This window comes from Akebia trifoliata, chromosome 3, assembly GCF_017979445.1.
Source record: "Akebia trifoliata isolate Shusen 1 chromosome 3, ASM1797944v1, whole genome shotgun sequence".
In the NCBI taxonomy this organism is placed as follows: Eukaryota; Viridiplantae; Streptophyta; class Magnoliopsida; order Ranunculales; family Lardizabalaceae; genus Akebia; species Akebia trifoliata.
The window spans coordinates 55,988-199,695 of NC_141377.1; the positions used below are offsets into that span (position 1 = coordinate 55,988).

A 143,708-nucleotide genomic window follows, 5' to 3' on the forward strand; every position below is an offset into this window, starting at 1 on the left:
TGGACCAGTTGATCTTGATTGTATTTGGAATTATTGAAAAATTCTATAAAAGTAGAAGAAGAAAATAAGAGCTTCAGTTACTATTAGAGTCTAAAATAGATGGTGTGTATAATTTTTATGGATTGAAATAAGATCAAATTAAATATTTAATCTTACATCTCGATGAAAAAATCTATGGCCCACTGCCAAGTCAGCATAGAAATTGTGAGCAGTGTGGAACGAAGTCAGTTTAGAACAACTTTATTTTCAAATTATGAAATCACAATTTATTAATTATAAATTGATAAAAACGACTGCCATTAACAGTCGTTTTTTCCAACTATTTAGAACCGTCGTTTTTTCCAACGAACTAAAGCCGTCGTTTTTTTAGACGGTCATTTTGACGGACTAAAGCCATCGTTTTTTTCGACGGTCATTTTAAGCGACTAAAGCCGAATTTTTTTTTCGACGGTCATTTTGATGGACAAAAGCCGTTGTTGTTTCCGACTTTCTTTGACAGTCGCTTTCTAATCGCGACTCCTTTTTAAACGACTGTAAGGGCAGTCGTTTATCTCTCAATATGACGTAGTGAATCTATTGTTTAATTCTGACATATTTGCGAAATTGAGGCACAATGACACAAAATCTCCTATTTTTAGAAAAAAAAAAGTTTTATTTGGCAATTGAATCCTTACTTATTCGCAATATTTTGAAAAAAATGCATTTTATATTATTTTTAATATTTATTTTTGCATTAGGTTTCGTAAGAAAACTACATTCTTATTATATGGAATTTTATATTTTGGTTAATATTATATTTAATAAATAAATAAACATCTTATATTTTTCATAATTATTTTTCAATATACCCAATTTTTTTCCCAGATTCGCCAATTTTTGCCAATTTTTTCTAAATATTTCCCTTGCATAATTATTTCTGAACCCCTAACTTTGTCTCTAATCGTTGAGGAAGGTATCTCCCAGCAAAGTTATGCACCATCATAAATGAAGGCTACCTGTTAAGTTGGCTGGGCTTTTCATTGAAAAAAGAGAACTAGATTAGTGAGTTTTACCCAAGTTTTAAGCTTGCACTTGAATTGGTTAGCTAACTAACAATGCAGCTTATTCATTGTTATTTTTTAGCTTAATGGATTGATGTTTATGCCTAGCTTCTTAGATTCTTAACTTGTGCTACATAATCATCATCATCATCAAAGACTTGACCCCAAAATTTGGGGTTCACCCATTCTATCGTTTATAAAGCTATGTTGAAAGCTCTATCTTGCCATGCCCAAAACTCTTCAAGAGTAGGGGAGAACATCTCAACCTCATCAAAGAATGTCCAGTTTGAAAGAGAATTTAGTGGTTTGTTTATTCATGTTATCTAAGTTCATAAACCACTTGCAATTTGATTGACAATCTTGTCTTATAACTATTCCTTACAATGACATAAAATGAATTAACATCCACTACACTCTGCGATTTGTTCATTATTGAGATATAAGTTAACAATCTTTGCAAGAAATTGCAAAATGCAAACCCATTGAAATTGCAAGAATAACACATACCTCAAGAATTTGCTCCGCAACCACATATACCTCAAGAATCCAACCAATGTAATTGTTGATCCCCTTTTATAGTTCCAACCTAATGGAGAGTCAGGCAACAATACTAGGGTATTAAAATTCCAAAAATAACATTTAACAACACATTATATTAAAACGTTAAAATAGAAAACCATCAGAACTGGCCAAAATGATCTGCATGTTTAAAAATTTACAAAATCCAAGATCATTTGGAGGTTTAGAAAATAGAAAATCACCAAATATTTCTGAAAGGGGGGTTTGGATCAACCATCAGGTCAAATTCGTGGGTTTGCAAGCCATTCAAAATACTCATCCAAAGAAGTGGGAGAATATTAGAACCCACATGACGTTGTGGCCTCATTGACCTCCATGGTTTAAGTTTCTAAAATGCACAAGGATTGTATAATATAATAGAATATCAATATTATTAGAAACCCAATATAATTAAAATTATTATTCTTTAAGGAATTAATATGAGACCTTGATGGATAGAAAACCTACTAAAAAAACATCTAGGCCATCAACCTTTATCTATAAAAGGGATTGGGTAACCCCATATTGGTATTGACATTAACTACTCGAAACGTTGAGCATAAGAAAGTAATATCCATCGATCACAAAACTCAACCAGTCCAAATTGAGAGAAGGGAGAAGGTGAGTCTAGAAGAAAATACCAATTTGATTGGGGTTTCGCAAAGCACAAGGAACGAGGGAGATTAGAGCGCATCTTCAAAGCATTGGATTAACGGTTTTGTGATTGCACAATGTAAGTAACAATAACTTGATTTATGATTTTATTCATGAATGATTGTTTGACATATGTGTTTGATTGATTCTATCAGGACAAATAAAAGTCGTGTTAAGTTTTTTAATATATAAAATACTTAACACAAGATACATTGATTAAATGCTCAGTTGATTTGTTGACATGGTTTGATGAGTCGTGACTTGTAACAGTTGAGAACGAAAATATGGTATTTAAAGATGGTGAGGAAGGTGAACAATCAAAGTTATTATTTGTGGGTTTGGTATTTAAAGATGGTAGAGGATACATAAAGAATTTCTTATAAAGAAAATATTGTTTTTTAATCAAAGAAAAAGTGGTACAAATTATTCTCTTTATATATAAGTAAGATGTATACCTCATTGTGAAAAGGATGGAGGAGCCCTAATTTTTGTTATAAACATACCTGGTTGTGAATTTCAAGCAAATATTTTTGTCGTATTTAACCTTTTCAAGTAGTTTTGCCCTAATTCTTAATAGGCTAGACAAAACATACCCAAACTCAAATAATTCAGGTCGGATGAGTTAAGTAGGTAGATATTATTTGATGGTTGCCAATCCAATATATTGGCTTGAAATTCATAATTTATAGTCCTTTAATTCAATTTATAATTATTTATCAATCTATATTTAAATTTAAATAATTATAATTTTTCTTATAAATTAAGATGGATTGGAAGATGTTTAGTTCATATCATATTTCTTTTAGATAATAAAGATTTTAATTACTAAGAAAATAATTTTTAAAAATACAAAATATCATATTGATTATTTGAGTTTTCTTGTCTTAGAATATTTGATCTGTTAAAAATTTCACTCTTTCGTGAAAAATATCGATGCCCCACGGTGAGTCATCTTAGTCTTGGACTATTTCTAATTTTTAAAAGGTTAATGATTTTTAGTTGCTCCCTCTGACACATGTGCTAGAATATTTTTTTTCCTTGGGATACACAACTGTATATATTTATGGGGACACACAATTGTGTATCCCTGAGGGTAGAATCTATGGCTCAAATCTATACCATGTCAGGGAGCATATGGGGGCGTGTGTTAGAGAGGACGTCAGAAAATCACGACTCATTATCAAACCATGGACTAAGCAGGAGTTGAGACAACCAACCATTAAAAAATAAAAATAAAAAATTCTCGGACTAGCCAACAATTTATGTAGGCGTAGTTGGGGTATGGAAGAAAGATAAAATGTAGGATTGTCCAACAATTTTTTAATTTATTTTTTATTACTATTGTTTAGGTAATACTTATAAGGTACAAAAGTAATGTTGTTTTGATCATTTTCCATTATTTATATTTATAGTAAAACTCTTAATCCTCCTTCCAAAAAGGGAGAGTTCAATTCAGGCCCACTCGTTGTCCACCCACAAGGATTTATCTCGACTTATCTAATATATGTGGTTTGTGGGGGTATTGCATGTATTAAGGCGATTTGGGCAAGATATTGTGCTATAAGCGACTTGTTGCCTTGTCCTTACTAATCAGGCTAGCCTATGGCTAGGGACAACCCACTATAAAAAAAAAACACTTAATCCTTAGAGGTACATGAGTATACATACATACATGCATACATATATAGGGCCAGCCAAATCCATGGACAAATGACATGAATCATTGGATTGAGCTAGATCTACAGCATGGATCAACACAGATCAAACGAAATCATGTGCGTGGTTGTTCACTTAAGTTTTTATGTTAATTACAAACACCTCCGTGCTTGCCACATCAATCTAAACAAAAAAAAAAAGAGAAAAAAGGGTAATAAGATTTCTATCTTCTTTTCTTCTCTTCTCCTCTATAAGCTCTAACCCCAAACCCTAGTTTCGTTGTCTTCTCCACTCAACGACGTCGACAGCGACGGCTTTACCTCATTTCCTCTCTCCTATGCTCTCTTCCTCTATAATTTGTGATTATGTATCTCATCCGACGACTACGATTAAAGAAATTCATCTCAGCCTAGTCTTCGACGAAGTTCATTGCCATCGTCGTCTTCGAAGAACTTCGTATCAACTTGTTTATTACACTCTCGAGGTATGATTTTTAGTTTGTTTTTTAAGGTTAAATCTCATGAATGTTTTCAATATTTTTCTCTTCTTATTTCTTCCTTTAATTTTGTTTGAATAGTTTGTTTGTTTGGGTAAAATCTATTTGAAGCTCTCTACGTACAAATTTTCATAGAAATAGATGTGGTAATATCCTCAAATAAACATAAAAAGTGAGGTAGTTGCTTGATGAATGATCTATGGTTGACTTTTAGGGTCTTTATATGAGAAAAATTGTTCGACAAAAAATAGTAAAATGCAACCAATCTTCTTTGAGAGCATTTTTTTTAAAAAAGACTAGCTGAAAATGTTTGTTGACAGCAACTAAAAATCGTACCTTGAACTAAAAATCGTAAATGGTAGAGTAGGAAAATGAAAATTAGCTGTGAACTATTTGAAAAATCTGAAAGAAAAAAAAAAAACTACTTTAAATTCCCATCTTTAAAAAAAACAAAAAACAAAATTGAACACAGAAGTGTCAATGTCTAAATAAGTAGTTACTTAGAAGGATGTTATTAAGCACCCAAAACACTTGTTTCCCAACTTCAAACTTTCTCATAAGAAATTAAAGAAACATTGATTTAAAATCTCATCTTTAAATTTAGCTAATCAAATGCTAATATATGGATTGAGCCAAATTAACATATCTCTTTTACATCAAAGCATATTTGGAGACAATATTGTGTACTTGGTGTGTAGAAACTTTAATTGACACTTTCAAATCCTTACTAGAACAACAATGGTAACAGTAGCAGCAAGGGCTTATACCCATAGGTCAGTTGGACCTTAGTTATTAGAATTAGCAAGTCTCCTATGATATTATCTCATTAAATTCCAAGTGACTTGGTCTTTTTTTAACACAATTTTACCAAGTGAATTGGAATTTTTTTTATATAGTTTTACCAAGTGACTTATAGCGAGTGCCCATGAAATTTGTGAAGTGCAAAACATCAAACGTGGAAGAAATTCTATAATAGGTGTATAATGGAAGCTTTATTGAGTATAAAAGCCCTCACTTCTACTGTTTTGTACAAAAAAAAAAAAACCAATAGAGTATTTCATGTTAATTAGTAGTTTCATATTTCAAATCAAACTCTTTCTTCCAAAATTGCCTTCTTGTAATCTACTGAATTTTGGTTGGTTTAAAGTTTAGAGCTATAACTTTTCAAGTTATGTTGGCATATCAAAATGGATTTCAAATTGTATAGATGGAATTATCCTTTTCATGAAGGATTTTGTAGCATACTAGCATTTTGCATTTATTTTAGTAGTGTATGACCATGTGTTATTTGTGTCCTACCAGTCCATCAATTATGTTCTAGGAGTTAATATTCATAGATACAATTGACAAGTATAGGAGTGTGCCTATCGATGAAAATCTGAGGAGTATGCTTATCAATCAGATCCTAAGATCATCATCTATAATCCAAGTAGATAGTGAGAAGCGTGTTCATTACGAAAGTCACAACAAAGATGTTGAAAAGTTAAATACACTATATGTGGGAATGTTTTTTCTACACGACTAGGAAAGTGAAAAAGTATTATGAAAATTAAGGACATCGGGAAGGGCTTTGCATTCGTGTATAGACTACTTCTAAGATATTAAGAGGTTCTGATCAAGTAACTGGAATAACATATGTTTGCATACACAAAGGTAAACATGTCCCAAAGGGGAAAGAAGACATGGTATCAGATGGGAATGAAAAGGGTAAGAAGAGAATTACAAGAAGTAGTTCAACTTTTAAGTGTGGATGTCAGGTACACATGCACATCATATTCGACAAACATACGGCTGAATGAAAAGAGTCACTTTTCAATGATAGTGAAAGCGCCCTCGATCCGCGGGTTGCGGATCTATTTTTTTGGTGTTTGGGAGTCATCACCTAGTTTTACAATCCAGGAATCGAATCATGACTCTAAACAGATAAACAATACTGATCTACGAAAAAGAAACTATGGGTCCAAGGATCACGTTACGGGATTGGAAGGTATTAGGCACCAATCCTGCCTGGCAAATGTAGGTCTCTACTTTTCTCAAAAATTACATTGTTGAAAATGACCGAAAAAAATTTTACCTGGGTAATTGTGACAGTTGATTCCCTGAGAACTGGCGGAAAGTGTTCCTCGTGTGAGTCTTTCTGTTTTTGTCTCCATCATTAGATCTATTTCCAATCTCTGAGATAAGATTTTATTCTCCTAGATTTAAATATTTTTTGGATGTCTGGGTATTTTGAAGGTTTCTAAATGTTTTTTGAGAATTTCTGAGTGTTTTTTAGTAAAAAAAAATTAGGTTTAGGTGTTAGGTAGGGACCTGGGACTTTAGATTTAGGATTTTGGGAAGGTTGGGGAGAGTTTTTGACCTCTCTTTCCTAAAATTTGTCTTGACCTGCGAGTTTAGGTTGTAAAGGCTCCTTTTTATAGAACTTGTTGAAAGAGTTAGTGTTTGATTAAGTTTCTTCAAGATAAGGTTAAGTTGTTTAATTAGGATTTTAATTCTTACGTACAATGAAGATTTTTAAGTTTTTTGAGAACCCCCCTAATTATATTTTTAATTCTTTGAGATCCCATATGGAGGGGTCTTTTAATAAATATTATGTGGGCCCTACTTAAATAAATAGGCCACCACTTAAAATTTGACCCATGGACTTAATTAATTGATTTTATTTGTTTAAATTTTTAATTCAATTTATTAAGATTTCACTTTATGTTAATTAATGTTTTAATTATTAATTTTAAAATTTTAAATTTTTAGGATTGAAAATTTACTGTTTTGCCCTCAAATAGGGCTTTTAAGTTGAAAGGTTGATTTTCGACGTTTTGGGTGTTTTGAAATCAATTTTTCGTAAGAAATTCAATGGGAGTAATCGGTTTGTGTCACTTATGGGTTTTTGGCGTGAAATGGTCGTGGACCATATGATGGGATTTTTGTAATTTTATTGAATTTTATGAAAATTGACGAAATAATTTATTTTGTTTAAATTCATTATTTTATGTGTTCGAAAGAATTTTCTTAAGCGTAATGTAGGCTCTAAAGATGTTTTGATGTCAGGGGTATTTTAGTAATTTTGCCATTTTTTATGATTTTTCTCGTAAAACTTCTTTTTATCTAAAAATGATGATTTCTATGTTTAGAGTTGTATTTTTCTAATATAGCATGATTTCTAAAGTTTTGTTTGCTTGAAATACATCATCCAAATTTCTAAAATATATCTAGTAACAAATAAAAAATATTAGAATATTCATCCATCATTGGGAACCGTCGCAATCGGATTGACAAGTTAATTAATCAGGTGTATGCAAAATAGGATGTCTATAGATAGTCAAAACCATAAGATAGTCACACCAACGAGAAGAATGAAAATGAAATTGAATCAAAGTATATCGAAAATAGCTAAAGATTTAACTGAAACATTCCGAAGAGAGAATATTCTAGTTATTAAAGTTCCAACAATTTTGTAAAGCATAGGGAATTAGAAAGAGAAAACGCAAATTTTGTGGTCAACTACTTTGTAAAAAAACAAAATGAAAATCCACAATTTTTTATGCAATATAGTATGATGACGATGGGAAAGCAATAAATTTTTTTTTAATGGATGATAGGTCAAGATTGTCATGAGTATTTCGGTGATGTGGTTACATTTGACACGACTTATCAAACAAATAAGTACAAGATGTCGTTTGCCCCATTTACTATTGTAAACCATCATTTTCGATCTATCCAATTTGGATATATTTTTTTAGGAGATGAGACAAGTTACTTTCCTGTTATTATTTGATATTTGACTTCAAACTATGAGAGGACGACATCCAATTTCGATAATCACAGACCAAGATTTAGCAATGAGGAATGCAATTGTTAAAAAATTTCCCAACACCCATCATCGCTTATACATTTTGACATTAGAAAGAAATTTGCAAAGTTGTCCCATAAATACTTTGAAAATTCTAATTTCAAAGGTAAGATAAAAAAATATATTTGATCAACATACACAGGAGAAGAGTTCGAAAAATAATAGAATAGTGTGGTTGAGGAAAATGAATTAGAAAGGAATGAATGACTTCAACAATTATTTGAAATACGAGACTTGGGTGCCTACTTCTAATCGAAGTACTTGTTTCATCAATGTGAATACCATTGGGTGCAGTGAAGGCATTAATGCATTATTCGATGGGTTCGTTAATGCGACAACAAATCTCAAAAAATTTGTTATCAAGTATAAACAAACATTGAAGGATATTATGAAAAAGGAGTGTAAACACCCCATTTTTGCATCCGCCTGATTAATCAACTCGTCAACCCGATCGCAAAAGTTCCCAATGATGGATGTCTATTCCAATGCTTTATTTTGTTACCAGATATGTTTCAGAAATTTGGATGAGGTATCTCGAACTGACAAAACTTAGAAACCACGCTACGCTAGGAAAATACGACCCCAGAAACATAGAAATCATCATCTTGCAGACCAAAAAGAAGCTTCACAATAAAAATCACTAAAAATGATCAAATTATCAAAATACCCCTAACATCAAAACAACCGTAGAGCCTACATTACGCTTAGGAAAACCCATTCAAACACATAAAACAACAAATCGAAACCAAATAAATCATTTCACCAATTTTCACAAAATTCGACAAAATTACGAAAATACCCCTCATAAAATTCACGATCATGTCACACAAAAAATTTCATAAACGACAAAAACCAACATTCACATTGAATTCCTTACGAAAAACTAATTCCAAAACATCCTGAAACATTGAAAAACGACTTAAAACGTAAAAAATCCTCTCCGAGGGCAAAACGGTAATTTTACAACTTTAATAATTAAAATTTTTGAAATTAATAAATAAATCATTAAAAAATGTAAAAAGAAACATTAAGGTCAATCAAGTAAGACTAAAGTCAAGTAAGGCTAAAGTCAAAACATTAAAGTCAACCAAGAAAGACTAAAGTCAAAGTATTAAAGTCAATATCATAAGACTAAAGTCAAAACCCTGAATCAAAACACTAATCAAGTCAATCTCATAAGACTAAAAGTCAAAACCCTAAATCAAAACCTAATCTAAACTAATCAAGTCAATTTCATAAGACTAAAAGTCAAAATCCTAAATTAAAACCCTAAAGACTAAGTCCATCTCATGAGACCAAAGTCTAAACCCTAATTGAAACCCTAAAAGAAACCCTAATGAAACCCTAATTCTCCTAAAAAACTTTATAAATAGGAGCCTCCACACCCTATTTTTGTATCAAATCATAAACCCTAAGAGAAGTAGGTCTAAAAGCTCCCCTAGCCCCCCATAAACCCTAGTTTTGGAGCCCCAACTCCTTACCTAACATCCCTCCTTCAATTTTAGTCTAGAAAACACCTAAAATCCCTCCAAAAATACCCTCAAATCCGTAACAAACTTGAAGAGTTCAAATCCAAAAACAAGGAGATACCTTGATCTAGGAGATCCGAAGTCAAATCCGGAGACAGAACGAAGCAAGGGAGTACAGTACAAGGAGCTCTTTTTGTCAGATCTGAGGGAACAAAATCCTTGCTATCGGAAAGTTATGTAATTTTTTTATTTTTATCTAGGTTTTTAGCAATGTGATATATTTGAAAAGTTAGTAGAGACCGGCTTTGGCCGGGCGGGGTTTGTGCCTGACACCTTCCAACCCCGTAACATGATCCCCGAATTAAGATTTTTTGTGGTAGATTAGTTCTTTTTATCCATGTTAGAGTCAGTTTGGTTCCTAGACCACAATAACTAGGTGGCGACTCCCAAACCTCAAGGGTCAAAAGCGAATCCGCGCACCCCGCGGATCGAGGGCGCTTTCAAGGAGAGTGATAAAGATTATGAGACAGAGCAAAAGTTCTGAAGTGTCAATGACAATGAATTACTTTTGAAACATGCTGCAAAAGTTTGTACTAAAATTATGTTTAAAAAATTGAGGGAAGAATGGGTCCAAGTTTTTTTTATATAAAATTGAACGAAAAGTAATGAAAGTTAGATTTGAAATATTTTTAGTGAAAAATAAGTTTGGCGAGTCTGAAGAATTTCTTTTGAAATTAAATTTAGATACCTACGATGGTACATGCGGATGTAAAAAATTTGAGTTTCTTAGAATAGTTTGCTGATATTTTTTTAAAGTGTTTATACACCTTGACATTGATGTTATACCATCACGCTTTATTCTTGAAAGATGGAGACAAGGGGCCAACAAAGTTAGAGTGATAGATGCACAAGTAATGAGCAATGGAAAAGAACCATCAGTTATCTTGAGATTAAGTAATATGTGTCAACAATCTATTAAATTGGCCAATTTTTGATCACCTTCAATGAAAGCATATACATTGTTCACAAATACCTTAAATGAACTATCTAAACAAATCTCTGAAATTCAACGTGAAGAAATGTTAGATTTTGTAGTTCCTGTAATCAAAGTACACAACAAAAAACTAGTAGTAACCTATTTCAATTGTTACTTTTAGACACGAATGTCACACTTCAAAAACTAAACCCAAATCCCCATGATTCCCAAGTTGAATCCAGAGGCATGATATATAACACATATTATGATAGTCAATATATAAGCGTAAATGACAAATAAATAACTATATGTCATACATAATCATTGCCCAACAAAACAGATATGTATCATCAAACATTAGTACACTTAACATATACATAAAACAGTAACGACATAATATCGTGTTTGTAACTATATAAGAAAATGACAGTAAAAGACTCAAACCTAACTTTAATTCAAAACTCATCAGTAATACCCATGCTTCACTCCTGGAAGTTTTGACTGATCATCTATAAAGCTATGACAGTGAGTCTCTTCAGAAGGATCACCTAAACCTGGTGCATCTGAAATTTATGATGTAGGGGTGAATAATAGGAGAGTTACCCAGTAGGAGAATCTTACAATTTTAAATAATAGTACCCTATATCATGTTTGTAGCTATATAAGAAAATGATAGTAAAAGACTTAAACCTAACTTTAATTCAAAACTCATCAGTAGTACCCATGTTCCACTCCTGAAAGCTTTGACTGATCATCTATAAAGTTATGGCAGTGAGTCTCTTCAGAATGATCACATAAACCAGGTGCACCTGAAATTTATGATGTAGGGGTGAGTAATAGGAGAGTTACCCAGTAGGAGAATCTTACAATTTTAAATAATAGTACCCTATATGCAGTTTAAACATTCTACAAATTCGTATATCATGCATGTTTGATATTCAACATATAAGTGAAAGTAATTAAACACCGATGTCATAAAATCTAGTAGGAAATTAAAACACAATTAAAAATCTGAAGAAACAATTATTCATAATATAATATCAAATAATATAATACTATAATAGAGAGTTGAATGTCACAACTGATGTAAACATCTCAGTCAAAATACCATTATTCCAATACTTCATCAATGTGGAACATCACCGTTAGTTCCTGATTCTATGGTCAGCCTCTACCACAATTTGGGTAACTATTTTTTGGTTCAGGTTAACCGTTGACTAAGGCCTTAAGAAACGGGTCAAATCAAGTAGGTCATTCTGTCTTGATTACTCTAAACTATTAATAATCATTAACTAGTCATCTTCATCTGTGCCAATCTGACTTACATGTAATCCTTGATAGAACTATCTACATCTTGTTCCCTATTAAAAATAGAAAGGAAATTATCGGATTCTTATTGTGATGTTGTATTCTTATGCATCCCATAGTACATAAGAACTCAAACAACGCAACTTTATCTTAGAATAACACATCATTCTAGAAATATTATAACACGTTATTCTTTATAAGTTTTCATAATCTCTTTAATAAATCACTAAAATACTACATATATGTATTTACTTTCTTTTCAAAATGTATTGAAAGTAAAACATATAAGATTTTTAAATACCTAATCCATTCTTAAATGTACAGCCTCATATTTCTTTTTTTTTTTTTTTTCGTGTCTTACATGATCATTAGTCGAAGCATTTATCTTATTCGTGTCTTACACAGTTTATGATTGAAGTATCACCTCATCTTTTCTTTCTTTCGTGTCTTATACGGTATACGCCAAAGCATCTCACCAACTGGATATTTTAAAAATACGACAATCAATTGGGAACTCGTTCTCATATTTTATTTTAATAAATTACTTTTCTTACCCATCTTTTTAATTAAAAATTTTCTTAGATAAAATATATATTCATAAAATCATATATATCTATTCAAAATCATGTATGTCCATAAAATATAAATATAATATATAAATTGTGTGTAAAAACAACAACTTATATAGTTATTGTATTTTTCTTTTTGATAAATATAAAATACGTATAAAGTATATATAAAGTAACAAATATTTGAATATTCAATCGAATATATGTAGTGTAAATATTATATAAAAATAACTTTCATAGTTGCTATTTTTTATTTTTAACATGTACAAATACGTATAAAACACGTATAAAGTAACTATAAGCATGTAATAAATTCTTTTTAAGCAAAGTAGCAATTATTAATATATTTTAAACTCATAAAAACAGTAATATAAATATCTATAAAATGTGTGCACGCTGTTGAGAATAATTACAAATCAATTTTTTTTAAAACTACTAAATCAGAAATACAAAACAAATTATGTTTTAAACTACAAAATTTAGAAATTATTTTCTTAAAATATTCTTAAGACTATCAAAAAAATTGAAAGGGCCTACCTCCTTATTTATCTTTATTTTTCTTTTCTTATTTCATTTATCTTCCTTCTTTCTTTTATCTTCATTTTCCTTTTTTCTTTTATCTTCCTTTTCCTTCTTTCTTTTCTCTTTCTTCTTTGTGTAGAATGTGAAATAAAAAAAATTAACTAATATAATATTAGATATTTTCAAATAATATCTAGATATTACTAAAAAAATGTTAATTTTTTTTAGAATTTTTTAAAAAGTTGGACTTCGGTCAATTTGACTTAGTCAAAATTATTTGACCATAGTTGACCTGACTTAAGTTAACAATGGTTGACTTGATCAATATTTTATTTTTGGACATTACCACGAATATCTCACAAACAAAGGGTAAGAAAAAGAATGACAAGGGAAAATGAAAGATTCATACTACAAGTAGATTGAAAAATGATATTGAATTGAACCAACAGAAAAAGAAAAGAAAGTGTGCGTCATGTCACAAACTTGGATACGACAAACGAATGTCATACAAATCCAAATAGAAAGAAAGATACATTATGTTACCCAAGGTAAGTGAAATTCTATGCATGAGTTAATTTAAAGTATTTATTTGTTTGAATAAATTATAATATAGTCTTATTTATTATTTTTTCACAGATATTAATGATATACAAGAATTGAACGAAGACAGGGAAAGCAATCACAAGGCATTTCCTTTACATTGACTATAAAGATTCGATTTTGTTATTTTATTATGTGTTTGTGTGAATTTGGTTTTGAAATATTGCATGGAGATATGCCATGGGATGATTGCAAATTGTTAAGTATTTCTGGTTTTGATCATTTTTTCCATTTCATGTTTTTTTTCCAGATTTTGATGATTTTGGTCTTATCCCAACTATTTGAAATTGTAGCAACTAGAGGATTTCCATTTACAAGTCTTTTTTTTTATAGTTACTATGTGGCCCTCCATTCTAAGAACAATAGTCTAGAGCTCGTGGAAATAACATTTTAGCTAGCAAAAGAATGTGTGTACTTTATTGTTGTTTAATTGATGATGATAAAATCACATGTAACTTTTTGTCACACCACACACTTTGGGATTTCTAAGTTTGATTTGGTAACACTCAAGTTTTATATTTTGAACATATTCAATATCATATCAACAAAACATACTCTGATAAAACAGGACACAACATTCTTATATGTGTAAGATGGGTATATTATGTGCTAATGATGGGATATATTTTGTGGCTTTTTGACAATGGCTTGGTTCTCCATTTGTGGGGTTTGCAAAGCTCTAATCGAGCAATGAGTATGTTTTGTAGTATTTCGTGAATCTGAAATACTAACCGGATATGTTTCCAATTAAAAAAAAAAATTTTAACACAGAAGTGGCAAAAACATTTTGTTTATGTTTCATTATTTGCATCTATGTTGATTTCTCAAAACCTAGTCATTCCCCGTTATGTGCAGATCATTTGAAGATTACGAGAACTATTACCATCATAAGAAATTAAACAAACATTGATTTGAATTCCCATATTTAAATTTAGGTGGCTATAATCCAATGAGATTACGTGGACTCCCTTTGCTTGATCACCAATGAGATTAGGTGGCTATAACCCAATGAGATTTGAATTCCCATCTTTAAATTAAGGGATGATTGTTGCTAAATTTAAGGGGTAAACGCTTCCTATTGCTTGATCAAGCACATAGAACAGTGTCATTCACCTTTAGGAATGCCCTTTTGATTTTATGATTGAAGACTTATAAAGTAGACTCCTTTTATCATTTTATCTCAAGCATCACAATTGCATATTGGGTGACAAATATTGATGAATAATAAGCAAGTTTGAAAACCATCTTCCGTAAGTTCTATTATATATTTTTAGGTTTTTTAGTCAGTGGCCAATAATTAGTGGGTAAAGGTGGGTTTTGAAACCCAAGTCATGATATCACACTCACAAACCTTACCAACTGGGGAAGTAGGCACTTTCATGCTCCTGGTGCCTTGTCATATGCTATCTCTAAGTGAATAAATTTTGTATGGAGATTCTCCAAATCTTTTTCCTTTTTGTTCCACTATTGTAGGTATTCCATCACCAAGATTAAAAAAACAAAACATCTCTAGGAATAATAAGCGAGGAAGCTATAAACTATGACATTAGTTGAAGACGGATCCATTTAATGGATGTTACCAAGGGTTTGAACACAGGATACTTCGTTTTTCTTCTTTAAGATAGCCTACAAGATGTTCAATCTTCCCCTTTCATTAAAGATTACATTTCATTGCTTCAAAAAAGCTTTTATTCATGCCAACAAAAGAACTAAGATGAAGGAAATTAAAAATAAAATAAAATGTCAGTAACATCTATCACATTACCTCCAAACATCAAAGGGAAATTGAATGAAACCACAATATTCCATTAGTACTTACAAATTAAAACAACCAGAAGACAATTATACAAAAATCATAATTCTAGTCTGTCCAGCAACTATAACTAAATAAACAAAAGTCGTCACATGCTAATTACATAAAAAATTCATCAAAATTCTTATGGGCCACCTTAGCAATCCTCAATTTTTTGGAGATGTCTCTATCAGTGCATCCAACATCATCTGGGAAGGATCTTTTAGGTTGGCATCCTTTAAAACAACAACTCAGTGTTGAGTCTGATGCTTTCAAGTATTTACTAATCTTAGCATCCCAAAAATAGGCACAATAATCACTAGCAACAGAAAAAATGGATCCCTCATGTTGGAGAAAAAACATTAGGTCATAAACATCATGGCATGAAGAAGTTATAAAACTAATGCTAGTATGCTACAAAATCAATCATGAAAACGATGATTCCATATAGGCAATTTGATATCCATCTTGATATGCCAACATGTCTTGAAAAGTTATAGCTCTAAACTTTAACCAACCAAAATTCAACATATTACAAGAGGGCAGTTTTGGGAGAAAGAGTTTTATTTGAAATATGAAACTACTAATTAACATGAAAATTAAAACTTACTCTGTTGGTTTTTTTTTTTTTTTTTTGGGTACAAAGCAATAGACGTGAGTGCTTTTATACTCAATAAAGCTTCAATTATAATTTTGTTATAGAATTTCTTTCATGTTTGATATTTTGCACTTCACAAATCTCATGGGCACTCACTATAATTCATTTGGTAAATTATGTAAAAAAAAGGTCCAATTCACTTGGTAAAATTATGTTAAAAAAAGTCCAATTCACTTGGAATTTAATGAGATAATATGATAGGGGACTTGTTAATTCTAATAACTAGGGTCCAACTGACCTATGGGTATAAGCCCTTGCTGCTACTATTACCATTGTTGTTCTAGTGAGAATTTGTAAGTGTCAATTAAAGTTTCCAGACACTAAGTACACAATATTGTCTCCACATACGCTTTGATGTAAAGGAGATATGTTAATTTGGCTCAATCCATATATTAACATTTGATTAGCTAAATTTAAAGATGAGAATTCAAATCAATATTTCTTTAATTTCTTATGAGAAAGTTTAAAGCCAAGAAACAAGTGCTTTGGGTGTTTGATAAACCTAACATCCTTATACGTAACTACTTATTTAGACATTGACATTCCTGTGTTCAATTTTTTTTATTTTTTTATTTTTTTTCTAGATTTTTCAAATTGTTCAGTTAGTCTTCATTTTCCTACTCTGCCATCTACAATTTTTAGTTCAAGCTATGATTTTTAGTTGCTGTCAACAAAAAGTTTTAGCTAGTCTTAAAAAAAAAAAATGCTCTCAAGGAAGATTGGTTGTATTTTACTATTTTTTGTCAAAAAATTTTCTCGTATATGAAATCGCCTCGACCCTTTTTCACTAAATAGTGGATAGGGGTTCGATTTATAAATGGGGGACTTTTGAGAAATGGGAGTCGCCACCTAGTTTAGGTCTAGGAACCATAAATAACTCCAAATGGATATGGATCGATCCACGGATCAAAGATAGGGGTAAGGGGTCAGATTACGGGTTTCGGAAGGTGTTAGGCACCGAACCCGCCCGATCAAGATGATCGGTCTCTACTACGATCCAAAATCATCCTATGGTCAACATACAAAGACTACAATCAAGGTCACAGTCCAATCATCATCATCAATTCATGTTGGATTTTCCAACCAAATCCCATGGCTAAAACTCATCCCAACTGTCACATGATTCTTCTTTGGATTCCACAAAGTATGGGAAGGTTTGAAAATTCCCTAATCAACTCCATGACCTGAAATTGATTAAGAAACTCCACCTGCAAATATTCCTCAAATTGTCCAAAATAGCAAATCATGTGAATATCCGAAATAAGAGGATTTCAAATAGAAACCTGTCAAATTGGGACTTAAAATATTTCTAAATTAGGAACATAAAATTTCCTAATTCAAAATTCAAGAGATATATGAGAATTCCCTAATTAGAAATTTCTTTAAGAAATATATTCCCAAAGTAGAAGTTTTCCAAAGATCATAATTTTGAGTTGGAAATTTCTAAATTCATAAACTTTCTAAATATGAAATTGCAAAATCATCTAAATTGGAAATTGATGAGATATAAAATTCTTAAAATAGGAATTTATGAATATATTCCTTCCTTAAATAGGCAAATATGCAATTTTTATATCAGAAAGTTCCCGAATACGAATTTTCCAATGGGATCACAAATAGGAGTTTCCAAATCAGGGAATTATGAATTTATGATGAATCCTCACATCGGAAATTAACAAAATAATAAAGAATCCCATATTCAACCAACTTTCAAAATAATCAAACGGGCATGCATTCATGACTTTCGATCTTTCCAAAGCAACTATTATTCAATGACATGCATGTTTATCAAGCCCAAAAGATACATTAACCACATGAAAAAGTCCCAGAATCACACAAAGAGTCCAAATATCATCACAGGGCATGTAAATTGGAATTGAGCGTAATGATCATGATGATACGAAAAAAAAATCCTTTACCCCTTCTAACATGCAAAAATAATAACAATAACAAATAAAGATGAAAAAGATGGAAACAGGAAAATATTCTTCTAACCTATCAACATGCAAAAAGAATAAAATACAAAATAACAAAGCCTACGAAAAAAAAACGAAAAATGATTCTTGGCCTATATATCTAAAAAATAAAAAATAAAATAAAAAATATAAATATAAATATAAATATAAATATAAAAACTACATGAATTAAAACCATCCACCTATCTAAAAAAAAAAAAAACTTTAGAGCATATATACATAAAAGGAGAAAAACAGAAAATATATACTTGAAAGTTCTTCGTAATCTCACTAATTACAAAAAAAATAAAAAAAACGACACAAAATAAAATAAAATAAAAAAATCTCTTAATCCTAGCGATATGCGGAGATAGATAAAAAAACAAAATAAAGACAAAATAAATAAAAATAAACATAAAAAAAGGGTAGATTTCCCTTCTATCAATATGCAATAAAGGCACCAAAAAAAACTAAGAACACGTATAAGAGTATAATAAACCCTCCCATGGCATCATAAAAAAACCGTCTCATACCAAATTCCATGATGATTATGACGTTACAGATTAACGTAAAACCTCAACGTAAAGACGAGTGTTAGCACACAAAGAGAGAGAGGAGATGAGAAAAACAGAGAGTAAAATAAATCAGTAAAATCACCTGTAGGATGAAACAATATAGTCGTCTCCTTCAGACAGAATTCGAAGGCTCGTGCGCGTATGGAGAACGTGTAACAGAGACGGAGAAGATCAAAGAGTGGTTGGACCGATGGCTGCAACAACCACGTTTTGCAGAGAGACTGTTGGAGATGATGAAGACAGCACTATGGCTGTTTTGCAGTGCAGCAAGGAGGCTGCTAAGACGTGGTACAGCAGCAAATCAACGTCGATGAAAGCTGAGGCGTTGCTGATTTTATAGCAGTAAGGTTCATTCCTTTGGGCAGCTAGGAGAAGGAGACGTGCATGAAGAAGAGGCTGTAGGTCCTTTAATGGCTGTAGGGCGTGAATGGGGCAGCAAGAGCATGCTGTTTGGGACTGTCAATGGTGGAGGACTGTGAGGACGTTATTGAAGATCAGAAGAAGATGGAGAAATGGCTGTGTGAGAATGAACATGGGGAGAGTGGGAAGAAGAAGGGAGAGCAGCCAGACGTTGAGGAAGAAAATCATGAATTCATTCAACCTAAGCACGTTGAGAGAGAAGAAGATGAAGCCGTTTTCAGCCTCTTCCGCAGTCCTCTTGGCCAATCAACCTCCTTCAAAGAGAAGAGGACGTCCTCTCTTAAGTAGTCAAGAATCTTTCTATTTTTTGTTTTTCTTTTATTTCTTTCTAATTTCTCCTTCTTTCTCTTTCTCTCTACGCGTCCTTCCTTTGAGAGTATGGTGGTGGAGATGATTCCCCGCTACTCATACCACGTTAGTGGTCTCTCGTTGTCGATTTTTAGTTGGTCGATTGATTGGTTTTGTTTTTTGAATTTTTATTGGTTGATTTTTTATTTTGAGTTTATTAATTGATTAACCATTTTAATTCGTATTTTATTTCGGATTTTAATTTGATTTGGTTGAGTTCAATTATGAATTTTAATTAGATTTCGATAGAATTTGAGTTCGATTTTGCATTTTAATTAGTTGAGTGATTTTAATTGTCGATTTTAATTTGAGTTTTATTTTTTAATTGTTTGAATTTGACTTCGAATTTTTTTAAATTCGTTGATTAGGTTTTCGGTAAAATTTTAATTTTAATGGTTGATTGGTTGATCAATTTCAAATTTTTTTGATTGGATTTAATTTGAAATTCACGTTTTAATTTTTAATTTGATCGGTTGTTTAATTATTTAATTTTAATTGTTGCTTGCTTTTACTTTTAATTATTTAATTTTTAATTTGAGTTTTATTTTTGGTTTTAATTGTTTGAATTGTTTAATTTTTTAGTTTTAATTGTTTAATTTTTTAGTTTTAATTGTTTAATTGTTTAATTTTTTAGTTTAAATTGTTTGAATTGTTTAATTGTTTTATTTGCATTGTTTGATTTTTCAATTTGAATTTTATTATTATTGGATTTTTAATTAGATTTGATTTTGTTACATTTTCCTAACGGTCGAGGTCTCTAAGTTGAGTTTGGGAGGTCGAGGGGCATTTCGGTCATTTTTATGATTTTTCCTAAATTTCTCTATTTTTGTCGATTTGAGTCCCGCTAAACTCGCAATCATGTTCTGAGTGCAATGGAGGTATTTTCGAAGTCTTTCGGGGGTCCGAAATTTATGAGGGGTATTTTCGTCATTTTGTCAATTTTTGCGGATTTTTATGAATTCTGGCGTGAGGTTTCTTTTAGTCCCAATGTGATTATTTCTATGTTTCAAAGTCATATTTTCCTAGCGTGACGAGATCTCTAGGTTATCGAACTGTGTGGTGAGCCTACACGTACGTGCTTGCTAAATCGGGTGTGACGTATGGCGATCCTAAGTGTGTGTAAATTTCTATGTCGAGTCGTAACGAGTAGGGGAGATGAAAAGAGTGGAAACGGAGGGAATCAGGGACAGTACTCACAAGCCTTCGAGTTCTTTGCGATCATCATTAGGAATTCACGGTAACCGGATGACGAATTGTCGAATTAGGCAGATGCAAAAATGGGGTGTCTACAGTATAAAGATCCTAAAATTCAACCATAGATCATTCATCAAGCAACTACCTCATTTTTCATGTTTATCTGAGTATATTACCACATCCATTTCTATGAAAATCTGTATGGAAGAGCTTCAAGCAGATTTTAACCAAACAAACAAATTATTCAAACAAAATTAAATAAAGAAACAAGAAGAGAATAATATTAAAAATATTCATGAGATTTAGCCTTAAAAAACAAACTAAAAATCATTCCTCGAGAGTGCAATAAACAAGCTGATATGAAGTTTTTCGAAGACAATGATGACAATGAACTTTGTCGAAGATTAGGCTGAGATGAACTTCTTTGATCGTTATCGTCGTATGAGATATACAATCGCAAATATAGAGAAAAATAGCAGAAAAGAGAGGAGATGAGGTAAAGCCGTCGCTGTCGACATCATTGAGTGGAAAAGACAACGAAACTAGGGTTTGGGGTTAAGGCTTATAAAAGAGAAGAGAAAAAAAGAAGATAGAAATCTAATTTTCCTTTTTTTTCTTTTTGTTTTTGCTTAGATTGATATGGCAAGCAAGGAGGTGTTTGTAATTAGCACAAAACTTAAGTAAACAACCACGCATGTGATTTCGTTTGATCTGTGTTGATCTGTTCCGTAGATCTATTTCGATCCGACAGTTCATGTCATTTGTCCAGGGATTTGGCAGGTGAACCTAACCTATATATATATATATATATATATATATATGGGTGGCGTTCAAGGGCCAACTTTTTGGCAAAACATTTTTCAAAACATGAGTTAGAAATTTTGGAATGGGTTGATTTTTGGTGAGGATGATCTCTACGGTGAGGAGATCATCTTCACCAAAAATCAGCTCATTCCAAAACTTCTAACCCCATAAAAAAATAGTTTACAAAAAATGGACGGTTCACGATTTTTCAACTTGTAAACATGGGTTAGAAGTTTTAGAATGTGCTGATTTTTGGTGAGGATGATCTCCTCACCGTAGAGATCATCCTCACCTAAAATCAGCCCATTCCAAAACTTCTAACTCATGTTTTGAAAAATATTTTGCCAAAAAGTTGGCCCTTGAACGCCACTATATATATATCAGCTCATTCTGAAATTTCTAACCCCATCAAAAGTGATTTACAAAAATCGTACGGTCCGCGATTCTTCAACTTGTAAATTAGATTTAGAAGTTTCGAAATGAGCTGATTTTGGTGAAGACGATCTCTTCACCAATGAGATCATCCTCACAAACAATCAACTCATTCAGAAACTTCCGACCCTTATTTGAAAAATATTTGGTACAATGTTATATATATATATATATCGGGTTGCATAAACAACATTCTAGATGACATATTTTATTCCATATGAGCAAAATGTTTTGAAATGAGCTGATCTTTGTGAAGATGACCATCCTCATAAAAAAATAGCCCATTTTGAAATTGCTAGTCCCTATTTATAAGTTGAAGAATTATGGGCCCTTCATTTTTATCGTCAGTTTGTAACTATTTTTAGTTGGACTAGAAATTTACAATCAGGAACGCAATGACGGAGGACAACCCACAAAAACCTTAGATTTATTTCATGAAACATATTATTCCGAGATGGGTTATAAAATTATATGTCGAATTGGGCCATTTATCTGGATGACGCGTGGATAGGGATAGAGATGGCCCACCAGTTTTCCATAAATTGGCGGCGTTTGGAAGCTTGGATTGGATGAGTCTCTCGTGCGTGCGACTATTTAGGACCTCTTCTTTGCGAAATCGGATTCGAAGGTTGAGGATTGAGGATCGAGGATCTCTGTAGTTAAGGGTTTCTGTTTTCAGGTTTGAACCCCCTCCAATTATTTATTTTTTTTTTAAATTTAGGGTTTCAGACTCATCCTGATCTGTAAAATCTGGGTCTCGATCTGATGCTTAATTTCCGTGTTTTCATTTATTTCACTTGTTCATTGATGCAGCTTAGCTGCTTCCCATGGCGTCGAATTCGCAGAAGGATCGTCCCATCTCATCAGGCAAATTCTCTCTTTCTCTTGTTGCGTGTGTGTGTGTGTGTGAGTCCTTAGATCTAGTGTCTTTCAAACCATACAGAGATGCGATTTTATTTGAGGTGAACATAAGTTGTTCTCATAAAGCTATTTCTTATTAATTTTCCTGTTGTACTTCTCTCTCTATCTCTTTTAATAAATATTTCTGGCTCAATTTCAATGGTTGCTATTGCTTTTTCGCTATTAATGTTAGATTATTGATTCATGGCCTTGATTCTCTGTATCAAGTAAGGATAACGAAAACAAAATTGATTGGTATGTTTTGCCATAAGGATCAAGGAAAAAAATAGAATCATTTATTATTTAGTTGCTAAAAGGGTTTGGAATTTCTCCTATTCAGATTTTTAGAGTGGTCTATATTGTCAAATTAGATTTGAACTACAATAGGATAACTTAAAAAAAACTAATGGTCTTAAGATTAGTAGGAGTAAAATATTAAGTACCCAATAACTCTAGAAAGGATGTTCCTTGGGATAATGTTATGATCCTTAGGTTAAGACTTAAAATTTCCACTCCATTGACGCCTAAGTATTTTTGGAGCATTGGTTTGGGCCTTAATATTTGGTATTAGAGCCAACCCACGTCCAAGGTTTGAGTAATGGGGAGGCGATTGTGGAGAGCTTAAAAAAATCAGAAAAAGGGGCTCCTTTGTAGTATGCGATATGGAAAGGGTTCTAAAAGAATGAGGGAAAAAAGGGACTCCTCTATAGTATGGGATATGAAAGGGGTTCGAAAAAAAAAGGGGCTTGCCATAGTATGGAATATGGAAGGGATCCGCCATAGTAGGCCACCATGATTCGTTTGGGAATGGGCGACTTATGGAAAAAAAGATAAAAGGGTACTTGTTACTTGGAAAGAAGGCCAAGGGGCTGGGGGGGGGGCTCACCATAAGTGGGCTAACGAGGGCGTTAGCCTTGAAGCGTGGGGGTATGTTATGATCCTTAGGTTAAGACTTTAACCTTTCACTCCATCAATGCCTAGGTATTTTTAGACCATTGGTTTAGGTCTTAACATTAGGTATCAAAGCCAACCCCACGTCCAGGGTTAGAGTCATGGGGAGGTGATTATGGAGGGGAAAAACAAAAGAAAAAGAAAAAAGAAAAAAAGACTCATTTGCAGTATGGGATATGGAAGGGGTTCTAAAAAAGAAAAAAGGAAAAATGGGCTCTTCTATAGTATGGGATGTGGAAGGGATTAAAAAAAAAAAGGAGGCTCACCATAGTATGGGATATGGAAGGGTCCGTCATAGTAGGCCACCGTGATTAGTCTAGGAAGGGGCAAGTTATGAAAAAAAAGAAAAGAAAGGGGTACTTGGTACTTGGAAAGAAGGCCAAGGGGCTGGGGGGCTCGCTATAAAGTGGGCTAACGAGGGCGTCGGCCTTGAAGTGCGGGAGTATGTTATGATCCTTAAGTTAAGACTAACTTTCCACTCCATCAACGCCTAGGTATTTTTGGAGCATTGGTTTAGGTCTTAACATTTGGTATCAGAGCCAACCCCACATCTAGGGTTCGAGTCATGGGGAGGCGATTATGGATGGGGAAAACAAAAGAAAAAGGAAAAAAGACTCCTTTGTAGTATGGGATATGGAAGGGGTTCTAAAAAAAGAAGGAAAAATGGGCTCTTCTATAGTATTGGATGTGGAAGGGGTTCAAAAAAAAAGGAGGCTCACCATAGTATGGGATATGGAAGGTGTTATGGAAAAAAGAGAAAGGGGTACCTGGTGCTTGGAAAGAAGGCCAAGGGGTTGGGAGGCTAGTCATAAAGTAGGCCAATGAGGGTGACGGTTTTGAAGCGTGGGGGTATGTTACGATCCTTAGGTTAAGACTTACACTTTCTGCTCCATTGACGCCTAGGTATTTTTTGGAGCATTGGTTTGGGTCTTAACAGATAGGTAGGCAAGAAACCTTAAAGAGGCTGACCAAATTTTTTTGTTAAAATGGATAGATTAATAGGGCTAGGATCCATAAAATTAGTGTTTGGTGGATAAAGTGAAGATCTTTTGGAATATTATGGAGTTAGTAAGGAAAGATACGAAAACACATGCCTTGATTGAGATTTGGCTTAAGATGAGAGTTAAATGGTGTGATAAAATTCTTATATTTATATATATATTATATATATATATATATATATATATATATATATATATATATAACAAATTCATTTTATTAATCCCAATATTTTGATAAACATGGTAGATGATGATAACAACTAGGTTTTTCCTAAAGTGGTTGGAATCTTTTTGAAAGCATTTTTTGGATGAATCATTGTTATGCTTTATTTTGGCGATTTTCGAAGGAAAGAAACCGGAAAATGAAGTACGCACCATGGCATTGTTTCTAAGTATTTGGGTTAACATTATTAATATTTAACCTTTTGAAACTCTAGCCAAAGCTCAACTTTGATGAAGTACTATAGTAATTTGGGTCCTCCACTAGGGATGGGGGGAGATTATTTGTATAAAATGGCGTGGTTATGATGGCTCATTCCTATCTTATTGGTATTGGATATTTGACACTATTTGATGGCAACCAACGGAATTCTTTGGCCATTGATTGAAGAACCTTTTGGTGCTCGTCAGGGAATATGCTAGAGGATAGAAAATTATTTTTCTCATAAGTTTAGGGTTGCTAATGATGTAGCTGACTTATTTTGCTAGGAAGGATATATGTTTAAACTTTTTGTATATGAGAATCTTCTTCCTTGATACTGCCTTTTTCGGAATCTTGACACTCTAAATGACACAATCATAGGGTCATTATAGTGATGCTTTGATCGCTGATATTTGATGTGGATGATATCATCACCAAGAAGACTATCTTTGCACAAAATTCTAACCACATCAAATGGGGAGTTCAATTGAATGTTGAGCTGGATGGATCATATTTTTTTGATAAGGCTGGAGATGTTGTAATGTGCTGATTTGATCTAAATGTCGAGGGGATCATCCCCGCAAAAAAATCAGCACTTGAGTTGATTCATCCCCATGGAGCTCTTGTGAGGGCATATGTCATTTCTTGACAGATAAAAAGAGCATATTATCATATCCCAACCATTACATACTTAGCAAATCAATATGTTATTTGTCAAGAATGAATGTTTTTCTCTTTTCTATGCTAATAATAATTCAAACCAATATGTTTTTTGGAGGGTGCATTTGCTATCTTGTGGTTTTAACCCCTTCAAAATATGGTCTATCAGTTCAACATAAGTTTCAAGTAACATTCTTCTCACTATGTATTTTCCAGAAGAGAAGTCAGGTTCAGCGGAGAATGAAGGTTCCAAGTCTGAAACATCTTCTGTTGAGACACAATCAGGGCAGCAAAATGCTGCTTCCGAGCCAGGAACTGGATTTCCTGGCAATCCTTTCGATTTTTCTGCGATGAGTGGCCTTCTTAATGTATTTCCTCTACTCAATCTTCTTAACATTTTAAATATCTGATTTGAAAGAGTGATGGGATATACAATTTTGTGTGTTTATTTAAGGTCATCTTTGTTAGTATTTTTCAGCTGATGTTTTTATTGTATTGTTGAACTTATTACCTCTATTTTGCATCCTACAATTAAACCATACTGTTATTTTTATTTCTAGCAGTTTCTTATGTATAAGAATTCCATGTCTATCATGATGAAGAGACATAAAAATGTACCATGTTCTGCACTACCTGGTCCTTCGTGCAAGATTTATAACTTTGATACAAAGAAATAACCATTTTTTTTTTAATTAAGTTTGATTTTGTTGAGATGTTCAATCAATATAGTGCATTTATATCCATGTAAATTACAACAGTGCCTTTTATGTGGTTCCAAGTTGCAACTGTTCTAATAAGGTGACACGTGTGTCAGTTCCTATCTGATATGGAAAATGCTGACAGGGTCCTATGTGAGAAATATCTTGGAAAGTATTTAGTTCAGAATTTAGAATGTGGAGGTCCCCATTTAGGGGACACTCTTAAGCCTGTGAGAGAGATTGAGCCTCCCAATAGGGAGCTGTGCCAACCAAAGGCTAGTTTGTCCATGCAGTGAAGGCAGCCCCTCCCCATCGAAGGAGTCTTAAAGATGGTTTATATGGGCATATCACAATTAGTCCTCTAGCATTTTCATATCCCTTCTGGTCGAGCTGATATCCATTCCTTATGCCTTGGCTGGCGAGTACCCATATTTGCCTGATTTGCCATACTTCCCTCCTCGGATCCACACCCCTAGTTTTATTCCTTGCCTCAACTTTCCTTAGGGATGAATTCCCATATGCTGAAAGAGCCAAGCCTGGGGAAAGAGTCAGAAATAGGAGGAGTGAGCAAGGGGAAGAGAGAATGGAAGATGGATGGCTTCCCTTCCCCCCTTACGTTTACATAACTTTTCCTTTTCTTGGGGGGAGGGGGGGGGGGGGGGGTGTGTTCCCGGTCTTGCTGTGTCGGTTGTTGTTGCTGTGAATTTTTCAAATGGTCTTCATGCCCTCCTTTTTAGAATAAACGTTATCCTTATATAAAAAGAGTTACAATATCAAACGAATGTTCAGCTGCGTGAGCTAGATGCAACCATTGATAAGTGCTCAATTAGGGGTCCATATTTGAAGTGTTCACCTTGCTTTGATTAAGAATGGTTTGACGAATTAGACTTGCTGGAATGAGTCAAAGAATGGAGGGAAGGCTTAGAACATATAGTTTGAGAGCTTGTTTCCCTCCCATTTCCCCTGGTTGATTGGCCGTGACTACCTTCGATTATCACCTGTTTGGGGACATGGTGTTCCCTCAACTTGTGCATAGACAAAAAGGGCAAATAGGTTACTACTAATGGCCCTCATTGCAATGCAATGTTTTGGTCAGGTGAAAAACTGAAGCAATCTCAACCAAAACTTTTTCCAAAACATTTAATGTTTTGGGTTCAATATTTTATTCCGAACTTGAGCCAAAACATTCCAAAACAACATGAAACTTCGAAACATCGATGGGAATATGGGATCTTTATTAGAGGCCACAGATGTGAGGGTTGGAAAAGGGTGAAAGGCGTATTTGATCTACTTAGTTGTTTGGGTTTGAAGTGGGGGTTGATGACCTATTGATGGTGTTCAGGTTGATGTCACAATTACCTAGACAAAGTTACCTCAACCTGATCTATAGCACCTATACCTGAGGGACTAACTTAACTCATTCCACATAGTGTTCAAGTTGGAGGTAGTTGCTAGATTATTTTTTTCCATGGGACATTTCTGCTCTCTTCCCATCTCCTAAAACAACTCAAGTAAAAGAGTTTACAACATCTGCCCCCTCTCCTGCTGCATTCCTACTTCATAGAACATCCGACCCAGCTTGTGTTTGGGTCGATGGTTACATGTGTTGGGTTACCCAGCCTTCAGCAAACTCATTGCTATCCCTATTAATAAGAAAACTGAAACCTATGTCACAATTAATACGGTGGAAATTTATATAATTTTGGAGACTTGAACCATGACCAACATGTTTGGATTTTCTGGACAGTCGTTATTGGCTTGGATCCAAGTCTAGGCCTTCAAGGCCTGCATGGAATTGGAACTATTTCATGTAGATAATATATCTAGTGTCAGCTGATTGCTTTTTTGTATCCATTCTATTAAGTATTGATAACCTTTTTATTAATCACTAAATGATTGCTATTTTGTTCCATCAAAACTTTCATTTTTTTTTTTTTTAAATAGGACATTTTAAGAAAAAAAAATTTCTTTCAATTTTTTTTTTTTTGAAGTTATGGGCTCTTTTTATTCGGTTGGTTATGATTATTTTTTTCCTAGATCTAGTAAGTGGCAGTTGGTGCCTAGGAAAATACCTACTTAATTTTCAGTAGGTTTATTTATTACTTTTACATTGCCCTAATGGAATGTTTATGTATGGTGAGATGAACATAGGATCCAAGCATAAAGGAATTGGCTGAACAAATAGCAAAGGATCCTGCATTCAATCAGATGGCTGAGCAACTCCAAAAGAGTGTTCAGGGTGCAGGTGAAGATGGTTTACCTCAACTTGATACCCAGCAGTATTACAATACCATGCAGCAGGTTATGACAAATCCTCAATTCATGACTATGGCTGAGCGCCTCGGTAACGCTTTAATCCAGGTATTTATTGTCATTTGTCTTCTATGGACAATCCCTATAATATTTATGGAACTGATGTCATTGAGTAAGTTGGTATTTCATTCACATGTGTTTATAGGATCCAGCTACATCCAGTATGTTGGAAAATTTGGCTAATCCAAGGCGTAAAGAGGAGCTTGAAGAACGAATGGCACAAATTAAGGAAGATCCTTCTTTGAAGCCTATTTTAGAAGAGATTGAGAGTGGTGGTCCAGCTGCAATGATGAGGTTATGAGATACTAGGATTTTTGCTATTATAGTATCCTGTAGTGTTTAGAAAGACATGTGAGCCATTCACTGGGACAATGGGTAAGAAAAATGCCATGAGGCTTACGCCAGAGGCATATTCCTAATAAAGCACTCACCTCCAACATTGACACAATGGGAGGGGCAGGCTTAAAGTGTAGAGGTGCACTTCTACGCATATTCTTCAAGTGTACATCTATTTTTTCTTTTTAAAATTCTTCGAAAATAAGCATCATCATTATCCATGCCTTATCCCAAATATTGGGGTTGGCATCCATCACGATTTCTTTGTCACCATTTGACTTTATTTTGAGCCATGATATCTCCACACATTTTTATATTGCAAAACACATTAAATGCATTGCAGGCTTTCAAACATTTCTGCAATTACATTTAAATGTTTTGCAATATAAAATAAGAATGTGGCAATATGTCATTCATAAATTGAAACTAGCAGAATGCATGTACAATGCACATGTTGCTTGATGATATTATTTTTCTTTAATGATTAGTAGAGTTTTCTGAAAAATAAGAGTTTTTTTGTTGTAATGGTAGTAACAGAAATGTAATTGAAAAGATATTTGGTAGTAAATTAACTATTTTACTTGTGTGTACATATTTTTTTTTTAAGCCTGAAGATTGTTAAGGATAATATAGGAGTTTTTCTTATTGATGTAATTAAAAAATTTGTATTTAAATTAATAATTGTTGGAAAGAATTCAGCAAGAGCTCTAAAGGTACTAAGTTTTATGGCAAACCAACTTATAGATTGGAAGTAATGGCATTATAAAAAATTTGTACTGAAATGTATTGTTTAAGATAGATTTGGTTGGTTCCAAACTTGCAGTTTGGTATTTTGGAGTCTTGTAAATCTAGCAACTTATGGGATGGCCATAAAATTGATGGCATAGGGAATTTTTTGATAGAAAGTGACCAAAATGTCGAATGTCAAGGGTCTGTTCTCTCTGGATCGTAGAATATTTTTTTATTGATCCAGTGTAGAAGCACGAGGCTTATGCTTTGCTTTTCTTATGGTCCCAGTGTGTGACTCGCACCTTTACATTCAAAACAATAGAAGCCTGTAGCTTGATTTATCTTCTACATGGCTTATGTACCTTTTCCGAAATTTAACTTTAATCTATTTTTGTTTTTTAGGTATTGGAATGATCCTGAGGTTTTACAAAAGTTAGGTCAGGCTATGGGCCTTGGGGTGTCTGGAGAAGCCGCCACTTCAGGTGAACTTTCTGGACCAGATGAACCAGAAGATGAAACTGGGAATGAGGATGAGTCAATTGTTCATCACAATGCAAGTGTTGGTAATGTAGAGGTACTTCACAATAAATTGATTCCAAGTTCTTGGGTTAAATCAATTTTCACGGTTGCCTTTGCATGTCATTTAGGTTCAAAACTTGGTCGTGGTTTCTTTCTATATGACATAATTGTCTTCTTCCAAATTTACTCAATGATTTTTTTTTTCTTTTGGTAAGTATGATTTTACTATATATATACATGGGTATCCAACTTTAGTCCGACTAAAATCCCATGGACGCGCCCGTCACCACTTCTAGCACATGCCTTGTGTACCTGGCCGTTTAGAGCACCAAGGTGGCCAACAAGGGGTGAAGTGATGCGATTTATTTTTTATATATGCAACACGGATTTTAGTAATTATGTAAAATTACAAGGATATGGGAAATAGTTCCCAGAGTAGAACAAATTAGGTAAAAAGTTCCCTTTGTAAAACATAAGTTTCTATATACATGCACCTGAAACAAGCAATCTATCCTTCATTAGTTTCCCTCAGCATGTGAGAAAAATTATTAGTGCATTTTGTAGCTAATTCCTTGATCTGCTCCAATAAGATTTCGTAGATTCATGACATGGCCTCTTCATATATCACCCACCAAGTTTGTTTTTCAAATCTACCTCCACCTTCGATGAAGCCGACAAATTCTATCTTGACATTTGAAAACCTTGAAGATATCTAAATGACATATGATGTCTTCGTACTAGGTTGTGCTTTGCACATCTCCTTTCACCCCTGATGAAGCCAACAAATTTTATGTTGACATATGAAAACCTTGAAGATAACTAACCTCTACCTTATTGGAATTTACATTACCAATTGGCCCCTTAAAAAAGCCTTTAGGACAATGCCATTTCTGTCCTAAACACCCTTTATTTCTATTGTACATAGATTTCCAGTAGAACTTCTGCCAACATTTGTCAACTTTAATGTAACCTCTTCTTCACCACCTGACTTTTGCTTAAACTCCAATTGCACATCATTTTGTCCTTTTCAAAATTTTCAGTGCAACATTGCAGTTTTGGTCGAGATCGGAATGAAACATTGACCCTTAATTGAATGTTTTGAATCATCACAAATTGTTTCAGAACGTTCGGTCAAGACAATTTTGGTTTTACTCCTAATCGCAGGAAGATATTTTGGTTAATCTTCGCAAGAGCAAGTTGTTTGCGGTAGGAGAGGTGGAAGGGGTGGAGGTAGCGGTGGCCGTGATAGGGTTCCAAATGGGGGTCCTTCAATCCACGTATTTAGGGCTTCCTTTGGGAATGGGTTATTCTAGTAAGGAGATTTGGGAGCCGGTCATTGAAAGGATAGAAAGAAACTTAACTCTTGGAAATCTAAGCTTTTATCAAAATGGGGGAAGATTACTCTCATCAAAAGTGCTTTGGCAAGTATTCTCATTTACACTTTTTCGTTATTTTCCCTACCTAAGAATGTGGAAGTACAATTAGATAAAATTTGCCAGGAGTTCTTATGGCACGGTAAAGATGGCTTAAGAAAACATCACTGGATGAGTTGGAGGAAGTTATACTTGCCTAAGAAGAATGGGGGCTGGGGTTTTCGTAGTTTTGGTTCCATGAATTCTGCCTTGTTGGGGAAGTGACTTTGGAGGCTTGGAGAGGAGGGGGAGAGTCTTTGGAGAAAAGTAATTGTAGATAAGTATGGGGTGAATGAGAATGGGTAGGAGAGTGGTCTGGCTAGATGTGTGCTGGGGTATGGGGTGTGGAAAGGTATCTTTAGAAGACTCTCGATACTTAAGAAAATAGTGAAATGTAAGGTGGGGAGGGGGAGTAAGGTCAGGTTTTTGGAGGATTGGTGGTGTGGGAATGATCATCTTAAGGATCAGTTCCTAGATCTTTTTGCTTTGCTGTTGAAAAAGAATCAGGTTATCTCTTGTTTCAAAACTCTTGATAATGGGGTGATAAACTGGGATTTTGGGTTTAGAAGAACATTTAATAATGGGAGTTGGATAATCTAAGGAGATTAATTTCTTTGGTGGAGAATAGAAACTAGGAGAACTTCTCGGAAGATTAGAGAGTGTGGGGAGGACACTACGGATGGGAAGTTTACGGTTAAGTCTTTCTATGAGGGTATTGCACATAACACTATAACGTCTTTTCCTTACTCTTTTGTCTGGGGTGGTAAGATTCCCCTAAAGATTTTGACTTTTCTTTGGTTGGCGTCTTTAGGGAGACTCGCGACTTTGGACTAATTAATTAAAAGATGTTTTATTTCGCCAAATCAGTGTTGTATGTGCAAATCTCATACGGAAACGGTGGATCACTTATTCATTCATTGTCGGGTGGCTCATCACATTTGGTCGCATTTCTTATTGTCGTTTGGTCTCGTAGGTTGTTTCCCTAGATTAGTCAAGTCAGCTTTGGAATCTTGGCTAACGTGAGGAGGATCTTTCATGTCCTCGAAGCGGATTTTTTTATTCTTGGTTCCATTCGCAATTTGTTGGCGTATTTGGAAAGAGCGCGATAGATGCATTTTTTAGGGGAAAGAGTCTACGTTGGATGGATTAGTTTTTTCCATTTTGGAGCTCATGTTCTCTTGGAGCAAATTTTATAAGGATTTTAAAGGGGTTTTCTTTGAAGATTTTGTTGTGAGATGGGATAGGGTTTGTTCTTTGTCGTGAGAGTAATTTGTTGTTTCCGTTTGGTTGTTGTAAAACTTTTTTTGCATTATATCTTTTTTTTGTTTTGGGTTGGTCCCCTTACATAAAATTATCTTTATCGATCAAAAAAAAAAAAATTCCTTACCATCGAAGGTAGTAAAAGGAAGCTCCACAGAAGTGTTCCCTACCTCCATAGGAACATCCGTAACTATTCCAAGATTTGTAAAAATAGACTACACACATCTTTATAAACAAGCAATGTAGAAAAAGATTACTTATCAAAAAAAAAAAAATTGTAGAAAAAGATCATCATCGTTTGTGCTTTATCCCAAGTGTCATGATCAACACTTTATTTTACTTTATTTAAACATATTTTAGTCAACGTGATATTGTAATCTCCAATGCATCTATTTTGCAAATGACAACCCAAAAGAGCCCTCTGTCCTCGAGTAAAAGAATCAAATACACCTCGCATCATTCCCGCATGAATGTTCAAGTAAGGTTTTAACATAATGTAAACCCCCTATGCTAAGAGGCTTGTTAGCCAGGTGTCATGATCTTAACCCCTTCTTACACAGCACCCAAAACGCTTAAACTAATCCTCGTAATGTAGCCAGCTAAGCCTTTCCCAAGTGAGTCCTAGGTTTTCCCTGAACTCTCTTAAGGCACTCACATACTAAAAAAATACCGTCACACTTTGAGTTTGAATTCTTGAGTGTATGAGTATCTTGGTGATTTGAGGGAATTCTTAGGACTTATTGGGTAAGATGACGAGGGCCACATCAAGGGATTCACTTGAGTATCGTATTGGCGCTATGCATGGATAATCTTTGTCTATGACACAAGGCTCTTACATTGGCAAGAGACAAAGATGCCATGGTTAGCAATTAACTTCTACGCATACCACGCTTGATCCTCAAGAAGAGCCCCTCTTAGGTTCTCTTTGCCATGTTATTTTCGCTTCTTATCTTTGCTTGTTGAAGAAATAATGCACCATGGAAGCGCTCACCAGCACTTCATTCACTAGGAGATGCTTCGAGTGAGAGAGGAGCTTCAATATGAAAACCAACCACACACTTTGTCACAGATGTATCTCACCATCCACAAATCTTTTGACAGGGAAGATTTTTTTTGCCAGACACAAGATCATCAATTCCTTTCTCCCAATAAAGCTCCGTTAATTCTACTCACAATTGCTTCTCAGCTCATGTTACTGGATGGAAGTTTTAAGCGCATCCTTCTAATCAGCATCCCTTCTTTGTATTAAGGGAGCACAGAATCCCTAGTTTTTAACCGGACATGCAGCTCCAACCCGTGGAAGCTTACTCTGAAACCTAGTCCTCATCAAGTTCTTCATTAAATAACTTCCCAATTAAAAGGCTCTTTAAGAAAGCTTTTCTCAACAATCCCAAATGTTGAGTTGCAATTGAAGGCCTTATCCTCACTTTTCAAACTGAAGCTTTCCCCAACCATGTGTCTCCATGCAGTTTGAGATTCCTATATGTGACCACTTGACATTACAGGCGAGGAAGGCATGATCGACCCCTAAAGATGTGGTATAGACAAACCTAAAACCTTCAAGAGACGATGACTCATCAAGCACCCATGGTTGAAAAACAATTAACCTGATCTTCCTTCCCTTTTTATCTGTTTGTTCTCTTATTATTTGTTTGAGTGTTTCATATTTTCAGTACATTGCTGCCACACATGTTAGACCTTTGAAGTTCATTTTTCTATTACTCTGATATAGGGTTTGAAGAATGCTCTGGCATCTGGGGCAGATAAAGATGAAGAAGATTCGGAGGGAAGGACAGCTTTGCATTTTGCTTGCGGATATGGTGAGGTATGACGGTCTCTGGATTAAAAATCTGTTTATAACATCAAACATTTTTTTCCTCATATGGTTAGGGTTTTAACTATCAGTTGCAACTAAGCATTGCATTTGTAATGCACTGGGGAAGTTTTAATTGCTGGAATTGGAAGAATTCCAATATACAAGAGCACTTGAATGTCTGTAACCATTCTGTATTCTTGTTTTGGCCTGAGTATGGTTATAACAGGCCAGATGAATTGGAATTTGGATTATTAAAACAGTATTTGAGTATTATTTTTTTGCTTGATCGCCACCTAGATGGAACCCAGTGAATGGGGGAGTCCTGACCTCTTTTGCATATGTGTTGACATGGCATCCCCAAGTTGAATGAGAGCACCTCCATCGGTGGAAAGTATTGGCTATTCATTTATTTTGTAATCAAGTACATGCTGTATCCTGATAATCAGTTCTCTATTAGTAGCGCCAGTGGTAGAAACATTGAAATCATGATAGGGTTGATTGAAAGTGGTATCATCAAAAGAAGAGAACTGAGTGATGGAAACATTTTTTTTTTTATAACAATATTATGTGGGTTCCACTAAAAATTCTGCAATTATCTTATTAATAAAACAAGCTGTTTTGTGTATTTAGTTTATCTAAAATGGAGGTAAGCAAGCTTTCCTTTTACTTGGTTTGTAATTCCAGGTGAAATGTGCTCAAATCCTCCTTGAGGCTGGAGCAACAGTGGATGCTTTGGATAAGAATAAAAACACTGCCCTTCATTACGCTGCTGGTTATGGTAGGAAGGAGTGTGTAGCTCTTCTATTGGAGAATGGCGCCGCTGTGTAAGGCTAAAACTGATTCTTAGTCAATGCCCACCTCACCTACCTCCCCCCACATCTTGTTTTAACTTACTTGTTTTTCTTGGTACAGCACTCTTCAGAACTTGGATGGGAAGACACCTATCGATGTTGCCAAGCTGAACAACCAGCAGGAGGTACTAAAGCTCCTTGAGAAGGATGCGTTCCTTTGATGCATGGTGACAGGTACGCATTTGGGCTTTCCTAATGTGCTGAATTTGGAGTACGAAAAAGGGTGGGTGGTAGTTTGTCTTATAATCAAATAGGGGAGGAGATATCACATTGAAAGGTTTGTTATTTGAATGGTGGCAGGTACACTTCACTCAAGAGGTTTCCTCCTCCCATATGGGGGATGGCTATTTGGCTTTAGTTAACAGAGGGAGACATTACTACTTAATGGTTTACCTTTGCCATCTATATTCTATTTATTTCTGCTAGTCTTGCTGTGCTACATTTGAGACTTGTTTTTTGTAGCCCCTGTTGCATAACTTTCTTCTTTTTTCATGAAATGGACAATTTGTTGATGTGAGATGGATTCATGATGTATGCCATATACATGTGGGTTTTATGGTTTGATTATTTTACTACTTCATTGTTCCAATGGATGGATGGGGGTGAGGTTTGTGGTTATGATTTTTCAAGTGGGGACTGTTTTTCTGAGAAACAGAAAATATGTGATGCTCAAGTTAGTGGATTTGGCATTAGTACTGTCTGTGCCTACTATTGCCTAAGTAATCAGTGATCACACACACACACACGGCTCCGTAGTCACTTGTGCATACCATTTGTATGCCTATATTGTCAGTGGTACGGGATCTTTGTAGAAAATGGAGAGGACTTTCTCAATGTGAGCAGCATGTGACGCCGTGATGGTCTATAAACTTGTTATAGAGAGTAGGGGACTACTGGTGTTCTTATGCTTCTGAGTTACTGATGGCAAGAGCTCACTTTAAGCCTCCACCCCCATAACAACTTTCCGTACCTTTTACCTTTCTCCTCGAGAGACTTTGAGAGCTAGGAAGGACGTAAGGCATTTTAATTTTAATAGTGGAAGCTATCCCACTTTCAACCAAGAATCAGTGAAGGTAGCGGATCTGAATTTGGATTGACCTATTGCTTTAACAAATAATTTTAAAGTTGAGTGTAAAATAATGATTATTTTCATAAAACATATCCCGGCAAACAATGGTGCCTAATGAAACAAAAAATACTCAATTTGAGAAGCCAATTTCTAGATTCAAAGTAATGGTAAAATGAGTATGAGCTTTCACTTGATATTTGAATGATTATCATGTTGGATAATCCAATCATAATTTGAGCTTTTGTTGCTATAATCATCTCAATAAAGAATCGATTCATTTCAAAATTATTAGACTTAAAAATATCAGACAAAAAAACTATCTAGATATTTTTAGGGAGTTACTATTGCCACACCAATTTAAAGCCTTTAATAAACATTAAGGAGTGAGAAGTAATTCCAAAAAAAGTTGGAGCACCCTCACCTTCATTATCAAGAAATGGCTTCTCAAACTATGGTGGGTTTTAGAAACATTCTCTCTCTCTCTCTCTCTCTCTCTTCAACTATGGCCTCACCCTTCCTTCTCCTCATTTTCTTCTTCTCTTTATTTCTTTCCATCATAATCAAGATTCATCACAAATTATTATTCCAAATCATGCACAAAACTCATCACCTTCGTCTCTTCTTTCATGAATGTATGGTCTTAAGTTGAAATACATCCGTCTTCGTCACCTTCCAAGTTTCAACATCTTCAATAAGTGGAACACGTTGTAGACATCAACTTCTACCACCATAGTTGTTTGCACCAAAACCTCTTTAACTCGTCTCTCTCGCATTTTCCAACTTGTACAATTTTTATTTTTATTTTTATTTTTTTTATTTCCAATTTTCATTCCAATCACTAGAGAGTCAAGTAATTACTTGAATCTATGGGTAATTTCCAACAAAGAAGGATTTATGAGTTAAATTTTTACTTTAATCTATGTTTATTTAGTAGGCATCAAATGTGTTTGATGAAATGTGTAAAAGAATGAATGCAAATTGAAAATCCAAGAAGATGCATAAATGAACTGATTAGCAAATTTCTTTGTTGTTTTTCTACCTATTGTTGATGTGTTTTTAGTCAAAATACTATATGATTTTAGTTGTGGGAGATACTCTATTGAGCAAATGTTTGTGGTGATGCATGGGTGATGGAGATGCTAGCCTAAATATCATATAGATGTTGTGGTGATGCATTGGTGATGGATATAGGATGCTAGTCTGAATCTCATTTGCTTTGTTTTGTCCTAAGCATATGGTGTAATAAAACAAAATGATGTGCACATTTTTTTTTTTTTTGGTGTGTCACATATAATTTAATTAATTGGTTTGACAATAGTAGCTCTTTATTTTTAATATTAAATTAAGGGGTTAAGAATGTTGTGAGGGATTGTATTAGTGAGGATGGGCAAGTTGAGCTATGTGTTTGTGTGTTCCAAGCGATTCATTATAATAACTCCGAAATGGTCAATCAAATAAAAATTCCCTCGACATATTCAAAATGATGAATATATGTCATTCTTTGTTGCCATAAGTTGTCATAAGGGGGGTTCTCCTTGCACCCATCATTTGTGTTCTATGCCCCCACTTAAAAGAGCAAAACAAAAAATGATGAAATGACCAATTGGTCCTATCAATAAACTCTCCACACCCACCTAAAAAAGACTAATTTTTTGTTCAATATTATCGAGTCCTTCTAAGTAGATTCAATAAGATTTTACTAGATCTCTTTTTGATGATTTTGATATATATTATCGAATGAAGCTTCATTTGATTTTTTTTTTTTTTTAAGAAGAAGAATGTGTGTGTGTGTGTGTGTGCATGTGTGTGTGAGAGAGAGAGAAGAAGAAAAAGAACACCATCACCGAATGAGTAAGTACAAAATAATGGATTGTGGAGATTGGATGGGTTTTAAGGCGAGCGAAAAGAGTTTGGAGAGACTAAACGGTGGGTGCAAATAGAGTTACTCTTATGTTTCAAATTGATGCTATCCCTCGACACATGTTTTGTCTATTATTATTATTGGGCAAGTTCGACTTGAACCCATGACCTGAAAGTGCTTTGCAAAGTGTCAAATTAATTGAGCTATGCGTCTAAACCCACAGTTATGTTTTAATATGAAAGACTAACATAAAATGACCAAAATGCCCTTATCAATCTCAAGTCAAAGTCCATTGATTTTTCACCAAAAAATCTGTCATTGTCAAGCAATTAACATCTATTGTGTAATATTTGTAACTAAATCAACCTTGTCTCCAATGTATTGTAGAAATTACTTGATTTTTTTACCGAAAAATCCATCCTTCTTATTTTTGAGGTTTGAAGATTGTAAAAATTCTTTGATTTTTCTATAAAAAAAATCCACCCTTATTTTTTTTGAGGTTTGAATATTAAGGTAGAGAACATGTTAAAAAATCTTTGAGGTTCAAACTATTAACCTCTAAGGTAAACTTATTTTAGCCGGCAATGTGTTACAAAAACACTTAATTTTTCTAACAAAAAATATTTTTTCTTCTTTAAAAATCCAAAAAATAATCTTTGACATTTGAAAGTCAAAGAATATAGAATCTTAAGCTCAAAGAAGAGGGTATAAAAGTTTACCCAAAGGCCGAAGATGACTGGTTTGGGGGGACCCAGCAAGAGTTTGAAGACGAGGACATTTTAGGTCATTTATTACAGTCTACCAGACAAGACCTAGTCAATTTCAAAATGATTGGTTCTAAAGTGGAGAAAGGATAGGTGGGTGTTAAATAGAAATTGGGTTTGGCGTCTGCCCTAATAAAATCTTTTGAGCTTTTCCGTTGAGTTGTTTGGAAGGCATATAGAGATTAAAGAACATTTTCGAAACTGGACGGGAAATATCTCTCATTCTTTAGGGCGAAAGTCATCCATTACAATTAGTAGCAGATCTGAATAGTGACGCCAAGAGTAATCTTAAACCCTATTTCAATTTACTTGGAATTTGGATCTCAATTCGATACGTCTCTTCTCTCTTAGGTACTCTTTTTACTCTATTTACGCTTTTGTTTAGTTTTTTGTGGTTCCAATCCAGGGTTTCGGAATATTTGTAATTTTTCTTGTAACATGAGCATGACATGAATTTTTTTGAGTTAATTTTATAATTCATTCATTGCTTAGATTTCTAGGGTTTAGAAAAGCATTTCTTGAATTTTTTTTTTTTTTTGACTCTCATCTGATATCACTTTATGTCTTGTTATATGTAGTGTAGCCAGCTCTCCATTATTTGGCAATTTTATATTAGGGAGAGAGAGAAAGTGAAAGGGGTTATGGAGATTCAGACATCTGGAAAACCTATTGATTCATTACTAGAGAAGGTTCTATGCATGAACATCCTTTCATCTGATTACTTTAAAGAGCTGTACAGATTGAAGACTTACCATGAAGTAATAGATGAGATCTACAATCAAGTAGATCATGTGGAGCCGTGGATGACAGGAAACTGTAGAGGTCCTTCTACATCGTTTTGTCTCCTCTACAAATTCTTTACTATGAAGCTCACCGTCAAACAAATGCATGGTTTGTTGAAGCATTCCGATTCTCCTTATATTAGAGCTGTAAGTCTAACGAATTTAAATTATATTATATGCCTATCCAATATTTGTTCCTTTTTTTGATAAAAAGAAGTTGTTATTTTTGTGTTTTGGATGATAAGAGACTTAAATCACAAACCTTGTTTCTGCCTAAAATTTTAACATCTAAAAAATAATTATCCATCCGTTTTAGGGGCAACATTCCACACACCTCAATTATGAAACCTAGGTTTATCTCACACACACACAAAAAAAAGTTGCGCATTTAATGGGGACATCAAATTTTAAAGAGTAGATTTTAGTTTTTATCTAGATTTTAGTTTTAGGTCTTTATTTTCATATTTTTTGGGCTTATTTTGATGTTTTATATAATATTTATGGGTAGTTTAGTAACTTTACTTTGTCTTTTATTTAAGTTTATTAGGGTTTGAAAATTAGGAGAGAGAAAGTTATGAAAATTAGATAATTTTTGTAATTAGTAGTTTAAGCCTTTTCTTTTTAGGGTTTAGAGAACATTATAAGCACTTTTTTCTTGCTGTAATTTTCTTCAATGAGTGAGGAATGCAATAAACAATTATAAAAGTTTATGTTTTCTTTTGAATGTTGGTGCAGTCAATGTGATTGATGCCATAGAAATTATTGGGGTGATTCCAAGGTAGATATCAATGTTTATTTTTTGTTTTTTGTTTAATCTTTTTCTTATCTTCAATCTTCTTTTGTTTATTTGTAAGAGATTAAAAAACCATTGAGAACCCTTTGATCCTTTCAAGAATCAAATCCATAAACTTTGTTTTCTTGATTTTTCAAGAAATCTTGAATTTTTTTATTCTTGAAATCTTGAATTCTTGAATTCTTGAATCCATCAAGAATCATATTCTTGATTTTCTTATAATCCTTTGTCCTGAAATTCTTGATTCTTGGATTCTTGAAGTCTTGGATTCTTGAAACTCCTTTCTGGATTCTTGAATCCATTAGTCTCCTAAACCAAATCTACCCTATACCTAAATACCCTAAATCTCTTATTTTTCCTAGATCAAATTTCATTTTTCAAATCTCTTCTATTGTCACCCAAAGACCCTATACCCTTGACCCGATCCCCAACCAAATTTCTTATCTCCCCTCACCATCCTGCATCAGCGTTATAAGAATGAATACCCAAAGTTCAACAAACTAGGTGTGCTATCCAAGGTTGTGAGATTAAGTCTCCCCACCCACGACTTCATTTGATACACATGTTTGTGGCGGTAGGACATATACATAGGGATTAGTCCCACTCTAAAAGGGGGTGGGGACACCCTGTCACAAAGAAAAAAGTAAAATTGGTGTAGTTAATTCATGAGCATAAAATTCATATTGAGAAGATGAAGAATATGAAGCTTAACTGATAGAGTCATGGAAAAGGTCACTATCTTTAAGACAATTCATGAATTTGTGTAGAGGAAAAAAAAGAACAATTGAGCTGACCAATAATACCTTTTTATTTCCCCCCATAAATAAAATCAAATTACAATGACAGCAATTCTAAACTAGCGGCACAGTCGTTGTCTAGGAAACATTTATAGTAGACATTGTGTAACAGAGCTTATACTCTGATAGAATAAATAATATAATAGGGCTTGAACTTTAATGGAAGGAACCTTGTAACAAAAGACTTGATTACTAAACAAAAGAGAAGAATAGAGACTATCACACAAAGGATCACTTTAGCAGAACATAAGAGAAGCTCTATTTATAGTGTGACATGTTTTTAAGTCCCAGTTTCTTGTCTCGTCTCAGACAAATCAATCAGGTTTGAATGAATCCCAGCCACATCCTGATTCATTGCAAATTCTCTTCTCTCATTTGGTCCAATCTTTGACCTTTTAAAGATCTTTTGGGTAATCCTAAGATTGACATTGTTCCTTTTCAATTGTTGGGATTCATCTCTGTTTGTGGGGAGAAAGAAAATCCTTTGGAGGCTTCTTCCTTTAGCTACTACTTGGGGGTTATGATTGGAAAGGAACATGAGGGTCTTTAAAGATGTGGAATCATCTTCTTAAGAGACTATGCTATATATCCTTGTGTTATTGTTCTTTTGGTCACAAAATTGGACAAGTCATCTTGAAAGGGGTTGAACTTTTTTTTTGAAAGGGGTTACTTATGTGGTAGAAAACTAGATTTCTTGTGAAGGTCAATAGTCTTCTAAAGCTTTGATGAATGAATGCAGGCAAAAGAGGTCTATTTGTCAAATTTCACTGGGAATTTTTTACTTCAACATCCAATTGGGAAGTTGTTAGATATGTCAGGAAGCTCCTTAATAGATATGCAACTATCTCGCTACTTTTCGATAGATTGTGATGTTTTAGATGTTAATATAGATATATTTGAAGTTTTTGTTTGTATAGAAGTGACAAAAATTTGGGGTATTTTATGTATTGGTAGAAAAATAGTTATGTTATTTGAGGAATAGTTAGGATTGGTGTCTTCGATCTTAATTTGGATTTAGAATTTTTTTTTTCTTTGTAAATAGTTGATGTTTTAATAGCTTTTGAAGCTTTGCTAACATTGGTGTTCCTTAGGGTTTAGTTGTAAAGAGATTTTGGTGGGTTCTCTCTTGATTCACAACCTTGGAAGACTACTTTCAATCTTCTTGCAGGTTTTTTCGATTTGTTCAAAACCAACACACATGCTTGCAAATGAAAACAATCTTCATAAAATATTAAAGATTTGATGGACCTAGTATATTATGACGAGTTCCTTACTCGCAAGCACAACTAATAGTTGCTCTATGCTTATTGCACCTTTGTATGAATATTTGTTTAGGCCACTGCTGTTTTTAACTTTAGATGTGCATATTAGTGATACCAAGAAAGGGTTTTTGCAGATTGGATTTCTCTACCTGAGGTATGTTGCAGATCCAAAAACTTTATGGGGGTGGTTTGAGCCTTATGTCAAAGATGAAGAGGTACTCATTTACTCATGTTGATTTTCTTCTTTTATTGATATCTGGTCTTTATATAATGTTCATTTCCAATTTTCCCTCGAAGCTCTAAATTATGTTTTCATTTTTTGACAATGTCATCTCCAATTCAATGTACTTCAGTTACGAATAGGATCCGACTTACCCATTTCTTGCAGGACTTATGGTATCTTCTTATTTGTAGATTCCAAATAGGATATCTTACATATCCAAAATATGGTATCTTTAGTTATCGATCAATACTACATAACATGCTAATAGAATACACCAAAATACCTCTCCATATGTGTCTCGCCTTTAATTTCCCCTAAACCAGTGCTGGTTAATGTTGCTTGTGTATTCTTCGAAATTAACAATGGTTTATTGGCAGGTAATGTACCTTATCTAGTGATAGATATTGAATTCTCATGTTAGAGGTACAATAAGGGTGCAAAACATAGTGATACACATTGTGGTACATATCGGCTTGTCAGGTTACTTATACGTATCACTGTACCAATATTTTGAACCATGGATTTAACTAATGAAGTGTCAACCCAATCATATCACAAGAAAAGTTAAATGTCGTGGTTTGTGTGTTGATTCATTGAGGTTTTTATGACTTCTGCGATTTTGTTCAGGAATTCTCTCCGGGTTCAAATGGTCAAATGACAACAATGGGCGTTTATGTACGTGATTTGCTTCTCGGGCAGGTCAGTTGCTATCAACTTCTAGCATGCTTTATTCTGTGGAGAAAATTGATTGCCCACAACTTCTGCACTTCTTCCAAATCTGTTTGTGCTAAAATTTTAATTTGATCATGATCAATTGTTGCTACAATTTGCTATCTTAAATGGTTTGACTGATCACCTTATTAACTGTTCATTGGGTGGTCAAGGTTTATTGCTTTTGGTGACATTTTTTTGATAGGTGAAGATGTTTTATTAAAGAGAGAAAAAAAGAGGGGGGGGGGGGGGGGGGGGGCAGGGAGATCACCCTGAGGGCAAAGAGGGGGGGGGGGGGGGTAGGGAGATCACCCTGAGGGCAAAGATACGATAAACAAATGACCAAAAACCACCACAAACAGCCTACTTCTCTCTAAGATTACATATCCTTTCCCATCTAACAAGGAAGTCTTCAAAGAAGATACTCCTAAAAACTTTGAAAGGTTTACACTGATAAAGCCAAATAAGACAGCACAATTTCTTGCACAGGGTGGTCCTTTCCTTAAAAGATGTGTCCATTCCGCTCCTTCCAAATGTTCCAACAAACAACATATAAAAGCAAACTCCAAAGCATATGCTAGGTATCCAAAAAGGAGTGACCCCAAAACAGCCAACACTCAAAAAGCTCTCACACTATAAGAGGAAAACAACCTCCACCCCCAAAGAGGCACAAGAAGTATGTTCAAATCTGGTGAGTAAAGTTGCTTTGTAAGAGGACATGGTCAGTCGACTCTCCCCAGTTTCTGCAAAGGCAACAAAAGTTGGGAGATACAAAGCACCTCCTAATCAATTGATCTATGGTCAGAATCTTGCCCAGCGTAGGTAACCAAAAACAAAAAAACAACACCATCGAGGGAACTTTTTTACTACAGATGAACGAATGAGAGAAATTACCATCATGATTCAACAAACCGGCAAAATATAATGATCTCACTGTGAATTTCCCATCACTTATGCCTTCCCAAGTTCTCTTATCTTTTACATCTGTATTTATCTGCAGTCTTAAAATATAAGGTCAGCCTCTCCAAGCAGGCCATCTCCCAATCATTAAAACTTCTTTTGAAACCATAGTCTCAAGCTAGCTCACTTCCCTCCCTGCGCTTAAAGGTTTCAATGGAAAGACCTTGTTTCAAAGACATCTGAAACAAATCAGGAGATTGTTCCTGTAACGAGCACTTATCTCACCAAAGATCTTCCCAAAACCGAATCATGTCGCCCTTTCCAATGGAAAATCTCCATCAAAATACAATGTGGCTCACTATATTGAACCCATTGACTGAATATTGGGCATCATCTCATGGAGAATTTACACTCCAAAAATCAACATTTAGAAATCATCAACCAGTCTAATTTTAGTTGTGAAGGTCTACCAAGGGTAAGTCCAAAATCCACAAGGTTAATGGAACCAAAATACGTGAACCATCACATTAGGGAGAAAAAGCCTCTTGACTATGAGATTTGCAAGTCTCTTAATATGTTTTGATCGTGTGATGATCAGTGATAGATGAATAGAGCCCCCGTGCTCCTAATGTAGAGCTGGAACTACTACTACCCCGCATGGAACAAAGATGTTTATCAATCAAGAAGGTGGGATTACGAAGATCAAAGATGGGTGGAATTTTTTGGTAGAAGCCAAGAGGTTTTCAGTGAGAAAGATCTGGAAAAAAGGGAAGGAATGTATCTCTATGGGGGAAATCAGTAAGAGAGGGTCTTGCTCTTTAGAATTTATTAGAGAGGAATTGCGTTGGTTACAAGAATTTATGAGATTAGCTTTGAATCTACCTCTTGAGAAATCATTGTGGAAGATGTCAAAGTCAGAGCTTGGGATCAGAATGGTAGAAAGGGGTTCCAACATAAATGGATGCTTCATTCGGATTCTTAATGTTCGAGATGGAAAGGGGTTGCCTACTCTCTTTGTCCCAAGAGAGAAGCTGAAACAAGGTTGGCAAAAGCTTTAGAGATTAGAAGTTGGAGCTAGTAGGGTGGTGGCACCCCTGCCCACTTAGGGCAAAAGTAGGGTTGTTTCAACATGGAAAGTAGTGGGTGTTAAAGAGGTGTTGGCAACGCGACTAGAATCAGAGGTGGTAGAGGAGACAATATTAGTACAAGCAAACAAAGAGGTGATAATTTCAGAACAAGGGAGCATAGTGGGAGAAAATTTAGGTATCATAGTAGAGATACACAAAGTAGGCATGGAGATGAGCAATCCTAAGAAGGCTGGTGGGGTGGTAAATTTAAAGGAGAACATAAAGCTTATTCAGGAAGTTGATAATACAGTTGTTCTCAGAGAACGGGGCTTTGGAGTCTGGAAATGGGCAATAATCTACGAAGATTCCGATGTTCCTTGTTGGGAGAATGTTAGGATAGCTCTCAAAACTGTCTGATTCAGAGGGGTGCCTGATCGAGATGAACCCAAAGAAAGGGGGTTTTCTAGCCAAATTGAAAGATTCAGATTTTCTTGTGTGCTCTCGAATCTATATTGGTAGGTTTAGTTGGAATTTCATTTTGTAACTGGTACATGAAGTGCAATGCAATGTCAGATCTCTGGTTTGAAGGTGAATCTTGGGTGGAATTGTGGGGTCTACCCATGTCTCTTTGGAGTTATGATGCATTGGAAGGCATTGGCTAGGCACTGGGGTGTTAGTGGAAGTAGATGAAGTGATAGGTAATCTGGATTAGCTCAAGGTGGCAAAAATCAAAGTTTCGGCTAATGGCGTTTCGATCCCTCGCATGATTCAGGTTCAGTATGGGCGGTTTAGTTATAAAGTTATTGTTCGAATAACAAACTTGGAAAACAGGATGAATGGTCTTCATGCAAGGGTGGATGATCCTCAAGGAACTTTGCTTTCTAATACAGATTATAGCTGGGAGGCGGTAGCAAAGGCAGGTTCAGGTGTAAAGGTGTTGGAGAAGATGAAGCCTAGTGGTATCATCTTGGGCTTGGGTGTATCAAAAATCAAGAGTAATCATGAGATGGTTAATAAACCCAGTAATCAAGAGTTAATTCAAAATTTAAAAAAATGTAATAAGGGCGGCAGAATAAAAACACGTGGAGCTTTGGTTTATAAATTGGGTACAAGGGTGGGTTTCAGTGCACTGTAGCCTAGGTTTGGTGAAGTTAGTAACAAGAAGATGGCTAATGATGGTGCCTAGAGGCAACAAATGGCACAATCCTGGCTTGGAGGGATAAATAAGGCAAAGTCTTCTATAGGTCACTCACCACAGGATAGTGGCTTGTCATTAAAGAATAAATGTTCTGTTGGGTTGGATTCACGTGGGAGGCATTTAAATAATAGCATCTCGGGTAGGACACGGGGTCAAGGAAGTAGACTAAGAAGAGATCGTTGGGCTTATTGTTTGAACAGGCCTAATTTCCCCTTCAGAGAAGACCATTGGGCCAAGGCCTTTGTTTTTAAAAGGAGGACCTAGATTGGGTGTGCTTCATGTAATCCTTTGTGGGTTGGGTTAGCAACACGAGTGGGCCTGGGTAAACATAATCAAGTCTGGGTTAGTAAAGCAACCAGTGGTAGAGGTGGGCTTCAAGGGCCTAGGATGAACTTAAAGATAGGGCCAAAGAAGTCCAGGAATAAGTTTTTTAGTGAGACTCTGTTGGAGGCAGATCAGAACAGCAAGTTATCAATTGGAGACGATTTCAGGGCAGAGGGAGGATTGCTACAGGAGACTGAAATATTCTTGGAAAGCTTCGAGAAGTTGGCCATAAGCAATATAGTCCACAAGAGGCGTTTCGAGCGATACGATCTAAGGAGGGCAGGAGTGCTTCCGGTTCTTGTCGAAGTCATTCGAAGTAGGTTTGTTATCTTGGAAAAGAATCCCTCCAGTATTCTGTCTCACAACTCTTGTATGTTGGTTTTGGGGGTGAAGGGTCATGTATTTTCCAATTTCTAATCAACAGTTTGGTTTTTGCTTTTTCCAAAATTTACTTGCTTTCCATTTTATCAGTCCTTCTTCCTTTTTGGTCAGCCTCCTTTTTCTTTAGTGTTGTAATTTCTCCTTTCTATAGAGATTGTTGGGTGTGGTCCTCTTGTGTTTTAAATGATTACAGGTTGAGTTCGGAAACTTCGTTAGCCCATACCCTCTTATTAGCCCCTGTAGTGATTCAAATCAGTATGAAATCGAGGGAAGAGGTTTGTCCCGCAACCCCTGACGAGCTCAATCATTTAGCCCTGGCAAAGATGTGATGGTTCAGGGAGATAGCCCTAGGTTTATGGAGATTGAGGGGAGTGGAGTTTTGCAAATCTGCGTAGATCCATTAGAGTGTCGGGATCATACAAAGTTGGAAGATGAACTGTGGTGGTTGGATTTGGAAAGAGAGATGCTCGTTTGGTTGGTGATGCAAGTGACAAACGTTGCAATGAAATGCGGGATTTGTAAACCCGAAAATTAGGATCTGTCCTCATGGATTCTTAAGGTTACATTTGGGAAGGAAGAGTTAGATTTTCCTATAACTCTGAATAATAATCAGTTTGGTCGGGGCACGACTTTTGTGTTGAAGGAGAGGAAAGATTTGATTGAGAATTTGGCGTTGGTAGGAGTCTCTAATAACAAAGGAAAAAGATTGGCCAAGGAGGTGGAAAGTTTAGTAAGAGATATTGGCAAGCACCCCCCAAAGGACTCTAGCTCAAGAAGGAAGATTAAGGAATCAATGCGTTGTGATTAATGTTGAAAATTCTTTCTTGGAACATTAGAGGTTTGGGGGGCAAGAGGAAGAGGCCGTCAATCAAAACAATTCTAAGGCTAAAGTTGAAAGAGTGTAACAATACAATGATTAAGAAGATATGGGCGGAGAGGGTTGGATGGTGTTGCTTACCATCGTTAGGGGCTTCGGGTGGAATCATAATTATGTGGTACGATAGTAAAATAAGTGATGAGAATTTGGTGGGTTTTTTTGGTTTCGATTTTTTGCACTTGTGTGGTGAGTAACTTCAATTGAGTGTTTACAGGAGTGTATGGCCCAACAAAATCGAGTGAAAGTAATCAGTTTTGGGAGGAGTTGGATGATGTGAGGGGCTATTGGGATAAACCGTGGTGTTTAGGGGGAGATTTTAATGTTGTAAGGTTTGCGCAAGAAAAATTGGGGGGAGGTTCAATTTCGAAGAGCGTGAGGGATTTTGGGGCATTCATGAATTGGTTCTCCTTGGAAGATTTGCCTTTAATAGGTAGATCTTTCATGTGGCTTAATAATCAAGGGACCCTTAGAATGTCAAGACTTGATAGGTTCCTTGTGTCAAGTGTTTGGGCAGATCATTTCGGGCTTTTATCTCAATTTGGTACACCAACCTAGTTTCAGGTCACATACCAATCTTGCTGGAAGCAGGTGTAAGAAGGTCCATGCCACATCCCTTTAGATTTGAAAATATGGGGCTTCTTCAAAAGGACTTTTGTCAAGGGGTAGACGAATGGTGGAAAGAACTTGTTTTTGAGGGAAACCCGGGGCTCATTTTTAGGAAAAAATTGAAGGCTCTCAAAGAGAAAATCACAGTGTGGAATGTGGAGGGTCTTTGGGAGAGTAGAGGTCAAGAAAAAGGAAATACTAGAGGAGATAGATATTCTTGATAAGAAGGAAGAAACACAAACTCTCAATTTGGAAGAAAAGGTGTGGAGAATTAATCGTAGAGCAGAGTTTCAAAAGGTTGCCTTGATGGAAAAAGTGTGTTGGAAGCAAAATTCAAGATTAAAATGGTTAAAAGAGGGGGACAACAACACAAAGTTCTTCCATAAGGTGGGTAGTGTGAGGAATAAGGCTAATCTTTTAAGAAGGTTGGAAGTCAACGGGGAAAGTTTTAAAGGGGAGGAGTTGATTAGAACGAAGGTAGTGGACTTTTACAAAGATTTGTATAAGGAAAGACATGTTTGTCAGCCTAGATTGGATCTCTTGGAGTTTGGTGTGTTATCTTCAGCACAAAGGGAGTGGTTAGGGAGGCCTTTTGATGTGTTTAAAGCGGTGGCTTATATGAAAGGTGATAAGGCTCCGGGCCCCGATGGGTTCACAATGGCTTTTTTTAAAAGTTGTTGGAGCACAATTTGTGAAGATTTGATGAGAGTAGTGGTGGATCTTCAAGAAAGACTTTCTAGATTATGGTCTTAATAATTCCTTTCTAGCATTGATTCCAAAGTACCCAGGGGCAATGGATGTGGTTGACTTTAGACCAATCAGTTTGGTGGGTTCCACCTACAAAATCTTATCCAAAATATTAGCAGTTAGATTGAAAGAAGTTTTACTAGGGTTAAAATGTCTTGAACAAGGGGTTTTCATCTTAGGAAGACAAATACTTGATGGTGTTCTGATCGCAAATGAATGCATAGTCTCACGAATTAAGGAACTCACTCTGGGGTGGTTGTGCAAAATTGATATTCAAAAAGCTTATGACCACGTTAATTGGAAATTTCCGAGATGCATGATGGGGCGGATGGGATTCCAGGGTAGGTGGGTTAAATGGATAGTGAAATGTGAATCCTCTGCCTTCTTTTCGGTCCTTATCAACGGAAGCCTAGCGGGTCATTTCAATAATTCAAGGGGTTTGAGACAAGGGGATCCGTTGTTTCCGTTCCTTTTCATGCTAATGGCAGAAGCTTTAGGTAGGATGGTCAAGAGAGCTATAGAAGTATGGGTGAGATGGGAGGTTTTCAGATGGAAGGTGGGGGTGAACATCTATCGATACTTCAGTTTGCAGACAACGTTCTCATATTCCTTGAGGCTTTCTTAGATCAAGTTAGATTCTTGAGGGGGCTCCTTTGTTGTTTCCAAGCAATCTCAAGCTTGAGGATAAAGTTAGGAAAATCGAAGTTGTTCGCAGTTGGTCAAGTTTCGGAAGTTCGTAGTTGGGTGGCTATGTTTGGGTGCTCTCAAGGTGCCTTTCCTTCCGTGTACCTAGGATTGCCTTTAGGGGCAAGTTTTAGGTGCAAAGAGATTTGGGAACCTATTGCGGAAAAGATGGGGAAGAGATTGAGTTTGTGGAAAGCTAGGTACCTATCGAATAGGGCAAAGTCACATTGATCAATAGTACCCTTTCCAGTATACTTGTTTACCAGTTATCATTGTTTCCCATTTCCAAGAGCGTCGAAATAAGATTGGAAAGAATGGTTAGGGATTTCTTGTGGAATGATAGGGAAGGGAAAAGAAAGTTTCATATAGTTAAGTGGAAGGTGATTTGTGTGCCAAAGAAAAATGGCGGGCTAGGCATAAAAGGTTTTAAGTTGACGAATGTGGCACTTTTAGGGAAATGGTTATGGAGATTTGGGGTAGAAAGTTCAAGCCTTTGGAGGATGGTGATTAAGGTAAAATATGGGGAAAAGATCTTTGGCTGGGAGAGTAAAGAGGTGAAGTCATCATATGGGTGTAGTTTATGGCAGGGCAAAATGAGTGTGAATGCAAAGTTTAAGGAGCTGGTGGCTTTCAAATGTGGGATTGGGGAGAGGATTCGCTTTTGGGAGGACAGTTGGTGTAGTGGACCTCTTTTGAACTCTCAATTCCCAAGGCTTTATGCGCTATCCTTGAAAAAGGAAAATTTGATTGCTAACTTTTTGAATCACTCTGGATTAGGGACATTTTGGGATTTTGGCTTCGGAAGGGGTTTTAATGATTGGAAGATTCAAGAGTTGGCAGAATTGACTTTCAAACTTAACCAGACAATACTGGAGTTGTCAGGGCTTGATAAGAGGGTTTGGACTTACACAAAGGACAAAAACTTTACAGTAATATCATTCCGCGGTTCTCTCTTTCCCCTAGGGGTTTTTTCATTCCCAGTAGGTCCTATATGGGGTCATAAAATACCTTCGAAGGTCTAGTTTTTCATATGGTTGGCTGCGTCAGGTAAAATTCTCACTTTTGATGATCTTATGTGTAGAAGGAATGGGGAGTCCGTTTGCCACTTATTGATTTACTGTCCATTAGTTCATAGTTTGTGGGTCCATTTCTTATGTCTCTGTAATTGCTTATGGGTGTTTCCAAACTCAATGTTGTCTTTATTTCAAGTATGGAACCATAACATGTTTCAGGCAAAAAAAGGTACATTTTGTTACTCGTCCTTTCTGCGATATGCTGGGTTACGTGGAGAGAAAGGAACCATAGAATCTTCAATAAGCACATTATGGAAATCCAAGATTTGATTTTGGAGGTGTTGGGGTTCTTATTCTTATGGAGCAAATTGGATTTGGACTTTAAAGGGGTGTTTTTTGAAGAGTTTGTGTTTAAGTGGGAGTCTTAATGTTCTAATTAAGTTTGTTACTAGCTTTTAGTTGTACCAACTCTTGTATGTTGACTGGTTCTCCAATCGGTCTGTTTATCTCTTTTAATATAATTCAGTTTACTTATCAAAAAATAAAAATAAAAAAATGTGCCCCCTAAAAAAAGGTTACACGAATGTGGCATATAATTGTTGCGTTGATGTTATGTGGATTTTCAATTGCATTGAGAATTTTTTTATTTTAGAAAAATATGTTAAATCTCTTAAAAAGATTTGTTTCTTTCTCTTTCTGACCTGATATGTCATTTTGTTTTCGTGCCAAATGTCGTGACACTGAAATGTCTCATACCTAGCATGTTGTGCATGCCATGAAGTGGTGTCATGCCGGCACAACAAAATCATAGAACATTTTAAGTTTCAATAGAAGACTGATTGAGAAGTATTGTTGTTGTCTTTTTACCCATTTTTAGTAGAGTTGCATCATAACTGGTATGTAGCTAATAACAAAAAAATAACTTGTTAATTGTTATGTTTCATTTACTCATTAATGTGTTGGCATAGTCCTGTTATTGTCCATGTTCACGCTGACTCCATTATTAATCTACCTATGGCTTCATTGGGTGCTGTGCTTGATAAACATTGAAACGTGGTTTGCTCAATATAGGTTTATAGTGATTACCATTAAATGTGCTATTCTTGATTTCTGCAGCTGTTTAAAGTATTCTGATTTTATTTATTTATTTTGGATGTTTTACTATATAAACAAAGGCAGAGGACTGACTGACCCGACTGTACTTGTTTCACAGTACTACTTTGATACCCTCTTCCCCCGCACCCCTGTTCCCATTATGCGGCAGATTGTTTCCAACCTTGAAAGGTTGAAGCTTCCCACCAAACACTGTGGTGTTACTGGGGAATCCAGCCGTCATGGTTCTGATGATACTGCCCGTCGTCCACCTTCCGTCAAAGCTGCCCTTTCAGTCTCTTTCGGTCAGCGCGCTCCTCATCGTGCATCAACCAGAGACTCATCTCCAGTTAGACGTACCTTACCCCCGCTTCATGACAGAAACAATTACAATGACGTGCAAAGGTCTCCAGGTAATCATCGTAGCCGAAGCCAAGACCGTTCAGACAGAGAAAGGGATGGGGAGCGAGAAAGGGATAAAGGCAGGAGACATGGGTATGATCGTCGTGATGGTAAAGACTATAACAGATCATCCAAGTATTCCGAGAGAGAAAGCAGCAGCAAGCGGGACTATGAAAAGAGCAGCCGTGACCATAGTGGGCATAGAGAATCTCTCTCTCATGGAAGGAGAAAGAGAAGTAGGAGCAGAAGCAGAAGCAGAAGCAGGAGTCCAAGTTTGCAAGCTCGCAAAGCATACTCTGATCATCATGTAAGTCCGCTTAGGGATGGAAGCAAGGAAAGGACATCTGCATCATCCAATCTGGCCAAGTTGAGGGATCTGTATGGCGATGTGGGTGATCGGAGAGGGGACAGTGGCACAGGAAAGGGTCCCAGAGATAGCAGTAGCGAAGAGGTGATTAAACTTGGTGGTTCTACTTGGAAGTAAAAGAAGAGCTTTCTAGAGATGCTTTTTGATAGTAGAGCTGCTGCTGACCTAAAGAAATGATGATCATTAATTTCAGCTTGATGTCCCATGTCCTAGACAAAGTGTATGCACTCATGTGAGAAAGGGTAATACATTTGTTCTTAATTACACTGATGTATGAGGAGGAATATATTATACCCTCCAAAGCTTCTCCTCTAATAACCCCTTGTCATTCTTTTGTTTCTTTTCCTGTCGGTTTAAGTTTGTTTCACTTCATGAGATTATTTAAGCATGCCTCTTCAGCAATTTTGTGGGTACATCTTTATTTGAAATTGAATAGCTGGAAAGAAATCGGTTCTTCATAGATTTCTGGATCAATTTAGATTTCTCTTCTCCTAGAACTCAGATCAAGTCTGGTAAGCAAGCTCACTTTTATTAGCAGTGAGCGGCAGGTGATGGGGCTTTATTAGCAGTGAGTGGTAGCGGACTACCATGCATGCTTTTGAAACTCATCCGAGACTGAAACGTATCGACCAGCAACGAGACGGATGGACAAGTCATATTGGGCAAGATTTAAAACCCACGTTCATTGTTCTCATTGTTGAACAAGACAACTTGGTCTCATTCACGGATGAGACGAGATGTCAAAAGGAGTTTTAAAACCATGCTAACACGATCCTTTTAAAAGGAAGGTGTAGGTAACAAAGCTGTACAATTATCTAGCTCCCTATTTGTAAGGCCATATGTTATTCTCACCCCTTTTTTGGCTTACTCTACTCAAAAGATGCAAGCAGTAGATTTGAATCTTATAAAGAGCCCAACAACCCCAAGCATCCTTCTTTCATTGAAATATGCCCAACGCGTTTCCTTGGTTATTTCTGATTGTTTCAGTGTATATACAATCTCTTTCAAACACTGAACTGAAGATTCAAGGGTTAAATGCATTGCTCAGAAGAGTACCACATCTCAAACTTGGCCTGTCTTTCTGTTTATCAACCATTTTTATTTGTTTTCATTGCCAAAAAGTAGGAACTTATCCCAACTCACAAGTGGTGTCTCAATTGGATGTATGGCATTCAAAATGATTGAAGCAACTACCAAGTTTAAAACAAGATGATATAAATCATTTCCCTCTTTTTGAAGGGCCATCATTTCTGTCTTTATACCGTATAGGACAATGTATAGGTTGATTGATTTTGAAGAATTTCACAAATTCAAGATCAAGGGCTTGGTATATGAAAATGCCATTATTTTTCCTCTGAAAATTTTCTTTACCAGGTTTATATACTGCAGGAGAAATTTTTCACCAGATAAACAAATATTGCTGTCCATAGGTTCCAGGGGGCCAAAATTCGAATCTCTATTCTCCTGGTATAGCTTGGTACAACTTAGAAGACTTGTGTGCAGGCCCCAGGGGCCTTGTATAATAGGAACCTCACCATTCAATCAGGACAGATCCCCAAAAGACTGATGATTTCAAGAATCAATTCTACCTGTTTCCAAGCTACACTCCCATCTAAATTATTATGTTATATTGTCATAATATATTTATAATATTTTGAGGCAAGACTTACTCCAATTTAGTCACAAGAGAATATAGAGATACACAGTAAATTTTCACAGAGACAATCTACAAGAAACTTGAGTGCTCCTCATTGTGGGATCGGTATGTGCGCCGCCTCAGCTGAGACTCTGCTACTGGCTGTTGCAAAAAGATTCTTGTAGGATCATTTGGATCAACATACCTGTACAGAGGAAGACCAACTCAGATGTTTATTACATTTTTCCTAATAACTCCGCACTGAGATTACCATACCATCAATCGGAGTGCATATGTGCAAGTCTGAGATTACCATCAATCTGTGTGTTGAGTGTGTATGAGAGAGAGAGATCACTTACGCATGACGCATCATTTCATCGACTGGAGTTTGGGCTGCTTGTAAAGGATCCACACTCGGTGCTGCTTCAGAAGGATAAGTTGAGTGTTGAGAATATTGTCTCACAGAAGCAATCAAGTTCAAAAATAGTGGGACAAAGGTTCCACAGCCCCCTTCCTTGAACAATATCTTGAAAGAATGAGTAGAATAAAGGGCTCTGTGCTGGTCTTCTGGCACTACCTGCAAGATTCCATCCCACAGAAATTGGCAACATCAGGATCTTCAGGCAAAAAAACAAAACAAACATTAGAAATCATCCACGCCATCTTATTTACTTACAGGATCAACAAGACCTGAAATATTGTTGCAAAAGAAAATTGGTTGATTAAATTTTTCTTGATGCACATAGAGCTGCACAAAAAACATGTTATGGGTCAGTAGGAGGTTAAAGCAGTAACACGCATTCAATGAAAAACTGTTTCCAACCCTCCTTGAAGAAACCTCCACAAGTATTCAGTCTCCAAAACAGCACACAACACAAACACAACAATGACCTGACCTTTAACTTAAGTACACCAGGGTTAGGCATTTGTGGCTAAAAATGACACGATTAAGTTGGTTCTCTGACTAATCAATTGCAGTGCATGGCTATAGGGTACCATGGACTTTTAACAACATTCAATAGTCAACACGACAAATGGCTGATTAAATGATTATAGCACTTGGCTATACTAACTAAAAGAAGTAATGGATTTCTATTTGTATAAGTGATGAATGAAATAGCATAGTTGGAATCCACCTAACTGCTAATAAGCATGAAGTATTTCAATGTGATAAATGGACTGCATGACATACAATTACCCCCGCTACGAAATTACAAAGAGATCAAATTGCAAAAAAACTACCAACTCGCAAAAACAGTAGAGTGAAACAAATTCCTTTCTTTTTCTAGATGACTAAACCTACATCAAATTTTCCCATGAGACATTTCCAATGAAAGTGTAGCACATCATGTTTTAAGAGGTCCTTCATTTTGTACCTACATTGTTACCTCTCAGATGTTTGATATGACAACCAAATCAAAGAATAACGAAATAGTCATACAAGAACAATTGCAAAACAACAAAAAATGCAATAGTTTGGACCAAAATATCAAAAAGGATCTTCCATGTACAACAATTAAGTAGACATCCGCATGCTACCCGTGTTGGAAACTCTGATCAAATCTTCATATATATATATGGGTTATGTAATGTAATTAGTTAAGATAATTCACTCTCAGGATTTGGTAAGTTTAAATTTCAAATTTTGACTCATGAATATATAGTGTGATCTATGAGAATACAAACTCTACGTCCACAGAGGATAGGGAACGATAAAGATTACAAACTCTATCCACAGATACAAGGAACCTCACAGAGCAAAAACATAAAGAAACCCTACTCAAAAATACAATATATACCCACATGGACCCAGTTAGCAAAAGGGGCCCTTTGATACTGGGTTGCCTCTTGAAGTCCAAGCCCAATAAGAATACTAGACATCTCACAACATTGAAGGAAATTCACTCTTAGTATTTGGATAAGTTTAGATTTGAAATCTTGAGGTGTGACAAATCCAGTATGAAACTACAAGAGATCAAATTGCAAAAATCAAAAGAAATGATTTTCTGGTTCTATGTTATAAATTTTCCTTTTAATGGAAAAATGTCAATTAATGAACAAAGTCATACTACAGAGAGAGAGAGAGAGAGATTAAAAATGTAATTAATTTACAATATTTAAACCCTATGGAGAGGCAATAATGAAGTAGCAGATAAGAATAAAGAAGTAGAGGTGTATGTAATGTACCAGTGGCATATCAAAGGCTATAAAATTCCCCACAGGTTTAGTTGCAACAAAGACCATGCGTATGTTTGACAAGTAAATAACTCCCTTTGCTTTCACTTTATCAACATGAGCTCTAATAAGAAGAAAAACGAAATATAAGATGGATAATAGTAACTATCTATAACATTACAAGTGTTAGTTTTAATCAACCAAAACAGAACTATTGTATCCTAAGGAAAAATAATCTCACACACAATTATAATAATTGATAGATCGCTTGATAATGTAATACCATGAACAATAATAATAATTTATTAAAACAAGAAGAAAGCTTTTAATAATTTAATAGATCATCATAACATATATATTATTGCAAAATAAAAGAAAAAAGAGAAAAGAAAGCAAAACCCAGGAATCTTGTCAATCTCAAATTCGACGCCATCTCTGGCCAAGACGAACATCTCGTTCACAAAGGGCACGGGCATCCCATTGGGAAACAGTTGAGGGTTCAGAGCCATCAAAACAGAACAGAACAGATTGTCTCTCTGGATGGACTCTGGATTCTGGTTTCTGGTTTCTGGACGAACGAAGAAGATTAATAAAGAAACAAAGTTGAATGAAAGCCTGGCGTTGTGTACAAGTGACACGATGCCGAATCGAGAAAATTCTTTTTTCGTAACCCTTGACTTTGGTCTTTTCTAATAGATTCCAATAAAATCATTTAAATGCCCTCATCTTCAACTTCAATTCAACCCCTGACTTTGAGCTTCTAACCCATCTTCTACCTAACTCGAGTCAACTCAGGCTAACCCATCAATCGGGTTGATCACGGACTGAGTTCGGGCTAGCTCGCCAAGGTTGCACTTGCAGCAGCCCTTGAATTGAATATATTTATTATAGTGAGAGAACAAAAAAAATGTCGACGACATACATATAGGATTTTCTTCCACTAATCTAAAATTGTAATTCTGAAAGAAGAGAAAGAAAGAGAGTAGAGAATCAAGAAGAAGAAGAAGAAGAAGAAGAGATCAGTAGGATTATTAGCATCTGAGATGGCTAATTGCATGTGGAACCCATTGGCATACGTTACTCCTCAATATCCATGTCCATCTAAGAAGAAGAAGAATAAGATATTAGTATTGCAGCAGCAGACCAACAATTCTCTAAACTACAATAATAGTAATAGTAGAATTACAAGTACTAGGGTGAGGGTGAGGGTTAGGGCTAGTGATGATAATACAGTTGGGGAAAAGAAACCCACTGGAATTCAGCTATACACTGACATTGAGAGGTAAAATTACTTGCTATTATTTCCAATTTTTATATTTATTACAAATCCAATATATATATATTTCTTTATTTTGCAGAGTAATTACAGAAACTGCAAAGCGATCCCAGGATGGCTGGGGTGCTCCTGCTTCTGGTGATTGGACTCAAATTGAGGTTTTCTCTGCCCTGTTTTAATTATTTTTTATATACAAAAGAATATGGATGGATGGATGAAGCTTGAATTTCAATATTGAAATCATTTAAGAATATCGGTCTTAATCACTATGAGATTACACAAACTTTTTTGCTGAAGGCAGTTGTCATATAGATAATCCTATATTTACCAAGTATGTTAATAATATTTCCATCTCAGGGAGCGTGGGTGCTTAGACCAAGAAACTCGAGACCAACATCAGTTGTGCATTTTGTTGGTGGTATTTTTGTTGGGGCTGCCCCTCAACTCACCTACCGTTTGTTTCTTGAACGTCTTTCAGAAAAGTAAGCAGCCTTTGTACTAGTACTATCTTTTGATTTATTAAGACCTTATTTACTAACATGGAAGCCATGATGTTTTTATGATCAGGATCTACTAAGATATGTATTCAATCTATTACGTCCATATGCCATCCGGATAGTCCTATTTATGTGATTGATTTTGAAGATCGCATGATGCATGATTTCTTTTCCATGGCCTGTATTTCTGAATTTCATTATTTATTTTTTCTTGATGGATATAAGCTATATATATTATAAAAATAAAAAGGGGGCGAGGTTGAGAATACCTACCAACATGGCAACCAGATAGCATGAGAGAAGAAAACAGAAGCACACATACAAAAAACAGGAAAACAGTCCAGAGATACTAAGGAGTCTCATTACAAAAAAAGGTCTCACTTTATTATGAAATTCTCAAAAAATAGACCCTTGAAATCCTCACATTGCTTGCACTGGAATAAAAATCCCAAAATGTAGCAAATCACAGACTGAAAATTTGTTCTTTCCCTAAGAAGGCCTGGCAATTGTGCTCCTTCCATTATCCTTGACAAATGCCACAGGGAGCCCACGACCAAAGAATCATTCTGTCTGGTTTGCATGGGTTATACAGTTGTCTCCATGTTTGCTTTAAGTTGGGGCTGACTATGTACATTTTCATTTAATCTTTTATCTGGTTTGCATGAATCCTATTGAAAGACAAGTTCATTAGTTGAATATACATATAAACTAATGCTTAAACTCTTTTTTTTTTCCTGATTTAGGGGTGTTTTGGTAATTGCAACACCATATCCTAGTGGGTTCGATCACTTCTTCATTGCTGATGAAGTACAATTCAAATTTGATAGATGTCTTCGATTTTTACAAGAAAGTGTGAGTTAAATTACATTGTGCACAAATTTTCCTTGATTCTTTAAGATTTCAAACTAAAATTGTTTTTCTTTTACAGGCAAGTGAACTTCCTACTTTTGGTATTGGCCATTCTTTGGGCTCTGTCATCCACCTTTTGATTGGTACTATTTACTGTTGTGTATTGCTATTCTTCTTCTGTTTTAGTTTGCTCCAGGTGATTGCACTTGTAAGGTAACTGTTTCCTTCGCTTTATGTGTAATTCATCAGGATCTAGGTATGCTGTTCAACGAAGTGGAAATGTATTAATGTCATTCAACAACAAGGTACTTGATCTCTATCAGATTGCACAGTGTAAATAGGTTAAAAAAATGTCTGAACTTGTATAATATATACATATATACATTAAAGAATTAAATCATCATTACCCAAACCTTCTCCCAACTCTTTGTGGTCTGCTATACAGATTAGTTTCAACTTACGATTCAATTCCGGACCATATCCTCCGCTTTTCTTTATTGCATTCCCATATAAGCAAAAAATTTTAGCAGTATACTTATACGGAAGAATGCAAATCAATATCTTTTTTGCTTGTCAAATCTTACCAGTGAAACACACTTCAGAACTGACTCCCACATTTGAAATCATGCGACACAGGTCAAAGATCTGAGAATCAATCTGAAGCACGCAATGGGTCTGGATGCATTCCACTGCTTGAGATCCCAATTTGAAGATTGAGATGTTTTGATCCATCTTATTATATCAAAATGAAAAAGAGAGGAATGTTGGGAAGGGTTCTTTTGGAGAAACATTATGTAGAAAACATGCATAAATATTGACATATTTCACGATATATACTGAACTATGTCCATTTCCATACTCCTCTACACAAAATTTTATTGATACTTTCTTTTTATATGTATTTCAGTGGAAATCACTATTCATTTTGCAAATATTTTGGTCAACAGTGAATTTTGACCAAAATTACCAAATTGCAGGTGTAAAAAAATGTAAGATTTTGATTGAGATATTTTGACAAATAGTAAACTTTGACCCAAATTTTCTTTTTTGAAAAATTATTCTATGAAGATTGATAAAAAAAAATACTAAAATAAAATATTATGGAAAGTCCTTGTAAATTACATGTTATATGCACTCATTTTAATTTATTTTAAGCATATTAGTATGTTCATATAGGCTCAAATAATGCAATCATCCTTGTTCTAATTATACCGATAAAAAAAGACAAAATTCCTTGTTCTAATTAGTTGTATATATATATGAGTTTAATTCCAAAGATTTGGGGTTAGCTGAATGAATCCTGGTCCTCCGTTCATATCTCTCCTTAGCCATGTCTTTGTCATTGAAAGTGTGTCCATATCCACTTTCACTACCTCAATCCATGTTCTTTTGGGTTTTCCTTTTATTCTTTTAGAACCTTGAACTTGCATTTTTTTTTTAAAGTGGAGTTGTAATTGGCCACCATTGGACATAATCAAACCATCGCATTAATCTCTTAGTTTATCACATATTGGAGCTATTCCTACATTTTCCCGAATGAGTCCATTTCTAATTTTATCTTTTTTAGTCTGCTCACTCATCCATATCAACATACTCATTTCAACTATTAACATGATGTTTCTCAACCACTTAACATTCAGCTACATAAAGCATGGTAGCTCTAATTGTCGTCTTATAAAAAAATTTCTTTTTATTTGGTTGATATGCATGAGTCACAGACGCCAAAACCAAAACATAATACCTTGATTGCTAGGGTATCATCTTACAACTAATTTGTATAACAATCTGAAGTCACAACCAAACTCCACTTGTGAGTGTTGGGCTGCCATAGCCCGTCCCAGACATTACATAATGTCTATACTCTCTACAACATACAACTTCCAGTGACGATGATTTATCCATTTTGCAGTAGTAGGCTTCATTTTGTTGCTTATGTAAAACTTTGAGACAGTAAAATTTGTGTTTCCTTTCAATTCATTTTACAGGAGGCAAGCCTTGCTATCCCATTATTCTCACCTGTTATCGTGCCTATGGCACAAAGCTTTGGTCCACTTCTCTCCCAGCTCACATCATCTCCAACCATCCAGCTTGGGGTAAGCGTTTGAAACACTTCGTAGTACTTTCAGTCTCTGAGTTTTCTTGTGGAACTTGAGAAACTTTATTCTATCTTGGTGTATTGGTCTAAATATGTTGATTGTTGCTTGTGTTTTCTGATTGTTTTGGTTGTGAGGTTTAAGCGAACTGCATGCAAATAATATATATATATATATATATATTATATATATATATATATATATATATATATATATATAAATCCAGCCTGATTAGCTTATCAGTGATCGGTGTAGTGTTAATGGGAAGAGTGCTGATCTTGTGTGTATTTGCGTGTGTATGTATATACATACAGGGAGCCTCTGCTAGTATGTTTGTGGGCATAAGCTGATTATAGTCCCAAATAAGGCAATCATTGATTTCGGAAGGCTGTGGTCCTTCAAACCAAGCCATCGATCCTTTTGTTTAGAGAGAGGGTCAGCAGTGATCTCAAGTCAGGTGCCTCAAATGCACCTCACATTCTCAAAGCGGCAGCGTCAGTGTAAACTTCAGCACTTTGAGGACAAGGGCACAGTTGATGGATGAAGTTAAGGGTGTTGTTTGCACTTTTATGGCATTCAAGTCAAGGTATGTCCTCTTGATGAGATGTTGAGGTTGTCTTCAGGTGCTTTTAGGAAGAAAGGCATGGGGGTGTCCATTGATGATGTAAAGGTGAGGGTGTTGTTGGGGTGTTGGCATTTTTAACTCTCAGGGCACCCCTATGAAGATGTTGAGGACCAAGGGTACTGTCAAGGCAAGTGTCGGGTATTGGTTGGGTGAAATTGCGCACGATATGCAAATCCAGCAGAGGGTAAGCTAATGATGTTCTAATTCATTGCAATTTTGCATGGGTTGTGTCCGCTCGTTCTTGTTGCTATTTAATAAGTCTGGGTGTTTTTGGAGTTCTATTCATTCCCTGTTTGAGAGGTGGCATTCTTGGGCCTTTTGGGGAGGAGAATGGATTCTATGGCACTTAATTCCTTCTGGTGTTTGTGGGAAGCATTGAAGGAGAGGAATTGTGGAGTTTCTGAAGGGAAGGACCATTCTGTTTACGAAGTCATTAAATTTTTTTTTTGTCAGCTATTCTTTTATTGTAAGTTGTTTGAAGTTTTTTTTTTTGGGAAGAGCTACTATTTTGATGGGATTGACTTTTTAAGCTGGTGGGCTATCTTATCTCATGTTGTATTCTGATGGTCATCTGGACCATCGAATCTTTTATCATTTATTCATAATTAATCTTACACCTTTCGAAAAACAAAAAATAATAATTGCTTTATTTGTCCATGAAATTTTCAGGCAGAAATGGCAATGAAGCAATTACAAAACCTTAGCCCTTCAATCGTGAAACAAATTCTTCCTCTGGTTGAGCAACTTCCCCCTTTGTACATGGATTTAGTTAAAGGGAGAGAAGATTTCATCCCCAAACCAGATGAAACTCGACGATTGGTACGTATTATCTCCCATTATTATTGAATCTAGTAATTTCCCAAAACCTGATCGTGTATTTTTTTTCTTGAATTTTAATGTTGACATATTCTTTCATCATTTAAATTCGATGTGCTTTGCTAGGATTCTTGTAATTTAAAAAATGACTTTGATTGTAAGAGATTTGCCTTTTTTTTATTTGGTCTTTCTAGTGGACTTTATCTTTCAGTGAAGAATATACTAAACCCTTCCTCCATGCAGATTATAGATGAATTAAAAAGGGTTTACGTTTCTCAATGCAGTCTATTGAGAATCGTTGTTTAGAATGAATGAAGATCATAGAGTGAGGCGCACATTTTCAAGAGAGTACTCATCGAGGAATTATATGTGATAGTTGTTAATTAAAAATGAATATTAGAGTGAGGAGCACATTTTCAAGCCTGTCATCCTATGTTATGTGAGATGTATGTCCAATAATGTATCAGGGGCTCTGCAAACAATTATCATATAAAACCCTTCTACATGTACCTTCTTCAAGGTCACCCATTTTTTGCTATTAATGGTCTGTAGCTGTTGCCTGTCTCCTTGATGGAGATCTGCTTATGTCCTGTTTATCTGTCAGATCATCTGTTTGGCAACCAAATGACTACCCTAACCAGAAAAAATCAGTTTACTGCTAGATCCATGTAAGTTTCCAGACCATCTGTCATGAGCTCTGCAGGTGATTATTTTCATATGCCATGATTGGGTGCTTGCCATTTATAGAATCCAAGTGTAGGACCTGTCTTTAATGATACTCTATTAGAAACAGACTAGTGGTGCTCATTCATGTTGAGAGTTTTTAATAATACAGGACCTGACTTGTGAGATGGTGTTTATTAATAACTACATATGATCGTCAACTTAATGTCATCATCTGTGGTTACCATGTGATATTCAATTGTTCCTAAATTGGTTTGTCTGAGAAGTAATAAAGGGTTGTGGTTTTAGATTCTCATTTCTTTTCTCTTTTTCTCTCAAGGGAAACTTCCCTTCTGCAAACTGGAAATCTTATGATTATCATTTGCTTTCTCTCAATAAATTCAAGTTGGGTACATGTCATGTCATGCAATTCTGCAGATAAAGGCATATTACGGCGTTTCCAGGAATCTTCTTATAAAGTTCAAAGATGACACAATTGATGAAACTCCGAGACTAGCACAGGTGCTAAGTGTAGATTCTGCCATTAGTACACTACTGGACATGTCAATTCGTTCATTGCCTGGAGATCATGGACTTCCCTTGCAACAGGTGAATGTTTTATACAATGAATGTTAAGAAGGGTTAGTATAACTTTGTTTGCTCATCTTCCTTCAAGGGAATTGGTTAGGACCATTGCATGGATGTAGAGTACATGTTAGTTTTTTTTTTTTTTTTTCTCCAAAAAGAGAAAAACATAATTTCTTTTGCAGGTTCTCCCAGATGTTCCACCGGCAATGGCTGATGCAGTAAATCGTGGAAGCGAGCTTTTGACAAATCTGACTGTGGGGACACCATGGGAAACAGTGGCTAAAGAAGTAGGTAGCACATTAGGTGTGGACTCGGGGATCCTTCGAGCACAGATTTCAAAGGACGTTGACCTGCTTGTGGATGAGATCACGTCATGGATGGAATCTAACTCAGGCCCTAGGCTTTTAAGGCCATAAAGATTGTAATAGAACAAAGCCGGATCGTAAAACTCAAAATTAAAAGAAAGAAAAAAAATTGTGTAAATCTACTTGAATGGGGACCGAGGAACAATCTTGTCGTGACAACAAGCACAAAGGAGCCTTACATTAAATTCTGGTTGGCACACCTGAGGGCATCACTACTTAGGCAATAATTGGCAGCTTTGTTGTAAATGGGTTTTATTTTTCTTTGTCAGTTGTACAACCTTTGGATGCATGTGATGATTAAGTAATGGTAGATTTTAGGTTGTTTTTATGTATAATGTTTTCTATTGGATTGAAAATTGAAGTACTTGATAAAGGAGCTGTATCTCTTAGTACCACATAATTAATGTTAAGGGCATTATTATGTGAAAGTTTGTAAAGTTTTAAAACCAGAAAAATGAAGCATTTCTGTAAATGTTGAAAAACTTATGGAGAATCGTTCATCTACAAGCCAGGAAGATTGAAAAGGATGTGAGTTGAGCGCTTGAATTAAACCTAAGGCATAGTTTTATATGAAACTAAATCAAGGAACATGATTTATTCACCCATCCATGCCATTTGTTGCAAGACATTAAATGGTGAAAATGTATCTGGAAGAGAAACGTTTGATCAACCTTCGACAAGGATTACAAACAAAAAGAGAGATTTAAAATATTTTTTTAAAAAAAGTCCCTGCACCCAAATCATGTCCTGAGTTTACACGACATAAAAGCATCCTAGCTAAAGAGAAAATCATCAAAAGAAAATTCTTTTTGTTGGGGAGATCTTTGGGTAAATTAATTGACTACTTCTAAAACATCAAATTGTGCGGAAAATGCATAGTAGCAACATTTCTGGAAGATCATTTTTACTCTCTTGGATGCTGAATCTCCCCGGATTTCAACAAGTTTTCTTTCTTTTTCTTTGAGAGTATACGCTAAAAAACAATTTTCACACATTTTGTTACTGCATATGACCCAATGTGGAACCCAAACCTTTAACAAACTGATAGCAGTGGAACCATGCCTATTGGATCTCAATACCTTGTTCAAAATGATCCAATAATCAGAAGGATTCCATATTGGACAAAATGTAGGCATACCTAATATACTTTGTAAAGAATGCATATCTTCCCATGTTTAATAAATCAGGTCGTGGATCCCAAAACCTCAGGTCTGATCCATTGACGTAAGGCTCCATTTGGTTCCCGAAATGCCATTTCCAGGTAACTATTTGAGTGAAATATAAAGACAAAAACGACTTCCCAGAATTAGCAAAACCAGAGAGGAAGAATAATATCCAGTTCATGAAATACAGTGACAGAAGTAACCCAAGGAGAAGGTGTAAGCTTCATATTTCAAGCATCCCATGTCAAAATTCACTATTCCAGCTTAAAATTCTCATAATCAAATATAGGGTTACACACCACTGAATGTACTGATAAGATATCACCACTTAATATTTACATAAACTGTATGGTGTATGTGTGTAATCAAAGTTCCCCATGAAGTAGAAAAACTGGTATTGTTCAAGCTTTTATTAAAATGACCAACAGACACAATCATTGTATAGAGGAGCGCTCTTCTTTATGCATAATAGGGATGACCTTACAACATAATAGATAGGAAAATGACGGAATCCCTCTCCATCTACTCCTTTATTCTAATTAAGGAGAATCATCTTCATGATACAAATACAATCCGAGGCCAAACCGAGCACATGCTCTACAAAAAGCTATCTGCTCAGCTTCAGCAACTGGATCCTCAATGCACCCATCACTAAAGGACACTGTCCCTGTTGATTCACGGTGTGCCTGCATGCATCAGCACCAATTATGAAGAAACAAACTATTAATAGATAAATCAGGCAGTAATCTGTTATGTTTCACCAAACCAACTTCTAGGAAGATTTCATGCTCTGTGATCATGCATGCAGTCAAGAAGGAATGGAGATATCCAAGACAAATGCAATGCAAGAATATATCCAACTTGTACACGTGAGTATTGTGTTATTATGTTCCCTACTTTTTAAAGTTGTAATAGAGCTCAGGTTTAGGGGAAATAAGCCATGGCCATCAAAAGAAACGTGAACTCATACTGATTGCGATGGAAGGTAAATTACAACTATTTTAGGACCCAAAGCTCTAGGAATTTTATTCATTACTTTTATTTTGATAGGGTCAAATGTGAAGTCAGTTTTGATTGAACCATAAACAATAATTAGGGATCTGAAATTTGTACGACTCAAATTAACCATCATGAGTGGCTTAAAAGGCATTCTGGATTTCAGCACAGATGTCAGGTTTGTCATGCATCACTTGTACAGTCACTTGTTTGAGGAGGTGATCCTCCTCTAATATTAATGCCAATAACAACTAGACTTCATGCTATGAAATCTGCATACATACTTTTAAAGATTATTTGTTTACTAGTGTTAACATGATGACTTAAATATTCCATATAAACTGAAGCTCGTGGAAAATGAGTAGCAATTTGACATATATCATACTTGATGAAAACGCGTGTAAATGACATGATTCATGCACAATAAGTATGCAGTTGTAAACCCCAAACATTTTTGGAGATAGATTCATCTAATGGCACATTGTGGATCTGAATTATGCAAGCACAATTTAGTTCATGACTAATTATTATGAAGCAATGAATCCCCACACTTTATATGTATAACTAGACTTGTTTATGTATGAATGTACATAAATGTAAGGACTCAATAAATTCATCAAAATCAAATATCACAAAAAAAATTCACCGGAAATTTGCAAAAACACTCCTGAAAAAAATAGAGGGGAAATGAAATGCAACAAAGCCACCATCTCTAACCTCATATGTAGGTGGTTTTGGATTGGCTGGATAGTTTTTAACTATAAAGCAACCAGAACACACAATCAACTAAGATTCTATTGTTCACATTATATATATATATATATATATATATATATATATATATATATATATATATATATATAGAAGAGAGAGAGCAAGAATACACAATTGAGAAATGAGAGAACACCTCTCCATCAGAACCGCGTATTGTGACACGACAGACCACTGTCACACTTCCATTGTCTGAGAATATGACATCACGTATTTCTCCGCACCAACCTGCCAAAAAGATCTTAGCATCAATTAACACAAAGCAACATCTAACAAACCCAAAAATTAAGATAAGGAAAAAAAAAAAAAAGGAGAGAAGGGAAAAACAAGAAACTTGCTAAAATAGGTTGAAGACTGCAATCCTCAGTTATAGAGAATGTGTTGATTCCATTAGTACAAAGCTGATACACAAATAATAAACATAGAGAACAGTTGAAAGCATCTCAATTAGTTAAGAAGACAAAAGCTAGTGTAGAGAAGTCATGCAATTCGGTCAGTACTTGAAGTGGGGACTCTTAAGAGCTAGAAACGCAGAAGATGAAGACGATGGAGGAGGGGACTACACATGCAAACAACGTGATTCCACAATAGAAATTTTGAAAAACCAAGCGTTAAAAATGAAAAACTCAAGTACTGCAAGTTAGTGTCAGCTTGGGAACACTACAAAACCATATGAATGAAAGGTCCTCTTATAAATCAAGAGCTAAGCTAATGAGATCATGTAAATTTAGTGAAAACCGTTGACAATATAGATTGTTGGTTGTGCATTTCAGTGGGATCGTATACCACAATTTCAGGTGGATAATGGTAAAAAAATTGTCACTTGACCTCCAACTTCAAAGAAATTCTACATATTTTCTTCAGAATTCTTATTTTGCCTTCGCTCCTTTCTAGTCTCAACAATTAACACTAGGGCTGGCAATGGATCGGTTCGGTACCAGCTGAGTATCAAACAGTTACCAATTCGAAATGTTTGTCTTATGATCTGATTTGATCCAATCCAAGCACTACTCTGTTTTTTTTTAATCCAAAAAAAGAATAAGAAATTGGGACTTGAGGTGGAGGAGGTTGAAGATGATGGGTTTTGGGGTCATTTTAGGCCAGGCCGAGATCGAGAGAGACCATTTTAGTTCAGGTCGATTGAAGAGAGTGATTCCTCATTGCTTGATCTTCTGTGTGTGTGCGTGTGTGTGCACAAATCCACAACCTCTCACGAGAGAGAGAGAGTAGGCAACGGTTGAGGAGAAAGGTTTTGGGGAAAGAGAAATCTAGGATTTAAGGAGAAGTTGAAGACGATTGGTTTGGGGGGAAATGAATGAAGGGTTTTAGGGTGAACTATTGAGGATGATGGGTTTTGAGAAAGAGAAACCTGGGATTTTGGGAGAGGTTGAGGATGATGGGTTTGTGGGAAAACGAACGAAGGGATTTAGGGTGAACAAGTATTGAGGATGATGGATTTGTATAATTATATTTGAATCAGATTTTAATTGGATTTGATTGGGGTTGATCAGAAAAAATTATCAGATCTATAATTTCCCATCCGAATCCGATCCCAAAATCCCAAATTTAGATACGAATCCTATTTTTTCAGATCAGAATGGATCGGGTACCAGATAAAATACAATCCATTGCCAAATAACATACACCAAGGGATCTGCTCTTGAATGAGCAGTTACTTCATCTATAATTAGTGCAATCTATGCAAACGTGGCTAAGAGAACCCTTCGGTCTCTCATTCCTTTTTATCCATTTGTTGGGGACTTTGGAAAGAGAGGAACTGGCACATGTTTGAAGACAAGGTGCTCTCGGTGCAAGATATTATTGTTTCTATCAAAGAAATTTTTTTTATTTGAAGTAAAGTATTTGAAGAATTTAAGGGAACTACATGGGCAGATGGGAGTGGGTTTGAAGATTGTCTCTTGTGTAACCCAGACTCTATTTTTGTTGTTTCTTTGTTGGTCACTTTGACCATTGTAAAACAAATTGCATTTACTTATCCAATATACATATTGACTTTCAAATACATAAGGACTCAAAGTCAATCCATGACATAAACTGATTATAACTGGACCTCATTTGTCTCCTCACAAGTTACAATTTGTCGTACCACTGGAAATAATTTTCTAAGGCATGTCCTTAATTATGTCAATATATATAAGCACACAATGGTACATGTGTGGGAGCATGGGGGCATAGGACTGCAGGGTGTAGTCCAGCTTAGTTGAATCATGTGTACCTTGTACTTTTGGGGAGGCTTCAATTATCATCATGAAGCATGTAAGTATTAGCTTTAGCCCCAATTTTAGTTAAAGTGCAAAAAACTAAATTTCTTGAAAGTAATATTCAACATTTATTTAGCTTTGTGCTACAAATCACTAAAAATATAGTAGAATGGAAGATGGATTATTTTTTGAAGAAAAAGAAGAAGTATGTGCCATATTAGGCGTGGGGTGGGACAATTATTAGGGTTTGAATGATGGAAAGTTAAAAGACATAGAAAATGATGAAAGAAAACATACACATACACATACACATACCTGGGGCATAGAAACTCAACATCCGGTTGGCATGGTACCTAGCACGAATAATAATCAAAAGTTAATTAAATAGAAATTAAAATTTTTAATTTGTGAAATCAGAGACGAAAAGAGATTTCTAACCAGGGGATGTGAGTGGGATCGGGTTTGATGACCTTATCAGGTACCCTTTTGTTTAGGTCTCTGAGGATCTCAGCAAGTGGACGCGTGATGCATGATGAATTGTCTAAAGGTACAACGTAATTCGAGTTTGGAACAGCTTCCGCCGCTGTCCCTCCCCACTTCTTACTATTTCTGTTCAGAGTCCCCCAAACCACGCGGCCTCTTCCTCTTCCTCTTCCTCTTCCTCCTCCTCCTCCTCCTCCAAAGCAATAAATCTGTTGTATCTCATTTGACCAAGAGAAAGAGGAGTTGTTACCTGTAGAAGAAGATGCCACTTGTAATTTCTTCGACAAGAGGAAGCTCACGTTTTGCAAGGCCAACGCCATTCTCACCCCCACCTCTTTGATAGATAGATAGATAGAAGAGATCGGCGGATTCAATTTCTTGCCCTTTGTTGTTTGAAGCAAGGCTAGTCCTCTATTTTAACTTCTTCATCACCTACCTAACCTTTTTATTTTTTATTTACATTACGTACATAATTCTTCTTTTAATTCATAATTTACCATATACATATTTTCTAGCTACCCCCCTTATGACTTATGAACCAAAACGAAATGATTTTTTACCCATTTTGACCTATATATATGTATAATACAAGCGTGCTCCAATTATTTTTGTGCTTCCATAATTTTGTTCCACGATTCTTAGAAGCACCATATATCATGGTTTTAAATCTTGGCCGAGATTGAAATGGACTTGCACATATAGACATGGTGTCTCATATCTACAGAATCTTGAGAGAGAACTCAAATCATATTTTGAAGATCTTGATCAAGTCAATAAAACTCATACAAGTCAACTGGAATTTTATATATTTTAATTAGAATAACACTTTCTTTCTTTTTTTAAGAATTTTAACATTGCCATCTAAATAAATTATGATTTTATAAGAAAACATCTACTAATATACTTTATTTTATAATTAAAAATTATAATTTTTTTTATATATATAAATCATTTGATATGAATAATTATATACCAAGTCAAATGATTTATCTCATCTAACACAAAATGTCAAACCATGCCATATATACACCATGGCACATAAGCCTTCAATATTTGTTGCTCCAAAAACTCAAATATAAGCGAGTTGGTTGGTTGGCTTTCTTTCTTAAAAGCAAAGTCTCCTCCAGCTCTAATCAATTTTGGTGTCCCATATACCACATGTAGGACCATCTTTGTAATTCATGTCTTCCTTCAACTCTTATATTCTGAAAAGGAAAATGCTGGAGTGACATTAAAATTAACATTGTTTCACACATTGCTGATGTGGATGTGTATGGAATCATAGATGCATTTCATTGAGATACAAGTGAAAAACATCTATGGTTATATGTGCACCTCAACGTTAGCAATGTTTGAAACGATGTCAATTTTAATGTCACTCCAGCACAGCTCTTCCCGAAACTATGGCTACATGGCCTAAATGTAATTGTGGAGTTCTGTATTGGGAATCTTCTCTAGTAAATTTGGAAGACTAAAGTTGTCAAGTTATTCCCCGAAGCTTTGCATCTACGTTGCAGAGCAACATGGAATCCTCTTGGCACCATCTGAACCTGCCAACCAATGGAATGAAACTTGAGCCGATGCTGCTCTAGGTCCATCATGGGAAAATACTATGTAATTTTTGTTGGAGATGACATCTTCAACCTCACAAAAATTCACTTCTTTTTTAGACTTAATCTGTCAAATGTGGAATTGAAGTTGGCAGAGGTTCATGATGCTTCAACTTATTAACCAATTCCATTTGATTACAAATATTGGATTGGACTGATTTTCGATGAGGATACCACACATTCAGAGTAAATCATGTATGCAAGCACACCACTTACCATTTCACTAAATAAAACCAACACGACAGGATATCCCAACATGTATATTTCAGACCACAAAAGATGAGTACAATAAATCTCCAAAATTTTCATTGATTGCAACAATGAGAATAGATTATCAATTTCTATAGTTTTTTTCTTTTTTTCTTTTCTAATTTGGTATGCTTCAGATTCCTGTAGCATATTATAATCATCTAATCCAAAATTCCCCTCAAATTTTGAGGTGTAACCACAAAACTCAGGAAACAAATCAATATTGTACAAAGGGATTGGATTATATTCGAACTTTGCTGTGATGAGTAGATTTTAATCAGCCAGGCTGGAAAAATGCACCTTCATTTATTCACAGTAAATGGTACATGCGCCGTCAGCAACATGGAGATGAGCCTCAGGACAGAAGAAGGCTGCAAGTTATGCAGCTAAAGTGCACACAGGTCACGTTAGATTGGGAACACTGCGGTGTGTGTCGGCAAATTCTCTAATGATACGTTTCAGTGTTCTTCCCCCTTTCCCTTGCATATGCCCATTGTTATTTCTTCCTCCATCACGGGTTGTACTCTCAAGGTAATCGGAGGCTGCACTAGCGAGGGCCTTCATCCACATTGGCACTAGAGTTCCCGCTTCTCCCTGCTTTAAGTACTCAGCTGGCAAAGTCTGCACCTGAAAATAACTAAGGGGGTCAAGACCATAAGAAATAGAAAAGAAGCAAAAGACCAATGCACTTATTTATATTAACGTCAGTCAGTCAGGGCATTATTAATTCCACAAATGCAGTTCTTGGATCTATAAATGTCAAGGAAAAACCTGTTATTCATGTTCCTTTGATCAATGGTCAAAATGTAGGGCTTTGAAGACAATCAAATCCAACCCTATACAATGGCAACCAGGAACCCAAATCTTCTACTCATAAGTGCCACCCAATTTCAGAATATTGAAAGCGTGTTCTCTATTTTTATTATAGCTCTATGACAATGTGTAATCATTGTGTACATAAGCGTCATGTACAAGTCTTAGGTGTAGGGAGTTCGCCCACGCCGGGCTCCCCTGGGGTAGTCATATACATATGTGTGTCAGGCCTTATGCCATTGTACATAGTGTTAAGTGTCATGGGTCAAGTACTTATCCAAATAGAAGTGCGTCATGAGTGGCCCACATGTGGCCCCTTAGTCATTAGATCCTCGGTCTCCACCATGCATTCAAAACAACCAATAAAATCCATGTCTTTAAGAGATGTATGTTGCGCACTTGTGCACCAGTTCTTAGATGTAATTTATTAAATAACAATGACAATAGCCAAGAGAAATTTTGAGATTGTAGAATAATTCTGTAAAAGGAAATGGGACCGCTTTAAACATAAGAGGCAATGATAGAGACAAACCGTTGAGTGCAGCCATCCATGTAAAGACTCCCAGGAAAGAACTGTCATCCAGGTTGTTCTCTCAGCCAAACTGCAGATAGCTGCTAATTGTTGCAAGATTGTTGCAGACTTGTGAACCTGATAAAAAAAAATGGTGGAGCAACCATTGTTCCTTAGTTAGGAGAAAGCAACAGTAAAATGCAGAAATGTGAAGGACTTTTGTTGTATCCCACTATGTGTAAGCACAATATGAGACATGTCACAACTATTTTATGACTTTGGATGCTTTTGAAAATCCTTTTTCTTGACATACTAACAGAAGCCTTCATGAGAGCAGAAAATTTTTAGCTGTCTTGGTATCATCAAGGTAGGATGAATTAATGAAAAGAACGCATACTTAAAGGGAATTTGCAAAGAAAATCAAATCAAGGGTTCACAAGCACAAAGAGAAGTAGAGGACAACCAACAGTCAGTAACCCAATGAAGTCTAACCGTGAGTTACTCCGGGGGTTTCAACATTCACATACAGTTGGATCACAGAGCCAGGTGATGGAAAAGGAGGACTGCACAAAAATTATATAAAATTCTTTGTTTTAGTCATGCACAAAAATGCAACTTGGGGAAAGGTCAATAGCACCACCTAAGAAAAAGGTCGCTGTACAATAAAGCATGAGCCTATAGGCCTGGTTTTTTCGCTCCCCAGGTGTTGAAGTAGTACTCTTTGTTAAAAAATTACATCAGTAATGATAGAACATATTAAAATACCTAAAATCTATCTTCCTCATCTCTCCAAGTGTTCTCAATCATTCTCCTCTTCCCTCTCCAACTCCCTAAAACCTCTCCCACTCTTATCTAAAATGTACATCCATCACATACATTTCACTCCTCTTTCTAAAAACTAGTCAGGATCATATACTCCAGAGAGCAGGTCAGCTACTCAACTCCACATCTCCTTTGTTCAGAACATGGCACTCTTTGAGCTCATTGACCCATGAATGTTTGTCCCATCCATTGATAGTTCCACTACTACACATAAAAAATCAGCTAGATTATTGATTTCCAGCCATCAGATTTGAACTTTTTTTCTATTGTAGGCCTGTTTTAAAAGCCCATTGTTTTTCCTCTCTTTTTTTCGTTTAGAGGGCTAGTATTGAATGGAGAAACATGATTCATGTTGATGTTGATCATGAACATTGTAATTTTATAACAAGCCTTTTTTTGGACGCATTAGCCATTCAGGAATCTAGAAATTATATGTTCATGCCATGTCTAAAAAGTTCACAGGTTATAGATACTCAATTCTAAATAACATAAACCAGATCCAAAATCAACTGATATACTTGCATATTTAGATTAGAATATCATGTTCCTCTTCTCCATGACTAAGAAAGAAGGAAAATATATTTACCCTTGACATTGCTGGAACACCGAGTAAAGCATACACCACGTTAGATACAAGTCCCTCACCACAATGACATATGACCTGAATTACCACTGAACCGAATGAGCCTTCAGTAGGACAAGCCATGGACTCCAGCACTGATGTTAGGCCAACCTCTAAGAAACCTGCAAAGCTCGAGGAAATGTGAGGACTGACATGCTACATCATTGAAAGAGCAATCCACAGCTACAAAAAATTAAAGGTGAAACATATGCAAAACTGACTGGCTCATGATGATACCAGCACTTAACTTTAGACCTTTCAGCTATAAGTGTTGAGGTTGCTTCCAAGAAGGCAACCTAATGTCAAACAACTTGAAGGATGATTATAAAACTTAGTATACTTTTTTTTTTTTGGATAGATTTAACTGTGAAGAGGAGTTTTGATCCTAGGTCTGTGGCATTACCATGCACAGACTTTACCACCTCACTATGGTGACCCCTTCCTTCAGAATAAAAAACTTTGGTAACAGGATAAACAGACTGACTCAAAGGGAAAATGCACCTAGCAACTTAAACAATAAAGTTAACTTCTGAAAATAGTAGAAAAAAGTGGGATCAAATTAGTGTGTGGGCATGTTGACCACTTAGTTGTTTTCATGGTGATGTAATGGTAATCCATAGTTAACCCCTGTTTAACTCCTACTCATAGTGCCCGAATGGATAATCATCATCCTCAAAAATCAGTCCATTCCAACTTAACTAACCAAATAAAAGTTACTTGAAGTAATGGTTTAACTGAACAACCCGGAATTTTCAGCTTCTAATCAATTTTTTTTTAAGGTTAGGAATGTAATAATGGACTGATTTTTTTTTTTTTTTGCTTTTGTTTGTTTGTTTTTTTTTTTTGGAGGATGGCCTTACACTATATGGATAACTCATAGTGTGGTGGGACTGCCCAACAAGAGATCGATGCGGATCCCACGAGCAAAGTACAAATGGAAGTATATACTAATCGTAATTTATGGGGTATGTTGGTTGGACTTGACTCATGAGCACACAAAACAGATGTAAAGGGAGATAAAGAAGTTTACATTTTGTAACATCATTCATGTCAAAGTTGAATTCGAAAATAGTGTTCGCCTTTTGTTGAATTTCAGCCATTCCTATCAAAGCATACAAATTAATAAGAATTGCCTGACACAGTGATTTCCAAGCAATGACTTCCAACCCATCCATAAACCAAAAGCATATGGAAGCATGAGAGCCCCAACAAACTAGGCAGTTGAAAGTACTAATCTGGTAGACCAAGAAGATAGTCTACTAACCATTCAACAGATCCTCATCAAAGAAATATTGTAAGGTAAAAACTACTTATTTGATGGTATTAACCATACAATCTATTGTCCAGGAAATCAATAAAATTAATGCACAAGATCCAGAGAAAGGCAACAAAATCCTCGTAACAAGGACACTGCACTATTGGGAAATTTTTTGTGTCGGGCATGTATCGACACACAGAGACACTATGACACAAATTCCAGCATGTGATACTTCCTCCACCAATTTATTATGTTAAACACAACCATTCCTCATTTAGAAACCATTTTCTTATAAGATAGAACATTAAAATAAAGGTCGACATAGTCGTACATGTCAACATGTCTTAGGGTGGTTGACAAAAAGTCATTAAAGGGCCTAGTTGGTGTTACATAGATGGAGAGAATTACTCTGATTGCCATGTCAAATATATGCCTCCATTGTTTGCCTCACCCAATTGTATCAGATCTGATGATCTTTCCTTCCAAGCTATCCTTACTATAGTTAACAGCACACAGAAACAAGTGGTCAGTGTATGATGCTTACAGGACATATACGACATTGCTGCTAGTGCTGCTCCACGATGCATGGCTGTGCAGCATATAGCTGCCTTTTGGAAGGAAACCTCAAGCAGAGACCCAGATGCTGCCAGTACTTCCTGAAAAGAATATGATCAGACATGTCTGTTTGAGTTAGATTTGCTAGAAATGCATAACAAAACCATGAACAATGTTCCTGACTTCCTTTTAATCAGTCTTTTTTACTTGGAAAAATAAAAAAATATGACCAAAATTTAAATGAAAAGTGAACTTAAACCTTAGGACAACCACGAACAAGTGTTGATGTGAAGCTGGTGTATGCCTCCACTAGATCAGGCTCTTGATCACATATGTACGAAGAATTAAGAGCCATTATTGAAGCTGCAGATGTGAATCTTTCAAAGGTGCTAATGAAAAGTAGTCCATATTCTTCTTTGTGACCAAATTCTTCAACGACGACAGCAGCTGATAAAGATTGTGGGTGTGCCCCAAAAAGAGAAAATGAAAATAAGTATATCAAACATAATGGTCCATGATGTAATGATTGGAAGAATGAAACTAAAGCAGGAGTAAGAGTGTGTGGGACTTCTTCTCTGTCAACCCAATACCCATCCTTGTACGCTTGCTCGTTGAAAAAAAATAATTCGGTAAGGCAATGTCTGATCAGAGACGGAAACACAGATTCTTGGGATTTGGGATTTAGGAGGAATTTCAATGATTGGGAATTGGTAGAGGTTACATCTCTTCTAGATCTCCTTAACTTAATCCAATTCAGAGATAATGATCAGGACAGAAGGGAATGGTTCAAGGCTAAGGATAAGAAGTTCTCTGTCAAGTCTTTCTATTTTTGTTTGCTCCCATCGCGTGAGGTTTCTTTCTCTCCTATTATTTGGTCCACTATTGTCCCTTCTAAGGTCTCGTTCTTTATTTGGCTTGCCTCATTGGGTAGAATTCTCACCTTGGATAATTTGATTACTCGGGGGTGGATTACCCCAAATTTTTGTTATCTTTACTCAAAGGATGGGGAGTCTGTCAATCACATTCTTATTCATTGCTCCTTCGCTCGTGCTATTTGGACTTCCTTTTTACTCCGTTTCCAGATGGATTGGGTTTTTCCTTTATCTTGGTTTGCTCTTTTAAAGGGGTGGAGTTTGAATACCTTCTCTTCTAGGAAGAGTATTCTTTGGACTATCCTGCCTTCCGTCATTGCTTGGGGTATCTGGAGAGAGCGCAATAACAGAGTATTCCAAAGTAAGGAGAGCTCATCTCACAAAGTGATCTTAGAGATTTTGGGGTTACTGTTTCTTTGGTCTAAGATGAGTAAGGACTTTGATGGAGTTTGTTTTCAAGATTTTGTGTTTAATTGGGACGTTTTATGTGATCCTTAGATTCATGTCGACTTTGTTTTTTTTGTATTGCTTTTCTTTCTTGTTGTTTTTTGCTTTGTTGTATGGGGGGCTATCTCAGCCTCCTCTCTCCTTTTTCTTCATTAATAGAATTTATACTTATCAAAAAAAAAGAGTGTGTGAGTGCAGAGATGTGCGGGTGTTGGCATTGGCATGGGCGTGGATGTGTGTGCAGGTAAGTGTGTGCGCATGCGTAAATGTGTGGTTAATATTAGGAAAGGTGAATAGGTAACTAAAAAGCTAAAAAATAGGAGCTATGGGATATTGTCCTAGGTAATAACATATCATTTATACATATAAAAGATGTTCAAACATGGATATCAGTATGAACACCAGAATAGGAAACAGAGATACAACTCCCCGTTTCAAGAAGTCCTTAGTGGATATGGATACGAGGATCTCATCTAATATATTGATCCAGTGTTTTATTTTTTAGCTGCTTAGGCCAGGTATCATTTTTTCATTTTTTGGGGTTAATATCATATTCTAGAGCATGAGAGCGTATTCCTAGGTGTATGTTATCTATAAATGGCAGTGTTTCCTTGGTGTATGTTATTTATAAATAGTGTAGTGTCAGCCAAGCTATTGTTTGCCATTGCTAGTTTGCTAGTAACTAGAAAAATTGCCACTAGATCCAATTACCTAAATTTCTTCAACATCATAAATTGACATCTCACCTGTTCTGACATAGCATTCATGGCTTTGGAATGAAAGAAAGTTTGTGGATAGGCAATCTAGTACTCTGGGCAATAACATTAGAAAGTGCTGACCTGCAAATGAAACAGATATTGTAATTCTATAAATTGCATGGACAAGTCCCCGCAATGTGGTTCTAAGAAACTTTACCTGAGGATTGAATTGCTTGTGAAAGAGCCCGGCATGCTGCTGCAGACAAACTACCACTTTCCATGTGCATAGACCTAAATAGTTTCTCTAGAATGGGCCAAAACATACCAAGTAGCGCTAGAATAGTATCATTGTCAATGGAACAGGTTGAGGGAGAGATTGCAAGATGACTGAACACAGTTCCCATCCTGAAAACCAAATAATTTTTTACTAAGAAGCCGATGACATGTTTTTGAAAAAAAAGTTCTGGCATAACAAAGTTCTTGAGCCGTTCTTATCTGGAGAACAGAAAAACTGTTCTAGATCATAGAGCGCAGAAAAAAAAATTATTTATTTTACATGGACACTTTATTTTTTTAACAGCATGCAGCTTTTTGCTTAAATATTAGGCAAAATCCTTTAATACTGCTATAACATAAAATCATATAGTCTGGACACTGACTAAAGGGCCAATCCATAACAAATGAGAAGCTCCAGAGAACTGTTTAACAATATTGATATTGGAGTCATTCTAATATTATAGAGAAGCAAGAGTTATATTGCACAGTTCCAAGTTTATCTGAAACAGAGTTAACTGCCCCAAAGTTTAACTAGAATTTAGTAGTCAACGCTTAACATAAGTCTAACACATTCGGAGCAGTGAATCCTATACATTACTCCACTGCAAACATAACAGTAAAAGCTTCGTTTTTTTTTTTTAAGGGTTTTTGCCAAGCAACAGAGTGAACTAGCGCAGTTGATGAAGTTAGTGCATGCTGATACAACAGTCCTGTCTTTGAGAGCCGCTTTCACCTTTTAAGTTATTGATCTTAAGTTAAAAACAGGTTTACATACCAGTGGCAACACCAAAACTTACTCAGCATTAATAAATCATGTAGTGGTTTGGTTAGGCCAAGAAAAAGAAGACACTAAGTTGACAATATCTAGAACCAAACCTGTACAGCCCCCTTGCGGCAGAGTTCAGGGCTTGTGTGTAAGTAGCAGGGTTCTGCCTCAGTGAATGCCCGTTCTCTTCATCAACCTGGAGGAAAAGAAAATTTTCACCAAAAACATGGGTCTATCTCAGAAATAGTAAAATAGGAACACCCTTAAGTGGTATGCAAGAAATAGAATTTTTGAAGTGTGAAGAGAACTTCAAATAAAAACAGAATTAAGTTATTTAGTAAAAATAAAACTAAATTAATGGATGTTATTTACTATTATATATAAGTGTCATTATACTGCTTTACAGGACCTTTAGAAGTATTTAAATGTATGATTGTTTGCTTATTTTATTAATTGAAAAGAATATAACAATAATAAGGAACTGAGTAAAAAAAAATCAAGGAGAAAGACAATATTTTATAAGGCAAAGGTATAATGGTGAACAAAGGTCAAGATCTATGGCCTCTAACTCTGTTATTTTCATTATTGAAAACCTCAACACAAAGAAAATTTTCAGCCGCTACAAAGTAACATTAGTCAAACCACCACAATGATAAATAGGTATCTTTAAATAGTATCCAAGACGATATGAAAACGAGGAAATACTTACAAGTTTCTCAATGGCACCGTAACTAGAAGAAAGCAGTCTTGCCAAGGAGTTGTTCTTTAGTTCTTTGTTAAGAACAGAACCAATGATGAGAGTTATTGCACTAACAACTTCTACCTCCTCTTCCAAAGGTAACTGCCTTGTTTCCAAGCCCTAAAATAAGCATGGCTTGTTCAAATGACATGCTCATGAAACAGCAGATAGATTCAACAGAAAGCAAGAATAGCATGTACGTAGTCTGAAGGAAGAAAAATGGGTATTGTCCTTTCCCTTTAATAGTTCGATGGGAATTTTAAACCTTTTAAGTTTACAGATAGATGGAAGGGTAAAAAAGGGTGGGTCTATTCAGATAAAGCAACAAAAGAAATGAGTAAGCAGCATCAACTTAATTTCTCTATTTAATGTGCACATTGAAGCAACAGGCCTCTTGCAAACCAGTCTATGACAATAAACCGTTGCCAGTGTCTGGGAACTAGATCAACCATATCTACCTGCTGAAACCTGACCTGCTTTATTAAAGAGCATACTCCTATTGATACGAAGCATTAAAATCAGAGGGACAAAGAAGGAAGGGGGGAGGTCATCATCCAATTAACACTTTCAATAGAAGTCTTAGCCTATCTAATTAAGGCTACGAAAAACTAACAAGGACACTCCATTTTCTAAGAATTTGCCAGACATTGTGTCGTACCACATGTCAGACGTATGCCATGACACACTTTACCAAATAAATCCAGGATTTATTCAAAAGTTCTGTTTTCAGCTATTGTTTATATAGCGTTCATATGGTAGTAATATGCATCAGTTTATCAAATACACTCTTCGTATACAAATACTTAATATGAACTAAAGCAATGTCTATAAGTGAGTGAAATGAATATCAACGTGTCCCTATATCGGTCTTCTGTGGTTTAACTGTAGCACGTCTGACATTTCATACCCATGTAGGACATCACGCATCTTTGTGTCTTAATTTCATAGCAATATAAAATTAAGAAAACTTTAACTGGGTCATCTATCGTGATTACCAAATGCAAGTTAAACTTCAAATTTTCAATGATGTGACCTCAATTCATCATCATGGAATTTAGATTCATGTAAAGGGTTTAGAATTCATTTTTTACACTAGATATCAACCTGAGGTGGCCCTGTTCTTTCATCCAGGCTTGGGACCTGTAATGAAAGCCTAATGCCCACTAAGCCGGAGTTTACCTGAATTACATATAAAAAAAAAGGATTCCTCAATCAGATGTTGATGAGGATGCAAGTATAAAGAATTCTAGAAATATCTCTTTTACTATTAATTTCTGGTAGGGATCCTTGCAAAACCCAGATTGCCAACCCAAAAAGACCAGTTACAAAGTTCCCTGCATCGGCAGTCCTGGCAAAATACAGCACTTCCTGGTATCTCTTTTCACCAGGCATCTGGTCACATACATGACCAAAAGTTCCCTGCATCGACAGTTTGGGGTCCAAATGTTCCATCAAAGGTACCGTTCTTCATTTAGCCAGCATCTTTGGGTTGAATTCTCACATTGAGTCTGATCATTAGGATAGGTATGTCTATCCCAAATTTTTGTTGCCTATGCTAAGAAAATGGGGAATCAGATCATATTCTCATTCATTGCAAGTTACCATGGGAGATTCGTCACATTTCTCGGCCTGTTTGGTATTGCAAGGTGTGCTCCTTTGTCTATAGGGGCATTTTACGAAGGTTAGTTATCGCAAGATATGCCTTCTAGGTGTTGAAGGGGAAAATGTGAAGCCTAATTTCGTTTGCTATTTATTGGGGGTTTGGTTGGTCACCTTGGCCCTATTAATGAGAAGTTTTATCTTGATCAAAAAATCAAAACCAACAATTGTTGCATATTATTTTTCATCTTCACAGGGTTTGAATGTTAGTTGATAAACTGGTATGTAAGACATCATTGAGTCTATTGAATTTTCCTAGAATGCTTGGTGCAAGTGATCTAGATCAATTTTTGAGCACAAGTATGAATAGTAAAAAATAAGCATCCTTTCTCAATAATTTATTTATTTAAATTGAGAAAGATCATATATTACACAACATAATTATGAGTCATTGAGATTTACATTCGATGGACATTGCTAAGTTCACTTATGGAAAACCAATCACATACCAAAGAACACATAAGTGAATAATTCCTATAGTGGTTGCAGGATATCACCTCTCCTATCCAGATTAATATTTCCAAATCTGAGGGTTCATGAATCACTGAAGATGCATCCTCACAGAGTTTACGCAAAGCTGAGGCACAGGCATTTGAGGACATAGGTTCTGAAATGCCTGCGGCAAAAAATAATCTGAAAGTAGCGAATCAGTACAGAAAGGAAACATGTATTGTCAAATACCATTGTGCTTGATTATGCATAGCAAATATATTATTAAGTGCACAAGGGAGGAAACTATATTGTAAAAAGATGGTTGGAGAAGAGTAGGAACAGATTCTTACAGTACAGGTCTAGAATTAGTTTGAAAAGTAGATATCCACTTAGAATAGGAACCAACAACATCAGCAACTGTTCTGTACACCTAGAATGGATTGCTCATCCATAAGAACATTAAGAAATTAATTAAGAGCGAGAATAATAAGCCATATCAAAATGGATATAAATTCCAGAGGCTATAAAATTATTCTCAATAAAAGCAAATAAATGTGAAGAAATTAAGGTATCGATGGAAGGGAAAATAATATATATATATATAAGGGTACGTACAAGGCACATGAAGCCTTTAAGCTCGTCAGGTGCTATACTTGAAAGGATGGTCACCAAGCGCATAATCACGGATAAATCAAATGGATGGCCATCTTGTAGAATTATTTCTGCAACCTGAAATATGTACAAGATTATAGTTGTAATAAGGATGAGGAAGGAGAAAAACGTATGTGGTCAAAGGTGTGGTATTTCATTTGTAGTTACTATTATCAGAAACTCTTAAAAGTTAAGAGTTGGTTCCAAATGACTGCTAAGCATCTTCATGTGTGGTTTCTAAAATCGTAACCAAAGGCTGATCATGTGTAATAATTAGTTGCAGAGAAACCCAACATCTCAAAGTCTGTGTTTCCAACCGTAAAGAGATCTTTTATAGATATCAACCATTATTTTTTTATAGAGAAAATTTTGTATGTCAAAAGAAAGGAGGCAACTTAGATGAATCGCCCATCAGAAGACGAGAACGACAACTTCCAGACGGGAGGACAAGAAAACCACCAACTTAGATGAATCTCCCATCAGAAGAGGATAAGACACGGTCAACTTCCATTAATAGAACTCACCAATGACCCTGGACCATAGATCTGATTCCCATCATTCACAATGAATCTAGCAGTCAGGAGATTTAGACAGAGACTAAGAGGCAAGCGAATCCAACAAAATGTGCAGATTTCATCAAACTAACAAAAAAAAAACAGGTGGGACAAGGCAATAAATATAGTTTGTCTGATTGAGTGAGAAAATTAGAACGAAAAATATTTTCCCAGGAAAATGCGATTTGGAGGTGTATGAGTGCGTTTCACAGAAAAATCTTCACCAACTTGACTCCCCAAGAAAATGATTTTCCTGCCATGTGGGAAAATCCTGATGTTACTCTCATGATTACTCCCAAAACAAAAAACCATCATTTTGACATTTTCCTAGGGATAATCAAACACCAACAAACCGTTTCTGAGGAAATCCATTTTCTCTGGAACAATGCTTGTACCCATTGTCATTTACAGATTTCAAATCCACTTATTATCTCCATAACAGAAATTGAATGTATCAATTAGCTGTTGAGAGAGGCATCAACTGAATTGTGGGAACTGCTACATTCCAATCTGCATGGTTCTTACTCAATGTGAACACTTGATCTTTCTCTACTTTTTAATCAAACTTAAAGAATTTTAGTAGAACAAAATAAAAAAGGAGATACAGAAAAGGATAAAAAACAACTAACAGGAAAAACAACAAAAAAGAAAATCTAATTACATAAGCTCACCACATTTAGGGAAAACATTTTAGCTTCCACCTCCTTCCAAGGTATTGGTACATCTGCGGATGCCCATCCACCACATAAAAGCTACAATGAAATTTTTTTTTTAAAAGGAACAAAAAAAAAAAAAAATAGAGAAAAACAAATTGTCAATACAAGCAGCTTCGATCAAGAACTTTAAACAGAAGTGCACGACATATAGGGAAACATATAAGCTGGCATATGAACGATGCGAGTATTGTATTTAATGTAGCAGAACTTAATCAAGCGAATCTGAAATTGTTTGCTCTAAATATGGGTTGAATATTCTGATTCTTTGCACAAGAATGTTCACAAACAAAAGGGTGAAACTTTCTTTCCAGGTCAGATACCCTTTTTATTGGATGGGAACATGGGGCCTGCAATCATAGCTGTGCCAAGGTTCCTTTAAGAGAAAGCAACAGATATTGCTATCAAGCAAACAACATAGTATGTTCTGCAGTGATTAGGGACTTGCCTCCAATTTATCATTTGAAATCAGCATTTACAAATGACTTGTATGTTCTGCAGTGATTATAGATTGTAGTCCACTCTTAGATGAACCAACAGATACTGCTATCAAACAAACAACATAGTATTAACCTCTTTACCAATCAAGTCTAACATGATGACCGACTATTTGTGGTTGGCAGCACGAATCCAATCTTGCCATTCAACTATATATATAGTTATGACTTTTTTCAAGGCATGATTATACCCAGAATATGCCAACTAATACGCATAGGAGTCTAAAAAGCATAACACAAACACATTCTAAAATAATTTTCGGAAGAGTTTTTTTTCCTGGAGAAATAAAACTGAAGTGAAGATCTTCATTAAGACATGCCATTGTCACCCATTAACTCTATTACATAAATAAGGAAACCACCGACAGTTGACCAAAAAGTAATGGCAACAAATTATTTTAGTTAATATAATTTTATCACAGCTCTATATTTTATATACCACTAATAGAAGTAGTTTCAGTGCAACACACCTTTTGCACGAACGTAGGAGAGCCTAGCAGCTGACAGATATCCACAAATAGCTCCATCAGATCCATCCTAAATTGTGCAAGGCCATCAGGCAAGTCAAGTCTTCCATTCTCGCAATTAAACGTAGAATCATCTACCTGTCAAACATAAAGGTCCCAAGTTACCTACATTGTTGCAAACAAGAAAGTCAAATTATTCTTAACACAATTCCAAAATTGGATAAATGTTTTCTCTGGCAACATGCAAAAAGGATGATAAAGGTTCTATTATCTGCAATGATGGAGAAATTGAACATGTTCTCTACAGAACTAGAGCTGGATGACTAAAGAAGAGATGTGCCTCTAATGCTATGTATCAAAGAATCAAAATCCAATTAAAAGGAAAATTCTTTAAGAAGGCAGTAAAACTAACTATACTTTATGGAGGTGAATGTTGGGCAATTAAGAAACATGTGCATAAATTTAGCGTGGCAAAGATGAGGAAGCTAAGATGGATTTGTAGAAAGACTAAGAAATATAACGTTATAAATGAGCAGATCCTTCAAAATGTAAGAGAATAAATGATAAATTACGGGAAAGTCAATTGAGATGGTTTGTTCATGTGAAACAAGGACGATTACAAGCCCACATAAAAGGAACCTTCAAGTTAGAGGTTTTAAAAGAGTGAGAGAATGACCAAGAAAATCATGGATTGAGATTATGAGAGTGGACATGGACCCAATTAATAAATCACATGGATTTAGAAAGAATTCAATGCAGAACAGATTCGCACAACCAACCCAAATTTCTTCGACAATGATGCTGATAACAAAGGTGATAGTTTGATACACACTGAAGGTTCTTAAAAGGTTAGAAGAAGGGGCAAAAATGACATGGGTAGAGGTGGTAGCAAAAGATATGAAGACATGTGCCTTGATTGAAGGTATGGTCAAGATAGAGTTGTATGAAGAAATAGGATTAATTTTGCCAGCCCCAATCTCTGGGAAAAAGCATAAATGATGAAAATATATTTTTATGCAAGCAAATGTTATGTACAATCAATTATTAAGAATGTGTCAAGAAGTACCTATTTGAAGTGATATTTATGTAAGATCAAGTTCTAAAGTTACAACATATCATCAATGTTGACTATATTTTACAAAACTACAATAAATATATTATTGTAATGCAGTATCATCAACAACACAGCCTTATCCCAATAGTTTGTGTCAGTAGAAAAATCAGGTTCCACATTCCACTATAAGATCATATCTCCTCTTGAAGCATGTTTCAAATCTCTCTCACAACAATCCACATTTTTTTTTGCCCTCCCATTGCTAGCAGCGTCAACCACTAACGGTCCACTTTTTCCCATGAATTGAATATATTCACTAGTTTCAAATAATTGTTTTACCAGCAGTCTCCCAAAACCACTTTCTTTCCCATAATGTTTCATAACATCTAAAAAAAATTGCATTTTTAAAGGGTACTTTCCAAGAAAGATTGTACAGCAATACAACTAGAGCTTCTCAAACATAGGCCCAGTAACATAATTTGCTACCAAGTCACTATTGTCTATACACATATAGTAAAGTTCATATGGTAATACCACTAGACCTTCTCAAACAAAGGTCTAGTAACATAATTTGCTACCAAGTCACTATTGCTTAAATGCATCAATGCATATAAGAAAAGCATAGTTTGACTACATAAGAGAAGTCCCAAGGACTCGGGATGGGAATAGTCCTCTCAAGGACTCCTTTCCGGATCTTTTTGATTTATCCCTGAAAAAGAATTTAGTCGTAGCTGCATTCAAGAGGTTCGAAAATGGCATGTTCAACTGGGATTTTGGTTTTAGGCGAACTTTTAATGATTGGGAGGTGGATAGACTTGGAAGACTGATTCTTAGGGTGGAGAACAACTGCACACAGAATGTCTCAGAAGACAAGAGAATGTGGGTTGGAACTCGGGATGGGAATTTCACGGTTAAATCCATGTACAATAGCATTGTTCCAAGTAGCACAGAGAGTTTCCCTCATGCATTTGTTTGGGGCGGAAAAGTACCTCCAAAGATTTCGGTTTTCATCTGGATGGCGGCTCTAGGGAGATTGGCTACTTTAGATCAGCTGATTAGAAAAAGTTTTATTTCACCAAACCAATGTTGTATGTGTAGAATCCAGGCGGAATCAGTGGATCACTTACTCATTCATTGTCGGGTGGCACATCACATGTGGTCACATTTTTTGTCTTTATTTGGGGTAGTGGGCTGCTTTCCTTACTCAGTCAAATCGACATTGGAACTGTGGTTGACGTGGAGAGTTTCATTCTCGGCTTCGAAACGGGTTCTTTGGTTCTTGACACCCTTTGCTATTTGTTGGGGTATTTGGACAGTTCGTAATCGATGCATCTTTGAGGGGAAAGGTTTTTCAACGGAAGGTCTAGTTATGTCTATTTTGGAGCTCTTGTACTCTTGGAGCAAACTCTATAAGGAATTTAAGGGGGTTTTCTTTGAAGATTTTATTGTGAGATGGGATAGGGTTTGTTCGTTATCGTGAGTCTTTCTTGTTTTTGGGTGTTCTTTGTTTTCGTCCTTGTTTTGTTTTTCTTGTTGCTTATCTTTGTTTCTTGGGTTGGTCATCTCGACCCCCTCGTTTTCTTTATCAATAAATTTATCTTTATCTATCAAAAAAAAAGAAGTCCCAATTATTATTTTTCCTATTAGAAGATTATACATTTCCGCAATTTATGGAGGAAATTTGATGTCTCAAATAAAATATTTAGTGTCTTTTAGGCAACTAAGAGAATTTGCGGTCAGGTTGTGAAGATAGATCCTCAAGAAGAACATTTTACTAGTACACAGTGCACAAGAAACAAAGTACCAAAAAGCACTATATTATTTAGGCATGGGAACAGGAATCCTTATGTGCACTGAAAAATAGAACATGGTTGAAAGAGTACAATAGAAACCTGAGCACGCAACAAAAGAGCATCAAGTAACGCGGAGAAAACAGGAACAAACATGTCTTTCTTGCTTTTTATATTGTTTCCCTTGTCTGCATCAAGGCCAAGAACATAGCTTGCTAGACTACACCTGGGAAAAGAAAGTGAGACAAACACATGGTTATTACACTTTTATCCAATGTAAGATTGTTGAGTAAAAGTTTCTTCATACTCACTAATTACAAATATCCCCAGCATAAAATAGAAGCAATCAGTCAGTAAAAAATATACATGTGAAATAGGATCAACAATAATAAGTACAAAGCACAAAAAAGCATAGGAAAGTTTTAGTATGAGAGATAAGAAATTTAGACAGGAAATATATCTCTAAATAGAGTTGAATGATGAAATAGGTTTCATGTTGCTGACCCCAACATGAGGAGGATAAAGAACAGATGACTATGACTTGTTCCATTTCAATGAAACCAAAGCTTCTTTTAACCCTATTTATAGATAAGTGCACACTAAGAGGATCGTTCTTGCAGTGCCAACTTAGCTAAGTTGGTAAGACGTGTGGAGTGGTGTTCCCACATCCTAGGTTCGAACTCCCTTGATCCCAACAACACCTTACTAACCACTAACCATTTACCTACCCAAAAAAACGTGAATCGTTTTTAAATCTTTTAGTATGACATAACTTATAGAATCAGAAGTTTTAACACCCAATTTATTTAAATTAATCAATGAATGCAATAGAAAAGAAACTCCACACGGGCATGTCTTGTGGCAGAAATAAAATCATTTCTTATATGATGCCATAGTTAATCATTGTAGGGAGCCAAACTTTTAGATTAAATACAGCACAACAACTAGTTGGATACAGGGTCCATGGATTTCACTTCTTCCATGAGATCCCAGGATGAATTACAAATTTTCCAACAGATAAATCCTTTTTTTTTTAAAAAAAAAATTGATAAGTAAAAACTATCCAATGCAAATGGGGATAGGTCAACAGAGATCTAAAAAAAAGCTTTAATAGCCCGTTCAAATTTAGTACACAATACGGAAATCACAATTTAGCAAAACAATTCTTTGAAAAACCAAAACAACAGACTTTATACAAAAGGGGAAAAAATGAAAACAATAAATTGAAACCAAAAGCATACCAAAATTGCAATGTTGAGTCGGCTATCTCCCAGTCTTCACTTGGAAAAGCAACACAACTGCCATATATAAATGCACATATTACTATGAATGCAGTCCAGCTCTTGTTTCACATGATACAGTAATAACATTTAGAGCAAAAAAAATATAAGAAATGATATCATTATACAAATTAAATAATAAGATTTAGGATTGCTGGCGACAATATTTGGGATAAATAGTAGATGATGATGGTGATGGTGATGAAGATGATAATGATGAATAAAGATTTAGTTGCGACCTCAACAGTGCATCTGCAAGCACAAGTGCTTCGGTACTCGCTTCTACAATCAAAGCCGGTGCCTAAAATACAAATATTCATAAAATAAGTCAAAAGAATCAGAAAACAATTTGTATTTACTAAATGCAGTTCATGTGATACATAACTTATTCATATCATTATCAATGGAGCCTTATCCCAAAAATTTGGTGTCGGCTGAATGAATCCCATTCCCCTATTCAACTCTGTTCAGGGCCACATCTTCTATTTAGTTGATATTGTTCATACACCCGAAGTTCAGGGGAAAATAAACTTCTATTGGTTGGCTTGTTTGTCAAGCATGGCTCTAAGTTAGTGTTTGAATCGAATATGTCTATCTAATTCAAGAATGGTGTATTCAATGGAAAATGTTATGCCGCTGGAGGGTTGTTCTAACTAATTAATCAATGAAAGTTCTTCTATTTCTTCGTCGATTGTCTTTCTAAGTTAGGGCATGATAGATTAGGGAATATTAATTATAATCCTATGAAATGCATGACTAATTAACAAATAATTCTGAATCATAATTTTTTTTAAATGATAAGTGTATTGCACACACTCAAAATACTAGAAATCCATTTCTTAGTGTAATAAAATGTCCATGTCTGTTATATTTAATTCATAGTGACGTCAATGACTCGAACAATGTTAGAACTAGGGGAAGAAAGAGAAACCTTTTAACTTTCCTAAATGATCATTCTAGGTTTGCTCATGTCTATCTATTAAATACTAAAGAAGCTTTAAAATATTTCAAAGTTTCTGATGCTTTAATAAAAAATCAATTAAGTCAAAAAGACCAAAGCTTGAAGATCTGATGTGGGTGGAAAATACAATGAAATTGATTATTGAAATTTCTTAAAATGCATGCTATTCACAATGAAGTAACACAGCTGCACAACAAAATGGAATCACGAAAAGAAAAAAAATAGAAGATTACTAAATATGATAAATGATATGTTAAAAATTCAAAATTAAACATGAACTTATGGGGGAAAGCATTATTAACTGCTTCACATATATTATATATGCTACCTCATAAGAATTCAAGAATAACTCCTTATAATTATTGGAAAAGAAGAAAACCTAATTTAAATTATTGCAGAGTTTGGGTGTATAGAGCTTTGATTAGGTTAACTAACCATAAAAGACCTAAACTAAAACCTAAGATTTTGGATGTGCAATTGTGCATTTATTGGATATGCTCAAAAAAAGCAAAGGTTATAGATATTTAGTAATGGAACATTATAATTTTACTGATAAAGGTTTCATTATAAAATATAGATATGCAATATTTTACGAAACATCTTTTAATACTTCGACAAATCATTCCACTAATGAAGTTAATAAAGAAACAAGTCAAGATGTTGAAACCTACAAAACTAAGGATATTATTATAAAGAATGGTTCAACTAAAAAATTTAAAGATCATTTAGTTGTTAAAAGATGTAAGCAAAAGGAAAGTCTCAATTATTTTGATATATATGTTCCTATTGCCAGAATAACTACCCATATAATACTAATTGTTTTGTCCTCTATAATCTATATTCAATTTAGAAATTCACCAAATGGATGTTAACATTGCATTTCTAAATGAGGTAGATTCAGCAAATTTATCACAAGAACGCATTATCCTTTGTTATGATTAGAAAGCCTGATTGTAATGAGATAAGTAACTCAATGACAACGAGAATTGAACCCAAGCCTATAGTATCATCACCAATGAAAAGACTTTACCAACTAAGCTAGTTGGCACCTTTGATTTGTTGTATCCTAGATACTGATTTGTCACTAACTCTTTGTTGATCACGATTAACATGTTTGGAGCATATATCGGATTGAAGAAATAATCTTTCTTGTGCCTGGGATCATTTTTTTTTTTTTTTTGATAAGTATAATATATTGAAGAAAAGAGAGAAAACAAAATACAAGGAAGCCGAGGAGGTCTCTCAAAGAGCAACTAAACAAAGAAAAGCTAAAGCATCAATGATTACATAAAAAGTTCCATCTAAAAATAAAGTCATCAAAAGTAGTCCCTGTGAACTCTGTGTTCTGTTTCGACCAAAGGTACATCAAGCCCAAGATCTCCAAGAAACCACTGTGGGAGCTTCTCATCTTACTATTAAACACTCTGTTATTTCTCTCGTTCCACACCCCCTAAACAATAGCCGAGGGAAGAATAGCCCAAAGGAATCTTTTTTTGGAAGAGAAAGCATTACTGGCCTACCCTTCTACCAACGAGAAAGCATTATTGGCCTGGGATCAATTTTTACACTTTCCTATCTCATTTTTTCTTTGTTCCCAACTTTCTCCAACAGCCAGTAAGAAATCTACAGTCCACATATATGGTATTGGTTCTACTTATCATAAAACTTAATTGGGGGAGGACTTATTATAAAACCTTGGACTCCAAAACATCCCTCCATAATTCTAGCTTTGCGTTGACTCACCTCTAGTCCCATCAATTGACACTACATCATGTACAAATAAAATATACCAAGGTACTTGCTATTGAATATGAACAGTTACTTCATCTATAACTAGAGCAAAAAACACGTACTCAAAACCAATCTACAATGTAAACCAATTGTCAGTTTTGATGTAGTATTATTTACACCATTTGTAAGCAAATTATTACTTTATTTATCTCCCAATTAAAATTGGTTTACATCAAGGATTGACTTTGGCTATGCGCTTGTTCGTTCAATTTATAGATGAAGTAATTGCTCATATTCAAGAGAAAATATCTTGGTTTATGTTACTTTAGAGAGGGGCACCGACGAAAAAATAGAATTATGGAGAGATGTGCTGGATTCCAAGAGCTTTAGAATAAGTAGAACCAAGACCGAATAATCATTCTACAGCCATTGGACTCCAACACGTGTTCATAAGAGACGTGTTATTCAACTATTCATAGGATCACATGAAAACATTCATGAAATAAAGGATACTCAGGGAAAGTCTAACTCCAGATAGAAGATTGAACACTTACAGCTTGTCCGATTTCTGACATCAAGCCTGCAAGACCAGAAATTATTTTCTCATCTCCATTGGCAAGAGCTGGTAAGAGAAGTACTTCTTTCAGGAACTGTACTCTGTACAGCAAAGCCTGTGGTAGTCCCTATAAAAGCAAGGGCAATTCAAAGCAAATGAGATCTAGGAAAGAAATGCAATGCCAATCTTACATGGACAAGTTAACACTTACAATACCACCCCGTTAAAAACCAGAAACTAAATCTAGAAAGAGATTCAATAATCTTAAATGGTTGTTTTCACACTATTATCTAAACTGTTGAGTGGGTCCTATTTCACTGTATCCAAACAATTTTTTCCCTTCTGCTGAAACAAAAAAAAATGAAAGATATCAAAGTATTGGGGCCACTGTGAAAACTATAATATTAGGAGATCAACAAGTGTACAAGAAGCAAGTCATAAAAGTTGAATATGAAAAAAATACAAGTAATGGGACAAGGTTTTGATGATGATGATGATGACGACAATGACGATAGTTGAATAACACCCTAGAATAAAGACAAAAATCAGAGAGAAATGGAAAAAATAAAGAAGAGAAAACTAAGAGAGAGAGTATGTTCTTTTTTTGATAAGTGAGAGAGTATATTCTAACCCTTCTCGGTTATATATTTATAAAGAACAACCACACCCTTATAACTTTCCAAAATTATCATAAAAGACCATTCCACCAAATAACTCAACATTCCTCCTCAACCTTAGTACAGATATTTAGCGTGCCCAGCTTGTTAAGAACATATTCTAATTTATCTTAATGACTCATTTAGTGAGAATATCTGCTAGTTGACTTTTAATTGTTATAAAAGGTAAACAAATATCTTGAGAAGCAACTTGCTCAAAAATGAAGAGAATGTCGAGCTCAATGTGCTAAGTACGATCGTGTTGACTTGGATTTTGTACTGTGTTAATGGCTATCTTCTTGTCACAAAACATATTTAATTCCCCAATCACACAACAAAATTTTCATCCACAACAACTGTGCTACACCATGTGTTATGGCCTTGCATTCCACTTTCAGCACTAGATTTAGCCTACCACAGTTTGTTTCTTGCTCCTCCAAGTAACCAAGTTTCTTACCACAAAATTGCAGTGGTACTCTAGATTTTCTAGATCCTTAATCTCAACTCCTTGGTTAAAGATTCCTTCCATCTTTCTTACTCTTCACTTTTTTTCTTCTTATTTGTCTTCTCTCTTTTTTCAAGATAAGGAGACCCATGTTTTCAATGGATGGCATGCCTTTGACATCAGGCTCCTCTCAAAGACTGAGTGATTTAGGGAAGTTCCCAACATATTTAGGTTAATAATTGAGAAATCCTTGTATTTTCAAACTGATGACATGCCAATTGACTTAGGAATCCTCTGAAAGCCTCATTTTGAATGTTTCAGTAATATCTCAAATGTTTCGGTATCGTTTCAATTTTAGAGAAAAATGAAACAAGATTTTAAATCAAGGTCATAATCAACATGAACCTAAGAATAATAAATCATTTTCACTGCCTGAAAAAAAACCTCTTGAACCAAGTTCAAAGAGATGCTTAAGTCCATAAATTGACTTCTTAAACCTATAGAATTTTCCTTCATTGTTGGAAATGCTAAAACTAGGTAGAGAAGCCATATATACTTCCTCCTATAAGTCTCCATGGAAGGATCATTTTTTACATCGAGATAGTACAAGGGCTTTGGCAGCTAGAGACAGGACACACATGGAGTTCATCTTGGCTATAAGTGCAAGTACTAACTTGCAGTCAATCCCATATGTCTATGTCTATCCTTTAACAACCAACCTGGCTTCATACTTTTCATTCGACCCATTTGCCATGTGTTTACTATAAAGACCCATTTTCAACCCCTTAACTCCATTCCCTTGGGTAAGGCTATCAATTTTCATTTTCATTTACCATTCTTTATTAATGCCCTTATTTCCTTCATCATAACCTCACACCACTTTAGATCGGAAGTCTTGGAATCTAAAACACAAAGAAACACAAGACACGAAAGACAAAAAAGAATAATAGGAAGGAGAGAGATGCAAAGAAAACAAAATTTGATGTAGGATGTAAATTACATAAACGCTTTCATTTGCGTATGGTAATGCATTATTCTTGAGAAAAAAAATAAAAAGACTGCACAAACAAAAATGAAATCTTAGCTGGTTGTAGTGAATCTAAATTAGTAGATAGATATGCCACAATAATCATCCCTTATTGGTGCCAATTGTAGACTTGAGATTCCTTCATAGGTGAAGATTGGGTTGCACCAATAATAGTAGTAGCCTAACCTGGAACAATCATTGGGATGGTGAATGGACTAGACGGAAGAGAAACAGGAAGGGGAAAATTGGGAAGGGATGTCTCTCTTCTAACTCACAATGGTCCCTTCACTATAGAAAAAATAAAGCATGGATTCAAAAATGTGACATCCATTATAATAATATATTTTTTAGCAAAAGATCAAAATATTTGTTTTTATAGGATGTTCTCTTGGAAGGATACCAACCCCCCCCCCCCCCCCCCCCCAAAAAAAAAAAAAAAAAAAATACCCCCAATGAGCTTTCAGATCCAACTTAGTTTGATTCAAACCCAAGATATGGATTTCATTATTTTGTTGTGTTTGTGGATGACTCTACAATGCATGGTTGTTTCTGTTAAAAGATCGTTCTGAATTACCTCGTATGTTTACCTCTTTCTATAAAGAGATTTTCGTTCAGCTTGGCAAACCCATAAAATCATTCGTTCCAATAATGTTCTCAAATACATGTAATCAGTTATTTAGATTTTTTGTTATGATCATGGCATAATCCGTTAGATCAAAATAATTGTTACATATTTCAAGAACCACCCTTCAAAATTAATCAAGATCAATGCCAATATACATATATTCATAACCATGACTTGGAGCACCCATACCTCATGTCGACTTACAAGCTCAGTGAGAATTTCAATGGCCAGATCAAATGAGGAGGAAACCTATGCCAAAACCATACAGAAATGGATTGAGTGCACGAGTAACTAATCTGTAAAAATGTTTAAGAGAATATCAAAAAAAGTACCTGCAAAGAGTTGAAGACAAAATTAAGAAGCGGATGTGCAGTTAATGATAATGGTGGAATCTCTGAGAAGCACCCCGCACAAACCTGGAAATTCAGTTATATTTCATGATAACAACATAGAGGAAACAGTAAAAGCTACAAAACATCCCAATATAGTGCCGCTTCCAGCACGTGTAACATTATCAGAAAGGAATTCCCTGGAATGTGAAATTATTGAACTTCCACCTTAATTCCTAATTAAACAAACCAATTAGAAAGAAAGAGAAATTGTCCACCATTTTTAAAAGGAACATAGCAATACATTTGTGTTAATTATCATGTAGTCCAAATAAACAGGATTCCTACCAAAGCTTGAGTAGAGGTGATGAAATTATCTTACCCAACTCAACAAACATCGCAAAAGTTTTCGGTTCCTCTCATGAAGTTGAATACTATCCTCAACCCTCTGCTCAGATTGGTGCAGCAGGAACTCAAGAACTGTAGGAGTATGTGAGAGGAGCTGCTTAAAAAAAACATGAAGAACAGAAATTAAACAGAGACTAAAAGCAGACACAAAAATTAAGGAAACAGAATTTACAGTTTCTGGGGAAAAAAAGCTCCCAAACAAACCTCTTTGCCATACTGACATCTAAGGGTTGAACTAATTTTACAATCGCCAGTTTGATCCTCGACGACTTCTTCTGGAAGAACAGTGAGCATCTCCAAGACAGCAAAATCACCATTTTCCTGGCTCTGAAGGTTCTGCAGACTGGAAAAAAGCTTCTCGATGGGTTTTTTATGTTCTACAGCACGAAGTACAAGCGCCGAAAGTGCAAGACATATCTGTGTTAAGAGCTGATGTAATGGAGAAAACAAAGGAAGGCCGATCATCAATACCGCTTCTTTCTTTGCACTTAATAGTAAAACAAGAAGAGATGCATGAAATTTTAAATTTCATTCCACTTGTTTATAATAATATTAATTACAGATTTCTAATAGCATGTGTTTCAAGATATACGGCACCTGAGGAGGACCTAAACTGAATTTTTTTGCAGCCAGAAGAAGTGCATTTAACAACGCATCCTTAGCTCCGAACTGCAAATTATGTCCTTCATTTTGAATCTGTGAAGTGGAAACATTTTTAAAGAAATGAAGGAAAGAATAATTAGATAGTCATGATGCTTGGATTGACAAATACACAAATATGCTTCTTCATGTGAATCCAAAAAATCCAAAACTGATTGAAACAGTTATAGAAAGAGACACAATGCCACATAAGAGTTGCATAGCATTCATCGGGTGCATGTTCAATGTACTCGATAGATAGTACGTTAGTTTATTCATACAACAAACCATATGACTATTGAATAAACGAATCTAAAGATTCTTACCACGTCTAAGTAAGTCAAAAGAACTATATGTGTCCATTTGGGATGGAAAAAGAAGAAAAAAAAAAACAGAAATTGCATATATGCATGCCATTCAACTCTATTTATATCAATCCAATCAAAACCTCAATCATCATCATTTTCAGCCGTCATCTCGCTTTTTTATAACAAATTTTCCAAATTAGAATTTTTTGGTGAGCAAATTGAACATTATACTCGTATTCTTCTTCCCTTGCTACAAATATATTTTCCATATAGTAAGTAAGATAGGCCTAAGCCATCACAAAATTCATTCATTAATATCATTATTATTGTACAAAAGTAATTACTCCTTTCTGAATACTACTTTTCAAGATTTGCCAAATCCAACACACCACACCACACCCGCTTCTCAGACTCTAGCATTCATACTCTCTCTGAAAGTTCATGCAACGTAGCTAAATTCCCTCAAAAATACATATTTCTGACACCCACCCATCTCATTCTCATCATACTTACTTGATGGACTTAAGCATAAAAGAAATAATGCTGTAAAAATTAGGCTTTAGTTTGACATGTATACTATAATATTCAAAAAAACATGTCTCGAGTTTTCATAGTTAGTAATTATAAACGAGTGGAGTGGGGATCTAAAATTGAGGAGGAATGAATTTGGGGAGGACCTTTCGTTTGAGAAGTTGAGCAGCAAAGAACTCGAGTTCGAAATCGAGGAGGAATGACTGATCTGAGTTGAGGATAGAAGTGGCCACCTCCCACACAGCATCGGTCTGCTGAAACTGCACCAGCCATTGATTCGCTGCTACGCGGTTGCACGATTGCGAATCGTGGTTCAGCACGTGAACTGCCTCTGCCACTTTCATTTGCAGTTCCATCTCTCTTTCTCTCCTATTCTAATTTCTAATTTCTAATTTCTAATTTCTAAAACAAAAGAGAGCGATAAATGGAATTCATCTGATTTCCTGGAGATCTGATTCCCCTTCGTTAATCGCGATACATGATATATGATGATGGTGGTGGACTGTTAGGGGTTGTGTCCATCGCCGTATTACGCCAAAAATGGGCATGGAGATCACATAAAAGCAGATTTTACATTGAAAACTATTCTTCTCTTTAGGCACACCGTTACGAAGCCTAACGAGAGGGTAATTTTGTAAATCGAGTATTCTTGTTCGTACACATGTGTTCGTCTAGTTGGTGGATCCATAATTCTGTGAAATTCCGGATTGATCTGCCTCTTGAGTGTGAAAATTTTCTAGGTATCCTCTTTTTTTTTCTTTTTTTTATTATTAATGAGGTATGGAAAAAGTGAAGAGAAAATAAAGGATAATAAAATTGGATGGATATTTATTAAATATAAAGGACATTGACTACTATATCCTATTGTATTTTATGCCATATAGATTATATGTTGCATGTGCATATGGCACCACCATCATCTCTTAGGATTAAGTGGGTAAAAAGGGTTAAACAATAAAGTTGAAGATGTTTTAAAGGAAAATGGGGGAGAAGAGGACGCACAATAAGGTTGGATGGGTATTATTGGAAGAGGAAAAAAAATGAAGGACAGTGCATAAAGTTGAATGAGTAATATTCGAAAGAGGGGTATGAGAATAAAGACAATAAAATTAGGTTATTATTGAAGAAAAAATAAATAATTAATGAAAGTAATTCTCAAAATACATTCTTTATAGAGGGTTAAAATTTATGTTTAGTGCTCACCCATCATCGTCTTTAATCCATCATTTTCAACATCTCCTTAACATATTATACATTTTTTTTTCTAACTAAAACCAGTCACAATCCACTATTTCCCTAAAAAATCCTATCTCCTTTTCTGAGGTTTGTTGGTTTTAGTGGGTAAAGTTTATCAGAACGAGGATTAATGCTTTTATATAAGAGATTATAGACGACTGGTTTTGGAAAAATTCATATTTGTACTTATATCCAAATTTAAAATCTTAAATGGTCGAAAATCAAGGGTAAAACCTTTAGCCCAACCAAGGTTCAAGATTGTTGGTTTCGCAAAGAAAATCAATCGGAAATTAGAGATGAGAGCATTTAGGTCACTTAAATTTACTTTGTTAGAAAAGACCTTGGTCAAGGTTATGGTGTGATTTTATAATAAAATGATGTGGGATCATTATATATATAGCCTTGAGATGTATGTAATAAAACACGAGTGTATTGCCTTCTCTATCCATTCCTTTAATTTTATTGTCTTTCATCTCCTCCCGTTCTATTCATCCTTATTTTTAATAGAGTGCTGATAATTTGAATTAGGCACGTGGCAACTCAATTGATTTATTTGACGTGACAGGCTTGAGAATCGCAAATGTGCTCTCCTCAATATATAAAACTATGATTCCTCATAAAAAGGTGCAGTTTTGTATCCTAAAGAGAGCACATCTATTATTTTGAGTTTGTCACGTCGGATAAATTGATTGAGTATGTCACGTGCCTAAGTCAGATTATCACGACTCTTTTCAATAATATTCTTCTAATTTTTTTTCTTTCTTTCTATTTTATCATTTGTGTAAATGATTCTACATGACGAGATAATTCAAAAACTCAACTGATGTGTACCTTGCAAGAATGGTAGGGTCCATGTGGATACAAGAGCTAGAAGTACTTTCATAAGTACCTTTTGAAGTACTGTCTGGAGTAGGTGAATAATTGTTGTGTGTTTGGATGCAATTTCTGAAAAGTACTGTTAGAAGTACTTTTGATAGAGTTTTGTGTTTGGAAACTATTTTGAATTCTGTTAAAATGATCAAAATGCCTTTATAAGTATCAGTTATTATTTTTAACATTATAACCCAACAAATTATTCTTTTAAAGAAATAAAAGTTATTGTTTTTATCCATAAAAATCAATATAAACACCCAACAATTATAAACAAATAGAAGATATTGTGAACAAATATATACAATCACTAAAAATGTGAAGAAGCTTTCACCACATCAATTGATAGTAAATTTGTGTGTAATTATTCACATCAATCTTGCAATAAGAAAATTTCAATCATGGTTGGAATGCTCATGGATAAATCATTAAGTGAGCAATTGGGGGAGGTAGAAATCCAAATTCAAATGCTACACTAAAAGGCTACCACCACATCAATGGATAATAATAAAATAGTATTTAATTGCATTTTTGAGGATATGCTTGTAATTTTCAAAATTTATGAGGGCATATTTGTCTCAAATGCTACACCAAAAAACTACCACCACATCAATGGATAATAATATAATATTACTGCAATTGCATTTTTGAGGGTATACTTGTAATTTTTAAAATTTATGAGGGGTATACTTGTCCCAAATGTTACACCAACAGACTACCATCATATTAATGGATAGTAATATAATATTATTTCAATTGCCTTTTTGAAGGTAGGTTTGTAATTTTCAAAATTTATAAGGGGCATACTTATCCCAGTCCAGTCATTTTGACAATGTTTTGTGACTCCACGGAAGAATAGTTTAGAGAAGTAGTACCATCGGTACTCCGTGAAAAAACACTAAAATGATTCCACAGGAAAATAATTCTTTTCAGGAGTTATTTATCCAAACACCTTTAAAGTGCTTCTGACTCCTCGCAAAAGACAGAAGTACTTAGAAAAGTCAATCCACACAGGCCCATAGATTTTTCTCATTGGGATACACAATTGCACATCCCCCATAAACACATGTACAATTGTATATCCCGAGGAAAAGCCTACAGTTGCTGCACCTGCCATGTCAATGAGTTTTGAGTTACCTGTCGGGTTGAGTTACAAAATCAACCCTCTTATTTTTATAATACCCTTCTAATTCTAGTATTTTGCCTCTTTTACCCCCTCCTTAATCGTAACAGAGGTAGTCCGTGAATATCAGTGTCATATATAATTATAAACGCAACTATTAATTAGGCGGAGGCAAACCTAGAGTTTCTTTCCAGTTCAGTCGTTGCAAACTGCAGATAAAGGGTAGGTACGCTCTCTCTCTCCTCCCTATAGCTTTCTTCTGTCGTATCGGATCGGATCGTGCATTCATGCCTTCCTGATTCGAGATTCTATGAAATCACGCGAGATCTGTGGGAGGAGCTAAATAGAAAACCTAGAGTTTTTTGCGTAAATAAATAAAGGGAAACTAATGAAAATTATATTTCCGTTTAAAATTGTATGTTTTTTGGTTGATGTTGATGTTGGTTCCTTAAATTTTGGGATTCAGATTTTATTTGGGTTTTCATTCTTATATTTCTGTGGCCATCCATATGGCCAGAGATCATAGATAGGCACTTGTAAGAAGTTCATTATTTTTTGTATTTTTTTCTTCATTCCTTGGGATTGTTTATTATTTTAGATACACCGAATTCCAATCCAATCCAAAGCAGAATTTACTTATGGCGGGACATGATGATTCGGGTGCCTCTGAGAAGAAATCAAATGATACTACAAATGATATACCGACCTTCAGTGCCGAGAATTTGCAGAATAACATGAAAATTATCTACTACAGGTTTGTTTCTTTTATTTTTTTTTCATTTTTAAAGTATTGATATGCGAGGGAGCGAAGTAATGGATTGTCACAACTCATAATATTAATTAACTAAAAAGATGGTAGATGAATGAAGAAAAAGTATCTTCATATCCATATACAAGAATAGAGGAGGTACATAAAGGTTCAATAATTGTTGGGCCATTAAACTTATTAGCTATACTGTGAAGTTATATTATATATAGGAGAAAGTGAAGGTATGGCAGGCGTATAAACTATTGAGGAAATTTCTACTTGGACAAACGATGGAGAATTTTTGAGAAAGAGGAATAATCTCCATTTATTTTTTATTGGCATAGAAAAATCATATAACAAGGCACCTACATAGTTAATTTTATAGGTGTTGGGAAAGAAAATGAGTCTTAAATAAATATTTTGACATAGTTAAGGATATGCATAAGAGGGCTGTGACATGTGGAAACGAATGACGAGGATTGCAAATGAGTAATCATTAACAATTGGTTTACATTAGGGGCTCAACTTTGAATATGTATTTGTTTACTTCAATTATAGATGAAATAACTGCTTATATTCAAGATGAGGTTTCTTGGAGTATGTTAGTTTCATATGGGATAGTTTTAGCTGATAAAATAAGAAAGGGAGTCAACACAAAACTAGTGACCCTGGAAAGTTGCTTTCGAGTCCAAGGGTTTTAAAAATAAAAAGAATCAAGATCAACTATGTGGAGTGCAATTTTAATAATGACAACCATGTAGAGGAATGTCCAAATATCCAAATGGTCATTTTTGTTATTTCAATTCTATTTATTGAAAGCATGGAGAGATTGAGGAGGATGTTGTCCATAAAATTAGGGTTGGATGGTTGAAGTAGAGTATGTTTTTTGATATATGATCGATGCATCATAATTTAGCTAGAATGAAAATTTTATAAGATAATAGTAAGATCAATAATGCTTTATGGAGCTGAATGTAGGGTAATCAATAAACATGTTGTAGATTGAATGTAGTGGAGATGCTGATGTGGATAAGTGTCGAAAGCCATCCCAGCCCGAGCGAATTGGGTCTTTGCATTAACTCTAAAGGATTTAAAAAATACAAAATAAACAAATTATTGATCAAAAAAGAAAAAAAAAAAGGATAAAAAATGCATCAGGTATAGGAAGGACTTCTTACAAGAGCATAGGAGAACACAATGGCTTATCTTGCCTCTAGAGGAGGTGGTTCCTTGGTAGACCACTTCCCGAGAAGCTGATTATCTTAGATGAAAGCCTTAGTTTTCTAGGCCAAGACCTGGTAGAAAGACTAAGACAGATAAAATTATACATGAACCAGCCCCAATAGATGATAAGCTAATAGAAAGTCAATAAAGATGGTTTGGTTACGTGCACCTGAGGCCAATTATAGCCCTTATTAGAAGGAATGTGCAAGTTGAAGATTGTTTAAAAAGATTAAGTGGAAGACCCAAAAGAGTGGATTAAGACAATGAGGATATGAACATACTTTCTTTAACAAAATATATGGTTGTAGACAGAATTAAATGGGGGAACAATATTCATTAATTGGACCCAATTTTTTTTTGTGACAATACTTTGATGATGAAATTTGAGGATTTATATTTATGTATTTTATTGTAATCGAGGCTATATAGGCTATCTTTTAACTTTCTCACGTCGTTTCTTTCAACTACGTATGATTAGCTTGGAATATTGATGCTATTATGCTAAAACACATCTTTATTTATTTCTGTAGCCGAACCTTCTTGTCTATTATTGGTGGAGTCATTGCTGGGATATTGGGATTTACTGGTTTGACTGGTTTTATTCTTTATTTCCTTGTGATGGCAATTACTTCTTTGGGACTTGCGGCCAAGGCGAACTTTTCCATTCATGCATACTTTGATGGCTGGAATCGAATTATACTTGATGGCTTTCTGAGCGGGCTTATGGTATATTACTGATACTATTTTTTATCTTTTAGCTTGAAAAGTCTAAATATTTCTTCTAAACTATTTGGGCATTGTATTAATATACATTATTCATAATTAAAATGTCTTTTTATTTTTTTGACTTATTTTGCTGTAGAAGCCACATTTACCTTGTTTTATGGCTTTCCTTTCATGCATTAGATTGTCCTTAGTACTTAATAGTGTTTCTTCTGTCGAATATTGGGACATCTATCCCCATAGCATAGTTTGTGCTCTTATTTGTACTTTTTAGCTTAACAATTTTTACTAGACCCCTACAAAAAAACAAATACCATAATCACGTGTTATATATTTGTAACTTAATCCTATGTCTAAGAGTTTGGTATTTTGTGTGTGTCTGTCGAACCCCTTTTAATATGTATATGAATCCTTGAAATATCACATTTTATTTTTTATTATTAGGTGGGAGTTTGCTTGTAGAGAAGATTCGTAGTCAAAATGACTTGTGGCTCAATTTTTTTTTGCTTTGTAGGTAGATCTATCGGCCTACTTTTTGTATGTTTCTCTTCTTGGTTTAGTAGTAATTTTAATAATTTTCCAAAAAGGGGATGAGAATGGTGAGGTGGATGAGTGGAAAAGACTAGGGCGGACAAAATTGGAGTACATCGGGTGAATCCAGCGGTTGCCCCAATCATCATCATTTTTCTTTCAAGTTTAAGTGTGATGGTGGGGTTTTAATCCCAGGTCTGTAGTATTATCGTAGACAGAATTTATCACCTCATTGAAGCCTTGTCCAAAAGATTTTGGGTTGGTTGAACAAATCTTGTTCCTCCATGCTATATTGTCCAGAATAAAAAATGTGTTAATATTATCTTTCACTATCTCAATCCATGTTCTTTGATTTCCCTCTCACTCTTTTAGAACCTTCAGCTTGCACATTTCTTCTAATTGGGTCTGTAATCAGCTATCATTGAACATGCCTAAACCTTGTCAATCAACTTTCTCCTGGTTTGTTGCCTATTGGAGCTACTCTTAGGAGTAGCTAAATAAGGGACGGAATAAAGTTAATGTGATCCCCCCATGCACATGTCCAACATGTTTGTTCTTAATAAATGTGTGTTCTTGTAACAGAGGTTAAAATATGGCTTGATGGATTTCGTTCAACTCGGACTAGGTTTTTGTACACAATGGACTTGAGCATCACTTTGTTGAGGATTTGCACTTTGTCTTCAATCCATTCATCCATCCTGACTGGATCAGAATGTAGACATTAGAATTTTTTTGACAAATTTGACCAGCTTGCATGAAATTCTAAACAAATCATAGATAAGTCAAGTGCTTGAATACCCTTAAGACAACCTTTCTTGCAAGGAATTGGATTGCCTTGGTATGTTTTGCCATTTTTATCTTTGAGCACTCTTGATTTTCCTTTTGTTCATTATAGACCTCAATAGTTTATAAAATTTTCTGTCCAATGCAGAGATAATACTTCCCAGCTTGAACCCCTCATGTCATGATCTGCACCAATATGAGAATCATCAGAATCATCTCAGTTGGAGTTTTAATATTCGAGTTCACTTTCGAGTGAAATAAATATTTAAGATAGTGAATAGCTAATAGAAATTTTACTTTTCCCTAGGTTGACTGTCACCCAGGTCACCCTTTTGGGGACTAATGCCAATATTCCATATTAGATATCATAAAATAACTCCAAATCCAAATATGACTCTGGCGAACAACCAAATGTTGTAGTTCATTACGGAAGATAAGCCTATTCATGTTTTGCTGTCAGACTGATTTATTCTTTTATAGGTAGTTCTATAAATAAACATTCTTGTTAATGTTTTCCAATGTACTTCTAATCATATCTGGTAAGTTGGTAAGTTGTTGATCTTACAGTATTTATTTAAATTTATAGTACTATGGAGTTTTGTTCTTGTTAATGATATTGTGATTGGTCTCTTGAGATAAGTGTCTTCTGGTTCTCAACGACTGTAGTTTCAACTGGATAGTTCCCCACACAGAATTTTTAACAACAAATTGGCACATAAATCACTATGTTTTTTTACTTCAAATGTATGGAGGAAATTATTGGTTGCTATATACACTCTTGGATGCGAAGAACTTAATTAATGTACCAGGTAAGTGAGAAAGGCCATACTTGTGAATCTCTATAAAGAAGACTTTAACGTGCTGTGCTCCTCCTTCCTGCCAAATCATGTATACTGTCCATGTTTAAGTGTCCCTAATACATTTATGTCCATAATTGTTGTTTGGGCATTTTATCTTGTATCATATTAATGCATTTATACATCATGTGCTAGCATATTGATACATCGGGTGGATTTGAGCAGGTTTGATATACTTCGGATTTTTTGGTAGTTTGTTAAGGAATTACTGAGGATGATGGTTTGATGAATTCTTATGCAAGTGCTTTACACTGCATGATATGTTACTAACACTATCGTATATTTGTTTGCAGTCATTCGTGCTATTCTGGACGTATCCTTCCCGTAGTTTGAAGCACACACCACTATTTTCACACACTAATTAAAACTAGTCTGATTGTTCATTTGGTAAATGCTTTTTCCACTGCCTATTTTAGATTATCATCATCAAATATTTAATCCCAAAAAGTTGCCGTCAGCTGAATGAATCTTGTTTATTCAATTCTGTGTAAAGCCATGTCTTTTGTTATTTCTGGTGTTTTCAAAATTTCTCTCACTACCTCAATCCAAGTTTTATTTTCCTGGATAAGCAAGTAGGTTAGTGGTTAGTAATTAGAGGGTGAAGATGGTTTTGAACCCAGGTCGTGGTATCAGCTCTCTCCAACTTAGCAAGCTGGCATCTTCCAATACAAGTTCATTTATAAGTTTTTTTCTTCTTCTTTTAGTTTGATTGTGATGCGTAGGTCACGTAGCAATCCAGAGGGCACATGCACTTCATTATGTTATAATACATGGTAACCAAAGTGGTTGTTTTGGGAATTTTCTGGCCATCAACATTTAATGATTCCCTCTATGGGTGATTACCAAAGTTGCAGTCCATATACTTTTCCTTGATTGATTCTACTTGGTGTAAAGCTCTTAAACTCCAAAGTTACCCTTCAAAATTCTAGTTTTGGTTCGATTCTCATGCTATTTTCATCAGCTAACTCTTACGTCATCTGCAACTAACATACACAAGAGGACCTTCTCTTTCATTCATTACATATGTTGTAAAGTTGACATGGTCTGTCTGTCCTAGAATTGTCTTGCCAAAGTGGTCTCATCTATACCATGCATTGAATTGCTACGACCCCATTTCTCATCTGATTGGTAGCCTCATCTATCTATCTCATTGAGTTGGAAGTGGCACTAACAATTACATCACAAAATAGTACCTACTGAATCTGAATTCACCTAAGATGTTATCTTCTGAAAACGACTGTAACTTCTTGGTGGTTTAACATTTTGTTGTTTTGTTTGCAATCCTTTTTTCCTTGACATAAGAAAAGATTCGCATATGACATTGTTCATATATTTTAATGGAGCTGCAAAAACAAAGGAGCTACATTTTGCACAAGGAGATGAAATCCTGTTGCTGATACTGCATGCTGTGATATTCCTTGGTTATCTACCGTAGTAGCATGAAGGAATATATAAAAAAGGACCTCTTTGGATTTTAACTCCGAATTCGATTTTTATTTTACTAGATTGATTAACTATTGTTTTTGGATAGTCTCAAGATTTGCTGTTTGAATCTTGGGTGAATGTTGTTAAATTCAGTGGTTAAACTAACTTTAATATGCTTGTTTTTTTTTTTTTATCGTTTTGAATTTTGTTAAATGCAGTTGGGATTTGATGTCTAATAATGCTTGAGGCAATTCTGAGCTCATATTTGTCCAGAATGCAAATATGAATTTTTGGTTGGTCCATGCAGTAGGACAAAGGTAATTGAGAAGCTCAATTATGTTCCATTTGCTTTATATCAAGTCGTCTTTGGATTAGTCCAAGAAATATATGGTTCTTGGCAGAGCATTGAATGGCTGAACTTGATTCGTGTTGCTGATTGCAAATCATTCAAATAGGGCAATATTAATAAGAGTTGTGATAATCTGATACTCTTTTTTCATACACCCTCATCACAGAACTGTAGATCCTTTGTTTCGGAACAAAGATTTATGATTCTGTAATTGCCAGGTCAGGGAGTGTACTGGGGGGCATCTGAACAAAGTGGTAGATTATCTTTTGTCTGTTAATAATGGATGTGGCCTGTTAGGAAGATGCACATGTTCCTTAAATAATGGCATTGACTATTGTATTAAATTTTGTCAAAGCCTTATTCTTTTTTTTTTGTAGGATGAAATAATTTCATTCCCTTAATTCGACTTTATCTGAAAGCATGTTTTTGTTAACAGAACTGATGATTTAAAAATATTTTTTAAGGTACGAGCTATTCTATGGATCAATTTCTTTTTGTTGTAAATGAACTTCTCGTGGTTACAGCTAGCAACACTTAAAATCTTTAAAGTAAAAGATCAGTCTGATTGGTGATGTGGATCCATTGATAATAGTACCGTCTTAAGAATGATTCCTAATTGTTGGATATGAAATTCTTTTTCAAGAGCTTAGATCCAGTGGGTATAAATTATCGGCACTTTGATTTTGATTTTTGGTACATATCCATTCGGTCAGTAGGTCCCCATGGCATAAAATGGGGTGCCACACTGCAACCTGACCTTGGTTAGAAAGGGTGTTCAAAGGTTCCTTAATTAATGTAAGAACAAGCATAGAGGTAATTCATGGTGGAAACTATCTAAAAATAGTTCATGTTTGTTCTTTAGACGAGTGTGTACTTGTATCAATGCTATAGCATCTGAATTCTTTGGCAACCATTCTTTTTCACTTATTATGGAGATGGTTGGATAGATTTGTGACCTAAATCTAGAGTGAAAAACTGGGGACATCTGTCCATTTTTTCCTTGTGTGATGTGAGATTGAGATTGAGATGACATTATTGATTTCTTCCTCACAATATAGGACATGGATCCATGCGTACCAACCATTATTACATAAAAAGATCATAATGTTGGGCGATCAAGGATCATATTGATTCTGCAACCTAAGTGTTTGAGATGGATAGTGGAAAGAATAGAGATGCAACCAATAATAAAAAACATAATAACCAAGAAAATCTAATACTATCTCCATTGTCATACATTGCCCTTTCATGTGTAGAGGGAGGACAAAACTAGAAGAGTAACAAGTTGTACCAAATAAACCCTCAAAATGTCTACAAAAACAGACGCATACTGCATGAACTAAAGTCTTTAGTTTCCCTTCTTCCCAGGAAAGAAAAACAATAAAAACTAAAAAGTTTTTTATGACAACACAACACTCTGCAAGTCTTAATATTCCAATCAAAACAAAAGATAGCTCAATAACCACCTTTAAGGTCATTAACAACATCATATGGAATGGGAGTAACAGTTTCAAGGGTGGTTCCCTCCTCCACCATGAAACCAGGCTTGGGACCCTCGGGCTTCCTCTTAGTGCTAATCTTCTCTCCACGAGCTTTTGCCTCTCCCTTCAACTTGTCATTCTGGATCTTCCTCAGTTTGAACTCCTCCGTGCACCTCGATGGCTGAACATGCTCCACCCTCACATGGATTCTCTTCCTAATAATCCTGTTCCCCACCTATATAATATATAATAGATAAAATACTAATAATCACAACCAATTCATTATATAAAGAATCGCATGAAAATTTCTATTATATAACAACCCACTAATTACTAGAGGCCTATAGGTAATACAAATCACAACTGAATCATTCATTATCTAAACAATTGCATAAACATTTCCAGTATAATACATGCAGGGTCTGTATGATTGTTTGTGTATGTAAAATGGGTAGCAAAATTATTTCCCGTGAAAATGTCATTATCAGGTGTATGATGGTGCATCTTGCAAGGAATTCATTTTCCAGCGAACTCAATTTCCCACTGCACTCCCTAAGAAATAATTCCTTACCACCTAAGTAATTCTCTCACAATTGCTCCAACCTTCAAAACTAAAATCAACTCTATTTTAGACATTTTCCCGGTGCTTCATTTTCCCAAGGAATTCATATTCCCTTGAAAACAAAATTTCTTCACCCTAAACATCATAAGATGCTATGTATAAAGAAAATAATCAAAACAAAGGAATGCAAAAAAGTAAAGAAATAAAGAGGAAAAAACAAGAATAATAGGAAAAGGTTAAAGTAAGCATTCACCACCAAGGTTTCAAAACTCTGTATTTCATCTCATCTCGTACTTGTTCATGAATGAGTCATTTCAGTCAATGGCAAGATAACTAACATTCATTCATTCTCTTTAACTTCCCAAAACCCTATCTTACTATTGACGTAGATAGAAAACCAAAGTAATTTTTTTTTTTTAAACTATACCTTAAATGGGTTTGGGTGGAGAAAAATCTAAGAAAAGATCCATTTTTTACTTCTAAAAATTTGAAGGTTGAATCTAACCTATAGAAGACTGAGTTTGGGGAGAAAATCAAAGGAGAGGGGGGGGGGGGGGTGTTGTAGATGAGGGGCCGCCGTGTGTCATCAGTCATAAAACCCGAGATATCTATAATATTTGCAAAACGTGCCCTATGTCTAAATCAATCAACATTTTCTTCATTTGTTTCTATGCTTTTTTAATTTAGCGTTTATATGGTTATCACATTGGGATATCTGTTTAGTTCAGGAACACTTGATCATGGTCTTGGGCAATATTTAAAACCATGATGACCATCTATTAGTGAAAATGAAAAAAAGCAATCTTGGATCCATATATATTTCACTTTTATAGAACCAATAGTTACAAAACCCCACATATAACAAAATTTTCAGAAAAATCTGCACGTCAGGCAATCAAGATTCTAATTTAAAATTGGAAAATACCCTACTTTAAAGCAGTAACTAAGAGCAGATCAACAATTTTGTTCAAGTAAATAAGCAAACAAAAACAGTTTCAAAACTAAAGCAACGAGTATAGAACAAGAGAGAAAAAAAATGAATGGATGGATCCAACACAGAGGAAATAAATAGTGGCTATCAGGGCATGATTTATGATTTATATTAGGGCAGCAAAGAAAAAGAGAAACAAGTGATATAAGAGAGGAGAGGAGAGATATTATGCCTGCTTGTTGATTTCGACGCCTATTGCACGCTTGGTGACATTCCAGACCTTGCCAGTACGGCCATGGTAGAACTTGTGAGGCATACCCTTGTGAATGGCTCCATTCACCTTCACATCTACGTAATCCCCTATCTTGTACGTTTTCAAATACGTTGATAGAGCTATATAACCCTTCTTCCTAAACGGACGAGAGAATGAATCTCTTGTTCGAGCACGAAGTCCATGTCCAGCAGGCATCCTTTCTTCCTTGCTTCCTCTCTCTCTCTCTCTCTCTCTCTTTAAATGGTAGACTCTCTCTTATCTTATATATATCTAATCGAAACCCTAATGGGCCTGTATACCCTAGCTTCACTGGCCCAGTTTTTTATTTTTAGAACTTCTATTGCCACACCAACGTTTTTCTTATAGATAGCACTCCTATAACCAAAAAATAATAATATAATATATAAGGGTGTATTACTATTACTATTAACTTTTAGTCAACCACGTTAAGATAAAAAGAACAAATTCTATTTCATTTTATTATTTGAATTGTCTTTTTTTTCCTTTTGAACTAGTAGGATAAAAAAAAAAGAATTTTTTTTTATATACATCCTTCCAAGTTTTGGTGAATTTGAGATACCTTGCATTTTAACCCTGAGGGTTGGTTCAATGGCAATTTCAAACCGATAAGCAGTGAAAGTCTGTAGGTAGGTCGTGAGTTACATACTCAATATGAGCAATAATTCCTCGGGGCCACCTGTGAGGGCACACCTTCACTTACTTGGTGCATGTGATGAGTGGGCGTTGCATGTACACGCCTTGGCTTTGGCTCTGGTTCTTTTGATACCACTAGTCGGACGCAAGTTCGGATACCCCCATCATCTAAAAAAATGATACCTTTCATTTTCAAAGTGATCAGATGATATAACCTCTTGAGCCAGCCATGACAGTGTTTCTATACTACTGTAAATGAAGGTGGGGTGATGATACCATATATTTGGGTTCGATTCATGCCATCATTGAGATACTGATCTCACTAATAGCGGGCTTATCTATTAAAAAATGATGAAAGATAGAAAAAGAAGCACTAATGTAAATGACGAAAACGAAGTCAAGGAGTTGCTCGATCACCTGGGATATTGGAATACATACGCACAAAGAAGATTCAGATTCAGAATTTCTCTCTGTTTTGTGGTGCAAAATGCAGTTAGAGAGAATTCCTCTTTTACCAGTTGCAGATCCAATCACTTCCTTTTTCTGAGTACCAGGGGAATCAATCCTATTTTGGGAAGGATTCCTACAATTCCTTCAAAGTCATCAACAAAGAGATCATGAGCATGCATGATGCATCAAACGGTGAACAGATAACATTTTGAAAATTGACAGAAGTGGATTGCAGGTGGTTGGTTGTCAACAACGATATGGGCTTTTGCCAAAATAAGGAAGAAGTCGATAAGTGAATAGATGGATTGACACACCAAATAATTTGTGTTGCAATACCAAATCTCCTGGCTTACAATGTTTCCTCTAAAAACGGTTACTTTTTATAATTTTTTTCCTCAGTTCAGTGGGTTAGTAGTATCTATAATACGGATAGCATCCCATAGTTTCCCTCAGTTTACCAAAACAAAATAGTGAATCACAAAATGTTTGTGTATTCGCAGGTGTGTGTACAACACTAAATTATTTTTTTGTGGGAAAGCAGGAAGCTTTATTAGGAAATTGAGTAAAGAGAAATTTACAAGTTACAAGGATGACTATACATTTATGATTTATCAATACTCTGGCTTGAGGTTGGGATTATGAAACGAGATCATTTTGTCCTTTGAACCACCTCCTTTAAGCAAAGTCCAACAAATCAATTTGTCCATGGCCTTGTCAATTTTGTTGAAAGCTCCTCTTTGCAGTGAATAATTGGTAGGTATGTATGACATGAAGCTCAGAGTTTTCTTCCATAATAAACAATTTCATATGATCTAAACTATTGGTTTCTCTAGGACCACAACATCACCCCCACTTCCCACTTGAAGAACCGATGATGTTGTTGAATCCGTAATAGTTCTTGTGGAATGTAGCTCATCAACATGTTGGCAATCACCTTTCTCTAGGTCGGCATTACCATCGGGACTTCTCGCTCTCAGCAACACTTCCCATGTTTCATCATCTGGCTTCACTGGCATGAAGTCCACCAATCTATAAGCTTCATCCAACGTGCCAACACGACCTAATAATTCAACCATGCAACCATAATGCTCTACCGTAGGCACAATACCGAAGCGTTCGGTCATATCTTTAAAGTACCTACAACCCTCCTCCACCATCCCCGTATGTACACAAGCACATAAAACACCAACAAAAGTTATTGCATCGGGTTCTAGATTTGCCTTCTCCATCTCAGCGAAAAGAGCAAGGGCTTCCTCTCCTCTCCCATGCACGCCCAAGCTAGTGATCATCGAATTCCAAGTCGCTAAGCTCTTCTCTTGCATCTTATCAAATACTTCCTTAGCACCCTCTAAGCTACCACATTTACTATACATGTTAATAAGAGCTGTCCCAAGGAAAATACCCAATTCGAATCCGTTCTTGCATGCAAAATCATGAATCCAACAACCCAATCTCAAACTCCCCAATTCGGTACAAGCAACCAACAAGCTAACCAATGTAAACTCATTTGGCATCACATTATCAATCTGCATTCGTCCAAAAAGCTCAAACGCTTCGTGAGGCTGTTGGTTTCTAACATACCCATTGATCATAGCTGTCCAAGACACCACATTTTTAACCGGCATAAGTTCAAAAATCCCACGGGCGGCCTCTAATTCCCCACAAGAAACAAGCCCGGCTACCATAGTAGTCCAAGAGACAATACTTCTCACACGCATTTTATCGAATATCTTACGCCCGTAATTCCAATCTCCACACTTGAAGTATAAATCCATTAAAGTGTTCTGCAAGAATATATCCCTAGAAAAACCAGTTTTGATGGCAAACCCATGGACCTCTTTCCCTTTATGAATCACTGAGGAAACCAAGCAAGCTTTGATGACAAACGGGAAGGTGAATTTGTCGGGGGGAACGCCTTGGGTGATCATGAGATTGTAAAGAAGGAGAGCTTGGAGGGAAGTGTAGTTGAGGGTGTGGGCTCTGATCATGAGATTCCAAGTGAAGGTGAGAGGGTTTTGAATTTGGTGGAAAACTAGAGTGGCATAATCCATTTGTTTGCAAGAAGAGTAGAGACGAAGTAATTTGGTTAGAACTAAATGGTTGTGAGAGAGACCATTTCGAATTATGCGTGCATGGACTTGCTTGAGTTGATTGAAAGTGTGGCCTTTTTGGAGGAGAAAGAGAGCTTCACGAGAATCGAAGCTTGAATGTTTGAAGCTCTGAAATTGAAATGGTTTGTTTCTTGGGAGAACATCAGGAGTGCATGAAAGGCATGCGACCATCATATACATATTGAAACAAACATTCGAAGGAGTATGTTTTTCCAACTCGAAACGAGATTCAGAGAAGAAGTAATAATGTATATTTTATTGGTTTGCGCTAAAAAGATTGGAAAACTCGGCCTTCAAAGCTCAACATTGATTTTGATTTTTCTCCCAAAAATCTATCATCTTCAGCGTCTATCAAAAAATATTTTTAACCAATTCAACCTGAGTCTTCAATCCATCATTTTCAACCTCGCGTTAACCTAGTTTTAGAAAAACTTAGAATTTTCTATCCAATATTCCTATCTTGCTCGTGAGGTCTCTGTAAATTGAAGTGGTAGATTTTTAAGGTTGAAGACGAGGAAGGATTTTTCATTTTTACCCTAATCATTACCAAGAGCGCGCCCACCCACGTTAGCCATTTTTATTTTTTTATTTTTCTTAAATGGGTTAAAAAGTTTTTGAATGAACTTGATGAGGTTAGAAGTTTTGGAATGAAGATGATTTCCTTCTCATCATAGATATCATCCTCACAAAAAATCAATAAATTCTAAAACTTTTAACTTGTATAAGACAAAATATTTGACTATGGTGTAAGGGTGCCCTTGGTAATAATTGAGATATCTTTAGCATTACCTTTTATTAGGACTGGAAAGTGGAGGCATTTAGGTCATTTTGCTAGTCAAGTAAAGAATCAAGGTTAATAATGTCATTAACTTGAGAACAAAGAGCAATTGTCAAAGAGTCGTGTTGGAGTGACCTCAAGATTGGACCCCATATCGCAGATCTTAACTTGAAAGTGGATAGGAGCCATAGATTCTTTTTCAAGTGTATCTCAAGGAAAGTATCTATGGTTCCCAAACGCTTTCATGTCAGGGTGTGCGATGTGAGGTCCAATCTTGAGGTCACTTCAACATTATTCATTCTCAATATTCCTTAAATCTAACCCAAAAAATTATTGCGTTCAAACTACGCATTGACCATATAAAATGCTTTGATTTTAGGAGAGGGCTTTTGTAACTCCTATTAGAACTATAAATCAATGGGTACCCTAATTACTTGAAATCGATTAATCAGTTTTGGATTTATCATTATAGATCCAATCATTTTTAGGTCCAATTCTAGGTGGCTATCGTAAGGACCTGATAAGAATCATATCTTACTAGGGGTGCCCCACGAGTATCCAATGAGAAATTGAAGTATGTCTCATTGCTTCCTTCTCTTATCATGTCTTCGATCCTTTCCTTCTCTTAAAAATATCTTTAATCTCTCCATAGTTTAAAAATATCTTTAAACTCACCCATTGGTGATGATCTATCTACTTGGAAGGATAATGTTCCAAAACATAATTGAAGACGAGACGAGACTTCGTCATTCCATGGTTGGATAGCTTGTTTAGATACTCTTATGTTTTTAAAATTTAAAAGATTAGTTGCCCCCTCTGACTTCAATCTTTTCTTATAGACTAATGAAAAATGATCTAGCAATTCTTGAATAAATGATGATGATGAGGGCATTCAAAGTCACTTTTTGATAATGACAATCATAATGTCGATGATGATGAAGGCTTTGAGGTCACCTTTCATTAGATTATAAGGAATTATGCCATCAGTTCAAAGGGGTATGCTCTTCCCTACCCCTATTAAGTTGGGTTTGTTTTTGGCAGTGAATTGTGAACTGCGAATCTGATAAGAAATAGCATTGGTTTGGTGCATACAATGCCAAAAATCGTTGCAAAAGAGGACTCTTACAAGTTCAAAATGTCATTGGCCTTGAGTGCCTTTGAATTTTATGCATGAGAGATTTATCGCGCAGACTTGTCTAGTGCAATTTTATCACAAAAATTTCCTTAATTAATCAAGTTTGTCATTAAAAAAACCTTACTTTATAAATCACGCAAACATTTCAACTTAGTAAGATTTTAAATTTTACTATGGATTATTAGGCCCGTATGGATTATCAAATGGACAATCCAAGGCTACAACCTTCTAGATTTAATGAAAAAAAAATTCAGATAAAAAAAAAAATCCTTTTTGAGTTTGATCAAAGGTGTTGAAAATGAAAGACTATCGGATTCCCAAATTTAAAATTAAAATTAATCTTTTTAAAAAAAAAAATTCTTCAAAGTTCTTAGAATTTTGTCCTTTATAACCATGTGGTGTTAGATCATGTTTTTGGATGCTACACATTGATGCGGTTGGGATCCACTCCAGAGTATGTTAAATAGCAAATTAACCACATCAATTTGAATTTTACGATGTGGATCCCCCACTCCAAGGTTTATTGGGTAATAAACCTGATAATAATTAAAACAGGTAAGCTCAATAATAAATAAAACTAGTGAGGTCGACAATAGTTATTGTTGAGTTCGACAATAATTAAAAAAAATGTCGACCTCAACAATAAAAATATTGACTCAAAAATAAAAATTGTCAACATCGACGTTGTAAAATCCACTTGTTTTCATTTTTTTTTTTCGAGCTTTTTCAACTAAAATACATAGAGAGATCGACTTAAAACTTGACATAATGACTTGTGTAGATGATTTCAAACCAAAAGAACCATCCTTGATCGATTTTTATCAAAAAACGAAGTAAAATAATTGAAACCCCCAAGTTTTTTACATATATCTTTAAAATATTTGAAAATGATTTTTTCTTCCTTCTCAAATCCTTTTCATTGGAATGGAGTCTCCAAAACTCGACTAGGATGCTGGAAATCCATTTTTTTTTTACAAAAATGGTAAGTTTGAATGGTTAGGGTAATTTCGACATTTCAATTTGAAAAATGTCTAGAACTAGGTTTAGGGACTATTTAGAATAGAGGGATTTACTAAATGGACTATTTTGATAACTCGCAAAAGTCAAGGACTAAATTGAAAGAAAAATTTTCTCCATGGACTATTAAGTAATTTTCCCTATATTAAATCTCTTACAATTTTCAAAAAATAAACCTTCATTGATTTGATACTATTACTTATTTAGTGATAACTAATTGATTATTTTAATAAGGAAAATGCTGAACTAACATTAAATTGATATGGTTTCAAACATTGCTGACGTGGATTTGTGTATGAATCATAAACACTTTTCATCGAGATACGAGTAAGAAGCATCTATGGTTTTGTGCACACCAATGTGTGAAACCATGTCAATTTCAATGTTACTCCAGCCAGCATGACTCTTTTAATAATTGTTTTATTGTATTTGAAAGATTTGGGATGAATTCTATAATTTCAGAAACATTTTATGAATCATAAACACTTTTCATCGAGATACGAGTGAGAAGCATCTATGGTTTTGTGCACACCAATGTGTGAAACCATGTCAATTTCAATGTTACTCCAGCCAGCATGACTCTTTTAATAATTGTTTTATTGTATTTGAAAGATTTGGGATGAATTCTATAATTTCAGAAACATTTTATTAGTGTTGCCCCCTAGTTGTATACTTGTAATTTCAGAAAAATATTTCACTTGTAGTCATTATTTCTGAACACATTGGAAAAAAGTTAATTTTTTTTCTTTTTAATATATTTATTTTGAAAAAAGAAAAAGAAAAATACTAAGGAAGTTGGTGGAGAAATGCTCTTCATAGGGAGTATGATTGCATATCATTTAGATTAAGGTTCGGAAAGGATCATCTCCGACTAATCCCTAATGGAGTCCTAGTCAATGAGGGGAAAAAAATATGCCAAGCAAAGATAGACCACATATCCAATTTCTTTTTTAATTACATATATACATAATTATATGTGTTGTAGATTTTATTGGGGTTTTATTTTTTCTTATCCACACATGGAAACAGTGACACACTTGGCCCATGTCCAATATACAATCATAAACAAAGGAATTGTAAGGTAAGAGGAGGAAGAGTATTGGATATATGATAGTGTGAGGGAGTGAAGACCACAGCCATTCATTCATCCATAAAGTTATCCATAATCTCATCCTATCTTTTTTATTGCTTCAAACTCACTCTTATTGCTGCTGTTCTCACATATCACCAATCAACAATATGGCTTCGGCTACTCTCTCTGTAGCCAATTCATCCCTTCAGGTCCATTTTTTTTTATGGCACTTTTAATTATAATGTGTTGTTCTTAATTATTAGTAGCTCAGTTAGTATTATATGATTAAATGTGCTGTGTTTTGTTCGATCTTTAATGGAGTGGTGTATGGGCAGGCCAATGTGGGCAAGGGACTCTCTGAATTCTCCGGCCTCCGCAATTCCTCTGCTTCTCTTTCTTTCTCCAGAAAGGTCTCGGATGATTTTTTCTCTGTCATCGCCTTTCAGACCTCGGCGGTGAGTTTGCTAATTGGCTGAGTTTTCTAATTTAATTAATTTGATAGAGTACCCAGATTTAATTGCTTCTAGTATAAAAAAATGTCAGACACCATTGGATTGGAATTGGAATATCTCATATAATTTCTTTCTTTCTTTTTTTGTTCTACAGCAGTTAAAATACATTACATGTGATATAATCATCCCATCTATTTAATAAATCTTATTCATCTCTGTAATTTCAATAATATTTTCTCATATCAAAGGTAGTGTTTTAAGCACCTAAACCAATATGCCAAAAGGCCTAGACCTGTTAGAATGATCGAGTACCCTCTGTGATTTGTGGTTGGTTGGTTGGTTGGTTTCAGGTTGGTGGGAGTGGTTACAAGAGAGGTGCAGTGGAAGCAAAGCTGAAGGTAGCAATCAACGGGTTCGGGAGAATAGGAAGGAATTTCTTGAGGTGTTGGCATGGGAGGAAAGACTCCCCACTGGATGTTATTGCCATCAATGACACCGGAGGTGTAAAGCAGGCCTCCCATCTCCTCAAGTACGACTCCACCCTTGGCATCTTCGATGCTGATGTCAAGCCTGTTGGGAATGACGCTATTTCTGTTGATGGAAAATCGATCAAGGTCGTCTCCAGCCGTGATCCACTCAAACTCCCATGGAAGTTAGTAGTCACTCCCTCTCAACCTCCACATTCTTTACAACCACAATCATTCATGTTTCGATACAACTGAATCTGACATGGATGGATGTATTATTGTTTTGAAGGGAAATGGGGATTGATCTAGTGATCGAAGGGACGGGTGTTTTCGTGGACAGAGAGGGTGCAGGGAAACACATTCTAGCCGGGGCTAAGAAGGTGATCATCACTGCCCCCGGAAAGGGTGATATCCCCACCTATGTGGTCGGAGTGAATGCAGACGCCTACAACCCAGATGAACCCATCATCAGTAACGCGTCTTGCACCACCAATTGTCTCGCACCCTTTGTCAAGGTCCTTGATCAGAAGTTTGGTAAGCATTTCCTTCATTCATATTGTTGAGATCTGAAATCTAATCAACAATGTTAGAATACTAATTGAAACTGAAATTACAATTTAGAGTTTTATTTAGTTTGGGAGTATTAATTATGTTAGTCTGATTAGGAATTATTGAATTGGAGTCAATTAGAAGTTTGCTTTTAGGTGCCCCATGTTATGTCTATTTTCCATAAGATTATCTCCTTAAATTAAAAGCATTAGCTCTGTTAGGATCATTATAGTTTGGCATGATCATCTTAATATGGGGATATACAAAAAAATATGGCAGGCATCATCAAGGGCACAATGACAACTACTCACTCCTACACTGGGGACCAAAGGCTTCTCGATGCGAGCCACCGTGACCTTCGACGTGCGCGAGCTGCTGCCCTCAACATTGTCCCAACTTCAACTGGTGCTGCAAAAGCCGTGGCCCTTGTCCTACCCACCCTCAAGGGCAAGCTTAATGGAATTGCTCTTCGTGTCCCCACGCCCAATGTCTCGGTTGTTGACCTAGTTGTCCAGGTCACCAAGAAGACCTTTGCGGAAGAGGTCAATGCTGGTTTCAGGGAGAGTGCAGATAATGAACTAAAGGGAATCCTCTCCGTCTGCGATGAACCACTTGTCTCAGTGGACTTTAGGTGCTCTGATGTGTCATCAACTGTCGACTCTTCACTAACAATGGTGATGGGTGATGACATGGTTAAGGTGATTGCTTGGTATGATAATGAATGGGGTTACTCTCAAAGGGTGGTTGATTTAGCTGACATTGTCGCTAACAACTGGAAGTGATCTTTTTATCAATTCGTGATGCTTAAGAGTCAGCAGCGTATTTTTTTTTTTGTTTTCCTTCTCTTTTCTCCTTGTAGAATTATATTTTTGTCAACATTTTAAGGAGAATGTAAACCCTTTTTGGTCCTTGTAAGTTTCCTGTGGTAATCATCCTTTATTTCTATATATGTTTCTTGTTAATAATAAAGTCCAATCATGGACTTGACGACTACGTCTCTGAGCCCTTGCACCAATCCATTAGTTCTTGTTCTTCATCTTCTTGGAATCTAAATCTCCTTATATACAAATCTAAATCTAAATCTCCTTAGTTCTTGTTTAGAAGGAGATTTAGATTCCTTGCCACTCTACCCTAAAGATTATTGATCCTAAGGACTCTTGATGTTCATATATTTTCTAAAGACAGGACAAGATTATATCAAGGCAACTTACCAGTGCTGTTGTTGACTATGATGGTATATTTGATGATCAATGTCGGCACTATTGTAATTTCCTATTATATTCTACACTTATTATAAAAGATTAAGCACTCCTTATAGAGTTGGGTATTTTACTAAACAGCAGAATAATTTGCAAAAATGATTGATTCATATATATATATTTCTTATTAAAATTTATGACATTTCCTATTGATATTTTTTTTAAACAAAAAATGCTGTTCACATTTTCTATTTACTGCATTCAACTCAAGGACATAAAGGTAAATTTATCAAATTATCTGATTGTATATCATAATGGTATCTTTAGAAATATGATTTTATTGAGAATTCTTGGATGAATATTACAAAAGCCCTAATAGGATATTTATAGACATTACATCAACCAAGATATATGAAAACTACCTAATATAAATATTCTAGAATATCACAGTTGATATATTCTAAATATCAATATATATTCTAGAATATCCTTCGTCACAATCTTCCATTTGTGATGAGATACACTAACAATGATACAGTGTATCTCATGCATCGTAATACAGTGCATCTTATTCTTAACAGTTTCGTTAAAAAAAAAAAAAAAAAAAAAAAAACTATAACTATGAAATTGGGTATAGGACCATTTTCTTAAATATTAAAAAATGGAAAATTACTTAATGTTAGTGGACCCTATCCTTTTAAAACCCCTGTTCTCAGGGATTTTCCAAGTTTATGTTTCATTGTTCTGTTTATTTATGAATAAAAAGCTCATTTGTCTTACACTTACATTCCTTGGAGTCATTGTGACTAAATGTCATCTGTTATATCAGTTGGTTATGAAAGGAAATGGTGGATGATTCTAAATGTCCTTGGTGGACTTGATGGGAGATGTCATCTCAAGGTCAGGACTGCGATTGCATGAGGCATCCACAGTTTCGACATTGGGCTAAATGCACGAAGCACTCGCCAAATCCATAATTTTTCCTCCACGCATGAAGGCATTTAAATATTCCACATGGAAAATATTTATGGTTCAATGTCTTTGCTAGTTAGCACTTCCTTCCAGAGTAGGGAATTGTCAACACCAATCAACACCTGTGAGTAGATTTTTGGAAAATCTTAGGGGGACTTTGTTTTTCAATGTGATTCTCACTGCGTTGATGTGATAGCCATAGATGTGTTTCCTCGAGATACGAGCAAAACATCTACGGTGTGCGCACCTCCACATCAGAAATATGAGAATCGCAATAAATCTTTATTTATTTCCATAGAAAAATAAACATTCACATAAACTAGTGGTTCAATGATCAAACCTATTTTGTTACAAATTCCTGTTGAACCTGGTTGGATCGCTATTCGGTCAGGTTTTTAAAACACTTTTAACTTTGTTGAGCTCTGAAGGACCATTAATCATAGAAAGGCTACGCAACCAGCTCACTGTCCTCCCCATAATCTCATCCTCAGAATCAGGTTGAAACATGGCACCCATGATGTTCACGACACCTGGGTTCTGGCTGTTAAACACTGAGAAGGTGGTGGCCATATCAAACCCTGCATTGAAGTAGAAATGAAGTAAACCTCGTGGAAACAAAAACACTTCTCCCACCCCAATTCTCTTCTGGAACAACACGTTCCCTGTGTCGATGAATGCCACAGTCACAACGCCACTGCTCACATACAACAACTCTGAAGCTCTCGGGTGAGAATGAAGCAAAACTATACCATCCACACCTAAGTCAGTTCTTGCAGTGGAGATCCCAAGAGTATTGAGGCCTGGGAAATCAGCGGCGGTTATCATGTTCATAGAGGAGCGTATGCCATTGTCGGTATCTCCAGCACACTTGAGTTTAGAGGTCTTGAAATCAGAGGGCATGACAGTGTTGGGATTCTTGCAGGGGAACCCATTGATGAATGGTATGGTTTGTTCTCGTTGTGCTGTTGGACACGTATCCTGAACAGGACTACTATCTTCTGCGAAACAAGTTCTAATGGAGATGGAGAGGCAAAAGAGAAGGGTAACACCAATAATTAGGAGAAAGAGTGTCATCTTAATTGGTTTCCTTCCTCTATAGACTACTGCTATTGGTGATGACATGTCTTTGTGTAGTTTAAATAACAAATAGTGAGAGTTTGGGTAAGACTTGGAGTTCACTTCTGGACTTGGAGTTTGGGTAAGAAATGCATAGCTTAAAAGGAAGATGTTTGAATGCTTGAAATCTATTAAATGACAACATCATGCCCAAAGTTACCCCACCACCCATTTAGACCACAAACCAAACAGCTTTACCCCTCTTAGATTGAATTTGGGTATTGTGCAGAATACCAAACTTGGTCATTAATCATACAAATCAAACAAAATAGGGCCACCCAGATTGAATTTGTTTGCCATTAAGGAGAAAGTTGCTATCAGGAATGTGGGACCATTTACTTTTTTGATGTTCATCCCCCATCCACGTGCGACCTCAAGATTTTTGCATTGTTGTTGTGATCAGATTAAACCTATCTAATAATCACAGACGATAAGTTAAGCGCAATGGGCACCTACATTAGATGAAATAACTATGGAAGACTCATCAGCTCATGTCAGGCCGAGTAGTCATCCGGAAAAGATGTTCAGCTTGGCGGGGCTTTACTAGCTGAGCTCGTGAGACCCAAGGCCAAACAACAAACTCAGCCAATAATGTCTGGCCGAGCTCCTAAGGCCCAGAAGAAACCAGCTCAACCTCAATTAGGCCGAGATGTTCTTCTCATATTTCTAGGATGACGTATAAATTGAGAAAAAGAAACTGAAAAATTTATTAAAATATGATTTTTCTGGTATAGTATCTAAGACAGTACATGAACATGGAAATACGCCAATTTAGATTCTACAAATGGAATGTGAATACTTGCTTAGAAATCACAAGCATTGGCTTGAAAGCAAGTGCCACTGAGAGTGACTTTAATAAAGGATGATGCTCTGTCCTAAGACTAATTGGAGGATCCTACCTATCCAAATTTTCATACATAGAATTAGACCTTTGAAAAAAAAAACATAAATAATTTATGAGGAACTACAGAAAACCAAAAAACAAACATAAACAATAGAACCAACAAAAAATATCAATCGATGAATAAGATTCAGTAAGATCTAGAAATAAGATAAATTCACATGATTTACAGAAATTTAGGTTAAATTCTTCCCCACCTCGTTTATTATGAATAATGTAAAATTCTAAATCAACAAACAAAGAATTCCATTTGTACCTGAGAGAGAGACTGAAAAATTTCCAGATTCGGTGACCTTCTACCGAACCCATTCAGAATCAATCTACAACAGGTTAATAAGGTTCATTTTTTTTCTTCATACCTATTGTTGATTGGGATTCCCAAAATGTTTTATAATGATAAAATATTGACATCCTTAACTCTCTTTGATTCTCTTCTCTTCTTGTTAATTTTTTTGCCAAGACAGAATAATATGATATCCTCAAGGTAATTGAAGACGGCAAGACTCCAATCAATGTCGATGACTTTGTCTACATGTGTAGCTAAATTTATATCAAGGTTGTTGATTTAGTTTATAATAGTGAAGGATATTTAGGAATTGTCTATGATCCCTATGAATTTTCAGGTGGATTTTGTAATGCCAATCATTTTTACAAGAAATACATGAAAGAGATTCAAGATTCTAAATTTATCACTCACAGTTTAATTTCCAAGAAACAATTGGCCCATAGAATATTGTTAAGGTCAAAGTGTTTGCTTAACATGTAATTAAGATAATAATGGTTTCGAACTTGATGGCAATGCCATTTATAAAAGGAGTAGAATCTTATACACCTAAATATTAGTTAAAGAAGTAGAATAATATTGTAGTTTTGACAATGCAAAAAAATTAAACCTCAATGGTGAAAAATAATTTTGTCTTTTTTTTTTTTTCTTTTAATTTTTAATTTTTTTGAAAGTTCTTGAAATTTTGTGATCTACATTCCTATGGCATCCAATCATAGTTTTGGATGACACTTGGAGATACAATCACAAAATCTTTCCTTATTAACTTAGTAATGGAAGTGTTTTTTTATACTTAAAAACCAATGCAAGAAGCATGGAAATGCTAGGAGGTCCCCAACCCTCAGAGTTTGTCTTGTCTCTTTTCCTTTATCATATTGTGGTTTAGAGTAAGTAACAATCTAGGTTGTAATCTTGAGCTTTTCCAGCCTTGACCTATGATGGATGACAGTGAGGATGAAGTTGAGGGATTGATAAGGAAGAAGATAGATGGAAGGAAAATAGGATGTGGGGGAGGAAGAGGAGCATGGAAAGGCAATTCAATACAATAGTTTGTGAGTAGTCAAGAAGAATGGAAGTACATGGACACTCTTGTCGAGTCAAGTCAAGTCGAAAACACAAGGGTCAACTCAGCCGAGTCAAATTAAAACATTCATCAACTGGTGGAGAGTGGAGACATGCTTATAAGCATAGTTTTGAAACTTGATAAATCATGACATGAAAACATTTTTTAATGTTCTATGTATCTTATTGGTAGAGATAAATTGTATGTATTATTATAGTAAGGTGTATTAGATACACTATATCAATGATCTAGTGTATCTCATATTCACATATGTGAAAGGGTTTAGATTTGCATCAATTAAGAATTTAGGATCAATTAGGTATATTATTTTGGATGGATTTATCATCATTCCATACTCGTGGACATTTTGAATCAATATAAATCCAATGGGAACATGCCGGACCTAAATTCCTTCTTCTTTGTTTTTTTACCATATTATTTTACCTTTCTTTCAGTAAAAATGAACATTCCTCCCCATCTACAAACTTCCCAACTCCCACATTCATGCCTCACGATATTTAAAAGCCCTCAAGCGAGAGTTCTACTATTTAAGCCACTAGTAGAGATTATAATGGAGATGATCTATTGGGCCATCGATTCTGATATACTAAAAAAATGAGCGATCAGATAGTTTTTGACCTTACAAGCGGCGGATCTCAACCATTAATTAAGCACGGTCAGACATTTGTGACTATTCATAAAGAGATCAGGGACTAGTATTTCCTTTTATGTAATCAAATGCATAAAATATGATTCATAATCCTCCCTCACACACATTTCTTCTTGTTTCCTTTTGGGTAGAGACACAACTTCCTAGAGTACAGGATATCATAATTATAATGAGTCAACAATAATAATAATGAAAAAAAGATGATTCATAAAGTAAACAACTATATCAGTTGTAGCCACCAGCTTCAAAAGTAGCCGTATCTTGTCTCTCTATGGAAGACTTGGAGAGTGACGAAAATGACTCGATTTTGAATGTGTAGTGAGTTGGTTGAGCCTCTAAACGACTCTATAACTCCTGCAAAATAATTATTAAGTTGCATCTTGATATATCCTTGTACCATAATTTGGTAGTGTTGTTGTTGTTGTAGGCGAGTTTCTGACTCAAACTACCTTCTATTTTGCAAAAGAACTTACTCTCTTTCCCGTCATCCATGATGTCAGTGAGATTGGTTTTGCTAGTTTTATTATAAGGAAAATGGAAAGCTTCGATTCTGACTTGTAAGTGTTAACAAAAGCTTTCATTCTTTCGATATGTATATATGCTTTTCGTTTCAATCATTGGGATTAAGCAAAGGCCTTTACTGTTAACGAATGTTCCCAAGGATTCAACTTCTGGGTATCTGTCCTCATTACGCCTAGAAGAGAAAGAGTCCTTTCCTCCACGTCTCTTGATGTTTGGTTTGTTGGGCTCAGGTCAACTCACTCACTCTCTCTCTTTCTCTCACACACAGACACACACACATTCTCTCTCTCTAAACAATAGGGCTGCAACTTGCGCGGGCCAAACCCGAATCCGACCTTAGGCCAGGTCAGGGCATAGTTAGCTTGGGTAAATCTCAGATTCGGACAACAAAAACAAATGGTCATAGGGCAATCCGATTTGCTTGAACCCGAACTTAATATGATTATAATTTGAATTTCTTATATCATAGTTTCTTTTGCATTCATTTAATATGTATGCTTTTGTAACTTTGTACATCAAATTAGTGTGTGATTATTTTCATAAAATAAACAATTACTTTGTTATAAATGTTTTTGTTTATGTAATTCTATAATGACATACAATGTAAATGTTCATTTTGCTAGAAAATAAGATAAACAATAATTAAATTAAGATGGCAACTTTTGTTAATCATCATTTTTTAATTTGCTTATAAATTTATATTTGGAAATTTTATAAGTTGCATGTAGGACTTTGTGAGGGGGTAGTGCATGTGACCTGGGATTAGTCTCACCCCAAGGGTGGGGATACTCACGATAAGGAAATATATATATATTAGAAGGCATTTAATCATACTTTGATAATAAATCATAAACAAGGGTGAAGAGCAAAAGGTGTTGGGAGATCGATGAGTAAAAAGAGAGATTGAAGGAAAATAGTATGGGGGGAGGAAGCGGAACATGGAAGGACAACTCAATAAAATAGTTTGAGTGGTCAAGAAGAAAGGAAATACAATAACAAACTTTTCAGCCGATTTTTTTCACAGAAAAAGTATGATTTAGGTCATGTTTATAAGCATAGTTTTAAAACTTGAAAACTTGACTCCAATGTCTATTGAGTCGAGACAAGTGAAAAACATGGGAGTCAACTTGGCCGAGTCAAACTAAACTACCATCATCTTCAACTGTGGGAGAAATGCTTACAAGCATAGTTTTAAAACTTGAAAAATGACAAGGAAACATGAATACATTTAGAACACCCATACCAAATTAAAAGACCTTGAATGTAATAAAAGTATAAAATTGGAGGGAGACTACGTAAAGAAAAATTCAGTCCTCTTTAATATTATTTTAAAAAGCTTTACTAGAAGAAAAGAACTGTTCACTTGTCTAATAAATTGACATGGATGTAAAGCAAAAGAGGTGTAATATTGTAAATGTAGTAAGATTAACCAGAAAACGATCAAATGGTTTTTATGGTAATTTGTCAACCACCCCTAAGATAGTAACATCTGCTTCAGCGATGCAAATTTCCTTCATATTTCCAATCTGAGTAAATTGCAAGAACTTCCCGAATCCCCAAGAAACAATTGAGGCACTGAACCAAACAGCATTACCTGCAAGATAACACGTAAACCGTCTTAAGCATATATACATCCAATCCATCTAACAAACAAAATGTCAAATGATACAACTAATGCCAATGACTTCTAAGAGTCTCAAATCTAGAACTAAACATAAAGTCATAAGATTTCTCCATAAAACCATGATTTTTAAAGTAGAATGAGTTCGATGGACTTAGATGCCACCATCATCTTATTGACTCGTTCTACATATGATCGTGTGACTCATTGATTTTAGAAAAAATGACTAATTTTAATTTGATCGATAGATAGATAGATAGAATCATACAAAATATATATTTGCTCTACATGGTCCTTCGGTGCAATCAACCTTCCCATAGAGATCATCACTTTGATGGGGTTCGTAGTTTCAGATTGGGCTGATTTTTAGTGAGGATGATCTCTTCAACACAAAAAAAAATAAAAAAATCCAAAACTTTTAAGCCATATGTATAGGACAAACATTGTTTGCCGAACTCTACCCATGTATAAGGTTTTGCAAGAATTCAAATGTGTGATTAATATAAAAGATTTTTTGTGATTGTAGAACAATAGAACCTAGTAATCCAAACTATATCTATCTATCTATATTAATTAAGAAAAAGCTAAAACAATATTTAGTACCTTTAAATAATTTTTTATTAGGAAAAAAAAATGTTCACTTATCTGAAATGGATGCAAATTAAGCAAATAAAGTTGTCATATAGTAACTATTTTATGTAGGAATGATATAAGGATCAAAGGGTGTTGATATGATAAATTATCAATTACTCCTAAGATAACCTCTGCTTAAACGATGCAAATTTCTTCCGATTTATGATATTAACAAGGGTAAATTCTCAAACAATTACTAAATTTTTCAGTATTTCCAACCTTAATTTACATGTATTTTAGACTTTCTCATTTCAGTATTTATTTCCCATAATACCCTTTTAATACATGACATTTTTAACTTTGTCAACAAAAAGTTTTCGAAAAGTAAGTAGGTGTTTGGATAGGACTCCTTGGCTACTTCTGACTCTTGCGAGGAGTTAGAAGTCGTTTGGATGCGTTTGGATAAACAACTCCTTCGAAGAGTTACTCCGCGCAAGAGCAAGAAATTACTCTTTGTGAAGAAGTCGAGAAAATCAATTTATCAAAACTCATTTTACGGGGAGTCAAAATCTAACGGTTCGTTTTACCAAAATACCCTTAATTTTATTAATTTTCTATGAAAATATCCCTTATTCATTTGCCCTTAAATCAAACGAAAGAAACCTTTATTAATAATTAATTTTTTTTTTAAATTTTGAGTATAATGGATTTAAACACATTATATTAATATTTAATATTTAAAATATTATATTATATTATATTAATATTTATAGTTAAAATGTCAAAAACAATATAGTTTGAAGGCATATTATGACACTAAAAGACAGTTTGTCAAATTTTTTTAAAATTTTTGAGTATAATGGATTTAAACACATTATATTAATATTTAATACTTAAAATATTATATTATATTATATTATAGTAATATTTATTATATCATATTATATTAATATTTATAGTTAAAATGTCAAAAAGTAGTATAGTTTGAAGGTATATTATGAGACTAAAAAACAGTTTATCAATTTTTTTTTAATATTATGTCAAAAACAGTCTGTCAATTTTTTTTAAAATTTTTGAGTATAATGGATTTAAACATATTATATTAATATTTAATATTTAAAATATTATATTATATTAATATTTATAGTTAAAATGTCAAAAACAGTATAGTTTGAAACCATATTATGACACTAAAAGACAAAAAACAGTAACTGGTATAATATAAGGGTATTCTGGTTTTGTTTCTAGAAGTCATGAGAAGTCAGTATGACTCCCAAACAGACTTCAAGCACAAAAGTACTTTTGCCAGTACTTCACAGAGTTGATTGCTAAACGCTCTTTCTAGACAGAATTACTTTTCCAGCTCCTTCACAGAGTACTTCAGCTCCTGTTCTTTGGAAAAGTAGTTCTGCTCCTGGTATCAAAACAGACCCTAAATGTCTCATGCACACATTTAACAATACCTCGACTAGTTATATTATATTGCATGCACCTTCTCTCTATCATTAACAATGAACCCATCTATATTGAGTCTCATTCGAGTAAAATATAATTAGAAAAAACTAATCTAGCAAAATTCAGTCCCTTCCCTTGTAATATTTTCAAAAGCTTTAATAAAACAAAAGAAGTGTTCACTTTCAAATTAAAATAGATAAGATTAATCAACAACTATTTTTTTATGGTAATTTGTCAACCTCTCCTACGATAGTAACCTCTGCTTCAGCCATGCATATATTCTTCTTATTTCCAATATGAATAAATTGCAAGAACTTCTGGGGCTTGAAGCACTGAAGCATTGATTGCCTGCAAGATAATACATATATCCATCTAACAAACGAAAAATCAAATTGAACAAATTGAATAAATAGAACTAATTAATAGCAATGACTTCTAAGAGTCACAAATCTAGAACGTCATAAGAATTCTCCATTATTTTTTATCAACTCATTAGAATCCTTCATATAACCATGATTTTTAAAAGTCGAATGTTTCGATTGAGTTAGAGGCCACCTTCAATTTATCAATGTTGACTCATTGATTTTATTTTGATGATAGATAGAAAGATAGAAACGTAAAAAAATCAGCTAAGCTCACTCAATGCTAAAAATCATTTTGATGTAGTGAACCACATTGATCCAATATTGCAAAGTTTCCAGAAGAGGAAAAGTCTAGAAATTATTAAGTATTTTCAAATGTAACTCACATGTAAATTCTCGGAGGTGCTTTTGGTTTTGGTCCACTAGTCTCAACGTGTAATCGACATACAGTTTCTGAGCAGGAGTAAGTGTTGCAAAATCAGCCAAAGCCAAAAAGAGAGAAACACTATTTCCGTTTCCCTCACCAGCTCCATTTGGATAGAGCTGAATCTTCCTATACAAAATAACAATTGCAAATGTAGGCAATGAATAAATGGCAAATTTACCAAAACATGCATCACATTTCGACTATTTATCAAAACGGTAAATTATAGCTATTAATTCTAAAAACGGTAATTTACCATTTTTGGAATTAATATTTTTTGCCAAAACGATAAGAACAGTAAAATATATATATTTTTTTTACCGAAAATACCCTTTTTTATTTTTTGATTGAAATTAAGAAAGAATCCTCTCCTCTTTCGTATTTCTTTTTGGTGTCGTATATATTGGGTCAGATTTGAAAAGATGGAGAAGACAAAGTGCAAGAGAGAAACACTATTTCCCTTTCCCTTACTAATTCCATTTGGATAGAGCTGAATCTTCCTATACAAAATAACAATCGCAAATATAGGCAATAAATAATACTTAGTAAGTGAAGCCAAGACAAGAAATCGAAGAACTGGATGAAAAGGTACAAATTACCATTGGTGATTTCCAGCCATGAATGCTTCAGACTCCGAAAGACATTCGTTCAAACTATCATCATCTAAAATGTTATCAATCTTCCAAGTGTGCTTACAAGTACTAACTCCCTTTATCATTGAAAGACACTCCCCTATGCATTTACTTCTTTCCTTGCAGACAAACACCTCCGCTCCAAACACGCATACATCATCAACTAGGTATCCACCAGAAGGATCATTGAAAGTTTTAAGATCAATGAATTGGTCAAAACCCCATTCAGTCTTCATCCAATGGAAGTGTCTTCCTGTTTCATTGATGTCTAAGCAAAGTAATACTCATTACTGACATACAACATTGTATTATAAAAATTTACATGAGAAACTAAACCTTAAAAATACATTTAAGGCTCAGTAACAATAAATGATCAACCATGAAACATTTCTTCACTTGAAGAAGGGGAGGTCACTAAAATTAGAAGAAAAAAAAAAATCTTACAACTTCTAGAGATGACCCCAACCTTTAACATACAAAGGATAATATCAATAATTGGGACCCCATTTTTCACTCAACTAAAGAGTCAATAATACATTATGAGGAACTACTAAACTTATCAAATCAGTACTTATTATGGCTCTTTAATGGAAATGTAACATTAGTTGGACATGATCAAGAAATGACTGAATATATATATATGGGAAATGTTCAACACCCTACATTTTATCCTAGGCTTTACCAAACGTGTTTTGTCCTACATGGGTTAGAAGTTTTGGAATGGGCTGATTTTTGGTGAGGATCACGTTTAGTAAAGCGTAGGGTATAGTGTAGGGTGGCAAGACAATGTTTGTCAAAATGTTTGTGCTGAACATTTCCTTATATATATATGGGTCCCGTTCCCCGCCCTAAGCTTTACCCTACACTTTAACAAACGTGTTTTGTCCTACATGGGTTAAAAGTTTTGAAATTGACTGATTTTTGGTGAGGATGATCTCTATGGTGAGGAGATCATCCTCACCAAAAATCAGCTCATTCCAAAACTTCTAACCCCATTAAAAATGATTTACAAAAATGGACAGTCCATGATTTTTCAACTTGTAAACATGGGGCTAAACATTTCGGAATGGGCTGATTTTTTAGGAGGATGATCTTCTAACCAAAAATCAGCCCATTCCAAAACTTTTAACCTATGTAGGACAAAACACGTTTGTTAAAGTGTAGGGTAAAGCTTAGGGTGCCAAACATTTCCCTATATATATAATAGTTCTCAAACAATCAATAATGATGAGTTTCAATTTATATAAATAGAAAAAAATTTCTATTTATATAAATAATTATAAGAGAGATTTACCAAACAAACTTATATGTTGCAATTTTACCACAAAAACTCCCTTACTTCATCAAGTTGGTTACTAAAACAAACCTACTTTAGGAATCAGGCTAGCATGACTAATTTAGTAAAATTTCAAATCTTACCATGGGTTATTAGCCCACATTGATTTTATGAAAAAACTTGGACGAAAAAGATTTTTTTTTTTTTTAAAATCCTTTTTACTGATTAGTAAGGGAGTTTTTGTGATAAAAATGCAACAGTTAGATCTGCCAGGTAAATCTCTCTCACTAATTATAACTAGTAAATGATATCTTGTGGAAGAGGGAGGGTTATACCTTGGACGGTTAAATACCTGTCTCGAATCTGATCAAATAAAAATAACCTGAAAATCACATTAACATCCCAACTTGGTGGTAGGGAATTTGTGTCTGATATTACCAAATAGAATGAGATATGCTCCCTCACATTTTTCCTCTCATTTCCTTTTGGATAGAGACATAATTTCCTGCAATTAAACACTTAAATGCTTAGCGAATTAAAATTAAGATCAAATAAAATAAGAATGATTCTACAGAGCATCGGCTTCCGTGTGCTGCTGGGTTGGATGATCAACTCAACATTTAAAATTAATTAAGAGATACACTTTCCTTACTAACTTAGTATGATTTTAAAATCCTATTAAGGATTGTAGATCTCAAATAGATTATCGAATTGGCAATCCAACACCATAACTCTCTAGATTTCATGGAAAAACTCAAATAAAAAAAAAAAAAAATTCAGAAAATTTAAACGATCGTACCAGTTGTAACCCGCAACTTCAAAAGTAGCCGTTTCGTGTCTCTCTATGGAAGACTTGGAGAGTAACGAAAATGACTTAATTTTGAATGTGTAGTGAGTTGGTTGAGCATCTCTAAACGACTTTATAACTCCTGCAAAATTATTAAAAATAATGTTATTAAGTTACCCATAATTTGGTAGTGTTGTTGTAGGCAAGTTTCAGACTCAAAAAAAAAAAAAAAAAAGACAGAAAGTCATCCATGATTTGAGTGAGATTGGTTAATTTTGCTACTTTTATTACAAAACGAAAATATGGAAATCTTTGATTCGGACTTTTAAGTGTTAACAAAAGCTTTCATTCTTTCTATATGTATGTATTCTTCCATTTTCGATAAAAACACATATCTTGAAGATACGTATCCCTCATCAAACACATATCTTGGCTTTTCATTTCTATCCTTGGAATTAAGCAAAAACTTTCATGATGAGAGAAAGACAGAAAGTCCCAACGTCTATTGCATTGGAAATATTGTTAATTTGGTGGGCTCAACAGACCAACTTCAATTAACTCTCTCTCTCTCTCTCTCAATTAAAGTAAAGGGTTTGTTCTTGTGTTTTAGTATTTTACAGAAAAACAAAATATCCTCTACCTCCTAAAAAGGCAATTAATTTTCTTACATTTTCTATTTTAAAAATTAATTTAAAAATATTTTTTTAATAATTATTATTAACAAATCTCTTTTTTATTTCCATTCAACCGGACACGTCTCTTAAAAATCTAGAAATTGATTCTTATCAAATACATATATAAAAATATACTAAAATTAAAACTCAAAAAATCGAATAAATCTTTAAAAAATCTAGAAATTAATTTTTTTTTATTTGTATTGATTTTTTCTATTTTCAAATAAATATTTAAAAACTAAAAACGTCATTACTTAAGTACCGATTTTAATAAATAAATTCTATTAAAATTAAAAATTAAAATTTTCAATGAGAATCCAATTTTAAACTTTAAATTAACTGAAATCTTAGAAAATCTGAAAATTGATTCTTATCAAATATATATATATATATATATATATATATATATATATATATATATATATATATACTAAAATTAAAAACTCTAAAATTGAATAAATCTTTAAAAAATATAGAAATTAATTTTTTTATTTGTATTTATATTTTCAAATAAATATTTAAAACTAAAATCGTTATTACAAGTACCGATTTTAATAAATAAATTCTTTACAAATAAAAAATAAAAAAGTTCAATGTGAATCTAATTTTAAACTTTAGTTAACTGAAATCTTAGAAAATCTGGAAATTGATTCTATCAAATATATATATATATATATATAGGGTCGGGTTCCTGCAACACACATTGCGACACACATATAGACAACGTGTTTGTCTTATATGGGCAAAAATGTTTGGAATGGGCTGATTTTTTGTGAGGATGATCTCTGTGATGAGGGGATCATCCTGGCAAAAAATCATCCCATTCCAAAACTTGTAACCCCATCAAAATTGATTTACAAAAATTGGACGGTCTATAATTTTCAACAAAAATTGGACGGTCTAGAAGTTTTATAATGAGCTGATTTTGGCAAGGATGATCTCCTCACCACAGAGATCATCCTCACAAAAAATCAGCCCATTCCAAACATTTTTGCCCATATAAGACAAAACGCGTTGTCTATATGTGTGTTGAAATGGTTGTTGTTTGAACCTGACCCATATATATATATATATATATATAATATATATATATATATATATATATATATTTAGAAATATACTAAAATTAAAACTCAAAAATCGAATAAATCTTTAAAAAATATAGAAATTAATTTTTTTTATTTGTATTGATTTGTTATATTTTCAAATAACTATTTAAAAACTAAAAACATCATTACTCAAGTATCGGTTTAATAAATAAATTCCATTAAAAATTTAACGAGATCCAATTTTAAAGTTTAGGTAACTGAAATCTTAGAAAATCTGAAAATTGATTCTTATCAAATATATATATATATATGTACTAAAATTAAAATTCTAAAAATAGAATAAATTTTTAAAAATTATAAAAATTAATTTTTTATTTGTATTTATTTTTTCTATTTTCAAGTAAATTAATTAAAAAAAATTTCGACCTGTAATTTTAATTTTATTGGTTCGGTTTTAAAAATTAAAAAGTTTAACGAGAATCCAATTTTAAAGTTTAGTTAACTGAAATCTTAGAAAATGATTCTCATCAATATATATAGAAATATGCTAAAATTAAAACTCTAAAAATCGAATAAATCTTTAAAAAATCTAGAAATTAATTTTTTTTATTTGTATTGATTTTTTCTATTTTTAAATAAATATTTAAAAACTAAAAACGTCATTACTTAAGTACCGGTTTTAATAAATAAATTCTATTAAAAATAAAGAATAAAAATTCCAACGAGAATCCAATTTTAAACTTTAGTTAATTGAAATCTTAGAAAATCTGGAAATTGATTCTTATCAATATATATAGATATATATATATATATATAGAAATATACTAAAATTAAAACTTTAAAAATCGAATAAATCTTTAAAAAAATATAGAAATTAATTTTTTTTTATATATGTATTGATTTTTTCTATTTTCAAATAAATATTTAAAAACTAAAATCGTTATTATTTAAGTACCGATTTTAATAAATAAATTTTATTAAAAAATAAAAAAAGTCCAACGTGAATCCAATTTTAAACTTTAGTTAACTGAAATCTTAGAAAATCTGGAAATTGATTCTTATCAAATATATATATATATATATATATATATAGATATATAGGGGACGGTTCGAGGGACGTGTAAGAAACCTGCTAAAAAACTGATGGATGTCAATCGTTAGATTTGGGAAAAACAACGGTTTGGATCGAGTGAAATGTCAATTCAAATCTTTTATAATATTTATAATTAATTCCAAACACCTCCCTCTTATTTTATTTTTTTTAAAGAAAATTATAAACTCTCTGTCTCTTCTTTCTCTCCCTCGTCACTGTCTCTTCTCTCTCTCAAAATTGGAGAATGAATAACAGCGTTACAACAATTAGTTTCTCCCTTTGGAAAGGTGAAGTAGAACAAGTATTAGAGAATTTAAAAAAAAAAAAAAAAAAAACTGTAAATCTGCCGTGTAGTTTTAATATTTTATTGTAGGTTGAAAGTTAAACACTTGAAAGGAAATTAATATTGAAATAACGACAACGATGTCTATACTGTTTAACTTTGACTAAAATGCAGACAGACATAGCTTCAGTTCTTCATGAAGCAATGGGGTACATCAGATTTCTTCACGACTAGATTCAGGTAAGAAAAATTATAGGAAAATTATTAAAAATATAGAGTCTAGACATCTATTAATATCCTTTTTTTTAATGGTTTAATTCAGGTCCTGAGTTCTCCATATTTGTAATGCCTGCCTTCATCTGCTCATAAGCTTGTAAATAAAGACAATTCCCTTCTCTAATTTCTATTATTTAATATTATTATTATTATTTTTAAAGTAGTAATTTTTAGTGATTAATTTATTTCTTTAATTATATAGGATGAAAGAGGAGGAGTTGACGAAGATGAAACGAAATACGATTTGAGGAGCAGGGGACTGCGTCTGGTCCCAGTTGCATGTACTGTACAGGTGGTAAAAAGTAACGGTGCTGATTTCTGGTCACTAGCTATGGGAAGTACCTCATCAAAGCACTGAATATTTGCTTCTCCTCCCCATCACTCTCATTCATGTTCTTGCTACCATCAAAGGGCTGAACGATCCAACCTTTCTTATGTTATTCCAATGGAGGATTTAAATCCTGAAAACCCATCTTAGAAATCCAAAAATTAGGAGGAAGAGAAGATGGTGGTGGAGGGAGAGAGCCCAACCCATCAAACTCTTTGGAACAACCTTGACTATCACACATAGTGGAGGATTGCATGTGTTGTAAACTCATTTTCTGCATCAATAGAGAGAAGAGACAATGATTTTGAGAGAGAGAAGAGACAGTGGACAAGGGAGAGAGAGAAGAGACAGTGACGAGAGAGAGAGAGAGTTTATAATTTTAAAAAATAAAGATAAAAAAAGAGGGAGGTGTTTGGAATTAATTATAAATACTATAAAAGACTTCAATTGACGTTTCACTCGATCCAAACCGTTGTTTTTCCCAAATCTAACGATTGACATCCATCAGTTTTTGAGCAGGTTTCTTACACGTCCCTCGAACCGCCCCCATATATATATAGAAATATACTAAAATTAAAACTCTAAAATCGAATAAATTTAAAAAAATATAGAAATTAATTTTTTTTTATTTGTATTGATTTTTTTCTATTTTCAAATAAATTAATTTTCAAATAAATATTTAAAAACTAAAATCATTATTATTTAAGTACCGGTTTTAATAAATAAATTCTATTAAAAATAAAAAAAAGTTCAACATGAATCCAATTTTAAACTTTAGTTAACTGAAATCTTAGAAAATCTGGAAATTGATTCTTATCATATATATATACTAAAATTAAAACTCTAAAAATCGAATAAATCTTTATAAAAATATAGAAATTAATTTTTTTATATTTGTATTGATTTTTCTATTTTCAAATCAATTAATTTTCAAATAAATATTGAAAAACTAAAAACGTCATTAGTTAAGTATCGATTATAAAAAATAAATTCCATTAAAAATTAAAAATTAAAAATTAAAAATTAAAAATTTAACGATAGTCCAATTTTAAAGTTTAGTTAATTGAAATCTTTGAAATTTTGGAAATTGATTCTTATCGAATATATATATATATATACTAAAATTAAAACTCTAAAAATCGAATAAATCTTTAAAAAGTATAAAAATTAAATTTTTTTATATTTGTATTGACTTTTTCTATTTTCAAGTAAATTAATTATAAAATATTTCAACCAATAATTTTAATTTGATTGGTTCGGTTTTAAAAATTAAAAAGTTTAACGAGAATCCAATTTTAAAGTTTAGTTAACTGAAATCTTAGAAAATCTGGAAATTGATTCTTATCAAATATATATATATATATAGGGAAATGTTCAGCACCCTAAGTTTTACCACACACTTTAACAAACGTTTTTTGTCCTACATGGGTTATAAGTTTTGGAATGGACTGATTTTTGGTGAGGATGATCTCTATGATTAGAAGATCATCCTCCCCAAAAATCAGCTCATTCCGAAATGCTTAGCCCCATGTTTACACGTTAAAAAATCGTGGACCGTCCATTTTTTGTAAATCATTTTTGATGGGGTTAGAAGTTTTGGAATGAGCTGATTTTTGGTGAGGATGATCTCCTCACCATAGAGATCATCCTCACCAAAATCAGCCCATTCCAAAACTTCTAACCCATGTAAGACAAAACACGTTTGTTAAAGTGTGTGGTAAAACTTAGGGTGCTGAACGGGACCCATATATATATATAGGGAAATGTTCAGCACCCTAAGTTTTACCACACACTTTAACAAACGTTTTTTGTCCTACATGGGTTATAAGTTTTGGAATGAGCTGATTTTTGGTGAGGATGATCTCTATGATTAGAAGATCATCCTCCCCAAAATTAGCTCATTCCGAAATGTTTAGCCCCATGTTTACACGTTGAAAAATTGTGGACCGTCCATTTTTTGTAAATCAATTTTGATGGGGTTAGAAGTTTTGGAATGAGCTGATTTTTGGTGAGGATGATCTCCTCACCATAGAGATCATCCTCACCAAAAATCAGCTCATTCCGAAATTTCTAACCCATGTAAGACAAAACGCGTTTGTTAAAGTGTGTGGTAAAACTAAGGGTGGCGAACGGGACCCATATATATATATATATATATATATATATATAGGGAAATGTTCAGCACCTAAGTTTTACCACACACTTTAACAAACGTTTTTTGTCCTACATGGGTTAGAAGTTTTGGAATGAGCTGATTTTTGGTGAGGATGATCTCTATGATTAGAAGATCATCCTCCCCAAAAATCAGCCCATTCCGAAATGTTTAGCCCCATGTTTACACGTTGAAAAATCGTGGACCGTCCATTTTTGTAAATCAATTTTGATGGGGTTAGAAGTTTTGGAATGAGCTGATTTTTGGTGAGGATGATCTCCTCACCATAGAGATCATCCTCACCAAAAATCAGCTCATTCCGAAACTTCTAACCCATGTAAGACAAAACGCGTTTGTTAAAGTGTGTGGTAAAACTAAGGGTGGCGAACGGGACCCATATATATATATATATATATATATATATATATATATATATATATATATATATATGGGAAATGTTCAGCACCCTAAGTTTTACCACACACTTTAACAAACGTTTTTTGTCCTACATGGGTTAGAAGTTTTGGAATGGGCTGATTTTTGGTGAGAATGATCTCTATGATTAGAAGATCATCCTCCCCAAAAATCAGCCCATTCTGAAATGTTTAGCCCCATGTTTACACGTTGAAAAATCTTGGACCGTCCATTTTTTGTAAACCATTTTTGATGGGGTTAGAAGTTTTGGAATGAGCTGATTTTTGGTGAAGATGATCTCCTCACCATAGAGATCATCCTCACCAAAAATCAGCCCATTCCAAAACTTCTAACCCATGTAAGACAAAACACGTTTGTTAAAATGTGTGGTAAAGCTTAGGGTGCTGAACGGGACCCTATATATATATTATATAGGGGACGGTTCAGCAGCCCTAAAATTTGCCAAGTTTGGTGCCAAACATTTTTCAAAATATGGGTTAGAAGCTTTGGAATGAGCTGATTTTTTGTGAGGATGATCTCTATGATGAGAAGATCATCCTCACCAAAAATCAGCCTATTCCAAAACTTCCAACCCCATCAAAAGTGATTTACAAAAATTGGACGGTCCACGATTCTTCAAGTTGTAAACTAGGGTTAGAAGTTTCAAAATGAGCTGATTTTTTGTGAGGATGATCTCTTCACCGTAGTGATCATCCTCACAAAAAATCAGCCTATTCCAAAACTTCTAACCCCATCAAAAGTGATTTACAAAAAATGTTTGGCACCAAACTTGGCAAACTTTAGGGCCAAAACTTCTAACCCCATCAAAAGTGATTTACAAAAATGTTTGGCACCAAACTTGGCAAACTTTAGGGCTGCCGAACCGCTCCCCTATATATATATATATATAAATATACTAAAATTAAATCCCTACAAATGGAATAAATCTTTAAAAAATATAAAAATTAATTTTTTTATTTGTATTTATTTTTTCTATTTTCAAATAAATTAATTAAAAAATATTTCGACCGGTAATTTTAATTTTGTTGGTTCGATTTTATCTTTTAAAAATTAATTTAAAAATATTTTTTTAATAATTATTATTAACAAATCTGTTTTTTATTTCGATTCAAGCGGATACGTCTCTTCTCATAATGTTTAACACTCTTTTTTATTTGGATTCAAGATGATACGTCCCTTCTTAAAACGTTTCACACATTTATCTTACGTTTTAAAAAAAAAAATTAAAATATTTTTTTAATAATTATTATTAACTAATTTTTTTATTTGCGTATACGTCTACCTTTCTATTTAAAAAATTAATTTAAATTTATATTTTTTAATAATTATTATTAACAAATCTCTTTTTTATTTCGAGTCTACCTTTCTATTTAAAAAATTAATTTAAATTTATATTTTTTAATAATTATTATTAACAAATCTCTTTTTTATTTCGAATACGTCTTTTCTTATAAAGTTTTTTTTTTTAATTAATTTAAAAATATTTTTTAAATCCTTGTTCACGACTCTTCGTTCGCTTCACGATCCAATATGAATCTTGAATCCTTTATGTACAACAATCTCCTTATGAAACCCACCAATCTCTCTCTCTCTCTATTTCTCTCCAGTGTTCTTGCAACCCCACTTACAGATTCTCAAACAATCTCAAATCCCTCAAATAGCACCGAAAAATCACTCCTATTTGATTCCAACAAAGCTTAAAATTTCAAAAAAGGAGAAAAAAATAGAGTCCCCTCGAGAAGAACATGTATCTTCTTATTTCTTTGGTTTGCTTATTAAAGGTTGATTAGTATCTAAATATTTTATTCTATCATCTTGTGGGTTTATTTTTCTTCCCCTCATTTTATTTTGTGGATAACCAGTTATTTTCGTTCTTGATATCTGTATGGTTTCATTGGGTATGAAATTAGATCCGAATATTATCTCAAAAAGGATCAGATTCTTTAGTTACCGTTTTATAGATTTTTCTTTGCTTCATGTATGTTTCTTTATTTGTTCTTAGAATTTAGAATTCACATATTGTTTTATTTTTTATTTTTGTTCCTAGAATTATGGTGTGAAATATGAGAATTTGTTCGTAGGCGAGATTTTTGGGATATAATTTTATCTCTTTACAATACAGATGTCCACTTAAGAATTCATGTTTGGTAGATAATTAATTCGGATCATGATGCTTCTTATTTATATCTGACATTGGATATTGGGTGAGTGACTCTTATTGTCATACTTTTAAAAATGAGTGGATCTCCACTTATGTATTTGTGAAGTTAAGGATATAAAATAAAGATGGTATTATATTTAATCTTCAAATCTAATATTGCTTACTTAAATTAAAATTAAGATTGTCTAATACATAAATGTCTTCACCCTATTAAACATATTGTTTAATTTATTATTTTTCAGTTTGAATTTTGGGTCATTCAGCCTGCATGTGCATCGCACGTGCAGGATCCACTAGTATGAATAATATATGAAACATTCTTTACTTCGTAAGAAAAAAGTTTTTCGTTCTTACATCTTTGTTTCCACCTCATTTTCAATTCACATTTCAGAATTTTTTTTACCCAGGTAGCGGGGCCTCTTAGAGCACCAAATAATCCTAGGGGCACGTGCAATCCTCTCCCCCTCACACACCAACTATATAATTGCTTCATAATTTTATTTTTTGTATTTAATTGATTGTTCACTTTAGTTCATATATAGTTGGGAAGGTTCTTGTATATCTCTATCCCGGTCCGTTCACCACTCTACGCTTTACCAAACGTGTTTTGTCCTACATGAGTTAGAAGTTTTGGAATAGGCTGATTTTTGGTGAGGATGATCTCTATGGTGAGGAGATCATCCTCACCAAAAATCAGCCCATTCCAAAACTTCTAATCCCATAAAAAATGGTTTACAAAAAATGGACGGTCCACGATTTTTCAACTTGTAAACATGGGGCTAGAAATTTTGGAATGGGCTGATTTTTGGTGAGGATGATAGAGATCATCCTCACCAAAAATCAGCCCATTCCAAAACTTCTAACCCATGTAGGACAAAACACGTTTGTTAAGGTGTAGGTTAAAGTGTAGGGTGTTGAACATTTCCCCGCTATCCCAGTCCTCCATCAGTTTACATACACTATCATAATTAAGATCAATTAGGCATATTATGTAGGATGGTTGATTATCCTTCCATAACTAATGAGATATGTGATCATCTTCAAAGAAATTTTCAATAAGTTTGATTTTCTAGCTTCATGGTACCAGAGCCTAAACTGTACTGTGTGCACGATCTTGACCTATCATGTTTCGATTATGGCAATGGGACCCTTGTCGAACCTAAATCC

At 34.7% G+C, this 143,708-nt stretch overlaps 12 protein-coding genes and 1 long non-coding RNA gene across 16 annotated transcripts in view; 6 read left to right on the forward strand and 7 right to left on the reverse strand.

Moving 5' to 3' along the window:
- The window catches only part of LOC147405280 (homocysteine S-methyltransferase 1-like), a 7,867-nt gene extending 7,712 nt beyond the window's left edge, over positions 1-155 (forward strand). The window contains exon 8 of the mRNA XM_086432916.1: positions 1-155. This exon is cut by the window's left edge and continues 125 nt beyond it. Coding sequence (XP_086289042.1) covers positions 1-37 — 37 coding nt within the window. The 3' untranslated portion in view covers positions 38-155.
- Positions 156-22,399: 22,244 nt separating this feature from the next.
- LOC147405281 (ankyrin repeat domain-containing protein 2B-like) lies at positions 22,400-36,318 on the forward strand. The gene is made up of 10 exons (XM_086432945.1): positions 22,400-22,555; positions 22,690-22,743; positions 26,026-26,177; positions 28,659-28,868; positions 28,966-29,114; positions 30,288-30,459; positions 34,809-34,901; positions 35,577-35,716; positions 35,805-35,917; positions 36,044-36,318. The coding sequence occupies exons 2-9, from the start codon at positions 22,704-22,706 to the stop codon at positions 35,902-35,904; spliced, it is 1,056 nt and encodes a 351-aa protein (XP_086289071.1). The 5' UTR covers positions 22,400-22,555; positions 22,690-22,703; the 3' UTR covers positions 35,905-35,917; positions 36,044-36,318.
- A 3,251-nt stretch (positions 36,319-39,569) lies between these two features.
- Positions 39,570-54,065, forward strand: ATSRL1 (PRP38 family protein). 2 transcript variants are annotated; one of them, XM_086432948.1, is made up of 5 exons: positions 39,570-39,788; positions 40,012-40,366; positions 43,206-43,286; positions 43,922-43,993; positions 53,016-54,065. In XM_086432948.1, the coding sequence occupies exons 2-5, from the start codon at positions 40,079-40,081 to the stop codon at positions 53,778-53,780; spliced, it is 1,206 nt and encodes a 401-aa protein (XP_086289074.1). In that variant the 5' UTR covers positions 39,570-39,788; positions 40,012-40,078; the 3' UTR covers positions 53,781-54,065. The 2 variants fall into 2 exon arrangements, with proteins under 2 accessions (XP_086289074.1, XP_086289073.1); XM_086432947.1 differs by having other exon boundaries at positions 40,016-40,366.
- A 1,209-nt stretch (positions 54,066-55,274) lies between these two features.
- On the reverse strand, positions 55,275-58,067 carry LOC147405283 (classical AGP protein). The gene is made up of 5 exons (XM_086432950.1): positions 57,874-58,067; positions 57,487-57,598; positions 55,976-56,047; positions 55,659-55,876; positions 55,275-55,504 (listed from the first exon to the last, which is right to left on the reverse strand). The coding sequence occupies exons 1-5, from the start codon at positions 57,981-57,983 to the stop codon at positions 55,390-55,392; spliced, it is 627 nt and encodes a 208-aa protein (XP_086289076.1). The 5' UTR covers positions 57,984-58,067; the 3' UTR covers positions 55,275-55,389.
- A 309-nt stretch (positions 58,068-58,376) lies between these two features.
- On the forward strand, positions 58,377-65,739 carry LOC147405284 (Gut esterase (DUF1350)). Its single transcript, XM_086432946.1, has 10 exons — positions 58,377-58,756; positions 58,833-58,908; positions 59,108-59,232; positions 59,991-60,099; positions 60,176-60,239; positions 60,346-60,401; positions 62,082-62,189; positions 63,484-63,633; positions 64,732-64,902; positions 65,064-65,739. Exons 1-10 carry the CDS (start codon positions 58,518-58,520, stop codon positions 65,295-65,297), a joined length of 1,332 nt encoding a protein of 443 aa, XP_086289072.1. The 5' UTR covers positions 58,377-58,517; the 3' UTR covers positions 65,298-65,739.
- A 912-nt stretch (positions 65,740-66,651) lies between these two features.
- On the reverse strand, positions 66,652-71,298 carry RAD52-2 (cobalt ion-binding protein). The gene is made up of 4 exons (XM_086432951.1): positions 70,837-71,298; positions 70,714-70,751; positions 68,313-68,404; positions 66,652-67,095 (listed from the first exon to the last, which is right to left on the reverse strand). The coding sequence occupies exons 1-4, from the start codon at positions 71,199-71,201 to the stop codon at positions 66,949-66,951; spliced, it is 642 nt and encodes a 213-aa protein (XP_086289077.1). The 5' UTR covers positions 71,202-71,298; the 3' UTR covers positions 66,652-66,948.
- Positions 71,299-72,719: 1,421 nt separating this feature from the next.
- On the reverse strand, positions 72,720-99,031 carry LOC147405286 (ARM repeat superfamily protein). 2 transcript variants are annotated; one of them, XM_086432952.1, is made up of 24 exons: positions 98,579-99,015; positions 97,552-97,650; positions 97,159-97,383; positions 96,929-97,048; positions 96,550-96,633; positions 96,407-96,466; positions 93,463-93,591; positions 90,456-90,517; positions 90,178-90,234; positions 89,039-89,162; positions 86,096-86,230; positions 85,087-85,167; positions 83,826-83,939; positions 83,561-83,640; positions 83,276-83,411; positions 81,090-81,239; positions 80,491-80,576; positions 79,556-79,743; positions 79,387-79,479; positions 77,581-77,768; positions 77,311-77,422; positions 75,473-75,630; positions 74,086-74,202; positions 72,720-73,367 (listed from the first exon to the last, which is right to left on the reverse strand). In XM_086432952.1, the coding sequence occupies exons 1-24, from the start codon at positions 98,786-98,788 to the stop codon at positions 73,143-73,145; spliced, it is 3,033 nt and encodes a 1,010-aa protein (XP_086289078.1). In that variant the 5' UTR covers positions 98,789-99,015; the 3' UTR covers positions 72,720-73,142. The 2 variants fall into 2 exon arrangements, 1 of the variants encoding a protein (XP_086289078.1); XR_015175842.1 differs by lacking the exons at positions 72,720-73,367; positions 74,086-74,202 and adding an exon at positions 76,539-76,610 and having other exon boundaries at positions 75,562-75,630; positions 98,579-99,031.
- Positions 99,032-101,731: 2,700 nt separating this feature from the next.
- On the forward strand, positions 101,732-108,123 carry LOC147405287 (Rab5-interacting family protein). 2 transcript variants are annotated; one of them, XM_086432954.1, is made up of 5 exons: positions 101,732-101,887; positions 102,260-102,415; positions 104,164-104,359; positions 106,821-106,840; positions 107,835-108,123. In XM_086432954.1, the coding sequence occupies exons 2-5, from the start codon at positions 102,300-102,302 to the stop codon at positions 107,863-107,865; spliced, it is 363 nt and encodes a 120-aa protein (XP_086289080.1). In that variant the 5' UTR covers positions 101,732-101,887; positions 102,260-102,299; the 3' UTR covers positions 107,866-108,123. The 2 variants fall into 2 exon arrangements, with proteins under 2 accessions (XP_086289080.1, XP_086289081.1); XM_086432955.1 differs by having other exon boundaries at positions 101,738-101,883.
- A 1,366-nt stretch (positions 108,124-109,489) lies between these two features.
- On the reverse strand, positions 109,490-111,794 carry LOC147405288 (large ribosomal subunit protein eL21x/eL21w-like). Its single transcript, XM_086432953.1, has 2 exons — positions 111,508-111,794; positions 109,490-110,017 (listed from the first exon to the last, which is right to left on the reverse strand). The coding sequence occupies exons 1-2, from the start codon at positions 111,742-111,744 to the stop codon at positions 109,757-109,759; spliced, it is 498 nt and encodes a 165-aa protein (XP_086289079.1). The 5' UTR covers positions 111,745-111,794; the 3' UTR covers positions 109,490-109,756.
- Positions 111,795-113,060: 1,266 nt separating this feature from the next.
- Positions 113,061-115,301, reverse strand: LOC147405289 (pentatricopeptide repeat-containing protein At3g26630, chloroplastic-like). The gene has a single exon (XM_086432957.1). The coding sequence runs from the start codon at positions 114,942-114,944 to the stop codon at positions 113,466-113,468; it is 1,479 nt and encodes a 492-aa protein (XP_086289083.1). The 5' UTR covers positions 114,945-115,301; the 3' UTR covers positions 113,061-113,465.
- A 3,491-nt stretch (positions 115,302-118,792) lies between these two features.
- LOC147405290 (glyceraldehyde-3-phosphate dehydrogenase A, chloroplastic-like) lies at positions 118,793-121,227 on the forward strand. Its single transcript, XM_086432958.1, has 5 exons — positions 118,793-118,975; positions 119,102-119,221; positions 119,569-119,870; positions 119,975-120,219; positions 120,514-121,227. The coding sequence occupies exons 1-5, from the start codon at positions 118,934-118,936 to the stop codon at positions 121,014-121,016; spliced, it is 1,212 nt and encodes a 403-aa protein (XP_086289084.1). The 5' UTR covers positions 118,793-118,933; the 3' UTR covers positions 121,017-121,227.
- Positions 121,228-122,282: 1,055 nt separating this feature from the next.
- LOC147405291 (RmlC-like cupins superfamily protein) lies at positions 122,283-123,540 on the reverse strand. Its single transcript, XM_086432959.1, has one exon. The coding sequence runs from the start codon at positions 123,525-123,527 to the stop codon at positions 122,793-122,795; it is 735 nt and encodes a 244-aa protein (XP_086289085.1). The 5' UTR covers positions 123,528-123,540; the 3' UTR covers positions 122,283-122,792.
- An 8,193-nt stretch (positions 123,541-131,733) lies between these two features.
- On the reverse strand, positions 131,734-134,227 carry LOC147405292 (uncharacterized). The gene is made up of 3 exons (XR_015175731.1): positions 134,103-134,227; positions 133,639-133,808; positions 131,734-132,295 (listed from the first exon to the last, which is right to left on the reverse strand). It is a non-coding gene; the product is annotated as an uncharacterized LOC147405292 (long non-coding RNA).
- Between the last annotated feature and the right edge of the window lie 9,481 nt (positions 134,228-143,708).

Coding starts and splice junctions, on each gene's coding strand:
- LOC147405284 (XM_086432946.1), top strand. CDS start 58,518: ATGGCTAATTGCATGTGGAACCCATTGGCATACGTTACTCCTCAATAT. Junction 60,100..60,175: donor TTCGATTTTTACAAGAAAGT/GTGAGTTAAATT, acceptor TTTCTTTTACAG/GCAAGTGAACTTCCTACTTT. Junction 62,190..63,483: donor CTCCAACCATCCAGCTTGGG/GTAAGCGTTTGA, acceptor TGAAATTTTCAG/GCAGAAATGGCAATGAAGCA.
- RAD52-2 (XM_086432951.1), bottom strand. CDS start 71,201: ATGGCGTTGGCCTTGCAAAACGTGAGCTTCCTCTTGTCGAAGAAATTA. Junction 68,405..70,713: donor GTTGAGTTTCTATGCCCCAG/GTATGTGTATGT, acceptor TCTTTTTGGCAG/GTTGGTGCGGAGAAATACGT. Junction 67,096..68,312: donor TACGCGGTTCTGATGGAGAG/GTGTTCTCTCAT, acceptor TGATGCATGCAG/GCACACCGTGAATCAACAGG.
- LOC147405288 (XM_086432953.1), bottom strand. CDS start 111,744: ATGCCTGCTGGACATGGACTTCGTGCTCGAACAAGAGATTCATTCTCT. Junction 110,018..111,507: donor GCGTCGAAATCAACAAGCAG/GCATAATATCTC, acceptor TATATTATATAG/GTGGGGAACAGGATTATTAG.
- LOC147405281 (XM_086432945.1), top strand. CDS start 22,704: ATGGCGTCGAATTCGCAGAAGGATCGTCCCATCTCATCAG. Junction 22,744..26,025: donor GGATCGTCCCATCTCATCAG/GCAAATTCTCTC, acceptor TGTATTTTCCAG/AAGAGAAGTCAGGTTCAGCG. Junction 34,902..35,576: donor TTGCTTGCGGATATGGTGAG/GTATGACGGTCT, acceptor TTGTAATTCCAG/GTGAAATGTGCTCAAATCCT.
- LOC147405289 (XM_086432957.1), bottom strand. CDS start 114,944: ATGTATATGATGGTCGCATGCCTTTCATGCACTCCTGATGTTCTCCCA.
- LOC147405290 (XM_086432958.1), top strand. CDS start 118,934: ATGGCTTCGGCTACTCTCTCTGTAGCCAATTCATCCCTTCAG. Junction 118,976..119,101: donor TAGCCAATTCATCCCTTCAG/GTCCATTTTTTT, acceptor GTGTATGGGCAG/GCCAATGTGGGCAAGGGACT. Junction 120,220..120,513: donor GGTCCTTGATCAGAAGTTTG/GTAAGCATTTCC, acceptor AAAATATGGCAG/GCATCATCAAGGGCACAATG.
- LOC147405287 (XM_086432954.1), top strand. CDS start 102,300: ATGGCGGGACATGATGATTCGGGTGCCTCTGAGAAGAAATCAAATGAT. Junction 104,360..106,820: donor GCTTTCTGAGCGGGCTTATG/GTATATTACTGA, acceptor ATTTGTTTGCAG/TCATTCGTGCTATTCTGGAC. Junction 106,841..107,834: donor TCATTCGTGCTATTCTGGAC/GTATCCTTCCCG, acceptor ACATAAGAAAAG/ATTCGCATATGACATTGTTC.
- LOC147405291 (XM_086432959.1), bottom strand. CDS start 123,527: ATGTCATCACCAATAGCAGTAGTCTATAGAGGAAGGAAACCAATTAAG.
- LOC147405283 (XM_086432950.1), bottom strand. CDS start 57,983: ATGGCTCTGAACCCTCAACTGTTTCCCAATGGGATGCCCGTGCCCTTT. Junction 55,877..55,975: donor TTTCAGGTCTTGTTGATCCT/GTAAGTAAATAA, acceptor GGAATCTTGCAG/GTAGTGCCAGAAGACCAGCA. Junction 55,505..55,658: donor GATGAAATGATGCGTCATGC/GTAAGTGATCTC, acceptor TCCTCTGTACAG/GTATGTTGATCCAAATGATC.
- ATSRL1 (XM_086432948.1), top strand. CDS start 40,079: ATGGAGATTCAGACATCTGGAAAACCTATTGATTCATTACTAGAGAAG. Junction 40,367..43,205: donor ATTCTCCTTATATTAGAGCT/GTAAGTCTAACG, acceptor GGGTTTTTGCAG/ATTGGATTTCTCTACCTGAG. Junction 43,994..53,015: donor GTGATTTGCTTCTCGGGCAG/GTCAGTTGCTAT, acceptor CTTGTTTCACAG/TACTACTTTGATACCCTCTT.
- LOC147405286 (XM_086432952.1), bottom strand. CDS start 98,788: ATGGAACTGCAAATGAAAGTGGCAGAGGCAGTTCACGTGCTGAACCAC. Junction 97,651..98,578: donor CTCAACTTCTCAAACGAAAG/GTCCTCCCCAAA, acceptor TCCACTTCACAG/ATTCAAAATGAAGGACATAA. Junction 85,168..86,095: donor CTCCTACGTTCGTGCAAAAG/GTGTGTTGCACT, acceptor ATTTCATTGTAG/CTTTTATGTGGTGGATGGGC.